We start from the raw sequence: 111,826 nt of genomic DNA on the forward strand, positions 1-111,826 counted from the left end.
CCACAGGCAGGTCCAGTTGCAATTACATGAAGATTTTTCGGCACCAGGTTGGCAACCACAGTTTAAAAACCTCTGCCTTAGTCCATAGTTAATTCCATTTCCATTGTGGGTGCTGCTTTTTCTTGCATGCTGGGACAAATGAAATGTAAGAGCAAGCGGTAGTCAAGCATTGGTTGCATTGTAAAGGACCCCAGTGTCATATAGTCCATCCCCCTGGCAAATACATTCCGCTGTGACAACTGTAACCTAGAGCTAAGGTGCGATTTCGTGCCTAGCTTATATATCTGAATTTCTAACACTGGCTGCAATTCTAGACATTTAACTTACCTAAATCCACAGGTGGGCAATACCTATATTAGGACCAATCAGTGTCACAATTTTTTTTTTAAAAAAAAGAGAACAGAAAAGTACAAAATCCAGCTTCAGAAGTATCACCAAGTTTTGGAGTTCGCTTTTTCGAGAGTTTTTGGGGTGGCTCACAAATATTACTTTAAAGCTGGCATTGCCAATAAGGTGAGCTCCAGGTGTTGCCAAACTACAACGCTTATCCCTGAAGATCCTGAGGGCGCTGATGGGAGTTGTAGTCTCACATCACGAAGGCACCATACAGAACATTGTGGCTGTTGTTCTGTATCGCTTGTAGATACATATAGATGAATATAAGGCAGAGTGAAACTGAAATGTCAAAGTCCACCCACATAGGAAGCCACATCACCCTTTAGGCACTATTGCTTTCTGTTCCTTCATCAGAGATGCCTTCAACAAGTGTAAAGCGATGCATTTTGGCACGAAAAAAAGTCTTACTTTTCTGTACAAGAGGTGAGACCAGATTTTGAGGACACCTCCTTGCCAGGCAAACACACTTTGAGATAGAAAGTAGGGCCAGTGAGGGGTGTGGCTTAGGAAGAGGGGGTGTGGCCTGGGAAATATTCCAAGGGCCAGATAGAAAGGCTCGGAGGGCCGCCCTTGGCTCACCGGGCCTGAGGTTCCCCACCCAAGCAGAACTTTATATAAAGGAGAGGGGAGGAGGAAGCTCGCAGAAACGTGCTCGAACCGCGGTTTTGCAAACAGCATTAAAGGATTAAAAATCAGAGGGGATTTCGTTCAAAGGGAAGCTGGAAAACGAGCAGATTGCAAAGGCAAAGGGGATCAGCACAGATCCTGCTTGCAGAGGCGAGAGCAGCCGAAATGCCAGGGACGGCAGGAACAGCATCTGCCCCAAGGCCAGGACGCGCCAGAGAGGACACGAACTGGAACATTGCAAGCCAAACAAGGCACGTATCTGATTGTGCGGCAGACGACCTAGGAAAGAGCAGGAGGAGGACAGGACGGCCTGTGCAGAGGAGCAGCAGGCAGCACATGCTGCCAAAACCCTTCCTTGGCCATTTGGAAAACTCCCAGGGAAGTTTGGGGGCTGGTCAGCGTCTCCCAGCTGAAGTCTACCACGCAGGATTGTTGTGAAGAGGAAAGTGGGCACCCTGAAGACCCTTGCTGCAGGATCAAGCCCATCTCAGTCCAGCCTCCTGCTTTCCCAGTGGCCAAACCAGCTGCCTCAATAGGAAACAAGCCTTGGTGTATAATAATCATTTTTATTTATATATATATATAAAGAAATTGAAGAAATGCATTCAGCCACCTGCGTCGTCACAGCCAGTTTGGACTCTTGCATACAGCCGAGGGAACCAAACCCTATGCCATCCCACTCAATGGCTATGCCCCCACTCCCAGAATGAGATAGATTTTCATCAAAGCAAAAAACCATACTTTTTTCTACCATTCGTTGGGAAGGGGATCAGGAACAAGGAGCTCAGCTGAGTTCTGAAGCGCCACTTCAGGGGCCCTGTTCAATTTCCTGCAGGCTGGAGCCTAAACATACTTCCCAAAATCTTAAGGACTGGGAACTTCAGCTCTTTGTTTTTGTTTAACAAAACAGAAAGCCATAACACAAATGGATAAGCACATGAAAAATCCACTGAAATCAGACATCATAAGTTCATCTTAGGTTGGGTAGTTTGCAAGTCTCTGTGGCTTTGCACTTTTCTCAGAAGATTGATAAAGAATGTATAATTATTTTGGTAATTATGGTGTGTATATTAGTCGCCAAAGTGTTGCACAAGTCGTACTATAACACAAATGGGTGGCACAGTGTTCAGAGATGCCCAGTTCTACACCAAAAACGAATTCCACATTCACCCCTGCGTAACAAGGGTTGGATCCAGCTAAGTGGACCTACAGCATTTTCTCCAATGTTAGTCCTACCCAGAGTAAAGGGTAAAGGTAAAGGGACCCCTGACCATTAGGTCCAGTTGTGACAGACTCTGGGGTTGCGGCGCTCATCTCGCTTTATTGGCCGAGGGAGCCGGCGTACCGCTTCCGGGTCATGTGGTCAGCATGACTAAGCTGCTTCTGGCGAACCAGAGCAGCGCATGGAAACGCTGTTTACCTTCCCGCCGGAGCGGTACCTATTTATCTACTTGCACTTTGACGTGCTTTTGAACTGCTAGGTTGGCAGGAGCAGGGACCGAGCAACTGGAGCTCACCCCGTTGCTGGGATTCGAACCGCCGACCTTCCGATCGGCAAGTCCTAGGCTCTGTAGTCCCACTGAAATTAGTAGACATGACCAAGGCACCATCTGTACTGTACCACTGTCATGGCTTCCGCCAAAGAATCCTGGGAATTGTAGTTTGCTGCGGGTGCTGAGTGTTTTTAGGGCTGCAATTCCCAGAGTGGTTTAACAAATACCCCCCCCCCTTCCCAGGAAACCCACAGAACTGTAACACTGCAAGAGGTTATACTAACACTTACAGCAAAATACAGTACAGTGGTACCTCAGGTTACATACACTTCAGGTTACATACACTTCAGGTTACAGACTCCGCTAACCCAGAAATATTACCTCGGGTTAAGAACTTTGCTTCAGGATGAGAACAGAAATCATGCTCCAGTGGCGGCAGTGGGAAGCCCCCATTAGCTAACGTGGTGCTTCAGGTTAAGAACAGTTTCAGGTTAAGAACGGACCACCGGAACAAATTAAGTACTTAACCCAAGGTACTACTGTACAGTGCCCAATTCTGGGAGGCGTGGGTAGCCCTGCCTTTAAAGTGACATGACACTGCTTTAAACTTTTTTTAAGCAGGTTGGATTGCCATCCGTCACGGATGTTTCAGCTGAGATTCCTGCATCGCAGAGGGTTGGACTAGATGACCTTTAGGGGTCCCTTCTGATTTTACGATATAACACACATGGTGTAGTCGAGTCCATTCATTTGACTTGTAGGATAACCATTGGATACAACCCTTCAATTTCTTCCCTAGATGGGATTTTAGCACCCCCAACCCGTTCACTCCATTACAGGCCGTTCTGCTTTCTCACTGCCAAGTCCACGGATTCAACAGAAATTTCACAGAAGAAAGCTGCGTTTTAATGAAGGCAGCATGGGAGAAACAGACAAACACACACACACACACACACAGTGGGTGGGTGGAGTAAAACGCCTTTTATTTGGGCTGCTCCATTCCCATCTCATTAAGCAATTTGGCACGGTCAGCCCCATCCGTGTTTTCATCTGGCGAGAAAGGAATGCAAGGGAGCATTTATTCCGAGGGCTCCGTGCGAATGAAGGATTCCGCCGCCCACATCCTTTCATCGAGACCCTCTGCGTAGAAAAAAAACCCAAAAACTGCCGCAAAGAAAGAACGTCAAAGCAGCAAACTGGTGGTGCTCGGCCAATGGCAAAACGGAGAAGGCAAAATCATTGCTGCAAGCCACCCAACCCATCCCATTCTTCGCAGGTCAAACCCAACCAAAGAGCCAGCCTCTTTGCTGGGTATCGTAAATGCGGCTTTGGAAACGGCCTCTTGGCAGATCCACAGCGTTCCTTAGAAACTTAAAACGGGGATTCCTTTCCCGGGAGATTGGTCAACCCCATTTTATTTATTCTGAGTACTTGTACTCTGTTCTTCAGCCAGAAAGGCTCCCCAAGTGGCTTGCATACAACCTATTATAACAAAACAGTCCTGGCCCTGCAAGCTTAAAATTTTTAAACAAAACAAGAATTATCAAACTTGGGCACCAGTTCTCAAACAGTTCTTATGAAGGTCAGCTTCTACTGTTCAGGGTTAGGAGGTGGCCTGATGCAGCAGCTCTTTTGGGAAAGCTGACGGAACGAACTCTCCTTCTCAGCTCTCCTTTGGTGACAGTCCTTTAATCATGGAATTGTAAAGTTGGAAAGGGACCTCGAGGGTCATCTAGTCCAACCCACTGCAACGTAGGAATCTTTCGCCCAATGTGGGACTCCAACCCACGATGCTGAGATTAAAAATCCCATGGAAGAAGCTTCTGCTCTGGAGGACAGGACTTCAGCCAACGTTCAAGTTACAAGGAAAGAGATTCTCACTCAACTTCAGGAAGGGCTGACACTAAGAGCTATTTGACAGTGGAATATAGACTCCCATGAACAGTGTTCGAAACTCCCATTTTTCTAGGCGCATTTCGCGACACGGAGCGTCATTCGCATGAGCAGTTTCCGAGCTTTGGGCACAGTGCTGCACCTAAGATTTCAGATTTAAAATTGCAGGATGGAAGGAGAGGGGCTTTTCCTGCCTCCCCACTTCTAGCTACTCTGAAGACTGGAGAAGAGACCCTCTTAAGAATATTAGGGGGAGTGGGCAGGGGAAGGAATAGACCAGGCATGTCCAAAGTCCGTTTCGGGGGCCTAATCCGGCCTGCCAGTCGATTTAATCCGGCCCCCGTGGCAGTATATTTCACACATGTTCACTTCATCAAATCTGGCCCTCTTTGAAATAAGTTTGGGAACCCCTGGACTAGACCATGTGAAAAGTGAATGCAATATTTTAGCTGCAGTTCATTCATTTTCAGCTTTGTATTCTTGTTATTAAAAAGTGTGCCTAGATATTCCAGGTTTAAAGGTGCCATTTAGCTCCTAGCTTTCGTTTCTTAGAGGTACCGCCTCTCCTGGTATGCTCTACAGAGGACCTTAAGGTCCACAAATGACAACACCTTGGAGGTCCCAAGTCACAAGGTGATTAGACTGGTCTCAACTAGGGCCAGGGCCTTTTCAGTACTGGCCCCAACTTGGTGGAACACTCTGTCACAAGAGACTAGAGCCCTGCGGGACTTGACATCTTTCCGCAGGGCTGGCAAGACAGAGCTGTTCCGCCTGGCCTTTGGTTTGGACTCAGTCTGACCCTTATGTTTCCCTCCCCTTATGGTCTTGATCTATGGGCTACTTTTAAAATGATGCTGCATTTTAGATTGCATTTTAACCTGTATTTTAAATTATGTTTTTTTTCCCCAATTATGTTTTTACTGTAATTTTACTGGTGTTAGCCACCCTGAGCCCAGCTCTGGCCAGGGTATAAATTACTATTACTATTACTGTATTATTATTATTATTATTATTATTATTATTATTATTATTATTATTATTATTTCTGTCGCTGCCCATGAGAGGTTGGAGGTTTCTAAGCAGAGGTTGGATGGCCACATGTGCTGGATGCTTTAGTTGATATTCCTGCATTCTAGGGGGTTCGACTAGATGGCCTTTGAAGGACCCCTTCCAACTCTATGATTCTGAGATTTGATGCTCTACTGACTGAAGGGATAGGAGGCCTGATGGAGCCAGCCTGTCATCTTCCCCAAAAACAGCCACAGGGAAGGGAAGGGGAGAGCATTTTCAAGGCACGTACCACGAGACATCTGTTTTGCACCCTTCCCAAATCCCTTGCAGTGCTGTGCACATGGGAAGGAGGGTCCAGAGGGGTGGAAATTTTGAAAAAACGGGACGGCGACTGCTATACGCCAAGTTAAGAAACTGTATGCTGAACTTCCGTTTAAAAACCGCTCTGGATATCGAAGCTGCTTTCGTTTCCACCCGCCGCCCCCGAGTATTTTCCAGCCAGCGTAAATGGCTTGGGTCGTGGGCGTCTCAAGTGCCCGCCAGCTTCCCAGAGACAGGAAACAGTTTAAGAACAAAAGCAGCTCAAGTCAACAAGCGATCGGTACCGAGCATTTGCAAACGCCTTATTGAAATCAAGGGGGTGGTCTGATCACTGAAGTCCCACTTTTAAATGAAAACAAAACCTATTTTATGCCTGGGGAAATTTGCTCTGAGTCCAACTTCTCAGACGTTCTTTGTCCGCAGTCATCTCAACTGGCCCCTGCGAAGGCCCGTAGCTGCAGCTCCACGCTTGTGATAATTCCAGATCTTGGGGCCCTTAAAGGTAAAAGTAAAGGGACCCCTCACCATTAGGTCCAGTCGTGGCTGACTCTGGGGTTGCGACGCTCAGCTCGCTTTATTGGCCGAGGGAGCCGGCGTACAGCTTCCGGGTCATGTGGCCAACATGACTAAGCCGCTTCTGGCGAACCAGAACAGCGCACATAAATGCCGTTTACCTCCCCGCCGGAGTGGTACCTATTTATCTACTTGTACTTTGACGTGCTTTCGAACTGCTAGGTTGGCAGGAGCAGGGACCGAGCAACGGGAGCTCACCCTGTCGCGGGGATTCGAACCGCCAACCTTCTGATCTGCAAGCCCAAGAGGCTCAGTGGTTTAGACCAGTGTTTCCCAACCTTGTGCCTCCAGCTGTTTTTTGGACTACAATTCCCATCATCCCTTGCCACTGGTCTTGCTAGTCAGGGATGATGGAAGTTGTAGTTCAAAAACAGCTGGAGGCACAAGGTTGGGAAACACTGGTTTAGACCACAGCGCCACCCGCATCCTTATATTAGGCCAAAAATGAGCCGGTGCTGAAATTCAACAGGGGCAGACCCCTATGGAAATTCACAATTGCTGGTTAACATACAATCATAGACACCCACCCACCCACACCCCAGGGTCAGGTAGTCCAACCCAATGCGATGCAAGAGTCTTTTGCCCAATTTCTCATGCACCAAACATAGGTCTATGTTCTGTTTACACCAGGCCCATGAGTTTAACCATCTGTTAATACAAGGACAGGGAACCTGCAGCTTGCAAGGTCTTGCTGGATACAACACGCGTCATCCCTGACTAGACCTGACTGACGCAAGTTGCAGTCCAGAAACGTGCATCTAGAGGGTCAAAGATTCCTCATCCCTGATTAACAGAACAAGATTCACAGACACACAACCAACGTTCTGCACTTTGGCCTGGCAAAATGCTTCCGCGCAACTCAAAAATACAAACACCAACAGGTTGTTCCTAGAACATGTCAGTTTAATGAAAGATACCTTCTAGATGATTCTCTCTGTATCAAGCAAGCTTACAATGGAGGAACGAACACAGCTATTTTACATTGTCTCTCTCAGCCTCACGTGCTTCAGTGGAAGAGGATCATTCCCCCCAATAAAAGCTGCGTCTGCGTCAATTGATCTGCAACGCTCGTTTTGCACAACTTTCACTTGAGCAAAACCCACAGAATTACCCCACCCCACCCCGGGCAGGTGAGAGAAACAACTTTGGCACTTAAGACAGGGAATGCAAGAGTCGGCCCCCTCCAAAAAAAACCCCAAAGGTGCCCCTGAAATGTTCTTCCCAAAGTGCTTGGGCTGGTCAAGGAAAGGAGGCAACCAAAATTTAAAAGTGTTTGACTCACTCAACCCAACCAACCACACCGTACAAAACACATACACACACACAGTTGGTGAGCCCTTTTGAAACAGTCAAGGCACCAACATTTTAAGGCAAGACGGTTAACGAGCTGTGGAGATGGCAGAGAAGTATTTTGGCACCAGAAACCAGTTTGTTGTTGTGTTTAAAAAGCACAAACAAGAGAGACCCCCTGCCACACACGCTGATTTGTAAAACATGGCAAAGGGTTGTGTACAAGAGCCCTGGGTACATCACTTTGAGATATCAACCACACCGGAGGGGGTGTGGTTGTGCAAGGAAACACATAAGGAGGGGTGGTGACAACGCAGTTGCACGAAAGACCTTGCGACCAGCTGGTGCAACGATATTCCAATCGCACAAGCGGTTGTGTTGTGATTCCTCCAGGGCGCAGCATTCAAACTCTCCCCTCTGCTGCCGCAAGAGCTCTTGCTCCAGTATGCAGAGGGTGACAGATACAGCCCGACTGCCCGTTTTTGAGGCCTGCTTAATTCTTAAAACCCAGGGAAGGATTGTCAAGCCATCCCCACGTGCCAAATTTGGCTATGGTTTTATTTTCGTAGCTACGTACTCACAAGAGGGCGTAAGCACTTAACACCCCACCAGACACTCTGACCTTGTGCCCAACTGCAGAGGCGCCCCAGGCAATCAGGCCTAGAGCACAGCTGGGCCCAAAGGGCGCCTGAGATTGTGGGAACAGTCAGAGTGCAGGTCTAAAACAGCGTTCCTATTTTCAGAGGAAGAGGGAAGAATCTTTAAAAAGGAGATAAGCCTGTCTATCCCAAGTTTTGGACCTGGGTTCTAACATGTAGGAACCCCACAGCAGGGGGAAATCAACAGAGTAGGATGAATTTCTGGAGGGGATAACAAAACAAAAAAAACAGGCTTGTGGGGTTTTTTCCAGGAATAGCGTGTGTGTGTTGTCGCCCTCTCCCTTCCATGTCACCGGACTGTCTCTGTTTTCTGCTATTTTTGCCTCTGGAGGGAGATCTTTGGGGATGTCTGTGAAAATTATTGCTTGCCTGCCTTGGGTTCAGCCTCCTCCCTCGAGTTTCTGAAAGTCAAAGCCCTGCGCGGTTTGGATCCGAAGGGATCCCTGAGTGAGTTTAGGACACAGATCGAGGGCATCTCTTCGCCCACCCACAACCCACGCTCCTCCTCCTCAGATCTTGATGAACAGGATGCTGGTGACGAGTGCGAAACCTGCCAGGAGGACGATGACTTTGAGGATGCGCTGTTCAGATGAGTTGAGCTCGTGAGGCAGGATCTCCAGGAAAGTGATGTACACAAAGGTGCCGGTGGCCAGGCCCTCGAGGACGCAGCGCGACAGCTGGTGGAGGGCCGCCAGCGGGGTCTCCGTCAGCACCACGCCCAGCCCGATGCCCAGGGGGGACATGATGGCGAAGAGGACGAGGCAGGCGGCCACCACCCGGGGGCGCAGCCGCCCCTGCAGGAGCTTGAGGCTGAGGCTGAAGGCGATGACGCCCTTGTGGATCAGCAGGGCCAGGCAGATCTCCAGCGCCTGGGCCCCCTCCTCCTGCAGCCCCACGGCCAGCCCCTCGAAGACGGAATGCAGCGAGAGGGCCAGGAGGAGGACCACCGAGCGGATGGCCGAGTGGGCGTTGAAGTCCACGTGGACGTGCGGGCGGTCCCGGCCGTGCTGGTGCACCAGCGGCCCGTCGGGCCAGCTCTGGTCCTGGATGGAGGCGGAGGGGTTTGCGGCCGAGCCAAGGAGGGCCTGGGTCTCTTCCAGGGATCCCGCCGGGTCTTTGTAGGCCAGGACGATCTGCTCCAGGACCAGGACTAGGAAGAAGCCCATGGCCAAGATGAACTCCTGCAGCGGGAAATGGAGCTGCGGGAAGGAAGGGAAAAGGTGTGAGCACAGGGTCAGAGGCAGAGGTTTGCTATGGGGGGCACTTTCACGCCAAACATTCAAAGCACAGCGATAACTTGCAGCGCCCTAAAAGAAAATGTGATGAAAATGATGTACTGTATTTTTTGCTCTATAAGACTCACTTTTCCCCTCCTAAAAAGTAAGGGGAAAAGTGTGTGCGTCTTATGGAGCGAATGCAGGCTGCGCAGCTATCCCAGAAGCCAGAACAGCAAGAGGGATCGCTGCTTTCACTGCACAGCGATCCCTCTTGCTGTTCTGACTTCTGAGATTCAGAATATTTTTTTTCTTGTTTTCCTCCTCCAAAAACTAGGTGCGTCTTGTGGTCTGGTGCGTCTTATAGAGCGAAAAATACGGTATACATGGTATCTAACACCAACTAAACTTCCTAAAATGTATAGAACAAATCTTGTGGTGTTCTATCATGTGGCTATTGTTATTTTTTGTTGGCAAGCCTCTTTGGGATTCATTTGAATGAAAATCAGCATAGAAATACAATCAATCACTTATTTGGCTTAGATTTTCCGGAAATAGTCTCGATTTTTGTCCAACCCTCGGGTTCAGATTTCCGTGAAAACGGCCTCGTCAGCTTTTGGGAACTTGTTGCTTTGGGGCCATGACAAAAACAGGGGCGTGGTTGTGAAAATTCATACAATTCTAACACAAGCTTGACATCCACCCCTCCATCTCGTCTCTCTTATATACATGGAAATGTAGAATGTCGTCACGCTCTGCAGTTCACATAACCGCCAACAGGCAGCCGTGCTAACTGCAGCGTCAGGAATGGCAGGCCGGAGCAGAGGTGAGCAGTTTAAAGTGGAGAGCAATCTGCTGAATGAAGGGTTTCCTGCCTCCTTTGAAAGGGAGAGGGGAGAGGGGCTTGGGGCTAGTTTTTTGGGGGTGGATTGGCAAGGTGGTGGGCGAGCCGTAAAGGGGGCTGGGCAGGAGGAAGGGCAAAGAATTCTGGGTAAGTGGGGCTGGAGTGTGGAGTGAGCAGGTGCAGCAGACCTGTGTGTGTGTGTGTGAGAGAGAGAGAGAGAGAGAGAGAGAGAGAGAGAAAGAGAGAGAGAGAGCGCGCTATACAAAATCACTATGTGGGAAAATCTATGAAATCAGACAGCGCCTCAGCCTAGTTTCATCCTATTTCAGACATCATGATATATTGGCAGGGCTATTTTTCAGGGGGAACTCAGTTCCAGCACCTCTCAGGTGACTTCTGGCACCTCTCAGGTGGGTGCCACTGCCATTCCAACAGAAAGAGGGAGGGATTCATGGCGAGTTCCAGCACCTCTTTTTCCAGAAAAATAGCACTGTAAATCAATATATCGCGATGTTTAGCTGGTGATATGAAGTTAAAACCAGGTACAGTGGCACCTCGGGTTAAGTCCTTAATTCGCTCCGGAGGTCCATTCTTAACCCGAAATTGTTCTTAACCTGAAGCACCACTTTAGCTAATGGGGCCTCCTGCTGCCGCCGCGCCGCCGGAGCACGATTTCTGTTCTCATCCTGAAGCAAAGTTCTTAACCTGAAGCACTATATCTGGGTTAGCGGAGTCTGTAACCTGAAGCGTATATCACCTGAAGCGTATGTAACCTGAGGTACCACTGTATTGCCCAGCCCTAATGAACAGTAAACGACTCAGCAGTTTTGATGATTAAACACAACATGTGGGTTAAAGCCTCAGCGCCTAGGACTTGCCGATCGAAAGGTCGGCGGTTCGAATCCCTGCGGCGGGGTGCGCTCCCGCTGCTCGGTCCCAGCGCCTGCCAACCTAGCAGTTCGAAAGCACCTCCGGGTGCAAGTAGATAAATAGGGACCGTTTACCAGCGGGAAGGTAAACGGCGTTTCCGTGTGCGACTCTGGCTCTGGCCAGAGCAGCGATGTCACGCTGGCCACGTGACCCGGAAGTGTCTCCGGACAGCGCTGGCCCCTGGTCTCTTAAGTGAGATGGGCGCACAACCCCAGAGTCTGTCAAGACTGGCCCGTATGGGCAGGGGTACCTTTACCTTTACCTTTACCTAGATCCTTCTCATAAAGTGGTGGCAAAATCTGGGCCTTCGCTCACCGTAACTCTCAAGTTGTTGAAGGCCTCATTAATACCGGCAAGGTAATCAGGGATCAAGTCCAGGAGACACGTAGCCAGGAAGATACCTCCAGCGAAACAGCTCACCAGGCTTAAAACCTTCCTTCGGGAATCTGTTGGGAGAGCAAGAAGCGTCAGAGCAGGAAAGAGGAGAGAGGAAAAGACGGGGTGAGGGGGCAAGTTGGAAGAATAATATTTTAGTGCTGGTCTGAAATCGCCAAGCCTAACCTTGCTTCATATCGGGCTACGGAAAGCCGCAATCGACAGCTATCTGACAAGGCCACATCTTGCGTTATGCTTTTATTATTATTTTTTTTATATAAATATTTATTGAGATTTTTTTAAATACAAAATGCAAAAATGATAAACAATATGACATGAATCATAACACATTTTTCAAAACTTCTTTGGACTCCCTCACGTCTCCCACTCCCACTTACATCATTATGACCTTTTTCCAGCAATTTATCATCTTGTTTACATTCTTAAATCTCGTTCAATTAATTTAATCTAATAATTCTCCAAAAATTTTATATTTTCCTCAATCTCACTTATCGTCAAATTCAAATCTAATTCAATGGTAGGCAGTTATTTATGATCTAGCATCCTTCTTAGCCTTCTACCAAATTACAATACTTTTGTAAATAAATCTTGAATTTCTTCCAGTCTTCTTCAACCCTCTCTTCTCCCAGGTCTCGAATGCGTTATGCTTTTAAAATAGTATCAGGAGACGCTTAATCTCAGGGTCATGGATTCAAGCCCCATGCTGGGACAAAAAGATTCCTAAATTGCAGGGCGCTTGACTAGATTCCCCTACAAATCTATGATGGCTTCCCCAAAGAATCTTGGGAAACGTAGTTTGTTAAGGGGGAGCCGGTAGGAGACATCCCCAATTCCCCACCCAGAGCTACAGGTCCAAGTTCCCTGGTGAAGTGGGATCGATTGTGAAACCGCTATGGGAATAAGGGGAATAAGGAAGTCTCCTAAGTACTCTCGGCACCCTTAACAAACCACACTTCCCAGGGTTCTTCAGAGGGAGCCATGACTGTTAACTATGCGCCCTAGGACCCACGTACCTACGGGACTGCCTCTCCTGGTATGCTCTGCAGAGGACCTTAAGGTCCACAAACGACAACATTTTGGAGGTCCCAGGTCGCAAGGTGGTTAGACTGGTCTCAACTAGGGCCAGAGCCTTTTCAGTACTGGCCCCGACTTGGTGGAAGGCTTTGTCACAAGAGACTAGGGCCCTGCGGGACCTGACATCTTTCTGCAGGGCCTGCAAGACAGAGCTATTCCGCCTGGCCTTTGGTTTGGACTCAGTCTGACCCTTATGTTTCCCTCCCCTTATGGTCTTGATTTATCGGCTACTTTTAAAATGAGGCTGCATTTTAAATTGCATTTTAACCTGTATTTTAAATTGGTGTTTTTTCCCCTATTATGCTTTTACTGTAATTTTACTGGTGTTAGCTGCCCTGAGCTTGGCTCTGGCCGGGGAGGGCGGGGTATAAATAAAATTTATTATTATTATTTCTATCGCTGCCCATGAGAGGTTGTGGACTCCTTGGAGGTTTCTAAGCAGAGGCTGGATGGCCAACTGACCTGGATGCTTTAACTTGCATTTTAACCTATACAGTGGTACCTCGGGTTAAGTACTTAATTCGTTCCGGAGGTCTGTTCTTAACCTGAAGCACCACTTTAGCTAATGGGGCTTCCTGATGCCGCTGTGCCGCCAGAGCACGATTTCTGTTCTCATCCTGAAGCAAAGTTCTTAACCTGAAGCACTATTTCTGGGTTAGCAGAGTCTGTAACCTGAAGCGTCTGTAACCCGAGGTACCACTGTATTTTAAACTGTTTTTTTTTTTCCTATTATGTTTTTACTATGATTTTATTGGTGTTAGCCGCTCTGAGCCTGGCTCTGGCTGGGGAGGGCAGGGCATAAATAAAAATTTATTATTATTTATTATTAATTCGCCATTCTTTTACCTGACAAGCTGGTTGTGGCTCCCGGCCGCCGGAAGACCCACAGAGGAAGGAACCCACACAAGAGGGTCACCACCAGTAGCAGAGCCAAAGAGCCCAGCTTCACCTCCAAACCCGTGGCGGAGCGGAGGGCCACCACGTGGGCATAGGGCTCCCACACCATCTCTTCCAGCTGCGTCTCGTGCCTCAACTCGGCAGCCATCGCTTCGGTGCAGGGTTTCTTGGCCAACTTTGGGCTGAGCCCACAAAGCCCCGTAACCTTGTGCTTAACCGCCGTGCAAGTGAGCAGAGGATTCCCCTCAAACTGCCACCATCCTCTTCATTCCCTGCCGGTTTTGGGGCACCCCGAGGGATTAGGGTCCAGGAGGTGTTCGTCCTGCAAGGAGGAAGAAAAAAGAGTGAAGGGGCGCTAGGAACCAAAGTGAACAGGGAGCGAAGGCATTGGCAGGGGGAAAGCATTTTCAAGGGACACCAGCAGGGAACCCAAACGCTCAATTTGAAAGCCATTGCTGTTGTTGTATTAGAACAACAAACCGCTGTGTTGCTAGCTTAACTCCGTATACCCAAGGGTTTGGCACCTACCGTATTTTTCGCCCTATAGGACGCACTTTTTCCCCTCCAAAAATGAAGGGGAAATGTGTGTGCATCCAATGTGTGTGCATCCTATGGGGCGAATGCAGGCTTTCGCTGAAGCTTGGAGAGCGAGAGGCGTCGGTGCGAGAGGCGTCGGTACACACCGACACCTCTCGCTCTCCAGGCTCCAGGAAGCTATCCGCAAGTCTTACGCGCCCGGGGGTACTCCCCCCGGCACGCAGGGCTTGCGGGAGGCAGCCGGCAGTTCGGAGCATGGGGCGCCCTTTGGAGGACGCCCCGTGCTTCGCGTAGGTGTCCGCAGACTGCCGCCCGGCGGGCAGGGCGCCCTGAAGCAGAGCGCCCGCACGCCGGACAGACATCCGCAGCGTGGGGAGCCCTGCAGAAGTTCCCCGCAGGGCTCCCCACGCTGCGGATAGCAGCCTGCCGCCTGGCGCGCGTGGCGCCCTGAAGCAGGGCGCCCCGCGCACCGGAAAGACATCGGCCAGCCCCACAAGCTCGGGGGACAGCGGGGAGGCGCAGCGCCGCCATCCCACTGTTCCCCGACCTGGTTTTTTGGGGGTAATAAAGGGGGGAAATTTCCTTTATTTCCCCCCCAAAAAAGTAGGTGCGTCCTATGGGACGGAGCGTCCTATGGGACGAAAAATACGGTACTTTGTTTACCAACGATATTGAATTTAAACAGAAAGGGATTGCTATTCTCAACAAATGTTCTTTTGATTGACAGACATGTGTTCAATTGATTTCAAATATATTAGAGAATTTACAAGTGCACACAATTTGTTTTTGTTACTAAATCATGTATATTATGCACTAAAAATTACAGTGCTATCTGGTATACTGGTCTGCGTGTTGCTTGTATTGTTTGTTTGTTGTATTTAGAAGCATAGCTGTCAACGTTTCCCTTTTTTTAAGGGAAATCCCCTTATTCCGAATAGGATTCCTCTACATTAAAATGCAGCCTCATTTCAGTAGAAACTCCAATCAAACACTTTTGGGGGATGAAAACGTCAAATCTTCACCAAGGGCCACTATCCAGACTGGTCCTACGTGGGCCAGAAAAAAGCCAGGGAAGTTCCCAAATAGGAGTTCCATTTAATAATATTATTATTATTAATTATCCACCCTTCACCCAAAGGGGCCAGGGTGGGTCGCAACAGTTAAAACACAATGTGAAAACAGTTCAAAACAGAGATACTCAAACTTTTGGGTTCACTGCTCCCCTTGGTTCCACAAACTCACAAAAAGCATTATTCAGAATAGTCGTTTCCACAACGCACTAAGGAAGATAATAGCACAACAAAACTTGAAACAGGAACAATTAATTGCACAATTACTCAAAATCCGGTTACAACTATTTTGTTTATTCAACAAAACTGATGATCCAGTGATGCCAGCTTTTCAAAGTTTGATAGTCCTTGGCACCTCAGCTGCCCCCCTGCATCCCCCTTGCCTTTTAGCACCCCCCTAGGTAATCCCACCACTGGTTTAAAACAACGTACGGCACAGAAACAAGGTGGGCCCTAAAAATAGGAGCTGTGTGGTGTGTCAACCAAAGTATGATTTCCTTCCCACTCCAGGAGCATCGCAGGCACAGAGGAAAGCAGTCTTACACCAAGTCAGGCCATGGTTCTATCTAGCTCAGTATTGTCTACACGGACAGGCAGCGGCTCTCCAGGGGTTCAGGCAACAGGACATTTTTTAAAGAAGGAAAAAAGTGGAGAGGATTTTAGAGGGGCACAAAAACTATCTGACCTCATGGCATTGTTGTAGGGCAGTCAATTATATAAATATACATACATACATACATACATACACACGCACAAGTTTTTTGTGTGTGTGGTGTATGTGTGTGTGTGTATAATTTTATATGGAAATTTTAAAAAATAAAGAAAATAATAAATAAATAGACCATTTTGGGAGGGGGGGTCATGAAAAACTCATGGGGCACAAGACATGCATCTCTTTTTCATGGCCTCTGACACTTGAGGTGTCTAATGTTAAGGCACACCCTATCCTTGCAATTGAGATTAAACTGTTGTCAATGTTTGTATCTTAAACTGTGCTGAACCACCCTGGAACCTAGGGGTGAAGGGAAGTTGCCAAATCAAATTCTTAATACTGTAAATGATAATAAGTCACCTCTAAAGGTAAAGGTAAAGGGACCCCTGACCATTAGGTCCAGTCGAGCCCGACTCTGGGGTTGCGGCGTTCATCTCGCTTTACTGGCCGAGGGAGGCGGCGTACAGCTTCTGGGTCATGTGGCCAGCAGGACTAAGCCGCTTCTGGCGAACCAGAGCAGCACACAGAAATGCCGTTTACCTTCCCGCAGGAGCGGTACCTATTTATCTACTTGCACTTTGACGTGCTTTCGAACTGCTAGGTTGGCAGGAGCTGGGACCAAGCAATGGCAGCACACCTCGTCGCGGGAATTATATATATATAATTATATATAAATAATACATACATACTCATGTAAAAACACGCTGATTCCTAGACTGTCCGTGGGCCGGATTTAGAAGGTGACTGGGCCGCATCCAGCCCACGGACCTTAGGCTGCCTACCCCTGCTCTAAGCTGTATCCTACACTTCCTTATTAGCAGTTGTGACTACTTAAAACAAAACAATTTTTTGCTTCGTTTTCTTTTCTGTAACTCCTTAGTTGTTACTGGAATTCAATTGGAAAAAATAAAACAAGTCAAGCTGCAATGATGACCCCCCAGCTCTAGAGCTGATCTCTGTAAAAAGCATAAAATGCTTTTAAAATTAGCCTTCTCCCACCATCAACAGGCATTCCAGGAAAGGAAATGGATTCCCATTCTCCTGTCCGAAAGTGGGGAGGGGGGGGGCCTAAAAACTAAAAACCCAAACAACAGGGGGAGGAGGGAGAGAGATCTTTTTCCAGCCTCTCCTTCTTGGAGCTCGAACTGGAAAGGGCAGATTCCGGATCAGCAGATCCTAAACCGTATTCTGGGAACTTCCTGGCCTCTGTTGCTGTAAGTGAGTCATGAGGCCGACAGATTCCGGTAATGTTTCTCCTGCCCAAACAGAGGGGGAAGGAGCAGCTTTCGGACTCAGAAATGCATTGACTGCTACTGCTGCAAAAGCTGCACCGCATGGGTAGGCAAACTGAGGCCCAGGGGCCGGATCCGGCCCAATCACCTTCTAAATCCGGCCCACGGACGGTCCAGGAATCAGCGTTTTTTTACATGAGTAGAATGTGTCCTTTTATTTAAAATGCATCTCTGGGTTATTTGTGGGGCATAGGAATTCGTTCGTTGTTGTTTTTTCAAAATATAGTCCGGCCCCCAACAAGCTCTGAGGGACAGTGGACCGACCTCCTGCTGAAAAAGTTTGCTGACTTCTGCTGCATAGTGCCAGGACTCTGGCCGGTTCAAAAGGGATCCCGCTGCCGTCCAGTGCATTTGCTTAATAATAATAATAATAATAATAATAATAATAATTTATTTATTTATACCCCACCCATCTGGCTGGGCTTCCCCAGCCACTCTGGGCGGCTTCCCACAAAATATTGAAATACAGTAATACATCAAACATTAAAAGCTTCCCTAAACAGGGCTGCCTTCAGAAGTCTTCTAAAAGACTGGTAGTAGTTGTTCCCTTTGACATCTGGTGGGAGGGCATTCCACAGGGCGGGTGCCACTACCGAGAAGGCCCTCTGCCTGGTTCCCTGTAACTAGGCTTCTCGCAGCGAGGGAACCGCCAGAAGGCCCTCAGAGCTGGACCTCAGTGTCCGGGCTGAATGATGGGGGTGGACATTTCCCCTTACTTTTTAGGAGGAAAAAAGTGCGTCTTATGGGCCGAAAAATAAATTAATTGCATTAATTTGCAATGGCCTTAACAACTTGGGTTCAGGGTTCCTCACGGACCTGCCTAGTTCCTTATATCTCTACCTGATCTGAGTGGAGATTTGAACCCAGGTTTCTCCCAGGTTAGGCCCACCACCCTAACCACCACATCGAAATGTTCTACTTCTGGTGCTTAACTTTTTATTCCGGGAGAGATTTTAAACCATTTCTGATTTTTATGGTTAGTTTTCAAACAGGCTTGCTCATTATTGTCTTTGCTGAACTTGACGTACCCCATTCAGAGGGAATTGCGAAAAAGCGAGATATATATTTTCAACATAGCATAAATAAACTCCTGTTAAGTAAATAAAAATAAGTGCATTCACTAGGAAAAATACAATATTCCAAACAAGCATTATAGCAAGGGAAATGACTTGCAAAGTGTGCGTTATACGGCAAAAATCGCATACAAAAATAGTAATAATTCAAACTAAAATGCTGATGAGTTTATATAAGGACTTAAAAATAATATCCCAAACTGAAATGGATATGTAAGGTAAAGGTAAAGGTACCCCTGCCCGTACGGGCCAGTCTTGACAGACTCTGGGGTTGTGCGCCCATCTCACTTAAGAGGCCAGGGGCCAGCGCTGTCCGGAGACACTTCCGGGTCACGTGGCCAGCGTGACATCGCTGCTCTGGCCAGAGCCAGAGCCAGAGCCGCACACGGAAACGCCGTTTACCTTCCCGCTGGTAAGCGGTCCCTATTTATCTACTTGCACCCGGAGGTGCTTTCGAACTGCTAGGTTGGCAGGCGCTGGGACCGAGCAGCGGGAGCGCACCCCGCCGCAGGGATTCGAACCGCCGACCTTTTGATCGGCAAGTCCTAGGCGCTGAGGCTTTAACCCACAGCGCCACCTGCGTCCCATTTGAAATGGATATGTAGAGGTGTGGATTTAAGATTGGAAAAACAAATACTGAAATTGCCAGATTCACTTCTGCCTCGTCTCTTATCAGCCACCTGGCTGCACAGACCACAGTCCTCAAAAGAGGAAGGAGGAAAGTTACAGTAATTCTGCCCAAGCCAACCTTATCAACAATCCAGATGTTTTGGACCACAACTTCCCACCATCCCTGACCATAATGTTGCCTGAGCAAGTAACGTCTTGAACCCAGGTCTTAGCAGTCCTAGTTGAACACGCTTATCCAATTTTTGCCAGGCAACAGTGGGAGCAGGAGCAAGAAATCATCTTCGTATGTATGCTTTACAAAGAGGCCCACAAAAGTTCCTAGTCCACAAGAAAAGCCTCTTAGTCTGCCTACAGCAGCACAAAGTCATTGGTGGTCTAAACTGGAGACAGAGGAGTGGAGAAGAATTAAAAAAATAACAGTGTTTCCTGGTTTGGTCACCTGGAAGCAGTTTTCAATTCACCCAGGTGAGAAGTCTGTTATTCACCCCAGGATCTTTCCACCTCAGGCCACCCAGGTTCCATCACAGGGATTCATACTCTGACATTCATTTTGCCAAACAAAATTTCCAAGCAAATAGGAATTCTGTGATTGGGGTAAATCTCTCCTCTTTGGGGGACTTGGGTGAATTCAGTGTCTCAATTTTAATGGCAGACTCCAAAACTAAGATTATATAAAATATTACGCCATCAAAAGGCAGCCATATTTATTTACTTTGAGTCAGGATTTGAACCCTGGCCTGACACACTAACCACTACACCACCGCTGCCTCCAACTTCCATCAGCTCCAGCCTGCATGGTCCATGCTCAGGAATGACAGGATTTACAGGCCAACAATGTCTAGAGGGCAACAGATCACCCTGTCCTTAAAGAGGAGTTCAGATTCAATGCTTCCTGCCTTTATTTATTGTTGAACTACTTCCAATTTTTCATGGATTTCACAACCGGTGTGCAAGTATATTGTGTTTCTCTCTCAGACGCGGTTGTCTTGATAACCCCGCACTGCGTTTAGCATTTATGGACTGTAGTCCAAATAAATGGAAATGTGATCCAAACTGGGGCAGATAATAATAATAATAATAATAATAATAATAATAATTTATTATTTATACCCCACCCATCTGGCTGAGTTTCCCCAGCTACTCTGGGTGGCTCCCAATCAAATGTTAAAAACAGTACAGCATTAAATATTAAAAACTTCCCTGAACAGGCCTGCCTTCAGATGTCTTTTAAAGATAGGATAGCTGCTTATTTCCTTCACATCTGAAAGGAGGGTGTTCCACAGGGCGGGTGCCACCACCGAGAAGGCCCTCTGCCTGGTTCCCTGTAACCTCACTACTCGCAATGAGGGAACCGCCAGAAGGCCCTCTGAGCTGGATCTCAGTGTCCGGGCAGAACGATGGGGGTGGAGATGCTCCTTCAGGTATACAGGACCGAGATCCTTTCCAACATGCCAGCATGCATGATGCTTGGCCAGATTCTGCCAAACGTGGGGCAGAGGTAAAGGTAAAGGGACCCCTGACCATTAGGTCCAGTCGCGGACGATTCTGGGGTTGTGGTGCTCATCTCGCTTTACTGGCCGAGGGAGCTGGCGTACAGCTTCCGGGTCATGTGGCCAGCATGACTAAGCCGCTTCTGGCGAACCAGAGCAGCGCACGGAAACGCCGTTTACCTTCCCGCCAGAGTGGTACCTATTTATCTACTTGCACTGGTGTGCTTTCGAACTGCAAGGTTGGCTGGGGGAATTCTCACCCTGTCGCGGGGATTTGAACCGCCGACCTTCTGATCGCCAAGCCCTAGGCTCTGTGGTTTAGACCACAGCGCCACTTGCGTCCCGGGGTCAGAGGTGCACAGCATTAATTCCCAGAGTGGTTTAACAATCGATCCTTCTTCAGTAAAAGCAATTGTGGTGTAGTGGTTAGAGCAGGGGTTGGCAATCTAAGGCCCATGGGCCACAAGCGGCCCATGGGGATCGATTAACCGGCCCATGGACCCCCTGCTGCCCGCTCAGTCGTCTCCCGAGCGCCACGCTAAACCAGCACGGAGCAGAGTGAGGACCGCCTTCCACGATGTTGGCCAGCTTCCCACTGGCTGCAGGAAGCTCTGCAGGCAATGGGAAGCTGTGCACGCCTTCTCCAGGCCAGAAGGAGCGCCAGAAATAGCATTTGCGCATGCGTGCGCACTCCGGCCCACTGCAGCGTCTGCGGGACCATGAACTGACCAAAGCCACAAAAACTTTGCCGACCCCTGGGTTACAGCATCAGACTTGGACCAGTCACTGCCTCTCAGCCAAGCCTACCTCACAAGGCTGTTGTGGGTAGTAAAGGAGGAGGGGGAGAATCATGTACGCCACCTTGAACTCTTGTGGGGGGAGAAAGTTGCATATAAACGCAATAGAGAAATAAATTGGGAATTGTAGCTCTGGGGGGTGTCTCCTCTAAGCCCCCTAAGTCAGGGTTGCCCCTAAAGAATCCTGGGAGATGTAGTTTGCCAAGGGTGCAAAGAGTTGTTAAAGGTAAAGGGAACCCTGACCATTAGGTCCAGTCGTGACCGACTCTGGGGTTGCGGTGCTCATCTCGCTTTACTGGCCGAGGGAGGCGGCGTACAGCTTCCGGGTCATGTGGCCAGCATGACTAAGCCGCTTCTGGCGAACCAGAGCTGTGCACGGAAACGCCGTTTACCTTCCCGCCGGAGCAGTACCTATTTATCTACTTGCACTTTGACGTGCTTTCAAACTGCTAGGTTGGCAGGAGCAGGGACCGAGCAACGGGAGCTCACCCCGTCGTGGGGATTCGAACCGCCGACCTTCTGATCGACAAGTCCTAGGCTCTGTGGTTTAGCCAACAGCGCCACCCGAGTCCCTAAAGAGTTAGGAGACCACTATTCCCTTCCCATAGTTACAGTTCCCAGAGAGGTTTCACGATCAACCCCTCTTCCCAGAGAACTCTGGAAATTGTAGCTCTGTGATGGGAGAAGGGGGGCGTGGTCTTCTAATAACTCGCATCACCTTTAGCAAACTACAGTTCCCAGGATTCCTTGGGGAAAGCCATAACTGCTTAAAGCAGTATCAAAGTGCTTTAAATGTGCAGTATGAGTGCGACCTAAATCATGAATTTAACAGATTGAAATTAGTAATCTCACTCAGATAGAGCTAGATGCAAGGTAGCCTGAAGATCTCAGTATGCTTTGTGGCCAAGACTGGACGGCGAGTGTTAGAAACTCAGATATATAAATTAATCACCAAATGGCCCTTAAACCCAGATTATGGTTGCCACAACAGAAAGTCTAGGCGCTTTTTTGTTGTTACATGAGGTATTATTATTATTATTCATTTCATTTTGATGCCGCTTTATATTTTAAAGAAAAAAATCTCAATTCCATTTTCAACACATTAAAACATCAAATACAGTGGTACCTCGGGTTGAGTACTTAATTCGTTCTGGAGGTCCGTTCTTAACCTGAAACTGTTCTTAACCTGAAGCACCACTTTAGCTAATGGGGCCTCCCGCTGCTGCCGCGCCGCCAGAGCACAATTTCTCTTCTCATCCTGAAGCAAAGTTCTTAACCCGAGGTACTAATTCTGGGTTAGCTGAGTCTGTAACCTGAAGCGTCTGTAACCCAAGGTACCACTGTAAAACCAATCCAGAATAAAATGATCCTGGGAATTGTAGTTTACCCCTTACGGAGCTGTAATCCCCAGTACTACAGTTCACAAGGTCCTGACAGTAAGAGCTGTTCGACAGTGGAATTTGCTGCCCAGGAGTGTGGTGGAGTCTCCTTCTTTGGAGGTCTTTAAGCAGAGGCTTGACAACCATATGTCAGGAGTGCTCTGATGGTGTTTCCTGCTTGGCGGGGGGTTGGACTCGATGGCCCTTGTGGTCTCTTCCAACTCTATGATTCTATGATTCTTAGGGAGAGATGGGCTTTGAGGTATGGGGTGTCCGCAGCCCAGAGTACAACCATTAACGGACCAAACATATGTCATTTCTAGTAATACCGAGGGCTAACACCAAATACAGTACAAGCTTTGTAAGTAAGCATTACTTGAATTTTAGACTAAAATTTGGTGTGTATACCCACTTACCTGGGAGTAAGCCCCATTGAGTTCAACAGGCTTTACTTCAAAGTACAGATTTGAAGGAGAAAGGCCTGTAGCTCAAGGGTAGAGCAGCTACTTTGTACACAGAAGGTCTCAGGTCCAATCCTGGTACAGCTAGGAAAGACTCCCTGCCTAAAACCCTGGAGAACTGCTGCCAGTCCGTGTGGGCAATACTGAGCTAGATAGACCAATGGCATTATTAAGGCTGCTTCCTACACTCCTATTTGGTCCCATGGGGGCTGGAATCTTACCATTATTTTTAAGGGGGGGGGCATAGTTCTGTATGCTTGGCGTCCCAGGTCCAACCCTTATAATCACTCCCTCCCTGAAACCCTGGAGAGCCGCTGCCGGTCAGTGCAGACAATACTAGGCTAAATGGGCCGGGTGTAAGATGGGGCGATCCAGAAATCTTACACGACCCCCATCATCTACCACCCCCAAAAAATAGGAGGCCAAGGGGCAGAGACCGGTCTATAGCCCCCGAAGCCCCGCTTCTGCCCTCTCGGCCTTGATCCGCGACGCCGAACTCACCTCCTCCGGCCCCGTCGCCTCCCAACTCAACACAAGCTCCGTGGGAGTCGGGACGTTCCAAAAGGCGGGGCTATGCGAACAAGAGAATTCCCCCAGCCACCGCTCGCCAATAGGAACGCCGGGCCAGCGGACAGTGTCACAGGAACATTCGAAAGGGCGGGGCGCAGAAGAGGAAAAGGCCAATGGGAGCCCCGGTGACGCTTCTTCGATGTCTGGGCGTTCGAAAGTGGGCGGAGGGGGGGGGGGAGAAGAGGTCCTGTAGCACTCATCTCAACCAACGGGAGCTTGAGGAAGGCGGGCAGAGCCGTATGATTTGAGCCAATGAGAAGGAGGCAAGCGTTGGTTTTCAATTTCTCCCTCTCCCGGGCCTCTGCAGCAAGGCTTGGTTTTGTTTTGCTTTAAACTCACATAAAGTAATATAAAATAAAAAAATTCCTTCCAGTAGCACCTTAAAGACCAACTAAGTTAGTTCTTGGTAGTTGGTCTTTAAGGTGCTACTGGAAGGAATTTTTTTATTTTGTTTTGACTATGGCAGACCAACACGGCTACCTATCTGTAACATAAAGTAATATACATATAGACATAGACATAGATCTAGATAGTTAGATCCAGTGCTCCTCCTCCTCAGAGTAAACCCATTGAAGCTAATGTACACGACTGACTTAGGCTGAATAGGTCTATTTAGCGCAGGACTAGCATTAGATACACATACGTGTATATGTGTGTGTGTGTATGCAATACATCAGCTGTATAGACCAACTGTCATACTAAGGCAGTTTCTTATCATCCTATTTGCTCAGTTCCATAAGGACTAGAATCTTACAATTTCTTTTTAAGGGAAGGCTGCCAGTCAGTGTAGACAATAATTGAGGTATATATTTTATATTTCCACTTTAAGGTGCTTTGCACTTTAGATAAAATAATTGGGCAGATGTGATTGATTTGGTAGTGTGAGGTTAAGCAGGTTTTATCCTTTTTGTTGTAAGACAAATAAAACAGGCTTCATCAAACTGGGGCCCTCCAGATGTTTTGGGCTGATGGGAGTTGTAGTTCAAAACATCTGGAGAGCAAATGTTGGCAAAAGCTGGCGTAAAGTAGGAATGGTACCTTTCCAACCAAGGCCCCATCTGCACCATACCACTTTAAACAGCCATGACTTTCTCCAGAGAATAATGGGAACTGTAGTTTGTTAAGATGAGAGTTGTTAGGAAGCCCCCTCTTCCCCAATCAGAGCTACAGTTCCCAGATCCCCTGGGAAGAGGAATTGATTGTTAAACCGCACTCAAGCGCAGACCCACTGAAACGCTCTCGACAGCCATCTGCCCAAGCTTGGGATATTTGCAATTACAACTGACTGCAATGTGTTGCCTATGTGCTCATTTTCTTTCCCGTTTACTGAAATCATGGCAATCCAGCTGTTTACTGCTTCATTTTGAATTCTATCACATGCATGCCAAGAACAGCGGAAGCGGCTTAATCCTGTTTGATATCATTTTCTCCCTTCTCCCATTTTCTTTTAACATATCTGGGTTGTTGTTGTTGTTGTTTACTCGTTTAGTCGTGTCCGCCTCTTCGTGACCCCATGAACCAGAGCACGCCAGGCACTTCTGTCTTCCACTGCCTCCCGCAGTTTGCTCAAACTCATGCTGGTAGCTTCGAGAACACTGTCCAACCATCTCGTCCCCTGTCGTCCCCTTCTCCTTGTGCCCTCAATCTTTCCCAACATCAGGGTCTTTTCCAGGGAGTCTTGTCTTCTCATGAGGTGGCCAAAGTCTTGGAGCCTCAGCTTCAGAATCTGTCCTTCCAGTGAGCCCTCAGGGCTGATTTCCTTAAGAATGGAGAGGTTTGATCTTCTTGCAGTCCATGGGACTCTCAAGAGTCTCCTCCAGCACCAGAATTCAAAAGCATAAATTCTTCAGCGATCAGCCTTCTTTATGGTCCAGCTCTCACTTCCATACATCACTACTGGGAAAACCATAGCTTTAACTATACGGACCTTTGTTGGCAAGGTGATGTCTCTACTTTTTAACCTTATTTACTCAGAAGCAAACACTATCAAATTCAAGATGATTTTTCACTTTAATTACATTTCAAGCACACGGCTTCTGTCGTTAATCCCTCACAGAACTGCAATTCCCAGCACCCTTAGCATGCTACAGTTCCCAGTATTATTGCGAGGAGCGCTTTAAATGAGCACAACCTGAATAAATGTGATTAGGATTTCGCCGTGTTTTCTGTTCTCAGGGCCACACGGTGAAGAGTTCTCCTCCTCCAATTCAGCTCTGCCTGAACAGGTGAATGTGTTTACCTGACCCCTTTTAATTGGTTTAAGGCCTGGGGGTGGGCCTTGGCAAGGCTGTTCCAGGATGCCAGGATCCTGTACGGAAGAAGAAGAAGAAGAAGGCGGAAGAAATGCTACCTTGCTTGAGGCAGGCTGGCTGCAAGTCTGCAGGTCGCTTACAGGCAGTGGGGGACACAGAGAGATATTTGAAGCGGGCAGGTAATATTTGAGCAAGGTAAGAGATGGGGGGGGGGGTGGAAAGGACTCCTGAGTGGGAGATCAACTGATAACGCAGCTTAAATTTCAGCACAGGCTAATCCACTTCAGAAAAATCCACCGGGCAGTCGTGCTTTTCAAGGCAAACAAACCAATGGTTAAGCGAACTTTTTGTAGGCTTATGGCTCATGGCTGTGCAAGCTGGTCTGTCAGGGCAGACAGTGACCCACCGACTTCAGTGCCCCCCTGCTCTCTGACTGAAACAACCAGTTCAGAGGGTGGCTCTGGTTGTCAGCTTCCTCCCCTTTAGCCTCAGTTTTCTCAGCAGGAAAATGGGGAGAAAACGAGGATGAATTGCCCCTGCCTCCTCCACCTACTTTTTTTTTTTAAATTTTATTTATTATACAACTCTGTATAGTAATGCTTCTTCTGTCTCATGCTTGGTCTTTTGCTTCATCTTATTTACAGTTCTTAGTCGGTCTACGTTAATTTTCCTTTATGTTACGTTTGTTATATCATTTTTTGGGGGGAGAGGGAGATTTCAGAAGTCTAGGGTTGCCATATTTCAAAAAGTGAAAATCCGCACACAAAAGTTGTAAATCGGCAATGACAACACTGTGCCAATACAGTGGTACCTCGGGTTACATACGCTTCAGGTTACAGACTCCGCTAACCCAGAAATATTACCTTGGGTTAAGAACTTTGCTTCAGGATGAGAACAGTAATCAGCACGGTGGCAGCAGGAGGCCCTGAGGCATCTAATCATAAGCCTGCATTTTTCTTGAGGCTTCATCAGGGCCTGTATTTTAAAATGAGCTTAAAGATTTTCAAATGTTCATGCCAGGCAGAAGACCAGCTGCCTAAGAACCTTGGCAAGATGTTTTTCCTCCTAGACAAGGGGGCCCCCTGATTTATAGCAGAAAACAATTCTCAAAGTCGTAAAAAGGGAATTACAGGCTGACAGCCAAGGTTACACTGACCCTACATATTACAGAAGATAAAAAAGCAGAGAAAAACATAATTAAGAGTGGGTAAATAGTAAAATACAACCATGTGCCTCCCATTAAACTTGAGCCATATTTTCCTAAGGTTCAAAGGTCAAGAGCAATGGAAAAGCATTTAGCTGGCAGAAAGGAAGAGAGTATTTTGGGAAGTCTTTTTCTAAAGTTGTTTCTTTCTTAAACTGAGATCCTTTTAAGATTTCTTTTCCTTTTAAAAAGCTATCTATGTTATGTATTAAATATATTGGCTTAAATGTAATTATGCAAAGGAATTAGAAACTAAGAAATGTTAAATCCTTATGCTAGATTCTTATTTCATATAGTTGGAAGAGATCACAGGGGCCATCAGCCACCAGCCCAGCCCCCCTGCCAAGCAGGAAACATCATTAGAGCACTGGTTGTCAGGCCTTTGTTTTAAAGACCTTCAAGAGAAGGAGATCTTTCAATGATGATCCTTGACATCTGTTTAAGATAAAAATTTAAGATTAACCATCTGTTTTGGAGGGCAATAGGGCGAGGTGAGCTGGTAATTAAGGTTCCTTGCTGAGACACATGTAAGATATATTACTACTTATTTGTCATTTATAGATAGAAGAATATATAGCTTTTTGTTTCCCATAAAAGGACAAGAGGAAATGGGTGTATCTTTTGTGATTGGTTCTAGCAAACAGCCAATAGGAATTTCAACCAGGCTGATTGGACAGAGGCAGCCACAGGAGGAGCAAGGGGGCTGGATTAAGGAAATATAAGTGCTGGCCAGAATGGCAGGAGGCCAGGCCAGAGCTTGGTAACCATATACCACTGTGCCTCATATTTATTTGTCTGACAAATAAATTATTATTTTAATTTCTCTATTGCTGCGTTGAATATTTCATTCCAGCTAAGCGTTAACCACAAGCAGGGTGCTACAGCCCCATTAGCTAAAATGGTGCTTCAGGTTAAGAACAGTTTCAGGTTAAGAACAGACCTCCAGAACGAATTAAGTTCTTAACCCGAGATACCACTGTATGGGTTTTTCCTGGACACTGCTTCTGGCTGCAGTATTTGTGTGTGGCCAGGAAATTTCTGTCATATGGCAACCCTAAGTTGGGGTGTCCCTGATGGAAAACACTTCATGCCATCAAAACCACTTGAGCCTTCAGCAACAGTGAAATTACCTCCCAAGTGTCCCAGAAAAACCAGGCCAGGAAATCTTGTTTTTTAACCCAAGAGAACGGCGGTCATTTTGGTTGCCATGCTTTCATTCAATTTTGAGGCACAATTCCCACCCACCCCCAAAATCAGGGCTGCGATCTTCACCCCAAAGGTGCCATGCCCCCCAAATGCTTTTTTTGGCGGGGGGAGAACCGCAGTGCGAAATCATGGCAACCAAAATGGCCACCATGTTCTTGCGATAACAAGGAAGATGATGATGTCTTGGATTTTGGCTTCAGAGTGTCTGAGGGTATGCAGCGATGGATCCAGAATCTCTCCCAAGCTGTGTGCCTTCTCCTTCAGAGGAAGTCTAGGCTTGCCATATTTTGAAGGGCAAAAAAAGAGAGAACACATTTGCCGACTTCTGCTTGGATCGCTCTGACGACTCTCATATTACATTTTGCCCATGAAAAAGAACACATGTCCTGGAAAAAGAGGTCACATGGGCAACACTATGGAACTCGCTTCCAGGAAAATGGGTATAAGATTGCAACTTTACATCTCTTAGGTAGGGTTTCAGTCTTAGGGTGCTCAAAGAAATCAGTCAGTAACCCTTACCAGCAACCTTGTAAGGTAGACCACTCACTCTGAAATATATCTATAACGGGGGAAATTAAGCGTAATTTGAGATTTTGAATAGAACCTCCAGACAGTTTTTATATGAGTTAGCATTCCTTTATGACATATACTGTACAGTGGAACCACAATGTGCAGGCCAATCTTCATCACAAACCTGGCAAATTTGGAACTATACTCAATAATCAGATAATGCCATTGGTTTTTTACTTGCCTTTTTTGTTTTAACGCGTGTGCAACTGCACTCATTCTACGTGCCTGTTTCATTGTTTTGCTTGCCTTTTAAACTGTGGGGAGGTGGTTGTTTTTGTGGAGTGCATTTTTGCCTTTTTACATTGGTTTTTTTTTAAATTACTTTTTAATTCAAAATTAAAACAAAACATATTATCCAGAAACATATCATCCTTATTTCCCCCCTTTTTTCCTCCCTCCCCCACCCTCCCACACAAATCCCACCCCCGACTTCCTTCAGTTCCAGTCTTTGATTTCTCTAAAAATGCTGTTTTCTGCATGTTACACAGTTGTATAGATCCTCAAACCATTTAAGTAATAATTATCAATAAAAAGTTGGTGAATGTTTATTCAAAACCAGCCAAGGAGTCCAGTTCACTTTGTTACGTCTTCAAATACTTTGTAAAGGGTTCCCATTCATCTTTAAAGTCACAGTTATCCTTGTCCCGTAGCTTATATGTCAGTTTTGCCAGTTCTGCATAGTGCCTTTTTACATTGTTAACCACCCCGTGACCTTCAGATGAAGGGTGGTGCAGTCATGTAGAATAATAATAATGATAATTTTCATCTGTTGTTATAACTGTTCTCTCTGTTTTTATACACAATCTCTACCCCCCAAAAAAGGTAGGGCATTATCACTCAATCTCTCCATATTTCAGATGGAAACCCTGAGGCCCAGAGAGGGTAGCTTGCCTAAGGCTACTAAACAAGGTCAGGATTTGAATCAGGGACTTCGCAGGTTTCTCAGCCGCTAACATGCTGTCTGCTCATCTCAGGCCATGGAATCCAGCAACCCTGCTCTCCCAGATGTCCTCCTCTTCGAGGGGCAGGAAGGATTGGTGCCCCCCAACGGTGCCTTTTCTGCACCTATGTCCAAACCCAGCTTCCCGCTTCAAGACCACGCCTATGGACGAGCGTCAGAAAAGGTTTACGAGGCCTGGGCAGCCGGCAAAGTACTGGTGAGTCAGGGCAAACTGCATGGATAAAAACAGTGGCGTAGCGTGGGGGGTGCAGGGGGGGCCGGCCGCACCGGGCGCAACATCTGGGGGGCACGCGCTCGCTGCCTCCGGAGTCGCTGAAGAGCCTCGGGTGCAGGCTGTAGCAGAGCCCCATGTCTCGCGGAACCAACGAGCTGTGCGCGCGCTCAGGCAGCAGCAAGAAGAAGCTGACAGCGGCGGCAGGTTAGGGGTTAGGGGCGCGAATTACTTGCCTTGCCCCGGGTGCTGACAACCCACGCTACGCCGCTGGATAAAAAGGTTTTATTTGTCTGTTTGTAAAGGGCACTGGGAAACCCCTGTATTTCAGGGGGCTGGACTAGGTGGCCTTTGGGGTACCCCTGGGGTGGGAGTCACCGCCAGCTCTACAGTGCTATAATTCTAACCTTCACGGCCATTTTTCCAAAAATGGGAAGAAGCAGAAGTCCCAGCAGAGGAGGAACGGATACCAAAACTTATGGAATATGCAGAAATGGTGAAACGTACTGTAAGAATAAGAAATCAATATAACTATTTATTTATATATATATATACAATAATTAATTATTACAATATTATTAATATTATTATTATTACAATAATCACGCCAATGTTTTTACCTGTTTACAATTTATCTGTAACTATTCAAGAAACCATTTCCATTAAAATATATATATATATATATATATTTATATATATACACACACACACACGAATGGAAATGGTTACAGAATGGAAATCCGTAACCAAGTTACAGATAAATTGTAAACAGGTAAAAACATTGGCGGGATTACTGTAATAAACCTGCAGTTTCATAAGAGTATATATTTAAAGAAGATGAATAAATGAGCAAATTTAAGTTACTTTGGATATGCAGAAGATGTAATAAACTGAAGGGGACTGCAGAAAGAGGGGGAGGGAAGGAAGTCAAGTTTTGAAATGTCGAAATGATTGAAAAATTAGTGAGATGTATAAACTTGAAAAGTATAAATAAAAAAATAATAATTAAAAAATAGAAAAATTCTAACCTTCATGGAAGATAGGGCTACTGATGGCTACCAGCCACAGTGCTTCTGAGTACCAGTTGCTGGAAGCCACAGGGATCGTGGGTTCGAATCCTGATTTGTGGTTTCCCATTGGGTTGGCCACTGTGAGAACAGGATGCTGGACTCGATGGGCCTGATCCAACAGGCTCTGCTTGTGTTCCAACTTCAGAGCTGTGCCTCTGTCAAGTGATGGACAGGTCAGGTGACTGACAGGCGGGTGGGCGGCCTCACTCATCTGTCAGGAGTTGGCCGATGGGAATCATAGAATTGGAAGGGACAGCAAGGGTTGTCAACCCCCTGCAATCCAGGAATCCTTTGCCCAACGTGGGGCTCGAACCCACGAACCTGAGATTAAGAGTCTCGTGTTCAACCGACTGAGCTTTCTCGGGTGTGGCGGGGGAGAGGGGGAATGATAGAGCTACCCACCCCCGGTTGAAATTTCTTGTAAATATCCCTCCTGACACCCCAAGGGGAACAGATACACACAAGCACTCCAAAGCAAGTACAGTGGTACCTCAGGTTACATACGCTTCAGGTTACAGACACTTCAGGTTACAGACTCCGCTAACCCAGAAATAGTACCTAGGGTTAAGAACTTTGCTTCAGGATGAGAACAGAAATCGTGCTCTGGTGGCGCAGCGGCAGCGGGAGGCCCCATTAGCTAAAGTGGTGCTTCAGGTTAAGAACAGTTCCAGGTTAAGAACAGACCTCCGGAACGAATTAAGTTCTTAATCCAAGGTACCACTGTACTAGCAACCCAACCGCATTCCTGCTGCAGGGTCGTCCGAGTAACAGTGACACAGAAGATCTCTTGCAATTCCTGATTAACCCAAACGACATCTACGAATCGAGGAGCCCCATCACCTCGCCAGAGAGTGACAGCGGGATCTCAGACGATCCCCACGCGGACCCCCCTGTGCAGAGTGAGCTTGGGCCCCCAGACTTATCGGCCACCGTCATCTATGAGGTTATTTGTGACATGGGTATGGTGGAGGAGGCGACCGGGCCTGATCCTGTCTTCTCCAACCCCTTAGGTAAGTGTGCAGGATTCTTTATTTTACTGCATTGCGTTGCATTCGTCTCCCGCCCTTTCCCGCAAGGAACTCAAGATGGCTTCATTGGCTCTCATAAAAATAATAATAATTACCGTATTTTTCGCTCTATAACACGCACCAGACCATAACACACACATAGTTTTTAGAGGAGGAAATCAAGAAAAAAAATATTCTAAACGAAATAGTGGATATATGATTTTTGTGATTCATGCTGTGGCCACAGACATGTGAACTGACAATGAGTTTGGAGTAGCCCAATGCAAAAATCCTGAGGATCCATGTGGATCCATGCTTTGTAATCACGGAGGAGGGAAGGAAGGGGAACCATGGATCCTCTGCTCACGACTGCAGCAGATCCGCCCCCCCCCCCCGCCACCCGCAGGCATTCGCTCCATAACACGCACAGACATTTCCCCTTACTTTCTAGGAGGAAAAAAGTGAGTGTTATGGTGCCAAAAATGCGGTATTATTATTTATTTATACCCCGCCCATCTGGCTGGGCTTCCCCAGCCACTCTGGGCAGCTTCCAAAAAATATTAAAATACTGTGATACATCAAACATTAGAAGCTTCCCTAAACATTAAAAGCTTCCCTAAACTTAATGCCCACAGCAACGCTATGGGGTAGTTTAGGCCAGGGGTCAGCAAACTTTTTCAGCAGGGGGCCAGTCCACTGTCCCTCAGACCTTGTGGGGTGCCGGACTATATTTTTTCTGGGGGGGAGAACGAATTCCTATGCCCCACAAATAACCCAGAGATGCATTTTAAATAAAAGCACACATTCTACTCATGTAAAAACACGCTGATTCCCAGACCGTCCACGGGCCGGATTGAGAAGGCAATTGGGCCGGATCCAGCCCCGGGGCCTTAGCTTGCCAACCCATGTGTTAGGCTGAGAAGTGGTAACTGGCCCAAGAGCACACCCAATGAGCTTCATGGCCATTCGAACCCTGGTTTCCCAGGTCCTAGTCTGACGCTCTAACCACTACACCACACTGCTGTATTCAAGAAACTCAAGGAGAATGAAGCTATATCAATGGCTGCTAGCCATGGGGACTATGTTCCACCTCTGCTCTTCAGAGACAACATGCTCTGAACGACAGTTGCCGGGAAATTCAAGTGGGGCGAGTTGTTGGTGTGCTCAGGTCCTGATTTATTTATTTCCTTAAAAAATTATATACCGCTCGATTGTGAAAGGAAAAGGAAAACCTCAAAGGGGGTTGCAAAATAATAAAACAATGAAATGAGTACTCAAGAAAACCAATTAAAAAAAATCATTTGAAATAATTAAAATCAACAATAAGCTAAAAAGCAGATGAAAAGACATGTCAGTGTTCTACGTGTCCGGAAAGGCTAGCCTGAACAATGTTTTTAGCAGGCACCGAAATGAGTACAGCAAAAAAGGCACCGGCCTTGTGTCAATTGGCAGGGAGTTCCAAAGTGCTGGTGCTGCCACACTGAACGATTGAGTTCTTAGAAATGCAGAATGAGTATTTTTTAAAATATTTATTTATTTATTTATTTATTTATACCCCGCCCATCTGGCTGAGTTTCCCCAGCCACTCTGGGAGGCTCCCAATCAAATGTTAAAAACAGTACAGCATCAAATATAAAAACTTCCCTGAACAGGGCTGCCTTCAGATGTCTTTTAAAGATAGGATAGCTGCTTATTTCCTTCACGTCTGAAGGGAGGGTGTTCCGCAGTGCGGGCGCCACTACCGAGAAGGCCCTCTGTCTGGTTCCCAGTACCCTCACTTCTCGCAATGAGGGAACCGCCAGAAGGCCCTCGGCGCTGGATCTCAGTGTCCAGGCTGAACTTGTAACAGTGACAGTTATGCAGGTTGATGCAAGTCCCACCTTTACCTTGGGGCAAAGCGTTAGAGGTATTTAGACTAAGTCTGTTTTCCAAACTTGCCCCCTTTCTGACTGGCCCCATGCCTCTTTCGTTCCTCCCCACCAGAGAACTGGACACCTCCAGCAATACTCCCTGAGGCCTGTGTTATGAGCGAAGTGTCACTCGGGCTCTTGGAGAATGTGACCAGATCCAACGTGGAAGACATTCCTGTGCCCCAGGTAAGTAATAATGGAACTGATCTTCAGGGGTGTCTTGTCCGGGGCCTAATTTGCACTGTGCATGCAAAGCTTTGTCACCCCACTTTAAACAGTCGTGCTTTCCCCCAAAGAAAGTAGTTTGTTAAGGGTACTGAGAGTTCTTAAGAGGCTCCCCACACAGCAACAATTCCCTGATTGTTAAACCACACTGAGGGAAATAGTAAAGGTAAAGGGACCCCTGACCATTAGGTCCAGTCGTGGCCGACTCTGGGGTTGCGGCGCTCATCTCGCTTTATTGGCCGAGGGAGCCGGGGTACAGCTTCCGGGTCATGTGGCCAGCATGACTAAGCCGCTTCTGGCGAACCAGAGCAGCGCACGGAAATGCCGTTTACCTTCCTGCTGGAGCGGTACCTATTTATCTACTTGCACTTTGAGGTGCTTTCGGACTGCTAGGTTGGCGGGAGCTCACCCCGTCGTGGGGATTCGAACCACCAACCTTCTGATCGGCAAGCCCTAGGCTCTGTGGTTTAACCCACAGCACCACCCGTGTCCCCACACTGAGGGGAATGGGAGTCTCCTAACAACTCTTATCCCCCTTAACAAACTACACTTCCCGATATTCTTTGGGGGAACCATGACTGTTTAATGTGGGATGATACAGCTTTACATGTATACTGCGGATGGAGCCCTGGTTTGGCCTGGTCTTCCAGAGGAGCATGTGAATCAAGGCAGATTAGGTGTTTCAGCACCACAGACAGCTCCAATAGACATACAGTGGTACCTCAGGTTAAGTACTTAATTCGTTCTGGAGGTCCGTTCTTAACTTGAAACTGTTCTTAACCTGAGGTACCACTTTAGCTAATGGGGCCTCCTGCTGCTGCCGCGCCGCCAGAGCACGATTTCTGTTCTCATCCTGAAGCAAAGTTCTTAACCTGAGGTACTATTTCTGAGTTAGCGGAGTCTGTAACCTGAAGCGTATGTAACCCGAGGTACCACTATACTTTGCTCCCACAAAGGCTAGAAGTAGACAGAGGCCTTTTGAGCCACTGTCTGCCATCCACCTCTCCTAGGCTGTACTCACATGGCTTTCAGCACCACAGACAGCTCCGAGTGAGCCACTTGGCTCTCACAAAGGAAACAGGTGGCCTGAGGCCTTTTGAGCCTCTGTGGCATCCAGTGGGAAGGAAAACGGTGTTTCCATGCGCTGCTCTGGTTTGCCAGAAGCGGCTTAGTCATGCTGGCCACATGACCCAGAAGCTGTACTCCGGCTCCCTCGACCAGTAAAGCGTGATGAGCGCCGCAACCCCAGAGTCGTCTGCGACTGGACCTAACGGTCAGGGGTCCCTTTATCTTTTACCTCTCTCCCTTTGTGAGAACAAAAAAAAATTCCTTCCAGTAGCACCTTAAAGACCAACTAAGTTAGTTCTTGGTATGAGCTTTCGTGTGCATGCACACTTCTTCAGATCCCTTTGTGAGAACTGCCATATTCCTCCAGACCAGTCTTCTGGACTCTCACCCAGACCTATGAGGTTGGTTGGAAGGCAGACGGTTCCTCAGGGCCTAGGGGGAGCTGCCTGCAAGCGTCCTGGCTCTGGCCTCACGGGCCCTGGGGCTGTGGGATGTGGGGTCCAGAGGGCCTTCACCTGCCAGCCTCAGGCTTAATGAGCCTCAGATCTCCAACATCAAACTCGGAGTCAGATATCTGTCCCGGCTCCTTAGCTGGCAACTCTGCAGACTCACTGCTAGACTCTGCAAAATCCCAGCTGTCGCACACAGATGATGTCATATCAAGGGACAAGAGTGGATGTCTTGACAGCACAAGCATTGTTGAGAGCCATGAGCATACTAGAAGCTTTTGTAGGGCTCGGGGAGTGTTACATGACCCGCCGTGGCTCACAGCTCTTATTCGGCTTCCATATTCGGCTTGTTGGCTCCTCCCTTTTGCCACAGGGGGGTGCTAGTGCATAGTCCACTACCTCCCTCTAACCACCACCACCAGTTTATCAGAGATGGCAGACTGGAGCCTGACCCCTACTCATGACTCCAAAGTCATGGAAGGCCTGTGATTAGTCCTGTGGTATTTCCACATTGACACCCAAAATGCCATCATGGCGCATTCTACACATGCTTAAAAAAGGTAAAGGTAAAGGGACCCCTGACAGTTAAGTCCAGTCGCAAACGACTCTGGGATTGCGGCACTCATCTCGCTTTACTGGCCGAGGGAGCCGATGTTTGTCCGCAGACAGTTTTTCTGGGTCATGTGGCCAGCATAAATAAGCCACTTCTGGTGAAACCAGAGCAGCGCACAGAAACGCCGTTTACCTTCCCGCTGGAGTGGTACCTATTTATCTACTTGCACCTGAACTGCTAGGTTGGCAGGTGCAGGGACCGAGCAACGGGAGCTCACCCCATCGCGGGGATTCGAACCGCCAACCTTCCGATCGGCAAGCCCTGCCTCAGTGGTTTAGACCACAGCGCCACTTGCGTCCCTTGCACATGCTTAGGGGGCCTCTTTTCCGGCCAATCCAGACAGCAGACGAGAATCCTGGCTGATGATGCAATAGGACCCCATTTGTGAAACGAAGCAGGTCCCAAAAGAACTATCTCCCCGAGAGAGGGTGATTTGCAAAGGGGTGTTGTGGCGATCACACAGGGTCCCCGGACGTTTGACGGTCTATTGATCCCTCTGCCACCACTGTGCTCGCTTCCCTGCTGCCACCAACCCGTTTCTCTCGGGTACACACTGAGTCCAGACAGTTGTTAACATCAAACCAAATAAACAAGTTTATTTTATAAGCATTAACAAGTTTATGGTTTCAGATAATTTTTCTTGTCAGTTTCTTAACCTTAGTTTCTTTACCGGCCTACACCTTCCTAATACCTTCTGACTGATTATCGCAACTGTTTAATTGACTCCTCTTAACAGATTCTCTCACATCACACTAGCCCAACCCACAGACTTATCCTCCCTCTGTCTTCTCTAATTCCAGACTGACTTCTTAACAACTCTAACTCCTCCCCTTGGGTTCCTATTGGTTAATCATTTTACCCTTACAGTGGTGCCTCGCAAGACGAAATTAATCCGTTCCGCGAGTCTCTTCGTCTTGCGGTTTTTTCGTCTTGCGAAACACGACTATTAGCGGCTTAGCGGCTTTAAGAAAAAGGAAACAAACTGCAAGCCCATAGGGAAATTCGTCTTGCAGAACGACTCAAAAAACGGAAAACTCTTTCGTCTTGCAAGGCATTTGTCTTGCGAGGTACCCCTGTAGTTAACCCTTTCCTTATGACCCAGTATGATGTCACACACCTAGGAGGGAAAACGCCACAAGGCAGCTAACACACTCTTCCTCTGCTGTGGGGCAGGATCCTTTTGAGCCACTGCAACTCCAGGGCCTCTACTTGACGGAGGAGGAGAAGCGGCTCCTGAGCGAGGAAGGGATCTTGCTGCGCTCTGACCTCCCACTCACCAAGGTACGTGGCTGCAGAAGCCAGCAGAGACATTTCCCCCATCCCAGGAGAAATGGAGACCACTCGAGATGACCAGGGTTTTCATCCAGTTTGGTAGCTCTCCTTGGGTTATTTCTTAATTTAAAAAAAAAAAAAATATGTGCATGTTGCTTTTATCTCTTTTTAATGCTACATTAAGAGTTATTTAGCCACCAGGCACTGTCGCCAGTGCTGGATTTACGTATAAGCTAAACAAGCTATAGTTTAGGGCCCCACTCTCTTGGGGACCCCAAAAAATTAAAGGGGGGGGAACCTGGATGTGCATTTCCAAAATATAAGATAAAAAACAAATAAAATAAAACCTACATACAGCAACAGTGTTTTGTGTTGTGTAGCCTCCTATGATGTAAATAACGGGACCCATCTGCTAGCCTGCTTCCTAAAATATCACTGGTAATTATTTCACTATTAATATGCTTCTTTTAAATTGTATTTCACTATTAATATACAGTACGTCTTAATTGTATGTCAGTTCAACAATTACTTTGACAAAATACATATTTTGTTATGTGCAAATGGCTTTAGGTACCTATTAGGTCCATAAATTACCATGTAGCATATATTCAACACAAAAAACAGTGACAATTTGTTGTTGACAAAGGACAGCTGGACATATAAAGGGCCCATTACCTTCAGTAGCTTAGGGCCTCATCAAACCTATATCCAGCCCTGACTGTGGCCCATTGGGATTGGGGAGTGGAAGGCATGGAGACTACCAGGAGGCGGGGCTAGAATAAATGAGAGGCGGAGCCAAGCAATGCAAGTCTTCTCCCCATCCTCCTCCCTGTCGAGTTCTCCCCAAAGTGTCTAAATAGTAATAGTAGTAATCGTAATTTATTATTTGTACCCCGCCCATCTGGCTGGGTTTCCCCAGCCACTCTGGGCGGCTTCCAACAAAGATTAAAATGTCACACATTAAAAACTTCCCTGAACAGGGCTGCCTTCAGATGTCTTCTAAATGTCAGGTAGTTGTTTATCGCTTTGACATCTGATGGGAGGGCGTTCCACAGGGCGGGCGCCACTACCAAGAAGGCCCTCTGCCTGGTTTCCTGTAGCTTAACTTCTCGCAATGAGGGAACCACCAGAAGGCCCTCGGCGCTGGACCTCAGCGTCCGGGCAGAATGATGGGGGTGGAGACGCTCCTCCAGGTATACTGGGCCGAGGCCGTTTAGGGCTGTAAATGTCAGCACCAACACTTTGAATTATGTTCGGAAAGCGCGAAAACCACAAAAACTGATCTCAGAGGCGCACTAGGAATCAGGCAAAGCTATACCCCAAAATCTATTTACAGTGGTACCTTGGGTTAAGTACTTAATTTGTTCCGGAGGTCTGTTCTTAACCTGAAGCACCACTTTAGCTAATGGGGCCTCCCACTGCCGCCGCACCGCCGGAGCACGATTTCTGTTCTCATCCTGAAACAAAGTTCTTAACTGGAAGCACTATTTCTGGGTTAGCAGAGTCTATAACCTGAAGCGTATGTAACCTGAAGCATATGTAACCTGAAGCATATGTAACCCGAGGTACCACTGTACTTATAGCATTTATATCCCACCTTTTCCCTCCAAGGAGCTCTGTACCTGCTTCTCCCCGCTCCTCATTAGATTTCCACAACAACCCTGAGAGGTAGGTTAGGCCAAGGGGCAGTAACCAGGCCCAAGGTCACACCGAGCCAACTTCATGGCCAAGTGGGATTTGACCTCTGGACTCTCCCAGGTCCAAGTCAGACATGCTAACTGCTTCGACCCCCTGGCTCACCCAGTCACCCCACTCATGTTCACCCAGCAGTGACTTTCAGGTGTAGTTCGTGGACATGTAGATAGATTATTGAAAGATAAAAAATAATGTGTATACAATTGTAAGTGTAAAATAAGACGTGAAAAGGGGAGGAGGAAGGAAAAGGAAAAGGAGAGATAACACCCATACAAAACAAAAACAGAACTTATCGATATTACAAGTTTGTTATTCTAGTTAACCTACATTTAATCTAGGACTCAGCTACATTAGTCAAAAAACAGCATTTTGAAAGCGTTATAAAAATGCAACACCAGATGGCGCTGGAGAGTAAAAAATTTGTGATTTTTTTTTCCATAGCATTTTTTTCCTCATCTAATTTCTGACTTACGGTATTTATAGTGGGCGGTTTTCCTGTGTATAGATCCAACCTTAATACAATGTTTATAGAAATGGATTCCAAATATCATTAAATTTGTTAGTGACAAGTCTATGTGTATACTATGTGCAATATGTTCATGTGCTGTGAGTTTTTACATACCTTCGTTGAAGGGAACTGCAGTTTTATTTCTCCAGTTCATCAATACCTGTCTTTTTGGCCATAGTATGGGCGCAGAGTCCATTCATATTTGTTAGGTTCCACGTATTGGGTATATAATTCCAAAGCATATTTTCCTCAGCAAATAGTTTGGGGATTTCTGAACTATATTCTGTGAACTTCAAGCTCGCCCCAAAGCTCTGTGTGCATCTAAAAGGTTCTCTCGCCCCTCGCCCTCTTCAACAGGCAGAGGAACGGATCCTGAAGAAGGTGCGGAGGAAAATCCGGAACAAGCAGTCGGCGCAGGACAGCCGACGTCGCAAGAAAGAATATATTGATGGGCTGGAGAGCCGGTGAGAGTGGGGTCTGTGGCGTGGGGACCCCTGTCCATTTTGCATCTCAGATTCCCCTTCCTGTACTCCCAGCCACAAGGCACAGGGTAGAAATTCAAGCCAATTTGAATTCAAAGGTGAACTTACCTACCGTATTTTTTGCTCTATAAGACGCACCAGACTGACGAGAACCCGCTCGCCATCTGTAAATAATCAGCCTCACACCAAAATGGGTTGTAGAAATCTGGCCGCAGCTCTCCCTAGAAGCTGCTGGAGCACAGCCTTTATTGTGTGTCCACGAAAAGATACAAATTCAAGGAAAGAGCTTTGCCTCAATCAGCAGATAAAAGACAATACAATACATTAGTCTCATGTTCTCACACCAGACCACGTATTTGATCATGCTATGCTACGTGGACCAATCATTGGATGGCATGAGCTCTCCACGCGTTGATCATGCTCCCAAGCAATGCTTTCTGTTATGAAATCATCCTTGCAATAATAAACTTTTGCCCATGCTCTTATGGACAAATGACCATATTCCCACATCCCCTCTTTTCTTATTTATATTATAAGAGGGACCCTTAATCATATATTTCATTACATTGGGAAATCAAAGAGGGTAGGCATTGAATACAGCACACCATAATAAAACCAACAATACATGCAATTACAATCAATAATATTTTTCTTAACTATGTTCTATTAGGTAGCCAAGAAAACAACCATTCCATGGATCAAAACCTTCGGGTGGATTCAAAGGATTATGGGCTATCATTTGTTCCATATAATCAGTAGTAGCAGAGATATTAGTCAATTGATCAGATATATACATGCAACAATGAGAATGAATCAAGGCACAAACTCCATCTTAGGAAGCAAGGATTACATAAAAAATTTTAAGCGCTACATCTCTTATTTCTGACATTTATTTCAAAATCATTTTGCTCAGCAACTAACTGGCACTAGCCAAGCATATCCCGCTTGCTGTAACTAAAAAGATTGCAACAAGGTAGAGAACAGAGCCCATTGTCTTCTCAGGCCCTGCTAAAGAACCACATTGCAACTTGCTTTCTGTCCGGGAACCATGCCAAAGCACAAGAATGAAACAACTGGAACACACTGAAATCCCCTCACCCCCTGTCCTGCCAAGAGTCCACAATAGTTCCAAGACAGCTTTCTGTACATGCTCAGGGGAACACACCATGGGGCAGGATTCCTGAGGGAGGAGAAAAGAAGAAGAGATCTGGGGGGTAAAATCCAAGCGATGCCAGTATAGCGAGGGCATCCTTCAAAGCCAGGCTCAGTTCCCAAACAAGAGGCAGCAAAACTGTCATGATATTTGGTGGCTGAAGTGGCGTCCCAGGGAAAAGAGGGGCCAGTGTGGCAGAGACGAAGATGGCCTTTCAACGTGCCAGGAAACACTGGAACAGCTGTAGAAGGTGACTCCATCCAGGGCACGTCAATGTGGCGATGTCTCCGACTGCAGTGCAGGTTGAGGTCAGGTGGGAGGTCATCACTGGCAGACAGAGTAAAATACGGTTTCAAGGCGCTGGTGTCTCCTTGGGCGAAGACGAAGTGAAGTTCAGCAGGCGTAAAATCCTTTCTGCCAAATACCCAGGGTGGCCAGTGTGAGATCTAAGATGTGCTTCATAAAATTGACAAGTCCTGGCCTGTATCAAAGATGGGGCACTTTGTGCTGGGGTGACATTGCTGTGCGATAGATCTGCACTGCGCATGAAAATGACCCACTTCGCCACATCCAAAGCAGATTTTATCCTTGGCAGGATTCTGGGACACGGTGGAAGTCAAAGCCGTGGCTAGAAGGCGAGCTTTATGCATCTCAGTGCCCACTGACTGGCAGGCTTTAAGCATATCTGCAATGGCTATATTGGGAGTTGTCATCAAAGGGTGTAGTGCTTGCTTACAGTCCTCATTCGCATTATCAAACTCAAGCTGGCGAACAATCACTTCTTGGGCTGCCATGTCTTGAACTTGCCACTTAAGGGTGTTATACAAGCGATCGACAAATTGTCCAGAAGGCTCTGTAGGATCCTGTCTGACGCTGCCCCAACGGCCATCTCGCTCATTTTTGTCATCAGGTACAGAAGACAAAGCTTCCTTTATGAATCTCAAATCAAACTGTTCTTGCCGGGCTGGGCCTCCCCTGGGAGCAGCAGGAACAATCACAGGAAAGAGATTAGGAGTTGTAGAATCAAAGGCCAGCGACGGAGCAGTGGTGCGAAGGGCCTCTTGAAGTGGGGTGGAAGCGGTGCCAGATGCCTTGGGCAGAGGAGGTGGGGGCTTTGGAGGGACATAAACTGGTAGTTCCGAAGAAGGCAACGTGAGATATAGAGACGAAGGAGGGAGGGTAGGTGAAAAAGCCGATGCAGCAGCCAGGAGAATATTTGCAGGAGTTAAACTCGACATAGCTTTGTAGACTTTACACCAGGCATGTAACACTTTGACATCAATTTGAGGATGGTTCTGGAAAAATTGCCCTATTTTTTCCCAGTCTTTTAAATTCAAAGTGCCATTTTGAGGATACCAGGGGCAGTGGGTGTCCAGGGCTTCTATGAGTGCCTTGAGATCGGCATCCAGGACAACAAGGTTGTTACTGGCCAAGAGAGACTTAAGTTCATCAAAAAACTTCTTCTGTGGTGCAGAAAGAGATAGCCCCATGATAGTGAGAGTAGGGATCCACAAAGGATGAAAAGGAGCGAAACAAGGGGGCACTCACCAGGGATCCTAGGAAGGATGAATGGCGCCTGAAACCCGTGCCGGGCGTGGTGGGTGCTGAGAGAACCGTAGCATCGTGAAGTCCAAAATCAGTCGAAGTCCGAAAGAGACTGCCCCACAAAGGCAGAAGGACAGGGAGCACTCACTGGGATCCGAAGCGGATGAAAAGGGTGTGGTGAGCGCTGGACGATGAGAAACAACGTGGAGTCCGAAGGTAGTCACACGGGGCAACAAATGACGAGAACCCGCTCGCCATCTGTAAATAATCAGTCTCACACCAAAATGGGTTGTAGAAATCTGGCCGAAGCTCTCCCTAGAAGCTGCTGGAGCACAGCCTTTATTGTGTGTCCACGAAAAGATACAAATTCAAGGAGAGAGCTTTGCCTCAATCAGCAGATAAAAGACAATACAATACATTAGTCTCATGTTCTCACACCAGACCACGTATTTGATCATGCTATGCTACGTGGACCAATCATTGGATGGCATGAGCTCTCCACGCGTTGATCATGCTCCCAAGCAATGCTTTCTGCTATGAAATCATCCTTGCAATAATAAACTTTTGCCCATGCTCTTATGGACAAATGACCATATTCCCACACCAGACCACAAGACGCACCTAGTTTTTGGAGGAGGAAAACAAGAAAAAAAATATATTCTGAATCTCAGAAGCCAGAACAGCAAGAGGGATCGCTGCACAGTGAAAGCAACAATCCCTCTTGCTGTTCTGGCTTCTGGGATAGCTGAGCAGCCTGCATTCGCTCCATAAGATGCACACACATTTCCCTTTACTTTTTAGGAGGGAAAAAGTGAGTCTTATAGAGCAAAAAATACGGTAATTTGCACTTAACAGTGCATGAACCGACCCCAGAACTGGCCCTACTAAACATCTTCCAAGACAATAATGCCCACTCACAGCACAAAGAGTTCATAACCCACTTACTCTCAGCAGCCAGAAGAATCATAGCCAGACACTGGAGAGACCTGTCAGGAGTAAGCATAGACCAATCGTATCAAATAGTATAAGGGACGTGGGTGGCACTGTGGGTTAAACCACGACTGGACCTAATGGTCAGGGGTCCCTTTACCTTTACCTATCAAATAGTATGGGAGATAGCCTTATTAGAAAAACTAACCAACAATCTGAAACCGACACGGGGACAAACAGAGGAAGACAACTTCACCCCGGTATGGTTTATCACATACACAGCCCAACAAGACAAATCAAATCAAATATCTTTAATACGGTCAATGACCAGAAAACAGTTTATAAAATATGACATTATAAGTAGTATTGAGCTACAAATACCAGTAGAAATATAGCCAATTCACAGAATTGGTGCTTATATTTATGACCAATTTTCGGCTTTTAAGGTTTCAAAATTCAATTCAAATGTCACTACTGTTTATTATCATTCCTTCGATGTTTACAATTTAAACTCCGTTGCTGACATCATTGCTCGTCTTACTCTTGTTGCAATGTAACAGTACTTTGCCACAGGCCTGTTGATTTCGGTCTCTTTGTCATCTAAGAGGTGTCTGATATAGGTGTCGTCTGTACTACGAGGTATTTTCCTCAGAATCGGCTCAATCAGCTCTTTTCTTGAGTCTCGATATAATGGGCAGTATAAGATGACGTGCTCGATGGTTTCAATTTCGTTGCTGTTACAGGGACATAATCTTTGTTCTATCTTTTGTTGTATCTTCCCTCTAGGAGAGCTGAAGGGAGAGCATTAAAGCGGGCCCTGGAAAATGCCCATCGGTGTTTAGCGTTGTGTAGTATTTTGAGATAGTTTGCTAGATGGGGCCTTTGGGAATTGAATAGGAGTTTATAAGTTATCGGAAGTTGATTAAAGTCATTTTGGGCTTCAATGTCCCTGAGTCTATCTTTGATTATGTTCTTGGCCCTTCCTCTTTCTAAGCTTAATAAATACTCTGGGGAGAGACCATATGTGGCCAATTTTCTGAGAATGCCCTTCGACCAACTAGATTGGAATTTGTCAAGAAGCATCAGGGAAAGTAGTCCAACCGGCGAGTTGTTAAGTCTTAGCCAAGTGCATAAGGTTCTTAACCATACTTGGACTTTGATGCTGTATAAGCCCGCTTCCAGTCGTAGGGCGGCGTTTGGGACGCATTTGGGTGTTTGCAGGAGTGATCTAAGGAAACCTGATTGTATCTTTTCATATTGGTCTAGATTAGAGAGGGAGACGAGTGGTGCACCGTATAGTATTTGTGCTGTTGGTTTTGCAACGAATAGTTTAATTGTAGCAGGAATGAAATTTCCTCCCGTTGTACGATGGAATCTTAAAATTGCTGTTGTACTTTTTTGTGCTGTAGAGGAGCTGTAATTTATGTGGGCAGTCTTCTTCCTTGTTGCTTGGAATATGACTCCTAGGTATTTAAAGCATGACACTTGTTCGATCTCCTGATTGTCTAATTTCCATCTGTATATTTTTCTTTTGTTAGAGAAAACCATGATTTTTGTTTTTTGATAGTTCACTGCTAGTTTCTCTTCTCTACAGTATTGGGATAAGCTGTTAAGGGCTCTCTTGAGGCCCTTCTGAGTCTGGGACAGTATAACCGCATCGTCTGCATAGAGTAGGATAGGCAGTTTTTTGTCTGCTAATTTTGGGGCGTGTGTATCCGCTCCTTGTAGGTGGTCTATTAGGGAGTTTATGTAGATGTTGAACAAAAAGGGGGCCAAGATGCATCCTTGTTTAACTCCCTTTGTTGTTCTAATGAAATTAGAGAGTTGACCTTCTTGGCTACATCTTATACGAAGTCGTGTGTTGTTGTACAGTTTGAATATTAATAGCAGCAAACGTCGGTCGATGGATGATTTGTTGAGTTTGTCCCAGAGTCGGGTTCTTGAGATGGAAAAACTAACCAACAATCTGAAACCGACATGGGGACAAACAGAGGAAGACAACTTCACCCCGGTATGGTTTATCACATACACAGCCCTACAAGACAACAACAAGAACCCGCCAACAGCATACGAATCAATCTGGCTAACCTGATCCAAAAACACGCACAGACCCCACTCACACACAAAAACAAAATTTACCACAGCTAGTCAAAGACAGCCAACCACAACCGAGGCCATGGGTAGACAAACTAAGGCCCGGGGGCTGGATCCAGCCCAATTGCCTTCTAAATCTGGCCCGCGGGCAATCCAGGAATCAGCGTGTTTTTACATGAGTACACTGTGTGCTTTTATTTAAAAAGCATCTCTGGGTTATTTGTGGGGCATAGGTATTCATTCATATATATTTTTTCCAAAATATATTTTGGCCCGCCCCCCAGGTCTGAGGAACAGTGGACTGGCCGCCTGCTGAAAAAGTTTGTTGACCCCTGTTCTGGGCCAAACCCAACCTCACTCACCACCAAAGGAATACAGTGGTACCTCGGGTTAAATACTTAATTCGTTCCAGAGGTCTGTTCTTAACCTGAAACTGTTCTTAACCTGAAGCACCACTTTAGCTAATGGGGCCTCCTGCTGCTGCCGTGCCACCACTGCACGATTTCTGTTCTCATCCTGAAGCAAAGTTCTTAACCTGAAGCACTATTTCTGGGTTAGCGGAGTCTGTAACCTGAAGCGTATGTAACCTGAAGCGTATGTAACCCGAGGTACCACTGTACAAGTAAATAGTAAAGAGAACCCGCACAAGCTACGCTGACACAAAACCCCACACGTACACTAAGTAAAATAGAAACATCGCCACCCGACACAACCCCCACTCACCATTCCCCCTCCACCTCTTCCCCCCTTTTCTTCCTAATGTAGCACTAATGTTTCAACAAATGAAACTGATCTGTAGAAAATGTAACTTGGAAAAAGAGACATTGCACATACGTTTGCAAACCAAGAAATCTTTAGTAAACATATATTTAAGAAAAAAACAAAAACAGTGCATGAACCAGAACACAGCTTTCCTTCGGAATTCACACTTCTCTAAAGACTGCAGTGCGGTTCTCCAGCCAGGTTAACAAAAAAGCATATACTAGCACAGCATGTGCCTATAAAGACAGCCGACACTACCCTGAGACAGAGTGAGGCCATGGCCTCAGGCAGCTAATTTTGGGTGACATGGAAGGGCATCAAATCCTTCATCCTCTCCATCCCGTCTTTACATCTCTGCAAATGCATTTAACATGTGATCCCTGATAGGCTGGGACATACGTCTAGGTCAGCAGTAATGGGACTTGCGGTTCTCCAGAGGTTGCTGGACTCCAGCTCCCATTATCGCTGGCCGTTGGCCATATTTTGCTGAGGCTTGTGGGAGGTGGAGTTCAACAACTTTGGGAGAATCTTCTCCACCATGAAAGGTGCCTATTGGCTAGCATCCGTGACGTCACCAACTCACCTTTCTTTGCAATCTGTGGCACAGTTTTCCAGTGTGTGCAGGCTGTTTGGTTGTGTGTGTTTTAAAAGAAGATGATAAAATACAAATGTACAGGTGAGGAATTGTAACTGCTTTCCCCCTTGTTCCTTCCTCGGTAGGGTAGCAGCTTGCTCTGTGCAGAACCAGGAACTGAGGAAGAAAGTGCAGGAACTAGAGACCCACAACATGTAAGTCTGTTACTGCCCCCCTGAAAGCAAGGTCCTTCCTTTTGTTACCAGCAGGCAAGAGGATAGTGTCCATTGGGAAAGCTTCACTTGAAATTTAATTGCCAGAAGACCAGTAAATCACACCAGGATCACATTCACCTGGAGCTATGCCAGCTGCTTTTGATGCTTTTGAATTATGGTGCTGGAGGAGACTCTTGAGAGTCCCCTGGACTGCAAGAAGATCAAACCTATCCATTCTGAAGGAAATCAGCCCTGAGTGCTCACTGGAAGGACAGATCCTGAAGCTGAGGCTCCAATACTTTGGCCACCTCATGAGAAGAGAAGACTCCCTGGAGAAGACCCTGATGTTGGGAAAGATGGAGGGCACAAGGAGAAGGGGGCGACAGAGGACGAGATGGTTGGATAGTGTTTTCGAGGTTACCAGCATGAGTCTGACCAAGCTGCGGGGGGCAGTGGAGGACAGGAGTGCCTGGCGTTCTCTGGTCCATGGGGTCACGAAGAGTCGGACACGACTAAACGACTAAACAACAACATGCCAGCTGCACTGGCTCCCGATGGAGTACAGGATCAGGTTTAAGGTGCTGGTTTTAACCTTTAAAGCCCTATATGGCCTAGGACCCTTGTACCTACGGGACCACCTCGCCTGGTATGTCCCACAGAGGCCCTTATGGACTTAAAATAAAAACATCTTGGAGATCCCAGGCCACAGAGAGGTTAAAGGTAAAGGGTAAAGGGACCCCTGACCATTAGGTCCAGTCGTGACCGACTCTGGGGTTGCGGCGCTAATCTCGCTTTACTGGCCGAGGGAGCCAGCGTACAGCTTCCGGGTCATGTGGCCAGCATGACTAAGCCGCTTCTGGCGAATAGAGCCCAAGAAAGTAAAATCTCTCACTGCCTCCATTTCTTCCCCTTCTATTTGCCAGAAGGTGATGGGACCAGTGGCCATGATCTTTGTCTTTGTCCATGGAGTTTTCTTGACAGGGATACTGGAGTGGCTTGCCGGTTCCTGCTCCAGGTGGATCACGTTTGGTCAAAACTCTCCACTATGACCTGTCCATCTTGGGTGGTCCTGCACGACATAGCTCATAGCTTCTCTGAGTTATTCAAGCTCCTTCGCCATGACAAGGCAGTGATCCATGAAGGGGAAGGTTCCATTTACCCAGCAGCAATAGACATTGTTGTTGTTTAGTCATGCCCAACAATTTGTGACCTCATGGACCAGAGCATGCCAGGCACTCCTGTCTTCCACTGCCTCTCTCATGCTGGTAGCTTCAAGAACACTGTCCAACCATCTCGTCCTCTGTCGTCCCCTTCTCCTTGCGCCCTCCATCTTTCCCAACATCAGGGTCTTTTCCAGGGAGTCCTCTTCTCATGAGGTGGCCAAAGTCTTGGAGCCTCAGCTTCAGGATCTGTCCTTCCAGTGAGCACTCAGGGCTGATTTCCTTAAGAATGGAGAGGTTTGATCTTCTTGCAGTCCATGGGACTCTCAAGAGTCTCCTCCAGCACCATAATTCAAAAGCATCTATTCTTTGGCAATCAGCCTTCTTTATGGTCCAGCTCTCACTTCCATACATCACTACTGGGAAAACCATAGCTTTAACCATACGGACCTTTGTTGGCAAGGTGAGCAATAGACAATAGACCTAGTTATTCTGCAGTGATTTCACACACAGCATGTGGCAAACATTCTGGCTCCAGATCTGGACATGGGAGACTCAGATGCATTTCCTCTTACAGGTCCCTGCTGGGTCAGCTTCAGAAGCTACAAGGACTCATCAAACAGACCTCCACGAAGGCAGCCCAGACCAGCACTTGCCTCGTGGTAAATTGGGGGGGGGGGACAGAGAACAAAGTGGGGATGGTCATGCTTGGTGATAAGACTCAATACTGGCAAAATCATTTTTCAAAAGAGAACTGCATTGGGTGTGCAGATTTGGAGTGATGTATCTTGGTAAAAAGGTAAAGGTACCCCTGCCCGTAGGGGCCAGTCTTGACAGACTCGGGTTGTGCGCCCATCTCACTTAAGAGGCCATGGGCCAGCGCTGTCCGGAGACACTTCCGGGTCACGTGGCCAGCGTGACATCGCTGCTCTGGCCAGAGCCAGAGCTGCACACGGAAACGCCGTTTACCTTCCCGCTGGTAAGCGGTCCCTATTTATCTACTTGCACCCGGAGGTGCTTTCGAACTGCTAGGTTGGCAGGCGATGTATCTTGGAGGGGGTGTCAAAAATTTGGGGGGGGGGAGAGAATACAGAGGTGGGAGGCCCTTTTCAGTGTTCCCCCTCCCTGGGAATTCCTAGAGTGGTTTAAAAAGGGGGGGCCAACCCCTCTTCTTCCCAGGGAACTCTGAGAATTGTAGCTCTGGGAGGGGAATGGGGTCTCCTTAACAGCTCTCAGCCCCCTTAACGAAATGACAGCTTCCAGGATCCCAGGTGGCTTTAGAAAGGCATGGTTTGGTTTGAATGTGGCTTTGATGGGACAGGATCCCTAAGGCCTGTCTTGTACTTATATGCAAGGATGGGTCTTCATTGTAAATTGGTGTTATGTACGGAGTTGAATAGGATCCAAAATGCAGCAGTCTGATTGGTCCTAGAACAATAGGATTCAGAATGCAGCAGTCTGATTGGTTCTAGAACAATAGGATCCAGAATGCAGCAGTCTGATTGGTCCACGGGAGCCACCCAATCCAGCTCCAGGTGGAAGTAAATCTGCAACCTGATTGGCCTACAGGAGAATCCCGGAATTAGCCAATCACGTGGGGCCCATTGTGTAAATAATGTATATAAAGCAGACATTCTGGGGGTACTTCCATTCCTCCTCAACACTATGAGCTGAATAAAGAGCATGAAATCCACTCTCGACTCCGAGTATATTTCAGAGTTGCTTTGGGTCACTTTGGCGAGGGAAGCAAGTAATCGATATAAATGAATGTGATGGAGACGATCACTCAGTTTACCCTCCAGGTGCACTCCAGCTCCCAGCAGCAACAGCTCCCAGCATGGGCAATGGTGAGGCATGATGGGAGCTGTAGTCCAATAACACCCTGGAAGCACAAAGGCTTCGTATCCCTGCTTTTACACCCATGTGGTTTCTTCAGCGCTTAAATCAACCCTCTCTCCTTCCGCTTCCAGGTCATCATCTTCTCCCTTGGGCTTCTCATCCTGCCCAGCTGCAGCTCCTTCCTTGGGGGGACCCAGGTTAGCCGGGATGACTACAAGCCGTCTGGAGGTAATCATGGGGGGGGGGGGCAAAGTGGGATGAGGGTGACAAGAGAGGAAGAACACGAGTGTGTGTGAAGAGAGGACAGAGATGATCCTTAGGGCCCCTGCCAACTCTATATTCTAATATTCTCCAAATATTCTATATATTCTATATTCTCCAAATTCTATGATTCTGTGGTGTCTCTGATAAGATAGGGCAGGGGTCAGCAAACTTTTTCAGCAGGGGGCTGGTCCACTGTCTCTCAGACCTTGTGGGGGACTATATTTTTTTTGGGGGGGATGAACGAATTCCTATGCCCCACAAATAACCCAGAGATGCATTTTAAATACAAGCACACATTCTACTCATGTAAAAACATGCTGATTCCCGGACCGTCCAGGATTTAGAAGGTGATTGGGCCAGATCCGGCCCCCAGGCCTTAGTTTGCCTACCCGTGAGATAGGGTAAAAAGGTAAAGGACTCCTGGACGGTTAAGTCCAGTCAAAGGCGACTATGGGGTTGCGGCGCTCATCTCGCTTTCAGGTTGAGGGAGCCAGGGTTTGTTCACAGACAGCTTTCCAGGTCATGTGGCCAGAATGACTAAACCGCTTCTGGTGCAACGGGACACTGTGATGGAAACCAGAGCGCACAGAAACACCGTTTACCTTCCCACCACAGTGGTACCTATTTATCTACTTGCACTGGCATGTTTTAGAATTGCTAGGTTGGCAGGAGCTAGGACAGAGCAACGGGAGCTCACCCCGTTGCGGGGATTCGAACTGCTGACCTTCCGATCGGCAAGCCCAAGAGGCTCAATGGTTTAGACCACAGCACCACCCAGGTCCCCTAACCAACTTTTTCATCTCCTTTAGTGATTTCCCGACACATCTTGACCAAGGGCAGCCTTTCTGGTCCGGACGAGTCTCCCGCCACCCGCAGCCCAGAATCGTCGCATGTTCAAATGGAAGAACCCCGAGAGGACGCCAGCGACGGGGACCCAGCGGCCGCTGGTAACCCTGACACCGCCAGGGAGACCGTGATCACCAACACGTTTGATCCAGGGTCACCGAGCGATGTCAAGGAAACTAATTCTAGGAGGCACAAACCAGAGAAAGACCCTACAAAGCAAATGCACGCAGATGAGATGTAGCAAAGACTGGGGATTTGCTCTGCCAGGCAAAAGACACAGCAGGGCGTCCAAGAATCCATCTTGGTGCTGTTCCTCCTTTTCTGGGGCACACGATCCAGCCGGGACCCTGTCTGGGATGGCACAAGCAGCCTAAGATCTCTAGCGGAGAGAACAGATTTTGAGGAAGCTCCCTGGCTGTTCTAGGGAGGCTAGAATTAGGGGCTTTTTATGCCAGTTTTGGCTGAGCCCCCGGGATGTATGGGGAAGCAATCAAGGAGAGCCACAGAGCATGCGCAAAGTGGATTCCCGCTCGCCTCTTGTTGCCAAGTGAAATGCAACAAGCACAGGATCAGAGAAGTTGCCGCTTGGAGTTTAGGAGCATCTGCGAGCCCCAGCACCTATCCCTCTCTCTCTTTCTTAAAAAATTGGAGATTTGGAGCTTGACGTTTTAAGAAGGACAGGGCTGGATGAAGAGAGCGCTGTGTTCTGCTGTTGGTTCTGCTATGTTCTTGTGCCTTTAAACTGGGGATAGGGTGCTGTTTTCGGCCAAAGGGAGACACAGTGCCTTGTGAGTAACCCTTTGGGGGCTGCATGACAATGGGGGGTGCAATGGGAGGCAAGAATCGGTGCAGTGAAGCAATGGATGTGACTCTTAGCTTTGTATAGTAGCCATGCATGCAAAGCACCCCCATTCCAGGCAGACCAGAGGGCTTCATTGCCGCTTGATGGTTTCCTATAGGGGTCTGGTTGGCCACTGTGAAAACAGGATGCTGGACTTAGATGGGCCTTTGGCAAGATCTAGTAGGGCTCTTCTCATGTTCTTATGTTATGATCTTAAGCAGGGGTCAGCAAACTTTTTCAGCAGGGAGCTGGTCCACTGCCCCTCAGACCTTGTGAGGGGCGCTAGGCTATATTTTGAAAAGAAAAAAAAAGAGCGCATTCCTATGCCCCACAAATAACCCAGAGATGCATTTTAAATAAAAGGACACATTCTACTCATGTAAAAACACGCTGATTCCTGGACCATTATATATCGATATTGATATCAATAGATATAACAAATTTATTGATTTTCCAATAAAAACAGCGAATCAACATATCTGAATCATAATCTAATGGGGGGGGGGGCGGACTATATTTTGAACAGGGGAAAATGAACGCATTCCTATGCCCCACAAATAACCCAGAGATGCATTTTAAATAAAAGGACACATTCTACTCATGTAAAAACACACTGATTCCTGGACCAGGCCGGATTTAGAAGGCTATTGGGCCGGATCCACCCCCCGGGCCATAGTTTGCCTACCCATGTTCTTACACAGGGGTCAGCAAACATTTTCAGCAGGGGGCCAGTCCACTGTCCCTCAGACCTTGGGGGGGCTGGACTATCTATCTATCTATCTATCTATATGTATGTGTATGTATGTATATGTATATGTATACGTATATATTTTTTAAAAAATCATTTTTATTGATTTTCCAATAAAAACAGCCAATCAACATATCCGAATCATAATCCAATTGGTGGGCCGGACTATATCTTGAAGAGGGGGGAAATGAACGTATTCCTATGCTCCACAAATAACCCAGAGGAGCATTTTAAATAAAAGCACATATTATACTCATGTAAAAACACGCTGATTCCCGGACCATCTGCGGGCCAGATTTAGAAGGCGATTGGGCCGGATCTGGGCCCTGGGCCTTAGGCTGCCTACCCATGTTCTTAAGACTACCCAGACAACTTAGCACTAAGGTGGTTGGGGGTGGGGGGTTTTTGGGGGGGGGGAGAGAACAGGGTGGATGAAAGAGGATGGCAGACAAAGCCTGACTCAAAGATGAAGTCATATCCCAGGAGAATATTGTGGAAGGCACTCAAAAGGACGTGGCAAGACAAACGAGAGGCAATCTCTGTTTTTTAGGCGGCGGCAGGGGAACGGGAGTGCAGTCTAGTTTACAGAACCATCTCCCTCTCTTGAAATGAGCTCATCTCTTTCCAGTCAGCCAAACGTAGATTACTGAACCATTCAGGGATCCCTCGTCAATTTCTGATGCTCAGGCCTTGGCCCCGGAGGACAAATCATAGAGTTGGAAGGGACCCTGAGGGTCATCTAGTCCAACCCCCAGCAGTGCAGGAATCTCAGCTAAAGCATCCATGACAGAGGGCCATCTAGCCGCTGCTTAAAAACCTCCAAGGAAGGAGAGTCCGCAACCTCCCGAGGGAGATCCTTCCACTGTCGAACTGCCATTACTGTCAGAAAGTTCTTCCTGATGTTGTCAGGAGTCCAAGTTCTCAGCTTGATAACACAGTAAGCATAGCTAATTAAAAAGGAGGATTTATTGCAAAAACAAACAGATAGCTCTAGATGGCTCTAACAAAGCATCCGGCATCATCACTCAAGATGACCCTTCTGAAGACTCCTTCCGGTGTCTCCAGCAGATACTGAACTTACGACCCTTACGTCTCTTGTTTTGCTTCCTGTCTAACAACCCTCCCATTCGCCGACTCCTCGGACTTACTAGATCAGCTCCAACTTCTTCCAGCTCTTAGAGGCTGTGTCACGGTCCGGTTCACAGGTGATCAAAGTCCCGGCAGGAGATGTCGGGACCGTGGGCAAGATGGCGGTGATGTAGCATGAACGGGGGTCCAGAAGCCAGGAGTCAGGAAGCCAAGAGTCCGAGGGTCAGAGAGCAAGGAGGCAGAAAGTCAGGGGTCCGAGGATCAAGAAGCAGGGAGTCAAGAAGGCGAGGTTCAAGGATCAGGAAGCAAGGAGCCAAACGCAGCAAGGCAGGAAGTGTGTTGCTGTGGCAAAGAGCCAAAGGGAAAATGCTGATCTTATATCCCTTCCTGGCTCTTGCCACCAGGTGCTGTGAGTTACCAATCGGCCTCATCTGTGCAGCCGCGCCTTGCCTCTCCAGAACAAACTTAGGAAGGCCCCAGTCCTGTGAAGTCCTATTGGTCACAGGGCCTGGCTCCTACACACACACACCTGACAGGCTGTCTCTGAGTTTATTTGTGCCTGATTGTGCTTCCGTCAAGCTTTGGCTGTGTTCTAGCCTGCTCTCAGCTATTGCCTTCTCCATCAGGGTCAGAAAGTACCAAGGTCTGCAGCTGCCAGCTCTCCCCTGTCTGACTAACATCAAAGCCTCTCTGTTCCTGGCTGCTTTCTGCTGTTGGCTGCAAACCTTCACTGGGAGCTGGCTCATTCCTGACAGCCGGAATCTCCTTTCTTGCAACTTGAAGCCACTGGTTCAAGCAGGAGAAAACAAGCTTATTTCCTCTTCCATGGGGCAGTTCTTGAGATTTGAAGATGACTATCCTATCTCAGTCTCCTCTTTTCCAGGCTAAACATGCACGGCTCCCTCCAGGGCCAATCTTTCTGGCCCACAGTCCTCATCCACTCCCACCTCTTCCCAGAACTACCCCCCCCTTCTCCATCTACCTTCCTTTGTACCCTTCCTTGAATGTTTTTGCCTGGCTGGGGAGATCAGAACCGAAAGAAATCGCTGCTGGATGAGGCCATCATCCTGTTCTCTCAGTGGCCACCCAGGTGCCCCAAAGGGAATCAGGATTCGAACCCAAGACCCCTCTCTCCTCCTGCGGTTTCCAGCAACTGGTATTCAGAAGCATTACTGCCTCTGACCATGGAGGCAGGTCAGAGCCATTGTGACTAGTGGTCATTCTTAACCTTTTCTACAAATTTGTCCAATCCTCCTCCACAGCCATCCAAGTTGGTGGCAAGGAGTTCCGTACCTTAACTATGGGGCTGTGTGAAGAAGGACTTTCTATTATCCGTCCTGAATCTCAGAGATGGGTGTGAGTTGTCTGTATAAACTAGCTGGGTTCAAGCGGATCAGAGATCCAACGCTGAGGAAATAGAAACACGAGCTTCTCTTATGATCCGATCCGATAATCTTTATTGTCATTGTCCCATACAGAACAACGAAATTGAATTAATCTACATCAGACATTCAAAAACCCACAAGCCTGCTATCCCAGCCTGGTTAGCCCCTAAAAACTCTGATACCCCATAACTGAATACAATACGCTCACATAAAGACTACCTTACACTGCATTTAAAACCAAACTCACATTTGGATAGAAACTGTTTCTCAGGCGGCTAGTCCTAGTCTTTATAATCCTGTACCTTCTTCCAGAAGGCAGAAGTTGAAAGAGATCATTTCCGGGGTGCGCACTATCCTGCACTATCTCTGCAGCTTTCTTATGACACCTGGAAGCATAGATTTGATCTAAGGTGGGAAGAGTGCACCCAATTATTCTCTCCGCAGTCTTGACAACCCTGGACAGCATTGTTTTTCCCCCTGACCGTGAAGCTCCCAAACCACACACAGAGACCATAAATTAATACACTCTCCACAGTACAATGGGAAAATGCCATCAACAGGTCCTTTGAGAGATTATTTTTCCAGAGGATTCTCAGAAAATATAACCTCTGCTGTGCTCTCTTCATCAGGTCTTTGCTGTTTTCTCCCCAGGCGAGAAGACTGACTGACACCAGCTTATTGTAATGCGTGGCTCCTCCCACTTCTGCCCCCAGCCCCGCCCACTGAGGCATGTGGCTCTCCGGAAAGTTGTCCAGGAGGAAATGTAGTCCGCCCCCCCCCCCCCCCCGGCTGAAAAAGCATCTTATCCATTTTTAGACCCACACAACAATCCAGCGCAGCACTGGGTTCTCCTTGCAAGGAACTCTCTCGTACTCTCGAGGAGGGTGGGCCTTCCTGAACATGGACTGACCTGGGGAGGGAGTCAGCGGCTCTGCCTGGGACCCAGAAGGTTGGTGGTTTGAGCCCCCCCAGGGGTGACTGGGGGCAAGATTCCTGCATTGCAGCAACTTAGACTAGACCAGGGGTGGGCAACCTAAGGCCCGTGGGCCGGATGCAGCCCAATGGCCTTCTCAGTCCAGCCGGAATCAGTGTGTTTTTACATGAGTAGAATGTGTCCTTTTATTTAAAATGCATCTCTGGGTTATTTGTGGGGCATAGGAATTCGTTCATTGTTATTTTTCCAAAATATAATCTGGCCCCCAACAAGGTCTGAGGGACGGTGGACCGGCCATGGCTGAAAAAGGTTGCTGACCCCTGGACAAGATCATGGGTAGGCAAACTAAGAAGGCCCAGGGGCCGGATCCGGCCCAATTGACATCTAAATCCTGCCCATGGTCAGTCCGGGAATCAGCGAGTTTTACATGAGTAGAATGTGTCCTTCTATTTAAAATGCATCTCTGGGTTATTTGTGGGGCACAGGAATTCATTCATTTTTATTTTTATTTTTATTTTTATTTTACAAAATATAGTCCGGCCCCCAACAAGGTCTGGGGGACAGTGGACCGGCCCCCTGCTGAAAAAGTTTGCTGACCCCTGGACTAGATGAACCTCAGGGTGCCTTCCAACTCTATGATTCTACTGTATTTTATTCATTCTGCAGCTGAACCGCTCTCAATATTGGGAAGTTTCTCCTGCCTAATGTTCAACCGAAATCCGCTCCTCTGACATTTCCACTCCATTCGTTTTAATCCTACCCCCCAGAGAGACCTTGTGTGCCTCATGCGAGACAGCTGCTTGTGTGTATTTTATTTGCCCATTTTCATCTTTTCCTGTTAAAAGCACACGAGTGTGTGTGTGTGTGTATAATGCTCTGACAAGCAGGGTTGTCAGCTTCTGAGCCAGCCGCTGCTCCTCTGCTCCCACAATGTAAAAAAACCAAAACACCCCATGTGAGCTCCATACCTGTGATCAGCTTAGGCCCAGCCTCCGTTAAAGACACAGGAGCAATGAAGTCAGGTTTACTTCTTGGTCAGTTGGCAACTCTGCAGAGACGCCCGCGATGTCGTCTTCATGTAAATAAAATCGGTAACAGAGCTTGATTGATTCTTTCGGGCCGTGTTTCCGTTTTACAGTGTGTCCTCACCTGCCGCCCTCCCCCCCGCCCCCCGGTTTATTGCAGAAGTTTCTTGACGCATCACCCCCTCCTCGCCCCCACAACGACATCACCGCTGCGCTGCCGTATCGTGTAATTGTTGTATAGATCTGACGGGTCCTTATTATCTCACGAAGACAAATGTCAAGCATGGCAGGCAATAATATAAAAGCGGCTTGCGCCTGACGTCTTGCATCGCTTGCTCCCAAACCCTTGGCCGAGAGAGGCGTAGGAGTCCTCATTAGTTGCTGCTGCAAAGGACTTGACTCATTTTCAAGATCGGGGTGGAAGAGGAATCAATCAAGTCTCTCCACTACGAGGACATTGATCCATGAGCCCCATGTTTGCGGCGGAACATTTTAATGAGGCAAGGCCCTGGATGGAAGTGGCAATGAGTGATCTCATTCAGGGATGGATCTCTTGACAACCTGTTCAGGAAGATCCAGGGTAGGGGGCAGAAATTTGATTTGGCTCGCACCAGAAGGCAAATTGTCACGGTCTGGTTCATGGGCAATCGAAGTCCCGGCTGGGGACGTCGGGAGCGGGGGCAAGATGGCGGGGTGGGAGCAGGAACGGGAGTCCAGAAGCCAGGAGTCAGGAAGCCAAGGGTCCAAGGGTCAGGAAGCAAGGAGTCACAAAGTCAGGGGTCCGAGGATCAAGAAGCAAGGAGTCACGAAGTCAGGGGTGCGAGGATCAAGAAGTGAGGAGTCACGAAGTCAGGGGTCCGAGGATCAAGAAGCAAGGGGTCACGAAGTCAAGGGTTCGAGGATCAAGAAGCAAGGAGTCACGAAGTCAGGGGTCCGAGGATCAAGAAGAAAGGAGTCATGAAGTCAGGGGTCCGAGGATCAAGAAGAGAGGAGTCAAGGAGCCAAACGCAGCAAGGCAGAGAATATGTTGCTTTGGCAAAGAGCTAAAGAAAAATGCTGACCCTATATCCCCTCCCGGCTCTTGCCACCAGGTGCTGTGAGTTACCAATTGACCTCACCTGTGCGGCCGCGCCTTGCCTCTTCAGAACAAGCTTAATGAATGCCCCAGTCCTGCAAAGTTCTACTGATCACAGGGCCTGGCTCCTGCATGCACTCCTGAATCTTGACTCATTCATGCTTTCCGAAATGGTGCGCAAACAGAAACACAGCCGTCCTTCAAAATCTGAATTTTATAGTGCTGTCCTCCAGCCGAGCCATGTATACAAAGATTCATATATTGGAGTAAAGCGTGCCTAAGATAGCATATAATATTGGAAACGGGATGTAGGTAAAGGTAAAGGTACCCCTGCCCGTACGGGCCAGTCTTGACAGACTCTGGGGTTGTGCGCCCATCTCACTTAAGAGGCCGAGGGCCAGCGCTGTCCGGAGACACTTCTGGGTCACGTGGCCAGCGTGACAAAGCTGCATCTGGCGAGCCAGCGCAGCACACGGAAACGCCGTTTACCTTCCCGCTGGTAAGCGGTCCCTATTTATCTACTTGCACCCGGAGGTGCTTTCGAACTGCTAGGTTGGCAGGCGCTGGGACCGAGCAAAGGGAGCGCACCCCGCCGCAGGGATTCGAACCGCCGACCTTTCGATCGGCAAGCTCTAGGCGCTGAGGCTTTTACCCACAGCGCCACCAAACACATTATATTGCAGAAAACTGCCTTGTGGAAATTTCTGTGCATTTGGCAAGACTGCGTGTGGAACGAATGTGTATATGACGAGAAATTTGCACTAAAAGGGACAGCGAGGTCAGCGACAGAGGTCCTGAGAGGTTGAAACATTCTGCTACCGGCATTGGAAACGTTGACATTTCTGAGGTCAGATCTGTCTGTCCATTTCTCCTGTTGCATACGGACCATCCTCTTTGCCCTGTTGAGGAGGCAGAAGGGGGTCCATGGCAGGGGAGGGCATCGATCTCATTGTACGCCGAGCGGGCGAATGAACCTTTGCCCCTATGGATGACACGCTGAGGTCTAGTAACCATATTTCCAGAGTTGGCCCAAGGACAGAGTTGGCAGCTGGGTCTCCATTTCCCATCAGCCCCAGTCTGGGAGTTGAAGTACAGCAACATCTGGAAGGTCACCATTGTCCTAGACACACATCCCAGCCAATCAGGGATCACTCATTTAAATGTGTTTGCAGAGTTGCGAAGCAGCCAAGGCCAACCCCAAAGGAATACAAGTGAATAGTAAAAAGAACCCGCACAAGCGATGCTGACACAAAACCCCACACATACACTAAGTAGAATAGAAGCATCGTCACCCCACCCACCATTCCCCCCTCCACCTCTTCCCCCGTTTTCTTCCTAATGTGACACTTATGTCTCAACAAACGAAACTGATCTGTAAAATTGAGATTGCACATACTTTTGTAAACCAAGAAATATTTAATAAAAATATATATTTTTAAAAGAAGTTGCAGACCAATACAGTGGGTGAGGGGGGAATGGATAGGGTATATAAATCCAATTATAACCAAGAACCAAATCAAACCATATCATCATCAAATCAAATGTGTTGTTTAGTTGTTTAGTCGTGTCCGACTCTTCGTGACACCCTGGACCAGAGCATGCCAGACACTCCTGTCTTCCACTGCCTCCCACAGTTTGGTCAAACTCATGCTGGTAGCTTGGAGAACACTATCCAACCATCTCGTCCTCTGTCGTCCCCTTCTCCTTGTGCCCTCCATCTTTCCCAACATCAGGGTCTTTTCCAGGGAGTCTTCTCTTCTCGTGAGGTGGCCAAAGTCTTGGAGCCTCAGCTTCAGGATCTGTCCTTCCAGGGAGCACTCAGGGCTGATTTCCTTCAGAATGGAAAGGTTTGATCTTCTTGCAGTCCATGGGACTCTCAAGAGTCTCCTCCAGCACCATAATTCAAAAGCATCCATTCTTCGGCGATCAGCCTTCTTTATGGTCCAGCTCTCACTTCCATACATCACTACTGGGAAAACCATAGCTTTAACTATACGGACCTTTGTTGGCAAGGTGATATCTCTGCTTATTAACATGCTGTCTAGGTTTGTCATTGCTTTTCTCCCAAGAAGCAGGAGTCTTTTAATTTCGTGACTGCTGTCACCATCTGCAGTGATCATGGAGCCCAAGAAAGTAAAATCTCTCACTGCCTCCATTTCTTCCCCTTCTATTTGCCAGGAGGTGATGGGCCCAGTGGCCATGATCTTTGCTTTTTTGATGTTGAGCTTCAGACCATATTTTGCGCTCTCCTCTTTCACCCTCTGTGCTGGTCCCGGGGGAAAGGTACTGTGATCGTAGTCAGAGTTCACGAGATGAGAGGCGAGGTCCGAAACAGGGAGCCGGGCAGGGAACAGGAACGCTGGGAGGTCAGAAGCAGAAGGCTGGGCAGGGGACAGGAGCGCTGGAAGATCAGAAGCAGGAGGCCGGGCAGGGAACAGGAACGCTGGAAGGTCAGGAACAGGAGGCCGAGCAGGGAACAGGAACACTGGAAGGTCTGAAGCCAACAACAACGTTGCTCCCGCAACCTGGGACCGGGCTGACTGACCTTTATCTTCTTCTAAGGCCAGGGGTGGTCCCGGCCCCCAGGAGCCCCGCCTCCTCTGGCCTTAAGGTGAGCACTCCTCCTGGGAGCAACCAGTTCCCTTCGCCTCTCTGCCCTAAGCCTCTGTAGTTCAGGAGAGGCCGAAGGGTTACTGGGCCCCGGAGGAGGCTCACCTGTAGCCACTGAGTCCTCAAGCACCTCTGGGGCCAGAAGGGTTTCACCTGGTGCCTGCTCTTGAGGATCTGACACAGGTGCAGGCTCCTCAGAATCTAGGCCTTGCCCCAGTTCAGCCGGCCCTGGAGGCGGGGACTCCTGTGCAGGCTGGGATTCCTCTGGTTCAGCCTCTGAATCAGAATCCCAGGCCATCACACCATCCCCCCTCCCAGGCCCCCCCCCTCAATCGAGGGTCCGGACCCGGCTTGCCGGGGTACGCCGCATGGAACTCTCGGAGGCAGGCAGGCGCGTGGACGTTGGCCGCTGGTTCCCAGGAACAGTCCTCCGGTCCATACCCCTTCCAGTCAATGAGATACTGCAGCTTTCCCCTGCGGTATCGGGAGTCCAGAATGCGTTCCACCTCGTACTCAGGCTCTCCCTGAACCAAAACTGGCTGCGGTTGGGGACGGTTCGGGTGGAACTCGTCGGGTGGGGCCACCGGACTCAGAAGGGACCTGTGGAAGACCGGGTGAACCTTCAGGGTTGCGGGCAACCGGAGACGGAATGCCACAGGTGAGACTTGGTCCACGATAGGAAACGGGCCGGTGAAACGGGCATCCAACTTCCGCAAAGGTTGAGAGGGGTGGAGGTGGCGAGTGGAGAGCCATACCAGGTCACCGACGCGAAGTTCCGGGCCCACCTGGCGGTGGCGGTCGGCCTGGGCCTTGTACGCCTCCTTGGCCTGGTGCAGTTGCTCCACCAAAAGCTGTTGCTGGGACTGGAGCTCTTGAAGCCACTCCGTCACCGCAGGGACCGCGGATGTCGGCAGCACATCTGGAAACAGCCGTGGATGATAACCGTAACTGGCCTGGAACGGGGTCTGCTGGGTGGACGCATTCACCGCGTTGTTGTAGGCGAACTCCGCCAATGCCAGGTGGTCGACCCAGTCATCCTGCTGGTAGCTGCAGTAACACCGGAGATACTGCTCCAGCACCGCGTTCGCCCGTTCCGTCTGGCCATCGGTCTGTGGGTGGTCGGCTGACGAGAGGCAGACCTCTGTCCCGAGGGTCTGGTGCAATGCTCGCCAGAACCGGGATGTGAACTGAACGCCCCGGTCGGACACCACACGCTCAGGTAGGCCATGCAGGCGGAAGACATGCTGAAGGTACAGCTGAGCGGTTTCCTTGGCTGTGGGTACAGATGGGCAGGGGGCACAGTGCACCATCTTAGTGAAATGGTCAGAGAAAACTAGAAGGCAGGTACAGCCACGAGACGGGGGTAAGTCCACTACAAAGTCCAGCGAAACCGTGTGCCAAGGACATGGTGGAACTGGCAATGGCTGAAGTAGGCCGGGGGGTCGCCCGGTAGGGCCCTTGGCGCGCCGGCAGACATCACAACCAGCAACGTAGCGAGCCACGTCAGCCTTCAGGCGGGGCCACTAAAACTCACGGCTTACCAGATGGGTGTTCCGATACCGTCCAAAGTGCCCCGCTGCTGGGGCATCATGGGCCATCCGGAGAACCTCCAGCCGCAGTGGCCCTGGCGGGATGTACAGGCGACTGTGGTGCAGCAGAAGGCCCTGATGCAGGACCAGCCCCGGATACTGAGGGCTGGACCCTTCAGCCAGCTCCTGGAGTCGTTCCTGGGCCCAAGCGTCGACCCGCTGCTGTTCCCGCACCCGAGCCTGCAGCGGCTCCGCCTCCTGGGTGGCCAGGAATGCAGCTGGTGGTAGGATCGTGGTGGGTACTGCTTGCTGTACCGTGTCTGCGTTGTCTTCAGGTTTCCGGGACAGGGCATCCGCTTTCTGGTTTTGGGAGCTAGGGATGTAGCGGATCCGGAACTGGAACCGGGAAAAGAACAACGCCCACCGGATCTGCCTTTGGTTCAGCTTGCGGGTGGTCTGGAGGTACTCCAGGTTACGGTGGTCGGTTCTCACCTCCACCGGATGTCGTGCCCCCTCAAGATGGTGGCGCCAGACCTCAAAGGCTACCTTGATGGCCAGTAGTTCCCGCTCCCACACGGTATAGTTACGCTCCGCTGGAAGGAGCTGGCGGGAATAGAAGGCACAGGGTAAGAGTGGCGCTTCAGGTCCATACTGCTGAGACAAGACGGCACCGAGAGCCGTACTGGAGGCGTCGGTCTCCACCACAAAGGGTCGAGAGGGGTCAGGGTGTTGCAAGATTGGCGCTTTCTGGAAACAGGCCTTCAACCCCTGAAACGCCTCCTCTGCCTCCTTATCCCAGGAAAACGGCGTCTTTGGGCGCAGTAGCCGGGTCAATGGGGTGGTGCAATGAGCATAATCTGCAATGAAGGTCCGGTAATAGTTGGCGAACCCCAGGAAATGCTGTAGGTCCTTGCGGTTCCGAGGTGCCGCCCATTCTCGAACCGCTGCCACCTTCCCAGGATCCATCTGCACCCCATCTGGAGAGAGCCGGTGACCAAGAAAGTCCACAGACCGCTGATGGAACTCACACTTGCTGAGCTTTGCATACAAACGGTGCTCACGCAAGCACTGCAGCACGGTCCGGACATGTCCCTCATGGCGAGCCGGGTCATGGGAGTAAACCAGAATGTCATCCAAGTACACCACCACGTACTTGTCTAGCAAGTCCTGGAACACGTGATTGATGTACCGTTGGAACACAGCAGGCGCGTTGCACAAACCGAAAGGCATAACCAGGTATTCGAACTGCCCGTACCGGGTCCCGAATGCTGTCTTCCACTCATCCCCGGCTCGGATCCGAATCAAGTTGTAGGCCCCCCGGAGGTCTAGCTTGGTGAACACCTGTGCCCCTTGCACCCACTCCAGCAACTCCGAGATAAGGGGCAAGGGGTACCGGTCTGGGATGGTAATTTTGTTCAGGGCCCGGTAATCATGGCAAGGGCGGAGTTCCCCACATTTCTTCTTAACAAAGAGCACTGGCGCAGCGGTGGGCGAGGTAGAAGGCCTAATGAATCCACGCTCCAGGTTCTTGCACAAGAAGTCCTGCAAAGCCTCGCGCTCCGGCTCTGTTAGAGAATATAAGCGACTCACCGGTAAGGGTGCTCCGGGCTGGAGGTCTATGCCGCAGTCAAAAGACCGATGCGGCGGCAGCTGGTCTGCCCCCCGTTCCTCGAACACGTCTTGGTAGTCCCGGTACACGGCTGGGAGCGTGGGTGCTGCCTCCTCCGTGGGCGCGACCGCTAGCATCTCGGACTGAGCATGGGAACATGGGTCTGGGAAGTGCACAGTCCGTTTGACCCAGTCAATCTGAACGTTGTGAGCCTCCAGCCAGTCCATCCCGAGCACTAGGGGGAACCGGGGCATAGAGGCAATGTCCAAAGTTCGCAACTCCCAGTGCTGCTGGAGACACAGGACCAGGGGCTGGGTCTCCTGAGTAACGGCACCTGAACGTAGAAGCCGTCCGTCAATTGCTTCCACCTGTACCGGTTCTGGCTTGTTCCGAAGTGGCACCTGATGATGGGCAGCAAACGCAGCGTCCATATAGGAACGGGTTGCTCCTGAATCTACCAAACGGGTAAGAATCCAGGGCCCACCTGGAGGGTATAAACGTACCGAAACCATAAGGTGTTGCAAATCCATTGGTGCGGGCCGATTCTGCGCTGTTTGGGACCCCCGGTAGCCAGGGCCATCAGCTACTGGGGTTGGCGGTTTCCCCTGTGGCTGGCGTTTCTCAGGGCAGGACCGGGCGTAGTGTCCACTTCCGCCACAGTAGAGACATAGATTCCCCTCCCGACGCCGCACCTTCTCTGCGGGGGAGAGGCGTGGCCGCACTGCCCCGAGCTGCATAGGCTCCTCCGATAACTCAGCTGCCGGAAGAAACTGGTGCCGAGAACTGGAAGTGTCGGCGGCCCCGGGCCTGACGACGGTCCTCCTGCCGGTCGTCTATCTGTAGACTCCGTTGAATGAGAGTGTCTAGCGTGGTGGGGCGTTCCATTGTGGCCAGCTGGTCCAGTATCTCGTCCGAAAGCCCTTCGAGATACTGGTCCCGCAGCGCCGAGTCATTCCAGGTCAAGTCCTGTGCCAACAGCCGAAACTCCGTGGTGTATGCGGCCACCGTGGACTTGCCCTGTTTCAACCGCCGAATCGCCCGGTTGGCTTGACTCCCTTTCTGGGGTTGCCGAACGCGGCCTCCAAAAGATTGCAAAACCCCGTATAGTCTGCCAGCAAGGGGGAGTCTTGCCTGAGTAGTGGCAACGCCCACTTGGCCGCCTGGTCCTTTAACAAACTAATCAAAAAGTGCACCTTGGTGCGGTCGTCAGGGAAGTTCCAGGCTCGCCCCTGAATATACAGCTTGGCCTGGGCAAGGAACATGGGAAAGCTGGCCGGGGCCCCATCAAATTTCTCAGGCAAAGCCACTGGGTACTTGCCAGGAGCCGGGGCGTCGGCCCCAGAAGCCGGTAGGGCATCCAAGCGCTGCTGAAGTGCCATAACCGTGTTGCTGAGCTGCTGCACGGTGTGAATCAAGGCCTGGTTCTCCTGGGCTATTGCCAGCAGCGTAGCCGCTTGGTCAGCCATGGCTTCTGGCTCTTCCCGAACGCACCCCAACAAAGAGGGAGTGCGGGAGGTGGCGGGAGCAAACTGTGCTGGGCCCGGGGGAAAGGTACCGTGATCGTAGTCAGAGTTCACGAGATGAGAGGCGAGGTCCGAAACAGGGAGCCGGGCGGGGAACAGGAACGCTGGGAGGTCAGAAGCAGAAGGCTGGGCAGGGGACAGGAACGCTGGAAGATCAGAAGCAGGAGGCCGAGCAGGGAACAGGAACACTGGAAGGTCTGAAGCCAACAACGACGTTGCTCCCGCAACCTGGGACCGGGCTGACTGACCTTTATCTTCTTCTAAGGCCAGGGGCGGTCCCGGCCCCCAGGAGCCCCGCCTCCTCTGGCCTTAAGGCGAGCACTCCTCCTGGGAGCAACCAGTTCCCTTCGCCTCTCTGCCCTAAGCCTCTGTAGTTCAGGAGAGGCCGAAGGGTTACTGGGCCCCGGAGGAGGCTCACCTGTAGCCACTGAGTCCTCAAGCACCTCTGGGGCCAGAAGGGTTTCACCTGGTGCCTGCTCTTGAGGATCTGACACAGGTGCAGGCTCCTCAGAATCTAGGCCTTGCCCCAGTTCAGCCGGCCCTGGAGGCGGGGACTCCTGTGCAGGCTGGGATTCCTCTGGTTCAGCCTCTGAATCAGAATCCCAGGCCATCACACCCTCATTAAAAGGTTCTTTAATTCCTCCTCACTTTCTGCCATCAAGGTTGTGTCATCTGCATATCTGAGGTTGTTGATATTTCTTCCGGCAATCTTAATTCCGGTTTGGGATTCATCCAGCCCAGCCTTTCGCATGATGAATTCTGCATATAAGTTAAATAAGCAGGGAGACAATATACAGCCTTGTCGTACTCCTTTCCCAATTTAAACAGCTATTCAAACAAACAAGCAACCCCTTTGGCTGGTTAAAACCCTATACAGAGATGGGGAAGTTGCAGCCCTCCAGATGTTGCTGGAATATCAGCCCTTGCCAGTACGGCCCAATCATCAGGGATGATGGGATTTGTAGTCCATGGGGAGGACCCCATGGGTTTGAATGTCCACTGCATCTTTCCTCAAAGGGCGTCTGGAACAAGTGTGTCTTCATTGCCCATTCAGAGGCCTGCAAGGAAGGAGCCATCTGCGCTCCTAGGAGAGGGAATTCCATATCCGTGGAGCCACCACCAAGAAGGCCCTGTCTCTTTACATTCCTAGCTGCAGGGGGCACTCTAGAGAGCCACCCAGCCTGCAGCAGCAGAGCTGCAGGTCCTGTAATCTGTCTGAATTTCCTGCTTCTGGCAGGATGTGATTAATCCTAATCCTCTGGAGGAATCCATGATTATGGTTTTCTCCATCCCTTATGTAATCACCCACATGTCAGAAGCCTGCCCTTGGCAGAGGGAGGCAGAGTAAATAGGTCAGGGAACAGTGTGCGGGGAATGGGGACAACAACAGAACGACTGGTAGAAATTAGGCAAGATTTACTTAGAGGTGATGGTAGTTTGGGGGGTGTTGTTGTTAATCTCCCTACCTACACCAACAGAGTGAAAGATTTCCAAAGATTTCTGAGCATGGAAACAGATCTGATGGTTAACATACTTGCTTCCTGCCGGAAGGCTTATGGTGATATCAGAGACAAGGCCCTCCCAAGCCAGCTTTTAAGACACAAAGTAAAGATGAAATCAATTCATTAAAAGGATAATGAACCTAACAACACTCTAGAGTCCAGCACAGCAAGTCTAGTAGAAACAATTCCGAACAATTTAAAACAGAGAAAGCAACAGCAAAATCAATAGCAGAGCCACAACAGCAACATTTAACTCAGGGTTGAGAAGTCTCAGGCGCTGCAGTGGGGCAAATGCGTCCCCCCAAAAAATCCTTTTTATCAGGCCCTTGGGACTCTCCTAGATCAAACCTGCTTCACATACTCCTCTGGGTTTTTTGGTTGGCTGGACTTTATCCTTGAACTGTGACAACACCACTTGCATACATTCCAACATTTCTCTGATGAAAATAGGGACGTCCCATTCCATAATGGTAATTTTACTATTTATACCCCACACATCTTACTAGGTTGCCCCAGCCACTCTGGGCGGCTTCCAACATATATTAAAACATAATATGACATTAAAGATTTTTTAAAAAACCCTTCCCTATACAGGATTGCCTTCAGGCGGCTCGGGGGTCGGATAACTCCATGCCCTCCAACATTTCTCCAATTAAAATAGGGACATCCTAAGGACATCCCATTTTTTGACCCTGGCCCCTCCCACCACAAACATGCAGCCCCCGGAATGTTTTCCATGAGGAAAATGTGGCCCTCATGCTGAGGAAAGTTACCCCAGCCCTCCTTGAACTAGGAGGGATTTTCAAGGCCTGATGAAAAGTGGGTGAAGAAGGGGCTGAGATGCACATCTCCCTCGCAGGAGAGAATTTCACTAGTACAGGGTCCATTGGAAACGGCGGCCTGTTTTTCTCTGTGTCCCAAACTCCTGTACAGTGGTACCTAGGGTTACAGACACTTCAAGTTACAGACTCCGCTAACCCAGAAACAGTACCTCGGGTTAAGAACTTTGCTTCAGGATGAGAACAGAAATTGTGCTTCAGTGGCACGGCAGCAGCGGGAGGCCCCATTAGCTAAAGTGGTACCTCAGATTAAGAACAGTTTCAGGTTAAGAACGGACCTCCAGAACGAGTTAAGTTCCTAATCTGAGGTACTGATGAGTCACTGATGGTTAAATTGGCAAGCTTAACTGGCAGAAGAACAAACTGGTTCATTTAATATGGCAATTAACTTGACAGAGGAGCAAACTGGCTCATTTAATATGGCAACCTTAACTGGCAAAAGGCACGATCCTGATCCCTGATTTCCACCTCCCTCCCAATAACACTGATTACTTTGCTTTGAAAGTGTGTGTGTGTGTGTGTGTGTGTGTGTGTGTGTGTGTTTGTGTGTGTGTGTGAAGCCTTGGAGCATCATTAAATGTTTTCTGAAGAAAGCAAAGATCAAATTGTCAAAAGGATAAATGGATAGAGATTAACGTACAAGGCAAGGGAGTTTAGCCAGAGGGAAACTTAAGGCAGGGCGGGGGGTGGGGGGAGCAGGACAGGTAAGGTGGATGGATGACAAACAGATCTTCTCTTTTCCTGCCTTTCAATTGCTGCTTCAGAGACAGAAACCAACCAGTGAGCTGTTTGGGCAGCATCCATTCTCACCCCTACCTGGAAATTTGGAACTGAACTTGAGACCTTCTACGTATAAAAAACAGTGGCTCTGGCTATGACCCACAACCCTTTCCTTAAAAATTAAAGAAGGATATTGATAAGCTGGAAGGTGCGCAGAGGAGGGCGACCAAGATTGGCTAAGAGTCCGGAAACCAAGCTTATGAGGAACGGTTGAAGGAGCTGGGCATGTTTAGCCTGGAAAAGGAGACTGAGAGGAGATATGATTGCCGTCTTCAGATATCTCAATGGCTGTCCCATAGAACAGGCACGTCCAACAGGTAGATCGTGATCTACTGGTAGATCATGGGGTGTTCCTGGTAGATCTCTGGTCCCTCAGGGATCTCCTTCCCCACAAAATAAAAAAATTAAAAAGAATTAAAAAAAAAAAAGCTCAAGTGCTCTGGCTTCCTAGCAAAAAAAGTGGATTATCAGATTAAGGTCCACTATTTGACTGCGGATTCAGGACCCTCAGCTGTGTTTATATAATCGACTGTTTATTATGTTCTGTGTATATCGCAATGCTCATTCAGTTTCATTCATTCATATATTCATATATCTTTGCTTCCTAAAAAAACAACAACTCAGCAACATTGATCCATCAAATGACAATGGGTACATCACTGCCAGTTTTTTATACTGTGAGTAGATCGCAGTCTGTTGAGAGTTGGATGTCCCTGCAATAGAAAATGGAGCAAGATTGTTTTCTCCTGCTCTGGAGGGTAGGACCTTGAACCAATGGCCTCCAGTTACAACAAAGGAGATTCCAACTAAAAATCAGGAAAAACTTTCTGACAACTGTTTGACAGTGGAATGGACTCCCTCGGGAGGTGGTGTGCTCTCAAAGGAGGTTTTAAAGCAGAGGTTGGATGGCCATCTGTCATGGATTCTTTAGCTAAAGGTTGGACTAAATGACCCTCCAACTCTACAATTCTATGACTCTAAGGATCTAGTCCTCATGGTTCTGAGTAAAGGGCTGCTTTACAGAGGGACATAGGTAGCTGCTTCCTACCGAAGCAGACCATTGATCCATCTAGCTCAGAATTACCTACACTGACTGGCAGCAGCTCTCCAAGGCTTCAGACAAGCCCTAGCTGAGGAATGAACCCAGGCCCTTCTGTATGCAAAGCAAGTGTTCTAGACATTCAATACAGGAGGGCATAGGGAGGGAGAGAGGGAGAACGAAGACAGATAAACAAGGCCGGGATTTCTAAGCGCTTTTGGACACAGCGACGCTCTCCAGCAATGATTAATTCTAATAATAACAGGACAGAATAATAGCAGATCATTAGGCTCAGAGATGCTCAGGGAGGAACATCAGAATCAACGGTTATTGGGCGGGGGAGCGAGCTAATTCCCAGCCCATTCTGCTCCCAGCAAAGCGCTGGGCCCCCGGCCAAGATGATGGATGAGGCTCTCTGCTCAATCTAATGCTTCCCGCCGCTTGCCAAAATTGCAATTTGCAGAGTAAACCTCTGATAAATAGCCAGAGGGGGGCCCCCCTCTCCCGCTTAAGCACCCCATGCAGCGCCCACCCCTGGGGGCTGCCAGCAGCAATTTTGCACCCAGCTGTGTGCCTAGCTCTCTTCCCCACACCCACCCACCACTGCCACATGCCTCCCCACCCCTCCTGTGGGGACACAGGCTGAGGGGGGGCACCTCACTCCCCTCTCTTCCCAAGACAACCCCCACCCCTCCGCCTGGCTCGGAAGCTGACAGGCTCGCTCGCTCTCCTGCTAAGCCAGAAAAAAACAGGCATCAGACTTCAGCACTGTGGACAGCTCCTGTGGCTCTGAGCTCACAGTCTCTGACTTGCTCTCTCTCTCAGCCCTGAGCTTTCAGCTTGCTCTTTCGGATCCTGTCCACAATGGACCGCTCCCAGTTGGGCTCAGTGGCCTTCCTGCTCTGCCTGATTTGGGCGGCACACAGAAGCCTCGCCACAGCCGGCCGGGCACCCCAGGAGTTCCCTTTCAAGCATGCCTACCAGGCGCATGAGAAGGAGCTGGTGAGTAAAAGAGGCGAGGTCTGCGGGTGGTCCCCGTCTGTGGGCTGCCACGGTGCTGGGGGGGCAGCGGATAAATTGCACCCGGTGGGCAAGGATGCGCAGAGGGGTTCGAGAACCCCATAGGCAATCCTTCCTGGTATATTGTTGAGTAGAGAGGGGTCCCCCAGGGTCATCTAAGTCGAACCCTCTCTGCCATGCGGGAAGCGTAGCTTAAAAGAATTTGAAAACCTCCCAGCAGAGTTCTGAGTTAGCCCGTTCCCCTGTCAAACGGCTTTTCCCGTCAGAAAGTTTCCCCCAAAAAAATGTTTAGTCGGAATCTCCTTTCTTGTGATTTAAATGCCTTGGTTCAGGTCCTGAGCTCCGGAGCAGCAGGAGATAAGCTTGCTCCATCTTCCATCCTTCGAGATATTTGGAGGTGACTATCCCATGACACTGACACCCAAAGGGTGGTACCCAAGGATATCCACCCCCAGAGCAAAACAGACGTCCGCTTAATGGATTTGTGCTATAGAGCAGAACCAGCGGGATGTGTTGCACATCCCTATACAGTGGTACCTCGGGTTACAGGGTTACAGACTCCGCTAACCCAGAAATAGTACCTCGGGTTAAGAACTTTGCTTCAGAATGAGAACAGAAATCGTGCTCCAGTGGTGCGGTGGCAGCAGGAGGCCCCATTAGCTAAGATGGTGCTTCAGGTTAAGAACAGTTTCAGGTTAAGAACAGACCTCCAGAACGAATTAAGTTCTTAACCCGAGGTACCACTGTATTGGGGAGAAGGTGGGATAAAAATGCAAATAATAATAATAACAATAAGAGCAGGACCCGTCTTATAGAATGTAGGAAACTGCCTTATACAGAGTCAGACCATTGGTCCATCTAGGTTAGTATTGCCTACACTGACTGGCAGCAGCTCTGCAGGGTTCAAGGCAGGGGACATCCCAAGCTCTCCCTAGAGAGGCCGGAGATTTGAACCTGGAACCTTCTGCATGCCAAGCAACTGCTCCACAGTCGTCCTCCTAAAGAATCAAGTGAGATTTCCGGCTCCATGGTTCTGGATAAAGGGCTGAATGTAAAAAGAACGTGTATTATACTGAGTCCAGTCATTGGTGCATCTAGCTCAATATTGTCTGCACTGACCACCAGCAGCTCTCCAGGGTTTTAGGCAGGGGACTATCCCAGGCTTACCAGAAAATGCCAGGGATTGAACGGGGAATGTCTACCACTCAGCTTCAAGCCCTCCAGGATGGAGTCTGTGTACCTTTGGTCCACTCCAGCAAAGCACTTCTTAGGCCAACAGCCATGATTGTTAAGAATGGAGCCTCCAGTCTCAGAGGCAGTCTACCTCCGCAACCCAAAAATGGACCTTTTCTACTGTGGCTCCCTGCATGTGGAATGCTCTCCCCAGGGCGGCTCGGCTGGAGCCTTCATTAAGCACCAGGCGAAAATATTACTCTTTAACCAGGCCTTTGGCTGATTGACATCCAATGCACTTTCAAAATGTGTTGTTGTTTAGTCGTGTCCGACTCTTCATGACCCCATGGACCAGAGCACGCCAGGCACTCCTGTCTTCCACTGCCTCCCGCAGTTTGGTCAAACTCATGCTGGTAGCTTCGAGAACACTGTCCCACCATCTCGTCCTCTGTCGTCCCCTTCTCCTTGTGCCCTCCATCTTTCCCAACATCAGGGTCTTTTCCAGGGAGTCTTCTCTTCTCATGAGGTGGCCAAAGTCTTGGAGCCTCAGCTTCAGGATCTGTCCTTCCAGTGAGCACTCAGGGCTGATTTCCTTCAGAATGGAGAGGTTTGATCTTCTTGCAGTCCATGGGACTCTCAAGAGTCTCCTCCAGCACTAACCAACATCAAAATGTGTCAGGGTGGGATTATTGAGTTGTTCTTGTTTCAATTATGTGTTTTTTGTTGCTGTTGTTGTTGTTGAGAATCTCCCTGAGTCCTGCAGGCATAGGATGGTTTACCAATTTAATAAATAATAATAACACCCCATAGGCTAGGAGTGTGGAACCTGTGGTCCTCCGGACATTGATGGGCTCAAACTCCCATGAGATGAGCCCCTGTCTGGAATGGGCCAAGAATAAGGCATGGTGACGACTGGAGTCTAGCCCCATCTGGAGAGCCAAAAGTTCCTCATCCTTTCCAGCTGACCACTGTAGGAGACAGGATACTGGGGTCGATGGACCTTAGTTCAGAATCACCAGGGTTCTTCTTACACTCTAGCCTTGGGTCAGCGAATACCAGTCTACTGGGATGTGCAAGGGAGGAGAGGGTTATGTTCTTCATTTGCTCCAACTTCAGAGCTGCCGCCGCAACTCAGAATAAGACAGTGTGGTGTAGTGGTTAGAATAGAGCTGGGAGATCAGGGTTCAAATCCCCTCTCAGCCATGAAGCTCGCTGGGCAACCCTGGAACAGTTGCTGCTTCCCAGCCTCGCCTACCTCACAGGGTTGTTGTGTTGGGATTAAATGAGGAGGGAAATGTACACCGCCTCTGGCAAGGTGGGGATATAAATGCAATCTAGCCTTCAATCGGGAATTGGTCCAAGTCTTTAGGAGAGCGTGAGGACAAAGGAAGCCAGCAAGATCATCCAAGGGGCTGGGAGAATGAGAGAGCGCTTGCAAAGGGAAGTACGTGGCTCTTTAGAAGCAGATCAGAGTCTGACCGCGGCTGTGGACCGGTAAGAGGAAACACAACCAGGTCTCCACCTCCCGTTCTTCGCTATCTTATCTGCAAGCGAGAACCAGGCTGACCTGAACTTGTAGGTTTGAGAGGGAAACAGAGCTGGCAACCAGGGATCCAGAGACATATTTTAGCATGTGATTTGGGGTGTTTATTCTGCCAGGAGATGAAACATGCTGGATCAGAAACTGCTTTGAGGATGTATCTATCTTAGACCAAGTTGGCCAGGCAACCACAGGAGGCAGAGATAGAGGGTTGGGGAGGGGGGGGGGGACTCTGCTGCCGCTTGTACCACCGGGACCCATCACATGGAACCAATTGCATCATTTCTTGGATATGAGCCAAACAAGACCAGAAGATGCTCCCCACTTGCTGAGGAACAGAATCCTTTGCTAATATCCAGATCTGACACACTTAGTCTGTTAGATTCATCAATGTAAACATTTGCTATTGACTGGGGGTGGGAGGAGAGAACCCTGTTAAAATGTTAGAGAGGCAGAGAGAGAGAGGCGCAGAGAGGATCAGAGTTGGGAGACGGTTCAAGGGTCATCTAGTCTGACCCCCATGGACATCTGCAATAATTTTTCCAGGGAGGGGAGCATAAAAATTGGGGCAGGTGAGAAGTAAAATGCTGAAATTGAGGAGCAGGCTATTTCCAAATTATTTTTCATGCAATTTGAACGTGTTGGTTCCGGTCCTATGTTCTGGGGAAACAGAACAAGTTTGCTCTAAACTAAGAAAGAGCCTTTCAAATATTTGAAGATGGTACTGGGGACCATAATGAGAACAGAGGATGCTCCTTTATAGCAAGGAAGATCATTGGTCCATCTGGCTCAGTATTGCCTACACTGACTGGCAGGGTCACTCCAGGGTTTCAGGCCGGGTTCACTCCAAGCCCTACCCAGAGATGATGGGGGTTGATCCTGGGACCTTCTGCATGCAAGATGCATGCCCTAGCAATGAGCCACACCCTTTTCTCCAGTTGCCACTTCTCTGGGCTATGTGCATCAAATGCCACAAACCTCTGGACATTCCCCATCTGACCAACATTCCATCCCTTCCAGCATTCTGCTGCCACAGCAGCCAATCAGAAGCCTCCGAGAAGCCCTTCCCTATCAGACCAAAATTCCATCTAGCCTAACATTCCGCTGCCACAGCAGCCAATCAGAAGCCTCTGAGCCCTTCCGCATCCGACCAACATTCCATTCCTTCCAGCATTCCGCTGCCACAGCAGCCAATCAGAAGCCTCTGAGCCCTTCTGCATCAGACCAACATTCCATCTAGCCCAGCATTCCGCTGCCACAGCAGCCAATCAGAAGCCTCTGAGCCCTTCCGCATCAGACCAACATTCCATCTAGCCCAGCATTCCGCTGCCACAGCAGCCAATCAGAAGCCTCCAAAAAGCCCGCAAGCAGGGCAATAAAGAAACAGACCTTCTCTAGCTCTTGCCCCCCAGGAACTTGGTATTCAGAAGCAGGTTCCATAGAGCTATTGTTCATGAGCAGTAGCCGTTGACAGGCAAATGCATGGATTATTCATTTTATTTTTCCATTTAAGTAAGCGGCCATCACAGCAGATGTTGTGACAGTGAGTGAAGTACAGTTATTATGCTCTGCAATGCTGACAGGGCAGGATTTTGGTAGATAGCTGGGTGGTACTCCCCCCACACTGGCGCCATCAGAGTGGGACTTCGGGGCAGAAGTCCAGGGCCCCACTCAGTGGAGCGGGCAGCCAGGGTCCCCTGATACACCAGGCCTGGCTGAGCACATTTTGGAGGAGGTAATGTAATGCACATTACTATCTAATGACCCCCCCCCCAAGACCATTAAGTCCAGAGTATAACATTACCTAACCACTGCTGATTCTACACTGTGTGAAAAAAACATGCCCCGTGGCTCTCCAGAACAAACTGTATGTGTTTCCTTGCCTTTGGAATACAGTGGTACCTCGGGTTACATACGGTTCAGGTTACAGACTCTGCTAACCCAGAAATAGTACCTCAGGTTAAGAACTTTGCTTCAGGATGAGAACAGAAATCATGCTCCAGCGGCGCAGTGGCAGCAGGAGGCCCCATTAGCTAAAGTGGTGCTTCAGGTTAAGAACAGTTTCAGGTTAAGAACGGACCTCCGGAACGAATTAAGTACTTAACCTGAGGTACCACTGTACCGGTACTTCTTCTTTTTTCACTGTTATGGAAACCAAGCCCATTAATTGCCTAAATATCTTGTGATTAAGAGACCCCTAAATGGACAACAGAAAAAATGTTGGGGAAGATGCAAGTTCTTACTAGGTGGGATGAAGGCCAGGGTTAGGGCGCCTTTGACCCTCCAAATGTCGCTGGACTACAACTCCCATCATCCGTGATCCCTGGCTGTGCTGGTTGGGGCTGATGGGAGATAAAAGTCTCAACAACGTACAGAAGGCATCCACTTGAGGACGAGATTCTTTAAAAAAATGCATAGAAATGGATCTCTGGAAGATCCAACCCTCCAGCGAAAAAAGTTAAGTGCATTTTTTTCTTTCAAAAACCATCAAGTTTCTAGTCCTTAGGAAAAGGATGGGATAGCTCAAGTCCTCCAGACACTGTTGGCCATACACCAACACAGCAATTGAGGCCTACAAGTACTTGGCCATAATGTGTGCTCATTACTTACAGCAGAAGTTGGGGAGACTCTGACAACTCCAGATGTCGCTGGACTCCACTTCCCATCAGCCCCAGCCAGCATGGCCGATGCTCAGGGATGATGGGGGTTGTAGTCCAATAACACCTGGAGGGCCACAGGTCCTCCACCACACCCCTGCCATAGTGAGAGAGCCAAGAATAAAGTGGGTCACAACAGTGAGCCATAATGGAAGCAGGAATCACGCCAGACACTCTTCTCACACCTTAATAATTCCTCAACCTCTTCCTTTCCTCTCTAGCTGGATGAACTTCAGGAGGTGCTAGAGAAGCTGCAACATAAGAAGGTCTCCACTTGGGAGAAGAAATTCAACCAAGTTCCCAAGGTACCAGGCGCTGCCTGGATAGTTGCCGATAAATGCAGGGGATGAGGGCCAGGGAGGGAGGGATTGGTGCGAATGTTGGACCGGTATTGTCCCACTTCACACAGGCAAGGTTTCCCCCAAAGGATTCTGGGAACTGTAGTTTACACAGGCACAGTTTCACCCAAAGGATTCTGGGAACTGTAGTTTACACAGGCACTGCTTCACCCAAAGGATTCTGGGAACTGTAGTTTGTTAAGGGCCCTGAGGATTGTGAGGGGGGGACCCTTATCTCCCTCACAGAAATACAATTCCCAGAGTTCCCTGGGAAGAGGGATTAATAGCAAAACTGGTCCGCCCTCCACCCTTAACAATGGTGTACCCCTTGTACAAAGACCCAGGGGAGGCCGGTGCCCATTGGGCTTGATAGGGGGCGAAGCTGGGAGCCCAACAGCAGGTGGCGCCAGAGCAAATGGCTGACGGAACTAGAGCCAGCTTGGGGCAAGTAATCCTGGCTCTGCTTTTCTCTTCCTCCCTCGACAAAGGCAGCACGAATTAAATCACTGGGCAAAGTTTAAAGCAGGCTTCCTCAACCTCGGCCCTCCAGATGTTTTGAGACTACAATTCCCAGCACCCTTGACCACTGGTCCTGCTAGCTAGGGATCATGGGAGTTGCAGGCCAAAAACATCTGCAGGGCTTAGATTAAGGAAGCCTGGTTTAAAGAGTTATGTCTCTCTCCCCCCCCCCCAAGACTCCTGATGGCCAGGGTGGGCAGGAGCCTGAGACAGGCAGGAATGTGCGGGCAGAAGAGACAGGGAGGGAGGATGATCTGGGAGGAGTGAGGTTCTGTGCCCCCCCCCCCCCGTGAGGCAGCTGGCATCATGGGAGGAAGAAGGGGGCCACGATCAGGAAGACCGTGCAGCCAGAGCAAGGGGGAAAGGAGTCGTCCTCGAGAGAGGAGCTTTAGGAGGTTCTGGAGAGCCTGTGGAGCTCCCAGAGGTGGTCTTCAGAAACGCCTTCCCAGCCCACCTTGCCATTGTCTCCCCGCTCAAGGAGGGGGCTGTAATAATAATAATAATAATAATAATAATAATAAATTTTTATTTATACCCCGCCCTTCCCGGTTCAGAAAACCAGGCTCAGGGCAGCTAACAACAAATTTAAAACACTTAATTGATGCAACAGAAACCAGCATAAAATACAGTATAAAATGTGAACAATAAATTCAGAATTCAAAAATCAATTTGGGGGGGAGGGGAATCCATTCAATAAACATTAGATGATCACCAGGGCTGGCTGGCTAAATTAGTCCTATTTGGGCCAGTGAGGAGACCAGGGGAGAATTAGCTGTGGGATCCCAGAGCAGGTAATCTTCATAAAAAGGGAAGGGGGAGGGAAGGAAGGAAGGGGAATAAGAGATCAGGCTAAGTTCAAATTGAAAGCCAGGTGGAAAAGCTCTGTCTTACATGCCCTGCAGAAGGACGTTAAACCCTGCAGGGCCCTGGTCTCATGGGACAGAGCATTCCACCAGGTCGGAGCCATCACGGAGAAGGCCCTCAATAGCGATGGGAACAGTTAAAACAGCTTCCGGTGAACTGTGGGGTGCTCAAATTAAATTCCAGTCGCTTGTCCTCATTGGTCCAGGAATGGTCAAGACACCTGGGAACTGTAGTTTGTTATGGGCACCGAGTTCTCAGGAGGAGAGCCCTGCTCTCCCACCCCCAGAACTACAATTCCCAGAGTTCCCTGGGAAGAGGGATTGACTTTTTCAACCATCCTTTTCTCACAGTGTTCCTTCGGTGACCTGTGTGCCGTCAGGAAAGGCGCCCGGATCGGCAAACTCTGCAACTGCCCCCGCGGATCAGCCTGCAATGCTTTCCTCCTCAAGTGCTTGTGAAATTATGGGATTTCGCGCCACACCTGTCCCTCCCCACCTGTGTCGGCGACTTCCCGCTTCCTGCATCATTGCAACGCACCAGCTCCATGAGGGGGCAGGTTGTGATCTGGGGAATTGGGCAAGCTTCAACGGAACCCTGGAACCGGGCCGGGGAAGAAATAAAAGGGAGCTTCTGAGCATGTGCAAAGTGGGTTTTTTTCTGGAAATCTATGGGTGGGTGCTAAAGGGAGGGGGCAATAATTCGGGTTAAAGGAGGTGGGTGACACAGCCTGAATGGCTGTAAGACCAGGAAAAGGGAAATCATATATTTAAAATACAAAAGATTCAGATGTATACCAATAATAATAATAATAATAATAATAATAATAATAATATATTATTTGTACCCTGCCCATCTGGCTGGGTTTCCCCAGACACTCTGGGTGGCTTCCACAAAGTTCAAAAATACACTAAGATGTCACACATTAAAAACTTCCCTAAACAGGGCTGCCTTAAGATGTCTTCTGAATGTCAGGTAGTTGTTTATCTCTTTGACATCTGATGGGAGGGCATTCCACAGGGCAGGCACCACCACCAAGAAGGTCCTCTGCCTGGTTCCCTGTAGCTTTGCTTCTCGCAGTGAGGGAACCGCCAGAAGGCTTACGGAGCTGGACCTCAGTGTCCGGGCAGAACGATGGGGGTGGAGACTCTCCTTCAGGTATACTGGACCGAGGCCGTTTAGGGCTTTAAAGGTCAGCACCAACACTTTGAATTGTGCTCGGAAACGTACTGGGAGCCAATGTAGGTCTTTCAGGACTGGTGTTACGTGGTCTCGGCAGCCGCTCCCAGTCACCAGTCTAGCTGCCGCATTCTGGATTAGTTGTAGTTTCCGGGTCACCTTCAAAGGTAGCCCCACGTAAAGCGCATTGCAGTAGTCCAAGCGGGAGATAACCAAGGGAGCCTGCCTGGCGCTGTGATCCTGGACGGCAGAGGTACATTTCTCCAGCCACAATGAACACGATGAACATTAGCGCAAGGAATGCATACCACATCACTAGCAGCAGCAAAAAGCAAGAGGTGCTTCACAACCATTTCGTGGTTTTATTAAATGCTAGACTGGCAGGTCTGGGTTGAGATGCCCTGGTCAGGCTTGCAGCTGCTAGCAAACCGTCCAGCCACCCTAATCTTGAAGGCTCACATCCCCTCAGTGCCCATGCACTTTCCCAGAAGAGGACTACTCAATTCCTGCCCTGTGTATTGACTATTTAGTACCTTCTGGCTGGTCAGTGAAAGCAATAGGAGGCTGTGCGTGACACAGAGGCCTTTGATTTCATCCAGTGGGGATCAGTAACCTCACAATGCAAACGACACTTGGGAGTTTGCTTCTAGCTACTCCCACCCGCCTTTGGGTTTCAAAGATTTGGGGCTCTTGTGCCAGGAACTCCCAGTGGCCCCTCTTAACACAGAAGAACATAGGAAGCCACCTAATTTCGAGTCAGGCCATTGCTCCATCTAGCTCAGCTTTGTCTACACTGACAGGTAGAGTCCCTCCAAGTCTCTCTCAGCCCTACCTGGCGATGCCAGAGGGTGAACCCGAGAGCTTCTGCACTCAAAGACGAGTGTGCAGCCTGCAAATTTTCACACATTGCTTTTGATTTCACGGGTGTTCCACACACACAAAAATCAGAAAGAGAGGTGGGCTTGAGGCACTGGGCTTTTTGTCACTCTTGCCCACTCACAAACCGCATCGCCCCACGACAATGGAAGGCCTAAATTCCCTGGCCTCTCAAGCCCAGGGCTCTGGGCATGACCCACCCACCCAAAAAAGAATCCTGGGAACTGTAGTTTTTTAAGGGTAATTCTGTGGTGGGTAAACTACATCTCCCAGGATGCTTTGGGGGAGCCCTGGGCATTAAATGTGTGGTGTGTATGCAGGCCAAGCTGACAAAATGCAAAAGTTGTAGCCAAACCCAAGGCATAGAGGTTTCACCAAGGTGCCCCATTCCTCCCTTTACCATCTCTGCTCCCCAGTTTTTTTTCAAATGCAGAATGCCTGCTCTGGCCTCAGTTCCACCAAGCTAAACAGATCCAGTTCTGTCCCATTTGGCTTCTGCTGGGCCACACAAATCTGCCAGCACAGAAAAAGAAAGGAAAAATCTATTTGCCAGCACCGGTTACAAAGCAGAGCACGCACGTTCGGAAAGCTTCATCGTGCTTTTAATCACATTGAGGTTTCTTACAGAGGAATCCTGTAGGGACGGCTGTTTAAATAAGCCACAGTAAAGTTCTGGCGGCACCCCCCACCCCACCCCAGACAATACGCAGGACGGCTTTTTTAAAAAGCCAAAATAGAGCTACATTTTCCACACCCTCAAAATGAAAGGGCTTTGGAACTGCATGAATAAGGGCAGAGATCAGTCACTTTCCTTACAAGATTTAGAGATGCTCGCTGGGGTTTCTGGTCTTTAATAAAACAGTGGTATGACTAGGGAGGTGCCGGCCTTGCTCCTTTGAATCCAACACAGTCTAGAGAGGCCGAGGAGTTTGCAACAGATTGAGGCCACGCAGCAAACCAAGTCAGGATGCACCACAGACAATGTGGGGAGCGGGACTGTTCTTCGTACAAGTGCCCAGGGTGTTCAGAAAACAAAGCAAGTTGCCCGTGTTTCAATGCAACAGTTTCAGTCCAAGTGCCTTTAGGTCCCAGGTGTGGGAAGCAGCATTCCCTAGTGGCCAGAAGTGAAGAGGGGCAAATACTTTCCAATGAGGCCGGGGTGCCCGTTCTCTCCTCCACACAGTCCAATGGAAGATTCGTTCCCACCGCTGCCCCCCAACCGCTGCCGCTAGGTTCTGTTCCGAAAAGAGCGGCGAGAGACCCCGGCGCCACTAGATGGATTCTATCTGCTTGCGCACTTTCTCCAAGGCTCTGCGGTCGAGCATGCGCTGCCGACATACCACCAGCAGGGCGAAGACGGCCGCCACGCCAAGCATGGCGCCCTCGAACTTCCAGAAGATGCGAGCTTCCATCTCCATGGAACGGCAGCTGCAAGGAGAAGGCAAGATGAGCACGACCCTCTGCTGACGGAGACACAGAGGAGGGAGCATGCAGAAGGGAGTGGTGTGCGTTCCCATCCCAAGATGCCCCACACGACACAACAGCGTAAGGGAGACAGGGATGGCTGGAAAGGGGTGTTGGTTAGGCCCTTCACCTGCAAGTCGAAGCACAGAACGCATCAGAGAGGTGGGTTAAAACAGGCTGGCTGCTCCCTCTAGTGGCAAACTGAAGAGCCAAATACCGCGGCTATGTGACTAAAGGTTGAAAGGGGCAGAGGGACTGAGAATAATAATAATAATAATTTATTATTTATACCCCGCCTACCTGGCTGGGTTTCTCCAGCCACTCTGGGCAGCTTCCAACAGAATATTAAAATACAATAACCTATTAAACATTAAAAGCTTCCCTAAACAGGGCTGCCTTCAGATGTCTTCTAAAAGTCTGGTAGTTGTTTTTCTCTTTGACATCTGATGGGAGGGCGTTCCACAGGACGGGTGCCACTACCGAGAAGGCCCTCTGCCTGATTCCCTGTAACTTGGCTTCTCACAGGGAGGGAACAGCCAGAAGGCCCTCGGCACTGGACCTCAGCGTCCGGGCAGAACGATGGGGGTGGAGACGCTCCTTCAGGTATACTGGGCTGAGGCCGTTTAGGGCTTTAAAGGTTAGCACCAATACTTTGAATTGTGCTCAGAAACGTACTGAAACGAGATGAAAGCTAGCTCATGGAAACTCTGGCGTTTGCAGAAGAACAAATATTGGGTGGGATCTTCAGGGATTAGTTCCCCCTGCAAAACAAGCCTTCTCAGCGGCCATGGAATGCTGTCTGTCAGGAGGAACAGAAAACCAGCGGGAGGGTAGGGACGGGAGGGAGTATTCCTGACCGACGGGAGAGCTGGTTGGCTGGGCAGGGGTATTCAAAAAGAGAAGAGAAGAGAAGAAAAACCTTCTTGCTTCTCAGCTTTCAGACTGCCATGTTTCCCCCCCCCCCTTTAACCCAGAGGCTTACAGGGCCCTTCCTGCTTCAGTAGGAAGTTGTTAGCAGCACATCTGAGGGCCATTGAGTCCAACCCCCTGCAGTGGGGGAATCTCAGCTAAAGCATCCATGGCGGATCAGTTACAGCAAGGGTTGCAGGGCAGTGGAATTGCAGGTAAGAGATTGCAGGCAAGAGGCAAGATCAGAGACTTCAGGGACACATCCCAGCCAGGAACAGCCAAGGAGGCTTTGAATCAGGGCTGGTGAGGTGTGTGGCCTGAAGAGAGCCTTAAGGGCCAGATAAGAAAGCTTTGGAGGGCCGCCTCTCACTGCCAGAGGCTCGCCTTCACCGCCTTCCTGTGTAACTGATCTGCGACATTAGTAAGCACCCCTTGCTCCAGCAGGGTCTGCTACTGGCCACTGTCAGAGGCAGCACCCCAGGTGACAAGGCACACTGCTCTCCTCCTCCCAGTGAGCTCACCTCTTGTATTCTCCCTTCTTGGAAGCGCTGCAGTTGATCTGCTCAATGAAGCCCGTCACGCGGCATTCTGTCATCGTTTTCTACAACCGAGAGCACATGTTTCATTAAATAACACAGCTGCCAAGCGCATGCAGTTCAGTGCTTCAGAAAAGCTGTTGCAATAATCAACCGAGGAGCTGATCACTTCTGACCGGGGCATGGGGAACCCACCCCTTCCCCATTCTGGTTTAATAGAATATTGGCTTTGCATCACACAAAGGACCCGGGTTCAACCCGCAATGGCATCTCTGGGGCTGAAAGACAGCCCTGCCTGAATCCCTGGAGTGCTCCTGCCAGTCAGTTTGAAGGCAATAATGAGCTTGATGGACACTGGTCTGAGTCACTGTTAAGGCAGCTTCCTATTTAAGTTAGCCTTTTATTCAGAATCTTGAGGACTAGCACCTTTATTTTTTAAGGAAGGAATACAGTATAGATCAGTGATAAAAGCATCTGGTTTGTATGCATAAGGTCCCAGGTTCAACCCCTGAGATCTGCCTGTAGGGCTAGGAAAGATTCTCCATCTGATACTCTGGAGAACCGTGGACCTGTCAGTGTAAACCAGGGGTCAGCAACCTTTTTCAGCAGGGGGCCTGTCCACCGTCCCTCAGACCATGTGGTGGGCTGGACTATATTTTGGGGGGAAATAATGAACGAATTCCTGTGCCCCACAAATAACTCAGAGATGCATTTTAAATAAAAGCACACATTCTACTCATGTAAAAACACGCTGATTCCCGGACTGTCCGCGGGCCGGATTTAGAAGGCGATTGGGCCAGATCTGGCCCCCGGGCCTTAGGTTGCCTACCCCTGGTGTAAACCATACTGAGCTCAGTACTGGCCTTGACATCTTTCTACCTTCTGTGTTATTATTGTATTGAAGCTTCTGTGTCCATTATCTTATTTTGTGGCATTAAACGCCACAGTGGATAAGATACCGTATTTTTCGCCCTATAGGACGCACCAGCCCATAGGACGCACCTAGTTTTCAGGGGGGGAAATCAAGTAAAAAAAATGACACCCCCCCCCCCGCAGCTCTGGACCTTCTCCCTGCTTTTGTGGGAGGTGGCGGAATTCCCCCACCTCCCACAAAAGCCCAGCATGACTCCTGCGGGCTTTTCGACCAGGAGGGAGAAGGGACTGAAACGGCCAGTCAGTCCCTTCTCCCTCCTCGAGGAAAAGCCCCCAAGAGCGGCACGCTCTTTAAAGGGTGCGTGGCTCCTGCGGGTTTTTCTAGGAGGTGGGGGAATTCCCCCCCCCCTCGTAGAAAAGCCAGCAGAAGCCGCGGAGCCCCTTTAAAGAGCACACGGCTTTTGCGGGAGGGAATTCCCCCATCTCCCGCAAAAGCCCACAGGAGGGTTGGAGAGTAGCGGGAAGGCATCGCGCGCCTTCCTGCTGCCCCCCCATCCTCTGGGGCTGGCCATGGGGGAAGCGCTGCTTTCCCCGCCGCCAGCCTCAAAGAGCAGACTCTCCTGGCTTCAGCGGAAGCAATGCGAAGCCTCCGGAGCACAGGCTTCGGAGGCTTCGCGTTGCTATCGCTGAAGCCAAGGAGCCTGCATTCGCCCCATAAGACGCACACACATTTCCCCTTCATTTTTGGAGGGGGAAAAGTGCGACTTATAGGGCGAAAAATACGGTATGTTTGAAAGTGGGAATATCAATCTCTTTTGCACATATTTTAGCAAGCAGTTAAGGCGTTTCATTTTTACCCTTGCCCAACTTTTTGTTCCTGTTGGGAGGTTCACTTACCACCTGAAAACTCTGGCAGGGAGCGCACTGCTGGGTCACCACGAAATCCTCACTTTGCCAACACGGCGTGGCCCCAGGCAAACTGGCTGCAGGAAGCCAAAGAGGAGATCAGGAGTCAGCTTCAACAAAACAGACACACACAGCTCTTTATGCAGCGCAGAGTTAAGCTACACAACTCACGCTCGCAAGCGGCGGCAACGGGCACTAACTTGGATGGCTTTAAAAGAGGCTTAGGCAAATTCATGAACGAAAATGCTATCAGTGTTCTTACTGGCTAGATAGGCCATTGGCCTCACCCGGCAGAACTGCTCTTAGTTTTCTCCCTCTATCATAACATTAGAACTCGTAGGCATCCAATAAAGCTGAACATTGGAAGATTCAGGCCTGATCCGCAGCGCACAGTTAACCTGCGGAACTCATTCCTGCAGGAAGCAGAGATAGCCGTCAATTTGGATGGCCTCAAAAAATGATTAGACACATTCACGGAGCTGGACCATAAAGAAGGCTGATAGCCAAAGAATTGATGCTTTTGAATTCTGGTGCTGGAGGAGACTCTTGAGAGTCCCATGGACTGCAAGAAGATCAAACCGATCCATTCTGAAGGAAATCAGCCCTGAATGCTCACTGGAAGGACAGATCCTGAAGCTGAGGCTCCAAGACTTTGGCCACCTCATGAGAAGAGAAGACTCCAGGGGGTCACAAAGAGTCGGACACGACTAAACAACAACAACAAAGGCTATCAACGGCTACTAGTCACAATGGCAACGTTCTGCTTCTACTGTCAGAAGCGGCAATACTTTAGAGCATTATATGCTAGGAATTTTGAAGGTGGGCAGAGAACTATTGATGTCAGGCTTCCAAGAGATCTGGTTGGCTACCGTAAGAACAGGATGATGGACTAGATGGGCCACTGGCCTGATCCAGCCATAGGGCTCTCCTTACATTCTGCTGAGCATCATACTCAAGGGTGTTTTGAGAAAATTAAGGGCCACACAGCCAGGGAATGACACACATTCAGATCTTTTTCAGCACCATTTTATGATACCTTTCCTGCCCTCCACTCCACCTCGGTTCTTCCAGACAAAAAAAAAACTAGAAAGCAAACTACAACACAAACTCACATAGCCAAAACAGATACAATTATGCTCTCTCACCTGGGTTTTTCCCATCACTTTCCAAAGCCACTTCAGCCAACCTGCAAACAGGACAGAAAAAGAAGGAGAGAGAGAGAGAGAGAACATTGCAGAGAGATCAAAATGAGAGGTAATGGGGACAACAGGCTAATCTGTCACTTTAAAGACAATTGGGGGCAGTCCTGGTGGATAAAACCAAAAGCCTATCTAGTGCCGTTTCTCACAGTGACCAATCTGTTGCTCCAATGAAGTCCACAGGTAGGGCATAAAAGCCACAGCTCTCCCACAAGTTTGTCCCCATCATCTGATTAACAGAGTCAGCTCCAGTTAAATTGGTGGAAAAATAATTAAAGATCACGTTGCAAAATACAAAGAAGAACAAATCTTGGTGAAGAAGAATCACACAGCTTCCGCAAAAGCGCAAGGCTTGAGACTTTGTAGCTTAGGGGGTAAGGGGGGGAGCCATTACTTTTTAAAGTGATATCTCACTGTTTTCAATGTATGGTGTGAACATGGTTCCAGGCAAATGCATTTAGAGAATCTTTAGTGTTGGTTGCTGCCTTCAGTAATGCACCTAAGATAAAATATCTCGTCAGGTGCAGAGGGTCATTTTCCTCTCGTTTTCTTTCTTAGACACGACTTGCAGCAGAGCATCAGACGCTTAATCTTAATGTTGTAAGCCAAAAATGGCTTATCTTCTGAGTTAAAAGGGATCCCTGACCATTAGGTCCAGTCGTGGCCGACTCTGGGGTTGCGGTACTCATCTGGCTTTACTGGCCGAGGGAGCTGGCGTACAGCTTCCGGGTCATGTGGCCAGCATGACTAAGCCGCTTCTGGCAAACCAGAGCAGCGCACGGAAACGCCATTTACCTTCCCGCTGGAGCGGTACCTATTTATCTACTCGCACTTTGACGTGCTTTCGAACTGCTAGGTTGGCAGGAGCAGGGACTGAGCAATGGGAGCTCACCCCGTCACGGGGATTCGAACCGCCGACCTTCTGATCGGCAAGTCCTAGGCTCTGTGGTTTAACCCACAGCGCCATCCACGTCCCATTATCTTCTGAGCTACGGCAATACAACTCGAGAGTCAAGAGGAGTTAGGAGTCCATTGTTGTTTACTGCAAAGCAATAGGTTACAGTCGAATCTTTTCGCAAAACTGCAACCCCGCCCCAGAGTCAGGGCGGTGGTATTTATAACATTTCAAACGAATGTCCAATCCTGCATTGCCAGGGATTGGACTAGATGAATCTCAGGGACCCTTCCAACTCTATAATTCTATTATTATTTGTTTATCAAATTCTTCTCCCATAATTACATTTTCCAGAGCTCCCAAAGAAGAGAGAGTGCTTGCTAAACCACTCCGGGAATTGTAGCTGGGGGGGGGGGGAATAGGCGAGTCACCTAAGGGCTCTCAACACCCTTAGCAAACTACATCTCCCAGAATTCTTTGCGGGGAAGCCATATAAAATAGTATAAAAGCGATTATTTAAAGGTACAGTGTGGACTCATCCTTGCGGCGCTCAGGTGACCACCATTCACTTGGAAGCCCCACTTTCCCCTTCCCCAAAAATGCCCGAGGCCCTCCACCCACCCTTAGCCCCTCATAACTTACCCGGGGGCAGCAACGACGAAGCCCACAAGCGCAGCTATAGCCAGGCGCCATCTTGGCCCCATCATTGTTATGAGGCGGGGCTTCCCGGCACCTACTTCCGCCTCACTCATAACGCTCACGCGGGGCATTCTGGGAAGAAGGTTGTTGTTTGCCCCCTTACGCACGCACTGCGCACGCGCGGGCCGATTCCGGGGAGGGGAGTTCAGTTCTGCCTCAAAGAGGTTTCAGCCCAGTCTCTATGATGCCTTTATAGTGATTTCCGGTCCTCTGCCGCAGCTGGGAGGAGCCGCCATGTGCGGGGCAAAAGAGTGGTTGTTGAGAGTTTGTAGGAAATGGTTGGGAAGTGAAATGATGAGAGTGACGAGGACGAGGCACTTTCTTTTGCTGCGGGGGTTTCAAATAATCAGGTCCTCTAACCTCGCGCCTAGGGAGCATAAAAACTTTAGAACCTTTTTTTAATGTACGTGTTATGTACTGAAGTTCTCACTCTGGGCCAGCAGGGGGATACTGTAGATAGTTATGCAAATGAAGGATCGAAAGTGACATTCAGTGATTGGATGGATACTGTAGATAGTTATGCAAATGAAGGATCGAATGTGACGTTCAGTGATTGGATGGATACTGTAGATAGTTATGCAAATGAAGGATCGAATGTGACGTTCAGTGATTGGATGGATACTGTAGATAGTTATGCAAATGAAGGATCGAAAGTGACGTTCAATGATTGGATAGTTTTAGAAAGTTGTTACAGTAACGAGGTACTGGAGCTCTATATAAGCAGGCTGACTGAGCCCTTCAGTTCAGTTCTGTTTCAGCTTACAAATAAAGAGCTGCTTTGGAAGAATTGCTGTGTCGTCTGATGTGTTCACCCACAACTTAATAGTACGCAACCACAGCGGCTATAACTTTAATAGCAAAAAACTGGAAATGTGACTCAATCCCCACAAAAATTGACTGGCAAGGGAAGATGATAGAATATTTAGAACTTGCGAAAATAAATGGGAGAATAAGAGGGAAATCAAACCAGAAAGTGAGTAAGGATTGGATAATATTTAAAGAATGTCTTAAAAAGTACTGTGACAATGCAAATCTCCTGACAGATTCAGACTGAATCTTGAATTACAAAGAAATTGTAAAAGCAAAAATTTCTCTTGATATGCAACAGGAAAAAACAACAAGAAGTGCGTATAGACCAACAATGCGTAAAAAGTACAATAAGGTGAATCGGAAGTCAGTGTGTGTAATGTTAAACGATATGTTGTTACCGTTAGTGTCTATGGTTTGTTTATGTTGCTTTTTGGTTTATGTTTTATGTAAATTGTTTTGCAATAAATGAATTAAACCAGGCATCCCAAACTCGGCCCTCCAGATGTTTTAGGACTTCTTCTTCTTCTTCTTCTTTGGCGATCACTCATAGCTGAGTAAGATTGTCTTCCATGAACACGGTTTTAACAATGAGTCCGTAAGTGACCGTGGAGACCAATTCTGGATCCACACATCCTTCCACAGTGGGGACATAGGTTTCCGGGCGTGAGTTGATCACAGTGTGGATTTGCCAAGCGTGCCTTCCTCCTAGCACATTTTGCCCTTGCGTCCTGAGTTCGAGTGTCTTCAAAGCCCATGACACCTTTGGTAAAGGCTGTTCTCCAACTGGAGTGCTTGCAGGCCAGTGTTTCCCAGTTGTCAGTGTTTATACTACATTTTAAAGATTTGCCTTGAGACAGTCAACTTGGGACTACAACTTCCATCATCCCTAGCTAACAGGACCAGTGGTCAGGGATGATAGGAATTGTAGTCCCAAAAACATCTGGAGGGCCGAGTTTGGGGGGTACCTGAATTGAACAAACTCCTGCGAAGACCCGAATCTGCCTGCAGATCTGCAGGTGCGACCTTCTTGAAATGCCTCCTCCCGCGTGGGAGACAGATGGACAGGTAAAAGGAAAAAGGCGGGAGAAAGGAGACTGGAAACCCTTCCAAACATACAGTGAAACTGGTTTAACTTGCCAAGCTAAGTCTTGTGTGTGGAGGCATGATATACTTGTGAAGCCTAGAAACTGGAGGTTGTAAATCAGGCATAGGCAAACTCAGCCATCCCGATGTTTTTGGGACTACAATTCCCATCATACCTGACCACTAGTCATGTTAGCTAGGGATCATGGGAGTTGTAGTCCCAAACCCTCTGAAGGGCCGAGTTTACCTATGCCTGTTGTAAATCCACCCTTTTAGATAATGCTAAAAGTGGAATTAAGATTGCCGGAAGAAATATCAACAACCTCAGATATGCAGATGACACAACCTTGATGGCAGAAAGTGAGGAGGAATTAAAGAACCTTTTAATGAGGGTGAAAGAGGAGAGCACAAAATATGGTTTGAAGCTCAACATCAAAAAAAGGAAGATCATGGCCACTGGGCCCATCACCTCCTGGCAAATAGAAGGGGAAGAAATGGAGGCAGTGAGAGATTTTACTTTCTTGGGCTCCATGATCACTGCAGATGGTGACAGCAGCCACGAAATTAAAGGACGCCTGCTTCTTGGGAGAAAAGTGATGACAAACCTAGACAGCATCTTAAAAAGCAGAGATATCACCTTGCCAACAAAGGTCCGTATAGTAAAAGCTATGGTTTTCCCAGTAGTGATGTATGGAAGTGAGAGCTGGACCATAAAGAAGGCTGATCGCCGAAGAATTGATGCTTTTGAATTCTGGTGCTGGAGGAGACTCTTGAGAGTCCCATGGACTGCAAGAAGATCAAACCTCTCCATTCTGAAGGAAATCAGCCCTGAGTGCTCACTGGAAGGACAGATCCTGAAGCTGAGGCTCCAATACTGTGGCCACCTCATGAGAAGAGAAGACTCCCTGGAAAAGACCCTGATGTTGGGAAAGATGGAGGGCACAAGGAGAAGGGGATGACAGAGGACGAGGTGGTTGGACAGTGTTCTCGAAGCTACGAGCATGAGTCTGACCAAACTGCGGGAGGCAGTGGAAGACAGGAGTGCCTGGTGTGCTCTGGTCCAGGGGGTCACGAAGAGTCGGACACAACTAAACGACTAAATAACAACAGAAGTGGAATGCATATAGAGGTAAGGAAAGCAAACCACGGTTAGGTGTTGTTTCCCTTGGGCGCCCATCCTGTTCTGCGAGCGGAAATGGCCCTTCTTCCGCCGGGGACTTTTCTCACTCCGCCCGCGACTTATTTCACGCCGCGTTTCCTTTCCCCACTTCCGACGTCGAGGCGGACTCTGGAGGCCTCTGGAGTCGCGCTGAAATGACGTGGGCGGGAGGCGCCGCTGCGAGCGCGCGGGGTGCTGTTGTTGCACGTGGCGGCGGCGGAGGGGTGAGGATGGCGCCTCTAACGGCGGGTGGCGGAGGTGGGCAGGTGGGTGGGTCTGCGTCGGGCCTGGGGCTGGTGGTGAAGAAGGGCTGGCTGGCTGGCTGGAGCCCCGGATTAGCTGGGGAGGCGGGAAGGGGCCGCTGCCCCTCCCCCCAAATCAATAAAGATCAATAAAAATACATAGCAGACAGAGGTTCTGCCCCCCCAAAAAAAATCCTGGCTACGATCATGCGTGGCGGGGACGATGAAGAGGTGGAGGGCGGTGGTGGGGTTCCGAGGAGGAGGAAGGTAGGGTTGCCAGAAAAATACAGGGCAGGGAGGTGCGGTCCGGGGAGGGGATATTACAATGCCGTATAAGGTAAACAAGATATAGCTTAGGGCCCCACTCTCTTGGGCCGCCCCCCCCCCAAAAAAATTATGTATTTGTAAATTTTTAAATTATGTATTTGGTTTCTTTAGGCCAGGCGTCCTCACCCTTGGATCCCTAGATGTGCTGGGAAGAAGCGAATTTGTACCTTTCAAAGCTCTACACATGACCATGCACCAGCCTTCCTCACAGGTTTGCTCCCTTACCCATCCATCCACCCATCACAGTGAATGCTTTGGTGAAAGGGTGGGATATAAAAGTGAAAAATAATACTACACATCTGAATTCTTTATGAAGGTACCCAATAGAGGGTTCTAGTCTTTTTCCTGAAGGATACATGACTTGCTCAAGTAATTAATTTTCTGTTTTGTATTCTTTTGTAGGGCTCTTCGCTCTGTTATAGGAGGCAATGCTGTACGGTGTTAACTTCCAGTTCCAAGTTCCGTTCAGTCTTTCGCCATCTTTCTTAACGGTTTTATCTACATTCTGTGCTTCTGCGTGACAAAATGCCGAAAAGAAAATGTAGATTTTCTGTCGAGCTGCAGAGGAAGTATACCTGTTTCAGAAGAGGTAGAGATGACTTCGAAGGTGAATGCCTGGTATGTAGACCGGGTACGTTTGTCTCTGTGGCACATAAAGGAGGACGTGACCTGCAATCGCACATGGACTCCGAGAAACACAAAATAGCAATTCGAGGAGAAGCTTCTTCCGCAAAATTGGCAAACATTTTGGTAAAACCCTGTAACAGCAAATGGGAAGATGAAGTGACCGCAGCAGAAGGGACTTTCGCTTTTCACACCGTCAAACACCACCACAGTTATAATGTGATGACATGCACATCAGGCCTCTTGAAGACGATGTTCCCGGATTCCGATATTGCAAGGAAGTTTTCAAGTGCAAAAACCAAGACAGAGGCAATTGTAAATTCTGTATTGGCTCCTGATTGTTTGGAAAGCGTTCTGAAAAGCCTTGAAGAAAACGAAATAGGTTATTGTGGCGTTTCTACTGACGCGAGTAACCATGGTCCGGTCAAGGTGGTTGCAATAGTTATTCAGTATTTTGACTGGAAAAGTGGCGGTTTGCAGTCCAAAATAATTGAAATGAAAAGCCAACCCAATGAGAGCGCAGACACAATCTTTTCGTACGTGAAGGAAACTCTTGAGAGTAAAGGACTGCTAAAGAAATGCATAGCGTTCACAGGTGACAACTGCAACACAATGTTTGGAGGGACACAGCAGGATTCAGCAGGAAGGAGTGTGTTTGCAAAGTCGAAGAGTGAGCTGGATAACAAAACTTCACTTGGTGTGGGGTGTCCAGCGCACATTTTGAATAACTGTGTCCATCAGGCAGCAGACACGTTGGACGTCGACATTGAGAGCATCATTTTCAAGATATACCAGTACTTTCACATCTATAGAGTCCAGACGGAGCAGTTAAAGGAGTACTGTGAATTTGTGGACACTGAATACAAAAAGCTGCTGTCCCACAGCAAAACACGCTGGTTGTCGTCCTTTCCGGGCATCACTAGACTCATTCAAGTGTTTCCAGCCGTAAAGGCATTTTTCCTCTCGCAGAATAAACCGCCAACAGTGTTGCAGGAGTTTTTTGAGCATGAGCTTAGCAAGGCTTACTTATTGCACCTGCAGTCTCTGATGAGTATGTTTCACTCCTACGTTTTAGAACTCGAAAGGGAGAATAATTCGGTTGTGGAGATTCTGCAAGTTCTGCTTTGTGTCCAAAACATGCTCGCTGAACGCAGGAGCAACAGCTTCATGTCCCTCAAGGTCAAGAGCCTTCTGAAAGAGAAGCGTGAGGCGGGTCTCGGCGCGGAGTGTGACAAATTCTGCGCAGAGGTTAATAGCTTCTATGACAGCTGCATAGAGTATCTGGAAAAATGGATGGAGCCCATGAAGGAGTTTTCATGCTTCATGTGGATGTCTCTTAGTGAGTCGCTAGAGTGGGACAAAGTAGGACCTTCCATAAAGTATCTCCTGGACAGGGATGTGTCCATAGATGAGGGGAAGTGCTTCGATCAATTCTGCAACCTTGAGAAGTTTGTGGATCAGTTTAAAGGTGACGACGAGTTCATTAAGCTCCAGGCACACCAGAAGTGGACCAAGTACTTTGAGACTTCCAAAAACGTTATGTGCCACTCGGAACTTTTGAAGATGGCCCAGGGTTTTTTTGCCCTCGCGTCGCATCCTGCAAACGCGGGGTTCTCTTTCTCTCTGAGCAAAGAGAGAGGGAACTTATCCTTGGACTCGCTGCGAAGCATGGTGCTACTGCAATATAATTACAAGCACGTTACGTGCAAGGAATTTCACGCCTATCTCTTAAGCAATAAGCAGCTGTTGAACAAGATCAGATCTACAGAGAAATACGCTTGGGCCAAACAGCGTCGGACAGAAGAACGAAGTGCCTCTGAAAGTGTTTCAGGAATTTCATACAGCGTACCGATGTATTGAAACACATGTTCTATTTTTTTTATTGTAATTTGAGCACATTTACTTTCACAATTGCTTACGTATTCGATTATAACCACCTCGATCGTTTGTATTACTATTATTTTGAAATGAGAGTTGTCATAGCGATCCGTAGTTAAAGACAGAAGTCAGGAAATGTGTATTCTTTTTTGCTCTTCAAAATATGGCATCCCTCTTTATCTTGTCGTTTCTGTATACATTAGCAAGAGACGCTTCCCCAAGATGGCCGTCCCAGCTCAGATTGACTGGCTAGTTTGTTTATTTGAAATAATAGAGTGAGAGAAGCGGGAGGCAGGGCATGGTTGATTCCCTTTGGTTAACTGCAGTGAGATTTGTTTGCATGTTTGGAGTTGGGGGGAGGAAGAAGAAGAAGAAGAGTTTGAATTTGATATCCCGCTTTATCATTACCCGAAGGAGTCTCAAAGCAGCTAACATTCTCCTTTCCCTTCCTCCCCGACAACAAGCACTCTGTGAGGTGAGTGGGGCTGAGAGACTTCAGAGAAGTGTGACTGGCTCAAGGTCACCCAGCAGCTGCATGTGGAGGAGCGGGGAATCGAACCCGGTTCACCAGATTACGAGTCCACTGCTCTTAACCACTACACCACACTGGCTCTGGTTGGATTGTTGGGTCAAGTAAAGCACATTGATTTGTATGCTGTTGGTGGATCCTTGTTGACTATGGCTAGTTTTTAAACACTGCACCGATAAACTAGTTTGGGCCAAGACTTTTCAAAACGCAGCAGGCAAAATAGCTGCCTTAAACAATCATAGAATCCTAGAGTTGGAAGAGACCACAAGGGCCATCGAGTCCAACCCCCTGCCAAGCAGGAAACACCATCAGAGCACTCCTGACATATGGTTGTCAAGCCTCTGCTTAAAGACCTCCAAAGAAGGAGACTCCACCACACTCCTTGGCAGCAAATTCCACTGTCGAACAGCTCTTACTGTCAGGAAGTTCTTCCTAATGTTTAGGTGGAATCTTCTTTCTTGTAGTTTGGATCCATTGCTCCGTGTCCGCTTCTCTGGAGCAGCAGAAAACAACCTTTCTCCCTCCTCTATGTGACATCCTTTTAGATATGGCGATTGGGCATTGGGAACGGCAAGCTTGGGAACGAACATACAGTGGTACCTTGGGTTACAGACGCTTCAGGTTACATACTCCGCTAACCCAGAAATAGTACCTCGGGTTAAGAACTTTGCTTCAGGATGAGAACAGAAATTGTGTGAACTTTGCTTCAGGATGAGAACAGAAATCGCGTGGCAGCAGCGGGAGGCCCCATTAGCTAAAGTGGTGCTTCAGGTTAAGAACGGACCTCCAGAACGAATTAAGTACTTAACCCGAGGTACCACTGTAGTATATTTGAGGGTGAGGGCAGGGCTGGAGCTGAGTGGTAGGTTATCTGCTTTGCATGCAAAAAGTCCCTCGTTCGATTCCCAAGGGCTGGGAAGATCCCCTTCCTGAAACCCCAGAGAGCTGCTGCCGGTCAGTGTAGACAGTACTGAGCTAGGCAAACCAGTGGTCTGACTCAGTAATGCCACCATTCCTTTTGTGGAATGTATGTGGGGCATGCAAGAAATGTTGCAGTATGTGGCCTGCTCCTTTCGGGGTGCCAGCCAGCCAGCTGCAGCCTTCCCAAGGTACTCCATTCCCTCCTTCCTTGATTTCGCCTGGCTCCTAAAGACATGCAATGACAGTGCCAGGCAGGCCTCTCCAGGGACAGCGTTTCGCTCACGGGAGGCACTGCAGAAAAGGGAAGATGGGAGCCGGACTCCAACCACATCTAGAAGGCCACAGGCTCCCCATCCCTGTCTTAAAGGTAAAGGGACCCCTGACCATTAGGTCCAGTCATGGCCGACTCTGGGGTTGCGGCGCTCATCTCGCTTTATCGGCCGAGGGAACCGGTGTACAGCTTCCGGGTCATGTGGCCAGCAGGACTAAGCCGCTTCCGGCGAATCAGAGCAGCGCACAGAAACACCGTTTACCTTCCCGCCGGAGCGGTACCTATTTATCTACTTGCACTTTGACGTGCTTTTGAACTGCTAGGTTGGCAGGAGCTGGGACCGAGCAATGGGAGCTCACCCCGTCGCGGGGATTCGAACCGCCGACCTTCTGATCCGCAAGTCCTAGGCTCTGTGGTTTAACCCACAGCGCCACCTGCATCCCTGTCTTAAAGGTAAAGGTAAAGGTACCCCTGCCCGTACGGGCCAGTCTTGACAGACTCTGGGGTTGTGCGCCCATCTCACTTAAGAGGCCAGGGGCCAGCGCTGTCCGGAGACACTTCCGGGTCACGTGGCCAGCGTGACATCGCTGCTCTGGCCAGAGCCAGAGCCGCACACGGAAACGCCGTTTACCTTCCCGCTGGTAAGCGGTCCCTATTTATCTACTTGCACCCGGAGGTGCTTTCGAACTGCTAGGTTGGCAGGCGCTGGGACCGAGCAGCGGGAGCGCACCCCGCCGCAGGGATTCGAACCGCCGACCTTTCGATCGGCAAGCCCTAGGCGCTGAGGCTTTAACCCACAGCGCCACCTGCGTCCCATCCCTGTCTTACACCTACGCAAATGCATTAATGCACCATCCCCGTTTGGCTGAGGGCAGGTATGAGGAACCTGTGGACCTCCTGGTGTTGCCAAACCACAACTCACACCATCCCTCCATAGCTCAGTGGGTGAGAGCATGTCTATGGCCCCCTGATCACTGGCCATGTTTGCTGGGGCAGATGGGAGTTGGAGCCCAAGAACACCTGTCCTTCTCAGGGACATGGAGAATTAAAAATGGGATACCTGTGGGAAAGGTCTAGGAAAAGTCACTGCAACAGGATAGAGAACAGGCATCATGCCCAAACCATACATTTAAAGTGCATTCAACACACGGCTTTCCCCCAAAGAATTCCAGGAGCTGTAGTTCGTTAAAAGGTGCTGGGAATTGTAGTTCTGTGGGGGTGAACTGTAATTCCCACAATTTTGGGGGGGTTTTTTGTAGAAGTCATGTGCATTCCATGTGCGCTGCAAGAGCTTTGAATATATAGTGTGGCTATGACTATAGATGCATTTTTGTTTTATTATTTCCTCCTTTCATAAAAAATTATACACTTGCTTGATCGTAAAATAAACCTCAAAGAGGTTCACAAAGATTACCGGTTTTTTTAAAAAGCTAAAAACAACTACAGTAGTGTTTGAAACAATCTTAAAAAAATTAAAACTGGCAATAAACTAAAAAGATTGAAACACGCACCAGTGTTCTACATATCTGGGTACGATGCTCTAAATCAGCCTTTCTCAACCTGTGGGTCCCCAGATGTTGGACTACAACTCCCATCACCCCTAGCTAGTAAGGCCAGAGCTCAGGGATGATGGGAGTTGTAGTCCAACAACATCTGGGGACCCACAGGTTGAGAACCGCCGCGAGTCTAAACAAAAAATGTTTTTAGCTGGCGCCCAAAACAGCACAGTGAAGGCACCTGACAAGAGGCAGGGAAATCCAAAATGTAAGTGCTGCAAGATTTGAAGTCTTCCAAGTGCTGATCATGCGGTACGTGGCACCTCTCTTAAGGGGCACGGCAAGAGCTCCCGTCCCCCCACAAGAACACCCACTTTTTAATCTCTCGGGTTCTGTATGCCATGTGACAGAAGGCACTTCCCCCCCTCCCCACCAGGCATGCTGACTCACAAAGCCTGCCACATTTAGTACAGAAGACGTTCAGAAATCACGGCAAACATTTTAATACTGTTCAAAGGGTTCCCGAACAAAATTAATAATAATAACTAAGAGGCACATGTGGAATGTTGTGTGGGTCTTTTCTGGAGGGGGAGTTTCTGGGGGCACATTTCCAGGCTCCTGCGTAATGTGGGGGGCCCTGTGGGGGCAGAGGGTAAGGCAACCCCTCTTCCTCACGGGATGTTGGGCTGGGGCGATAAGAGCCCTTCTTACGAGCAAGAAGTCGCATTACAGGGTGAACACATTATCCCGGAAATAGGCTGGTTATGGGGAAAGTGTCGGCATCCTGTAGTGCGCCCCCCCCAACTCAAAAAAGTCCAGGGGTTGGACCTAGATGACCCTTTGAGTCCCTTCTGTGGTTCATGGCAGCCCCAATGCATTCTGACTCCACTGCAGCCAAGCCCCCAGTCCCACCCCCAAAATGTGATTCCCTCTATTATCTTGGTAGCGGTTCGCCCAGAGGATTGCCAGGTTGGGAGCATCCCAGACCCTAATATTTCAGGGTCTAAACCTGAGACCTAGGGACGGGCCCTGGGGGTTCTTCCTCTGCACTTCCACCACTGAGCCCTGGAGACGGAGGTTAATTGGGAGCAATATGCAATTATCTGCAGCTGGCTCCTGCCAAGCTGAAACTTGGAAGCTGCACACGTAGTTTTCTGAATTAAAAAACAGCTATTATTTTTTTTAAGGGCACTATCGCCCATCTAAGGCATTCTCTGCTGCCTGGAAGGGGCCCAGGCAACCCTGGAGAATTGGGGTCACCCCCGGAGGAGTTCTGGCAACCCTAGACCCACACCCCTCGGGCAAGATCCCTTCCAAATGGTCGATATTCCCTACGGCCAAGGAAGGTGGGGACCCTAAAGGGGGAAGAGAGGGAGGTCTCGGCCTGCGAGCCCCACCTGCCGTCAGCCCCCACTCCCGGGGTCCCGCCCGGAAGGGTTTCTGAGCGTCGTGGAAGAAAGCGGAGGCATTTGGAGCGTAAATGGCGAAAGGGGTACGTCCTGCGACAAGGCAGAGGAGCGACGGGACAGTCGCCGCTACACCACCGAACATTTACTGCTGCTTTTCTGTGATGCTTTCAGCTCCAAAGGGCCCTTGACGTGCTGAGCCTGGAGGAGAGGAGAGACGGACAATAGGGTAAGAAGTACTATTACGCAGAGCACATCGTTGAACTGTGGAACTCGCTGCCACTGGAAGTGGGGACAGCCACCAGCTTGGATGGCAATGGACAAATCCACAGGAGGAGGAGGAGGAGGAGGAGGAGGAAAAAGCTATCAACAGCTGCTAGCCACAATGGCTGCACTCTGCCCTGCATGGTTTTTGGGAAGGAGGCGTGAGGCTCTGACAGGGTCATACTGTCCTGTTTGCTCCTTCTCAAAGCCTAGTTAGCATTTCCCCAGCTTTGGGAAGAAGGTAGGTGGGCTCTAGGACCCCCCAGACCCTCCTTCCTCCTTCCCAAAGTCTGGTGCCTCTCTTAGCTGGCTTTGGGAAGATTGCACAAGGTGGAGTGTCAAATTTTGGCATCTATTATATGGTTACCAGATTTTTTTCCAATGAATCCAGGGACACTTTTTTTTTGAAGCTGAGTAGCAACAGGGAGTCAGTAGTGGGGATGGTGAGGCAAAAGACCCTGGGTCCAAGCACACATGCATATCGTATAAAGGTGCAAAGCCCTTCTTTCGCACCCTGTGAAACATAAAATGCAGAGTTTTTAAAAAACTGGGCAGTGGCGCGCCACCTGCCCGTGACTCCCAAGCGTTCCCTGATCTCCTTCCCCCTTTCCCCTTTGTTTTGACAGATTGGGGGAGGCTTGGGAGTCGTGGGCGGGCAGCCACTGCCCAGGAGGGGTGCAAGGCGCAAGGTTTCTCTGCCAGGAAAGGTGCAAACCTTTCGCACCTTGTGAGACAAAAATGCGCAGAGTTTTTGAAAAACGGCTACGGCCGCCCGCCTGCAACTCCCGAGCCTCCCCCGATCAGTCAAAACAAAGGGGGAAGGGCACTGGAGATCTATACCACCAGACGTCCCCGGTTCCCCTTCGGCAGTGGCAGCAGCAGTCAGCAGCCTGGAGTCAGCCTGGTAGCGCAGTTGGCTCTGGCTGGCTCCAGGAGCTGCTCGCTGCCGTGGCGCCCGCCATTTTTCCTCGCCAGAAGTTTCAGCAAGGAAAAATGACGGGCGCTATGGCAGCGAGCAGCTCCTGGAGCCAGCCAGAGCCAACTGTGCTACCAGGCTGGCTCCGGGCTGCTGAGGCTGCCGCTGCCACGTTTCCCGGGGACAGATTTGCAAATCTGGGGACTGTCCCCAGGACATTTGTTGTTGTTGTTTAGTCGTTTAGTCGTGTCCGACTCTTCGTGACCCCATGGACCAGAGAACGCCAGGCACTCCTGTCCTCCACTGCCCCCCGCAGCTTGGTCAGACTCATGCTGGTAACCTCGAAAACACTATCCAACCATCTCGTCCTCTGTCGCCCCCTTCTCCTTGTGCCCTCCATCTTTCCCAACATCAGGGTCTTCTCCAGGGAGTCTTCTCTTCTCATGAGGTGGCCAAAGTACTGGAGCCTCAGCTTCAGGATCTGTCCTTCCAGTGAGCACTCAGGGCTGATTTCCTTCAGAATGGAGAGGTTTGATCTTCTTGCAGTCCATGGGACTCTCAAGAGTCTCCTCCAGCACCATAATTCAAAAGCATCATATGGTAACCCTAATCTATTACCCAAGTCCACCACTGGCTCTGATAGGCCCCAGCCACCCAGTGACTTCAGATTTCTCATCCACTCTTCCCCTCCTTCTTCAGGCTAGTTTCCAAACCCTGAACCATCACACCCCTGCTCAGGGAAGTCCCCCCCCCCCAAAACCCCAGCCTCTTTCTCACAGACGCCTCACCGATTTTTTGCTTGATTTCAGAAGTATGTCCCGGGCCAACGTGCTGAAAGCCTGGAGGGGGGAAACTGAGATGAGTCTCCATTCGTTTATTATTTTATTATTTTAACATGCAAAAAAAATTTTGGCCTTCACAACACCCCTGTGAGGTAGGCCTTCCTTTGCTCCCATTTAAGAAGCCCATCACTCTTTAGGAGGAGGGCAGCCCTCCATTGACTATAACATCCTTTTGGACCGTCTTGAGGGGCTGGGAGCTGGGGGCACTGCTATACAGTGGTTCCGCTCCTTCCTCCTGGGCCATGTTCAGAAAGTGGTGTTTGGGGGGATGAGTGTTCAGGCCCCTGGGCTCTCACTTGTGGGGTGCCTCAGGGTTGCATCCTCTCCCCCATGCTTTTCAACATCTACATGCAGCCGCTGGGAGAGATCATCAGGGGGTTTGGGCTGGGTGTTCATCAGTATGCAGATGATACCCAGCTCTACCTCTCTTTCAAATGGGAACCAGTGATGGTCCTGTGTGAGTGCCTGGAAGCGATTGGAGGATGGATGGCGGCTAACATATTGAGGTTGAATCCTGACAAGACAGAAGTACTGATTTTGGGGGACGGGGCAGGCCAGTATGGAGGACTCCCTGGTCCTGAATGGGGCAACTGTGCCCCTGAAAAACCAGGTGCCTTATGAACGTATCACATATCGATGTTTGTGTTGTGTTTCTGGGAGTGTGGGGTGGCCCCCTAGGCAGCTTTCCAATTGTTGGTGGACTCCCAGCAGCCAGTGCAGTCAATGGTCAAAGATTATGGGAGCTGTGATCCGCTAGAAACAGCTGTAGGGATCTAGGTTCCTTCCCTTGTGCCCTGGGTCCAATCACATCCCAACCAATCAGGGATCACGCACCAAATGCACTTATGGAGATAACAAAGCAGGGATGCAGAAAACGTGTTGTTAAGACTACAGCTCCCATCATCCCCAGCCAGCATGGCCCAATGGTCAGGAATGATGGGAGCTGGAGTCCAACCACACCTAGAGGACCTCAGGGTCCCCATTTCCTGCTACCGACTCTATAGACACCACACACACTTCTTTTATGCAGAAGCTGCAGTGATGTAGCCCTGAAACGCAGCAGCAAAATGCTGAAATAAATGAGAGTTTCCCGCCACTCACCTCCTCTACGTTCAAGCTGGATTTCGCACTCGTCTCAAAAAACCTGATCCCGTGCTCCTTGGATAGCTGTTGGGAAAGAAGTGGGATGCTTGGAATGGCGGGGAACCTCTCCTACCGCCAATTCTTTGGCAACGCTTGCTGCACCCACCCCACAACCCATCTCAGTCTTCTCCTGACCCCATAGAAGAGGGGTGGGCAGGCATCAGACTTGCTTGGTTGACAAGACAGCAAGGAAAGGGTACACACAAACCTTCCCCCGTCACACAGAGTTTGTTACAAAACCTGAACGGCTTCTCAAGTGCAAGAGCAGGAAGGAATCAGAGGAACTGATGGAAAGATTATCTTGGGTGAATGAATGTGACTTTTAATATTCCCTCCTGGATGATCACATCATAACTTGGGCTTCCTGATACTTCGTTACATATGACCCTCTTAATGGTTACTTCGGTTATTGCTTCATCTTTGAAAAACCTACACCCACCCAGATAGATACATAGATAGATAGATAGATAGATAGATAGATAGATAGATAGATAGATAGATAGACAGACAGACACACACACAGCAGTGTGATGACAGCCTTAATTTTTTATGTATATAGGTGGGGGTGTGGACATATACACCTATATACATAAAAAATTAAGGCTGTCATCACGCTGCAGTTTATGTGACCACCAAGAGGTGGCAGCACCAACGCAGGATGGCAGGCAGCCCAGGCAAACTGTTTAAGTGCTTCATAGAGCAAATTACTCTGTGAAGAACTCCCCAACCTCACCATTAAATCCAAGTGCAGGAAGGTTTAACTGAGGGGGGGAGGCGCTCCAGAAAACCACTCAGCTCAGCACTCAAACCTTCAAGTGCCCATCCCAATGCGCCATTTCCTCCCCGCCACACCACGTCCTCTCTGCCCCGCCTGAATTTGTTGCTCTGGCTACATCAGATACCTTCTCTGCTCGGTCCCGGGGCACTTTGCGTTTGCCTTCCATGTCGCACTTGTTCCCCAGCAGGAGGCGCTCTACGCCGGCCGAAGCGTTCTGCAGAAGAAAGGGGGGCGGCAGAGAGATCCAGACATCAACCAGGCAGGTTTCAGGTTTTCCCACCCTGATCCTCCACCCGTACCATCAGAAAAACCTTGCAGGATCAGACCAGTGGCCCATCTAGTCTAGAATCCTGTTCTCCCAGTGGTCAATGGGGATGTCCCATTGGGAAGTCCACCAGCAGGATCCGGGCGCAAGACCTACTCTCTGTTAGGATTATGATGTTCCGTTCCACCTTAAAACAGATGTGTGGATTGTTGTATGTCACATGTCTGTTTACTTCCAGCACAGCCTGCTGGGAACTTCCGTTGTGTATAGCTTTTACTTATGCTTTTGCTTGGACACGAAGAGGAGCAGACATGTTTTTCCTTTGTCCTGATGCTTAATAAAGTGCTTCTAAATATGCTTACATAGGGACGTGGGTGGCGCTGTGGGTTAAACTACAGAGCCTAGGGCTTGCTGATCAGAAGGTTGGCGGTTCGAATCCCGTTCTTTGGTCCCAGCTCCTGCCAACCTAGCAGTTCGAAAGCACGTCAAAGTGCAAGTGGATAAATAGGTACCGCTCCGGCGGGAAAGTAAACAGCATTTCCATGCACTGCTCAGTTCACCAGAAACAGTCTAGTCAAGCTGTATGCTGGCTCCCTCGGCCAATAAAGCGAGATGAGCACCGCAGCCCCAGCATCGGTCACGACTGGACCTACTGGTCAGGGGTCCCTTTACCTTTACCTATGCCTCTGTCCACCCTTCCGTTGCAAAGAGTTCTTATCTCTGCTGGCTTGCGTGCTCAGTCTCTAAGGCTTCTGAGGCTCGAGCTGCAGTTTTGATGCTGTTCTGAGAACCGGAGTTTGCCCGGCTGCCAGCTAGTGGGCTGGAGCCAGCTGGGGGCTTGCCAATTGCCCCCGTCTCCCAGGACACATCCCAACACTCTCCCGCTCCTTGCAATTCCCAGCAACCTCACTGCCTGCAGCCATGGAGGGAGAACAGTCATCGTGCCCACAGTGCCATTGCTCTCCTGCCTTCCCCCCCGTCTACCGCAAGGCGATGTCGGATCCGTACCGGGGAAGAAGGGCAGTGGGCAAGAGGGCGGACGAGAAAACAGGGTGGGCACATGCCAGCCACAGACCCTCTCCATCCCACACCCACCCCACTCTTTTCCTCATGCTCACTCACTTCCTTAATGCTCTTCATCCAATTTTGGATGTTCTCAAAGGATTTCTCATCCGTGATGTCGTACACAAGGATAATCCCCTGGGAAGGAACCGGGTGTTAATACTGGCTTGCATTTTAACAGAACGAACGGCAAGGCAGCAAGCAAACGCATTTAAAAATCTACCCATCTCACATCAAGGTATCAAGGTCAAGTTGCAGAAACCTGCTAGCATTTGATTGACGTTGGAGTGAGACTGAGTTGAGAAATAAGACTAAGAGGACATATTAATATAGGAATGTATTAGATAATATGTAAATAAATATACAATAATAAGAGTACATTCATTTGTAAAAAAGGAATATACAATGGGAAAGACAGGAAGTCTGTTGTAGAATCATAGAATCATAGAGTTGGAAGAGACCACAAGGGCCATCGAGTCCAACCCCCTGCCAAGCAGGAAACACCATCAGAGCACTCCTGACATATGGTTGTCAAGCCTCTGCTTAAAGACCTCCAAAGAAGGAGACTCCACCACACTCCTTGGCAGCAAATTCCACTGTCAAACAGCTCTTACTGTCAGGAAGTTCTTCCTAATGTTTAGGTGGAATCTTTTTTCTTGTAGTTTGGAACCATTGCTCCGTGTCCGCTTCTCTGGAGCAGCAGAAAACAACCTTTCTCCCTCCTCTATGTGACATCCTTTTATATATTTGAACATGGCTATCATATCACCCCTTAACCTCCTCTTCTCCAGGCTAAACATCCCCAGCTCCCTTAGCCGTTCTTCATAAGGCATCGTTTCCAGGCCTTTGACCATTTTGGTTGCCCTCCTCTGGACACGTTCCAGTTTGTCAGTGTCCTTCTTGAACTGTGGTGCCCAGAACTGGACACAGTACTCCAGGTGAGGTCTGACCAGAGCAGAATACAGTGGCACTATTACTTCCCTTGATCTAGATGCAATACTCCTATTGATGCAGCCCAGAATTGCATTGGCTTTTTTAGCTGCCGCGTCACACTGTTGGCTCATGTCAAGTTTGTGGTCAACCAAGACTCCTAGATCCTTTTCACATGTACTGCTCTCAAGCCAGGTGTCACCCATCTTGTATTGGTGCCTCTCATTTTTTTTGCCCAAGTGCAATACTTGGGCAAAAGTGTTGTGTTGGTATGTATATGATTTTTTTTTGGGGGGGGGGGTTCTTTTTGTTTTTTCTCTTTGTTCTTTTTTTGTTTCATTTTCTTTCTAGGTATATAAAATTTGTATATAATTTTTGTATACATGTTGGAAATTATAGTAAGTCCTGTAATGTAAAATGACAACATTTACCGATGTAATATACAAATGTTAACAAATAAAAAAAAGGCAAATTCAAAAAAAAATAAAGAAACCTGCTGTTTGTATATTTATCCCAGAATTCCAATTAAAACACACACACACACACACACACACACACACACTTACTTACTGGCCGTAAGCTTCTCCCCAATGGCAAAATCCTTCCTTGGTGGCCTTGTTGCATCTTGGCCCTTTTGACCATATGTTAGGGCCCCCCTCCCAGGCTACAAAGATCCCACTTCTGACACCAATCGCATAATGACATTCCAGCCTGGCCAAGAAGCTAGGGGATGCTGGGTATTGGAATTCCATACCATGGCTCCCCGGTAATACGCTGTGGTGATGGTCTTGAACCGTTCCTGGCCGGCCGTGTCCCTACAAGAGAAAGAAGTCCAAAATTGCAAGAGGCGGGGACTGTTATCTGAAACCTTTTCCCATCGGCACCCGTTCCAAAGCCTTGTACGCACGAAGGAAGAGCCTTGCTGCTGAATCAAACCCAAAGGCTCCTCGAGTCCAGCATTGTCCATCGCAGCAACATATCTGATGCCTCTGGGAAGCACAGGAGCAGATCTTCCCTACTGTTTATCCCCTCCCCCCCAGAGCAATTCATATTCAGAGGTAGACTGCCTCTGAACCAGGAGGTTCCATTTAACTCGTCTAGCTGATAGCCTTTTAAAGACTTCTCCTCCTCCACGAATTTGTCCTCCTCCTCCACGAATTTGTCTTGATCCCTTTTCAAATTAAGTAATACATGTGGGATGCGGGTGGCACTGTGGGTTAAACCACAGAGCCTAGGACTTGTCGATCAGAAGGTCGCTGGTTCGAATCCCCGCGACGGGGTGAGCTCCCGTTGCTCGGTCCCTGCTCCTGCCAACCTAGCAGTTTAAAAGCACGTCAAAGTGCAAGTAGAAAAAGAGGTACGACTCCATCGGGAAGGTAAACGGCGTTTCCATGTGCTGCTCTGGTTCGCCAGAAGCGGCTTAGTCATGCTGGCCACATGACCCGGAAGCTGTACGCCGGCTCCCTCGGCCAGTAAAGCGAGATGAGCGTCGCAACCCCAGAGTCGGTCACGACTGGACCAAATGGTCAGGGGTCCCTTTACCTTTAAGTAATACATATAAATCTTTATCTAAAGAGGAAGCCCCTAACATTAGCAAACTCTGCCACAGATTTTGAAGGCGTTGCGATGCTCGGACCCCTTTTCACCAGTAAATCCTCTATTCTCGGGTCCCCAAGATGTGGTTGGACTACAATTCCCATCATCCCTCATCAGCAGGCTAAGCTGGTTGAGGATGATGGGAATCATAGTTCAATCACATCTGGGCACCCAAGAGTGGAGGGACGCTGGTTTTAAACTGTTGCTCCCCTCCGATCTTGGACACAGGCTGGATTTTGAGCTGTGTTTCCAGTTAAACTGGGAGCATCCGAGCTTGAGCGGAGCATCACTCCCAAAGGGGATGACGAGCCAGCTATCAAACCCACATCACAGGCACCACAATGTAATATGAAATAAATTAATTATGCACTGGGGGTAGCAAGGGGATCTCCTGACTTTTGTTCAGCCTGAATCTGCAGGTGATCAATTTCATTTGGATGAAATGAACATTTTGAGAGAAATGTTTTTTTAAAATACAGTGGTACCTTGGTTTATGAACTTAATCCGTTCCGGAAGTCCGTTCTTAAACCAAAGCATTCTTAAACCAAGGCGTGCTTTCCCATAGCAGCGGGGGAACCCAATTTACAAATGGAACTCACTCAACCGGAAGCGAAACATGTTCTGCTTCCAAGGCAAAGTTCACAAACCAAAACACCTACTTCCGGGTTTGCAGTGTTCTTAATCCAAGTTGTTCTTAAACTAAGCTGTTCCTAAACCAAGGTACCACTGTACTTTCTACTTTTTCAACACCACACATTACATTATAAAGCTCTATCCCAGGGGTCAGCAAACTTTTTCAGCAGGGGGCCGGTCCACTGTCCTTCAGACCTTGTGGGGGGCCAGACTATATTGGGGGGGGGGGATGCATGAATTCCTATGCCCCACAAATAACCCAGAGATGCATTTTAAATAAAAGGACATGTTCTACTCATGTAAAAACATGCTGATTCCCGGACAGTCTGCGGGCCAGATTTAGAAGGCGATTGGGCTGGATCCTGCCCCCGGGCCTTAGTTTGCCTACCCATGCTCTATCCTGTCCTCATTTTAGCCCTTTTCTTCTTCCTTTCTCAACCCAGAGAGTGCTTTTCCAGACCTCCTTTCTTCAAATGCCTGTGTCTGAAACTCGACTTTCCCCCCGAAGCCCAAACTCCCTAGTCCTTTATCTCCCGACTAAAAATAAACCAAAAGCAGAGTTCCCTGCCTCTGCTCATTTGGAGACTCCTGCCTGTCTCCTGCTCTGCTGTCACAATGTAGATTTGCAAGCGCCTTGGGGGCAGAGACTCATGAAAGGTTTGCGCTGAACCATAAGCACGTACCAAACCTGCAGCTTGATCCTCTTCCCTTCAATGTCCACTGTCCGGATTTTGAAGTCGATCCCTAGATAGGGGGAAGATGGAGTCAAGCTACTCACACACACATATATAGGCTCACACTCTAACAGAATCGTAGTTGGAAGAGACCCCGAGGGTCATCTAGTCCAACCCCCTGTAATGCTTGAATCTCAGCTAAAGCATCCATGACAGGTGGCCATCCATCTCTTAGGAACACAGGACACAGCCCAGCCCTACCTGGAGAGACCTCTCCCTGAAACCTTGCAGAGCTGCTGCCAGTCAGTGTGGACAGTACTGTACTAGATAGTATAAACACTGACAACTGGGAAACACTGGCCTGCAAGCGCTCCAGTTGGAGAACAGCCTTTACCAAAGGTGTCATGGGCTTTGAAGACACTCGAACTCAGGATGAAAGGGAGAAACGTGCTAAGAGGAAGGCACACTTGGCAAATCCACACCGTGATCAGCTCCCGCCCGGGAACCAATGTCCCCACCGTGGAAGGACGTGTGGATCCAGAATTGGCCTCCACCAGGCATAGACAAACTTGGCTCTCCAGATGTTTTGAGACTCCAATTTCCATCACCCATGACCATTGGTCCTGTTAGCTAGGGATGATGGGAGTTGTAGTCCCAAAACATCTGGCGGGCCGAGTTTGCCTATGCCTGGCCTCCACAGTCCCTTACAGACTCATTGTTAAAACCGTGTTTACGGAAGACAATCTAGACAATCTTACTCGGCTACGAGGGATAGAAGAAGAGGAAGAGGAAGAGGAAGAGGAAGAAGAAGAAGAAGGAGGAGGAGGAGGAGGAGGAGGAGGAGGAGGAGGAGGAGAAGACTAAAGGCTACTTCCCAAGTTCCAGTTTATTCAGTTCCATGAGGACTGGAATCTTAAAACTATTTTTAAGAGAAGCCCATACCTCGGCAATCGAGCGCCCTGTCGCATGGATTCTGCCAAAGATCTGCACACCCAAGGAACACACATCTCATAATAAGCACCCCAAGAACTGGAGTTCCTACCTCAAGCAGCTACGATCCCCAGCACCCTCCACAAACTACAGTTCCCAAGATACTTTGAAGGAAGTCATGTGCTTTCAAGTGGTGGGTGGGTGGTGGAAGGACCCTGGATGAGAAGCAGGGAGGTGAAGTTCTCCCAGGGTGGGAGACAGGCAGAGGAAAGAGAAGCTCCCGTGTGACGGCTGGGAAGGTCAGCCATTTTCTGTGGTGGCCAAGATTATGCCTGACGTTTGGACAGAGAGAAAGGTTTCATATCTGCGCCCTTGGGTGGGCTGTGGTTTTAGATACAATGCTGCTCATTTTCTCCCTCTGTATGTTTTATGCTGTTGTTGTTATGCAGAATAATAATAATAATAATAATAATAATAATAATAATAATAAATTTATTTTAAAAACCCCATATGACTGGGTTGCCCCAGCCACTCTGAGTGGCTTTCAGCATATATAAAAACATAGTGAAACATTAAACCTTAAAAAGCTTCCCTAAACACGGCTGCCTTCAGATGTCTTCTAAAAGTCAGGTAGTTGTTTATTTCCTTGACATCTGGTGGGAGGGCGTTCCACAGGGCGGGTGCCACCACTGAGAAGGCTCTCCACATGGTTCCCTGTAACTTCACTTCTCGCAGTGAGGGAACCGCCAGAAGGCCCTTGGCGCTGGACCTCAGTGTCCAGGCTGAATGTCGGGTGTGGAGACGCTCCAGGTATACTTGTACTTCTAATACGTACTTTATTATGTGTTTCTTCTACAAGACTAGTTCAAACTGTTACTATTAGTACATGAGGCCCTTAACCGCTTTATCTTCTTAGTTTATCAGCAAGATCACCTTGCCCCATGCATGCCCCATTAACCGATTCAATCAACGGAACTGGCACCGTTACAGGTACCTTTAATAATACCTCTTCTGCATTTGTCAGAACTCAAAATCTTTTAGCATGGAAGCACATGCACTTTGGAACTCCCTGCCCATTGGTATCAGGCCTTCGCCACACGCTTTTCAGCACCTGCCAAAAACTTCTTCGTTTAGGCAAGCCCATCCAAACACATCAAACCATTTTTAAAATCTAGTTTTAAGCTTTCAATTATTTATTGGAATGTTTTAAAACAGTTGCTCTTAACTTTTTCACCGATGATTTTGTAGTTTTATTCTGTAAACCGGCTATGAGTTTCGTTTGGGTTTGTATCATCAGATGACGTACAAATTTTATGGAATAAATAAAATATAACTGTGTTTATATATTGCTGTTTTGATTTTTAACCTGCCTCGATATGATGTTTAATTCTTTCTGTAAACCTCTTGGCATTTTGTTTAGGGATTTTTTATAATTAGATGGCGTATAAATTTTATGGAATAAATAAAATATAACTGTGTTTATATATTGCTGTTTTGATTTTTAACCTGCCTCGATATGATGTTTAATTCTTTCTGTAAACCTCTTGGCATTTTGTTTAGGGATTTTTTATAATTAGATGGCGTATAAATTTTATGGAATAAATAAAATATAACTGTGTTTGATTTTTAACCTGTCTCAATATAATGTTATGCATTCTGCGTTGCAAACCGACCAGCTGTCTTTTGACGAAGGGCGGCCTATAAATTTCATAAATAATAACAAATGTGCATTGAATGCACTTTAAATACACAGTGCAACTCTGCCGCTAGCGGGGGGGGGGGTGCGCCCATTCCTCCTGGCAGTGTAATGCAGGGGTCAGCAAACTTTTTCAGCAGGGGGCCGGTCCACTGTCGCTCAGACCTTGTGGGGGGCTAGACTATATTTTGAAAAAAGAACGAATTCCTATGCCCTACAAATCACTCTGAGATGCATTTTAAATAAAATGACACATTCTTCTCATGTAAAAACACGCTGATTCCTGGACCGTCCGCGGGCCGGATTGAGAAGGCAATTGGGCCGGATCTGGCCCCCGGGCCTTAGTTTGCCTACCCATGGGTCAGGGTGTCAAACTCTGATCTGGGAGAGACCAGGGTTCCACTCTAACGTTACCAGACGCCCCCGTTTCATGGGGACAGTCCCCGGATTTACAAATCAGTCCCCATCTATTTAGTAGGAAATTGAAAAGTGTCCCTGGATTCACTGGGAAAAAAAATCTGGTAACCTTATTCCAATCCCCACTCAGCCCAAATCTCACTTGGCCTCTCCGCCTAACCTACCTCTCAGGGTTGTTGTGGGGTTTAAATGTGGAGGGAGAGAATTGTGCCCTTGAGTCAAAAGGTGGGATATTGATGTGTTTGATGGATAAACAAACAAATGTCTTGGGGGATTCGGACTGGGAGAAGGAGGATGCGAAGCCTTGAAGACTGATGTGCAAGGGGGTGAGAGAACCCCTCCCTTTCCCCAGATCTCCCCAGAACCGCCCACCCCATTCCCCTGGAACCCCCCTCACCGCCCCCCAGCCCCTCTCACCGATGGTACTGATATAGGTCCCGCTGAAGTTGTCTTCTGCAAAACGGATGATCAGACACGTCTTCCCCACTCCACTGTCTCCGATCAGGAGCAGCTTGAAGAGGTGATCGTAAGATTTGGCCATGGCCCCCGGAGAGTTGCAAACTTGGGTTTTTTCCCCTCTTTCCTGGGAAGAAAGAAAAAGAAGAGAAAGAAAGAAAAATCAGAAAAGTTTAAAGGGGGGGAAGGGATGAGAAGTTGCGAGGTGGAACCCAAACTCCTCCTCTCGCCCAGTAACCTTTTTTTTCCTCCTCTTCCTCCTTCTTCCCAGCCAGCGGGACACTCAGACCACTCCCCCATTCCTCCTCGCTGGAAGGCCAGGGAGAAAAGCCGCTTGCCCCCCCCCCCTCCCGCGGGCAGGGAGGGGTTAAGCCAGCAGGGCTGAAAAGTCTGAGCTGACTCAGCCCCGGGAGGAGCGGATTTCTTCAATGGGCTCTTCTTCCCCCGCCCCCGCGCGCCCCGGGCAGCATGAATGAACTTGGCGCGGCTGCTCATTCATGCCCCCAAAGGGAGACCTGACGCCTGGGGGAGTGCGGAGCAGTGGTTAGAGTTCCGGGACCGGGGAGAAGGCAGGGTTTGTAATGTCCTGCTC

General features: G+C 48.8%; 6 protein-coding genes across 11 annotated transcripts; 3 read left to right on the forward strand and 3 right to left on the reverse strand.

The window, feature by feature from the left end:
• Positions 1-7,196: 7,196 nt before the first annotated feature.
• SLC39A1 (solute carrier family 39 member 1) lies at positions 7,197-23,674 on the reverse strand. Of its 2 annotated transcripts, none has more exons than XM_079958352.1 (4): positions 23,561-23,674; positions 13,568-13,940; positions 11,567-11,697; positions 7,197-9,462 (listed from the first exon to the last, which is right to left on the reverse strand). In XM_079958352.1, the coding sequence occupies exons 2-4, from the start codon at positions 13,764-13,766 to the stop codon at positions 8,773-8,775; spliced, it is 1,020 nt and encodes a 339-aa protein (XP_079814478.1). In that variant the 5' UTR covers positions 13,767-13,940; positions 23,561-23,674; the 3' UTR covers positions 7,197-8,772. The 2 variants fall into 2 exon arrangements, with proteins under 2 accessions (XP_079814478.1, XP_079814479.1); XM_079958353.1 differs by lacking the exon at positions 23,561-23,674 and adding an exon at positions 23,015-23,039.
• A 77-nt stretch (positions 23,675-23,751) lies between these two features.
• On the forward strand, positions 23,752-56,801 carry CREB3L4 (cAMP responsive element binding protein 3 like 4). Of its 2 annotated transcripts, none has more exons than XM_079958231.1 (11): positions 23,752-23,892; positions 29,836-30,018; positions 31,858-32,113; positions 34,094-34,206; positions 37,549-37,656; positions 40,208-40,314; positions 47,537-47,605; positions 49,343-49,427; positions 50,736-50,832; positions 51,678-52,827; positions 56,790-56,801. In XM_079958231.1, the coding sequence occupies exons 2-10, from the start codon at positions 29,839-29,841 to the stop codon at positions 51,953-51,955; spliced, it is 1,293 nt and encodes a 430-aa protein (XP_079814357.1). In that variant the 5' UTR covers positions 23,752-23,892; positions 29,836-29,838; the 3' UTR covers positions 51,956-52,827; positions 56,790-56,801. The 2 variants fall into 2 exon arrangements, with proteins under 2 accessions (XP_079814357.1, XP_079814356.1); XM_079958230.1 differs by lacking the exon at positions 23,752-23,892 and adding an exon at positions 25,786-26,076.
• Positions 56,802-70,770: 13,969 nt separating this feature from the next.
• LOC307205767 (cocaine- and amphetamine-regulated transcript protein-like) lies at positions 70,771-78,987 on the forward strand. Its single transcript, XM_079958547.1, has 3 exons — positions 70,771-71,244; positions 76,854-76,937; positions 78,704-78,987. Exons 1-3 carry the CDS (start codon positions 71,107-71,109, stop codon positions 78,809-78,811), a joined length of 330 nt encoding a protein of 109 aa, XP_079814673.1. The 5' UTR covers positions 70,771-71,106; the 3' UTR covers positions 78,812-78,987.
• A 1,998-nt stretch (positions 78,988-80,985) lies between these two features.
• Positions 80,986-87,980, reverse strand: JTB (jumping translocation breakpoint). The gene is made up of 5 exons (XM_079958516.1): positions 87,830-87,980; positions 86,239-86,279; positions 85,085-85,170; positions 83,300-83,379; positions 80,986-81,833 (listed from the first exon to the last, which is right to left on the reverse strand). The coding sequence occupies exons 1-5, from the start codon at positions 87,955-87,957 to the stop codon at positions 81,677-81,679; spliced, it is 492 nt and encodes a 163-aa protein (XP_079814642.1). The 5' UTR covers positions 87,958-87,980; the 3' UTR covers positions 80,986-81,676.
• Positions 87,981-91,117: 3,137 nt separating this feature from the next.
• Positions 91,118-94,078, forward strand: LOC307205554 (uncharacterized protein). Of its 3 annotated transcripts, none has more exons than XM_079958072.1 (3): positions 91,118-91,204; positions 91,619-91,718; positions 91,910-94,078. In XM_079958072.1, the coding sequence occupies exon 3, from the start codon at positions 92,033-92,035 to the stop codon at positions 93,989-93,991; it is 1,959 nt and encodes a 652-aa protein (XP_079814198.1). In that variant the 5' UTR covers positions 91,118-91,204; positions 91,619-91,718; positions 91,910-92,032; the 3' UTR covers positions 93,992-94,078. The 3 variants fall into 3 exon arrangements, with proteins under 3 accessions (XP_079814198.1, XP_079814199.1, XP_079814197.1); XM_079958073.1 differs by having other exon boundaries at positions 91,124-91,196; positions 91,619-91,823; XM_079958071.1 differs by having other exon boundaries at positions 91,124-91,196.
• A 3,635-nt stretch (positions 94,079-97,713) lies between these two features.
• Positions 97,714-111,620, reverse strand: RAB13 (RAB13, member RAS oncogene family). 2 transcript variants are annotated; one of them, XM_079958504.1, is made up of 9 exons: positions 111,473-111,620; positions 111,196-111,361; positions 107,745-107,805; positions 105,587-105,647; positions 103,963-104,040; positions 102,700-102,789; positions 101,756-101,821; positions 100,601-100,651; positions 97,714-98,833 (listed from the first exon to the last, which is right to left on the reverse strand). In XM_079958504.1, exons 2-9 carry the CDS (start codon positions 111,317-111,319, stop codon positions 98,762-98,764), a joined length of 603 nt encoding a protein of 200 aa, XP_079814630.1. In that variant the 5' UTR covers positions 111,320-111,361; positions 111,473-111,620; the 3' UTR covers positions 97,714-98,761. The 2 variants fall into 2 exon arrangements, with proteins under 2 accessions (XP_079814630.1, XP_079814629.1); XM_079958503.1 differs by lacking the exon at positions 111,473-111,620 and having other exon boundaries at positions 111,196-111,454.
• Positions 111,621-111,826: the final 206 nt, after the last annotated feature.

Source organism: Podarcis cretensis, assembly GCF_951804945.1.
Source record: "Podarcis cretensis genome assembly, chromosome: 16".
NCBI lineage: Eukaryota > Metazoa > Chordata > Lepidosauria > Squamata > Lacertidae > Podarcis > Podarcis cretensis.

Excerpts from the sequence above, each read along its gene's own strand:
- SLC39A1 (XM_079958352.1), bottom strand. The coding sequence starts at position 13,766 with ATGGCTGCCGAGTTGAGGCACGAGACGCAGCTGGAAGAGATGGTGTGG. Across the intron at positions 11,698-13,567 it reads AGCCACAACCAGCTTGTCAG|ATTCCCGAAGGAAGGTTTTA; the intron begins GTAAAAGAATGG and ends CTCTCCCAACAG. Across the intron at positions 9,463-11,566 it reads TCAACAACTTGAGAGTTACG|CTCCATTTCCCGCTGCAGGA; the intron begins GTGAGCGAAGGC and ends TCCTTCCCGCAG.
- CREB3L4 (XM_079958231.1), top strand. The coding sequence starts at position 29,839 with ATGGAATCCAGCAACCCTGCTCTCCCAGATGTCCTCCTCTTCGAGGGG. Across the intron at positions 32,114-34,093 it reads TGTCTTCTCCAACCCCTTAG|AGAACTGGACACCTCCAGCA; the intron begins GTAAGTGTGCAG and ends CCTCCCCACCAG. Across the intron at positions 50,833-51,677 it reads TGACTACAAGCCGTCTGGAG|TGATTTCCCGACACATCTTG; the intron begins GTAATCATGGGG and ends CATCTCCTTTAG.
- LOC307205767 (XM_079958547.1), top strand. The coding sequence starts at position 71,107 with ATGGACCGCTCCCAGTTGGGCTCAGTGGCCTTCCTGCTCTGCCTGATT. Across the intron at positions 71,245-76,853 it reads AGGCGCATGAGAAGGAGCTG|CTGGATGAACTTCAGGAGGT; the intron begins GTGAGTAAAAGA and ends TTTCCTCTCTAG. Across the intron at positions 76,938-78,703 it reads AATTCAACCAAGTTCCCAAG|TGTTCCTTCGGTGACCTGTG; the intron begins GTACCAGGCGCT and ends CTTTTCTCACAG.
- JTB (XM_079958516.1), bottom strand. The coding sequence starts at position 87,957 with ATGCCCCGCGTGAGCGTTATGAGTGAGGCGGAAGTAGGTGCCGGGAAG. Across the intron at positions 86,280-87,829 it reads TTCGTCGTTGCTGCCCCCGG|GTTGGCTGAAGTGGCTTTGG; the intron begins GTAAGTTATGAG and ends TCCTGTTTGCAG. Across the intron at positions 83,380-85,084 it reads CCTGCCAGAGTTTTCAGGTG|AAAACGATGACAGAATGCCG; the intron begins GTAAGTGAACCT and ends TCTCGGTTGTAG.
- LOC307205554 (XM_079958072.1), top strand. The coding sequence starts at position 92,033 with ATGCCGAAAAGAAAATGTAGATTTTCTGTCGAGCTGCAGAGGAAGTAT.
- RAB13 (XM_079958504.1), bottom strand. The coding sequence starts at position 111,319 with ATGGCCAAATCTTACGATCACCTCTTCAAGCTGCTCCTGATCGGAGAC. Across the intron at positions 100,652-101,755 it reads CCAGCTTGAACGTAGAGGAG|GCTTTCAGCACGTTGGCCCG; the intron begins GTGAGTGGCGGG and ends TCCCCCCTCCAG. Across the intron at positions 98,834-100,600 it reads TGAAATCAAGCAAAAAATCG|GCTCAGCACGTCAAGGGCCC; the intron begins GTGAGGCGTCTG and ends CCTCTCCTCCAG.